The sequence below is a fragment of the Homo sapiens genome, chromosome 8 (genome assembly GCF_000001405.40).
Source record: "Homo sapiens chromosome 8, GRCh38.p14 Primary Assembly".
Classification (NCBI taxonomy): domain Eukaryota; kingdom Metazoa; phylum Chordata; class Mammalia; order Primates; family Hominidae; genus Homo; species Homo sapiens.
The window spans coordinates 119307416-119433267 of NC_000008.11; the positions used below are offsets into that span (position 1 = coordinate 119307416).

General features: G+C 38.1%; 1 protein-coding gene, 1 long non-coding RNA gene and 2 other non-coding genes across 5 annotated transcripts, besides 1 other annotated feature; 3 read left to right on the forward strand and 1 right to left on the reverse strand.

Annotated features, from left to right (window-relative positions):
• The first annotated feature begins 17755 nt into the window (after positions 1 to 17755).
• Positions 17756 to 17850, forward strand: MIR548AZ (microRNA 548az). The gene has a single exon (NR_106755.1). It is a non-coding gene; the product is annotated as a microRNA 548az (primary transcript).
• A 24624-nt stretch (positions 17851 to 42474) lies between these two features.
• Positions 42475 to 108894, reverse strand: LOC124902009 (uncharacterized). Of its 2 annotated transcripts, none has more exons than XR_007061077.1 (2): positions 107556 to 108894; positions 42475 to 47662 (listed from the first exon to the last, which is right to left on the reverse strand). It is a non-coding gene; the product is annotated as an uncharacterized LOC124902009 (long non-coding RNA). The 2 variants fall into 2 exon arrangements; XR_007061076.1 differs by lacking the exon at positions 107556 to 108894 and adding an exon at positions 49390 to 49880.
• On the forward strand, positions 80933 to 81054 carry LOC124900266 (small nucleolar RNA SNORA32). The gene has a single exon (XR_007061204.1). It is a non-coding gene; the product is annotated as a small nucleolar RNA SNORA32 (small nucleolar RNA).
• CCN3 (cellular communication network factor 3) lies at positions 109031 to 117019 on the forward strand. The gene is made up of 5 exons (NM_002514.4): positions 109031 to 109201; positions 109329 to 109554; positions 110643 to 110894; positions 111716 to 111930; positions 115421 to 117019. Exons 1-5 carry the CDS (start codon positions 109118 to 109120, stop codon positions 115715 to 115717), a joined length of 1074 nt encoding a protein of 357 aa, NP_002505.1. The 5' UTR covers positions 109031 to 109117; the 3' UTR covers positions 115718 to 117019.
• Positions 118235 to 118977: an enhancer, noted in NCBI's record as "NANOG hESC enhancer chr8:120437890-120438632 (GRCh37/hg19 assembly coordinates)". NCBI's record gives its function as "activates a minimal SCP1, AML or CMV promoter by ChIP-STARR-seq in naive H9 embryonic stem cells {active_cell/tissue: H9 hESC(naive)}" and the evidence as "EXISTENCE:reporter gene assay evidence [ECO:0000049][PMID:30033119]".

Below are 125852 nucleotides of genomic sequence, written 5' to 3' on the forward strand. Positions count from 1 at the left end.
GCATGGTGTTTGAGCTCTGAGAACAGACAGACTGCTTCCTCAAGTGGGTTCCTGACATCTGTGTAGCCTAACTGGGAGATACCTCCCAGTAAGGGCTGACAGACACCTCATAGAGGCAGGTGCTCCTTTGGGAGAAAGCTTCCAGAGGAAGGATCAGGCAGCAATATTTGCTGTTCTGCAGCCTCTGCTGGTGATATCCAGGCAAACAGGGTCTGGAGTGGAACTCCAGCAAACTCCAACAGACCTGCAGCTGAAGGACCTGACTTTTAAAAGGAAAACTAACAAACAAAAAGGAACAACATCAACATCAACAAAAAGGACATCCACACCAAGACCCCATCTGTAGCTTACCAACATCAAAGACCAAAGGTAGATAAAACCACAAAGATGGGGAGAAACGAGAGTAGAAAAACTGAATATTCTGAAAACCAGAGCACCTCTTCCCCTCCAAAGGATCGCAGCTTCTCACCAGCAACGGAACAAAGCTGGACGGAGAGTGACTTTGATGAGTCGACAGAAGAAGGCTTCAGAAGATCAGTAATAACAAACATCTTTGAGCTAAAGGAGGATGTTTGAACCCACTGCAAGAAGCTAAAACCTTGATAAAAGGTTAGACGAATGGCTAACTAGAATAAACAGCGTAGAGAAGAACTTAAATGACCTGAGGGGGCTGAAAGCCAAGATACAACAACTTCATGACGTATGCACAAGCTTCAATAGCTGACTTGATCAAGTGGAAGAAAGGATATCAGTGATTGAAGATCAACTTAATAAAATAAGGCAAGAAGACAAGTTTAGAGAAAAAAGATTAAACGGAAATGAACAAAGCCTCCAAGAAATATGGCACTATGTGAAAAGACTAAATCTACGCTTGATTGGTGTATCTGAAAGTGATGGGGACAATGGAACGAAGTTGGAAAACACTCTTTAGAATATTATCCAGGAGAACTTCCCCAACCTAGAAAGGCAGGCCAACATTCAAATTCAGGAAATACAGAGAGGACCACAAAGATACTCCTCAAGAAGGGCAACCCCAAGACACATAACTTTCAGATTCACCAAGGTTGAAATGAAGGAAAAAATGCTAAGGGCAGCCAGAGAGAAAGGTCTGGTAATAAAGGGAAGCCCATCAGACTAACAGCAGGTCTCTCGGCAGAAACCTTACAAGCCAGAAGAGAGTGGGGGCCAATAATCAACATTCTTAAAGAAAAGAATTTCCAACCCAGAATTTCATATCCAGCCAAACTAAGCTATATAAGTGAAGGAGAAATAAAATCCTTTACAGACAAGCAAATGTTGAGAGATTTGCTTGTCCACCAGGCCTGCCTTACAAGAGCTCCTGAAGGAAGCACTAAACATGGAAAGGAACAAACGGTACCAGGCACTGCAAAAACATGACAAATTGTAACGACCATCAATGCTAGGAAGAAACTGCATCAACTAACGGGCAAAATAACCAGCGAACATCACAATGACAGGATCAAATCCACATATAACAACATTAACCTTAAATGTAAATGGACTAAATGTCCCAATTAAAAGACACAGATTGGCAAATTGGGTAAGAAGTCAAGACCCATCAGTGTGCTGTATTCAGGAGACCCAGCTCACGTGCAGAGACACACATCATTTCAAAATAAAGGGATGGAGGAAGATCTATCAAGCAAAAGAAAAGCAAAAAAAAAAAAACGTGTTGCAATCCTAGTCTCAGATAAGACAGACTTTAAACCAACAAAGATCTTTTGATGAGACAAAGAAGGCCAATACATAATGGTAAAGAGATCTATTCAACAAGAAGAGCTAACCTAAATATATATGCACCCAATACAGGAACACCCAGATTCATAAAGCAAGTCCTTAGAGACCTACAAAGAGACTTAGACTCCCACACAATAATAATGGGAGACTTTAACACCCCACTGTCAATATTAGACAGATCAATGAGAGAGAAGGTTAACAAGGATATCCAGGACCTGGACTCAGCTCTACACCAAGCAGACGTAATAGACCTCTACAGAACTCTCCACCCCAAATCAACAGAATATACATTCTTCTCAGCACCACATTATACATATTCTCAAATTGATCACATAGTTGGAAGTAAAGCACTCCTCAGCAAATGTAAAAGAACAGAAATTATAACAAACTGTCTCTCAGACCACAGTGCAATCAAACTAGAAGTCAGGATTAAGAAATTCATTCAAAACCGCACAAATACATGGAAACTGAACAACCTACTCTGGAATGACTACTGGGTAAATAATGAAATAAAGGCAGAAATAAAGATGTTCCTTGAAACCAATGAGAAAAAAAGACACAACATACCAGAATCTCTGGGACACAATTAAAGCAGTGTGTAGAGGGAAATATATAGCACTAAATGCCCACAAGAGAAAGCAGGAAAGATCTGAAATCGACATCCTAACATCACAATTAAAAGAACTAGAGAAGCAAGAGCAAACAAATTCAAAAGCTAGCAGAAGGCAAGAAAAAAATAAGATCAGAGCAGAACTGAAAGAGATAGAGACATAAAAAACCCTTCAAAAAATGAATGAATCCAGGAGCTGGTTTTTTTTGAAAAGATCAACAAAATTGATAGACCGCTAGCAAGACTAATGAAGAAGAAAAGAGAGAAGAATCAAATAGACACAATAAAAAATGATAAAGGGGATATCACCACCTATCCCACAGAAATATAAAGTACCATCAGAGAATACTATAAACATCTCTACACAAATAAACTAGAAAATCTAGAAGAAATGAATAAATTCCTGGAAACATACACCATCCCAAGGCTAAACCAGGAAGAAGTTGAATCTCTGAACAGACCAATAACAGGCTCTGAAATTGAGGCAATAATTAATAGTCTACCAACCAAAAAAAGTTCAAAACCAGAGGAATTCACAGCCAAATTCTACCAGAGGTACAAAGAGGAGCTGGCACTATTCCTTCTGAAACTATTCCAATCAATAGAAAAAGAGGGAATCCTCCCTAACTCATTTTATGAAGTCAGCATCATCCTGATACCAAAGCCTGGCAGAGACACAACAAAAAAAGAGAATTTTTGACCAATATCCCTGATGAACATCGATGCAAAAATCCTCAATAAAATACTGGCAAGCCAAATCCAGCAGCATATCAAAAAGCTTGTCCCCCATGATCAGCTTGGCTTCATACCTGGGATGCAAGGCTGGTTCAACATATGCAAATCAATAAATGTAATCTATCACATAAACAGAACCAATGACAAAAACCAGATGATTATCTCAAAGATGCAGAAAGGCCTTTGACAAAATTCAAGAGCGCTTCATGCTAAAAACTCTCACTAAACTAGGTATTGATGGAATGTATCTTAAAATAATAAGAGCTGTTTATGACAAACCCACAGCCAATATCATACTGAATGGGCAAAAGCTGGAACCATTCCCTTTGAAAACTGGCACAAGACAAAGTTGCCGTCTCTCACCACTCCTATTCAACATAGTGTTGGAAGTTCTGACCAGGGCCATCAGGCAAAAGAATGAAATAAAGGGTATTCAATCAGGAAAACAGGGAGTCAAATTTTCCCTGCTTGCAGATGACATGATTATATATTTAGAAAACCCCATCGTGTCAGCCCCAAATCTCCTTAAGCTGATAAGCAACTTAAGCAAAGTCTCAGGATACAAAATCAATGTGCAATAATCACAAGCATTCCTATACACCAATAACAGACAAACAGAGAGCCAAGTCATGAGTGGTCCCATTCACAATTGCTTCAAAGAGAATAAAATACCTAGGAATACAGCTTACAAGGGATGTGAAGGACCTCTTCTAGGAGAACTACCAACCACTGCTCAATGAAATAAAAGAGGACACAAACAAATGGGAGAACATTCCATGCTCATGGATAGGAAGAGTCAATATTGTGAAAATGGCCATACTGCCCATGGTAATTTATAGATTCAACGCCATCCCCATCAAGCTACTGATGACTTTCTTCACAGACTTGGAAAAAACTACTTTAAAATTCATATGGAACCAAACAAGAGCCCACATCACCAAGTCAATCCTAAGCCAAAAGAACAAAGCTGGAGGCATCACGCTACCTGACTTCAAACTATACTACAAGGCTACAGTAACCAAAACAGCTTGGTACTGGTACCAAAACAGAGATATAGACCAATGGAACAGAACAGAGGCCTCAGAAATAACACCACACATCTACAACCATCTGATCTTTGACCAATCTGACAAAAACAAGAAATGGGGAAAAGATTCCCTATTGAATAAATGGTGCTGGGAAAACTGGCTAGCATATGTAGAAAGCTGAAACTGGATCCCTTCCTTACACCTTATACAAAAATTAATTCAAGGTGTATTAAAGACTTAAATGTTAGACCTAGAACCATAAAAACCCTAGAAGAAAATCTAGGCAATACCATTCAGGACATAGGCATGGGCAAGGACTTCATGACTAAAACACCAAAAGCAATGGCAACAAAAGCCAAAATAGACAAATGGGTTCTAATTAAACTAAAGAGCTTCTGCACAGCAAAGAAACACCATCAGAGTGAACAGGCAACCTACAGAATAGGATAAAGTTTTTGCTATTTACTCATCTGACAAAGGGCAAATATCCAGAATCTACAAGAACTTAAACAAATTTACAAGAAAAAAATGAATAATCCCATCAAAAAGTGGTCAAAGGATATGAACAGACACTTTTCAAAAGAAGACATTTATGCAGCCAACAGACATATGAAAAAATGCTCATCATCACTGGTCATCAGAGAAATGCAAATCAAAACCACAACGAGATACTATCTCATGCCAGTTAGAATGGCAATCATTAAAGTCAGGAAAAACAGGTGCTGGAGAGGATGTGGAGAAATAGGAACACTTTTACACTGTTGGTGGGCGTGTAAATTAGTTCAACCACCGTGGAAGATAGTGTGGCAATTCCTCAAGGATCTAGAACTAGAAATACCATTTGAGCCAGCAATTCTATTATGGGTATATGCCCAAAGGATTATAAATCATGCTACTGTAAAAACACATGCACATTTATGTTTATTGTGACACTATTCAAAATAGCAAAGACTTGGAACCAACACAAATGTCCATCAATGATAAACTGGATTAAGAAAACGTGGCACATATACACCATGGAATACTATGCAGCCGTAAAAAAGGATGAGTTCATGTCCTTTGCAGGGATATGGATGAAGCTTGAAACCATCATTCTCAGCAAACTATCACAAGGACAGGAAACCAAACAGAGCATGTTCTCACTCATAGGTGGGAATTTAACAATGAGAACACTTGGACATATGGCAGGGAACATCACACGCTGGGGATTGTCAGGGGGGTGGTGCGGGGCTGAGGGAGGGATAGCATTAGGAGATATACCTAATGTAAATGACGAGTTGATGGGTGCAGCAAACAACATGGCAGACCTTTACCTATGTAACAAAACTGCACATTGTGCACATGTCCTGGAACTTAAAGTATAATTTAAAAAAAAGAGCAAAGCTAAAGGCATTATGCTACTTGTCTTTGAAATATACGTCAAAGCTTATTAATAAAAACAGTATGGTACTAGTATAAAAACAAACACATAGACCAATGGAACAGAATAGAGAGCCCAAAGATAAATCCACACAGTTGTAGTCAATTGATGTTCAACAAAGATGCAACTATATACATATTAATAAATAGTGGCTGGGACAACTGGATATCCACATGCAGAATAATGAAACTAGATCCTTATCTCACACCACATACAAAAGTCATCTCAAAATGGAGTAAAGACTCAAAATGTTAAAGCCTAAAATTGTAAAACTACTAGATAACATAGGAAAAAAATCTAAGTAACTGGCTTGGGTAATTTTTTTGGATAGGACCCCAAAAGCACAGGCAACAAAAGTATAGACAAATAAGATTACATTAAATCAAAAAGCTCTGAACACCCAAGGAAATAATCAACAGAGAAAAATTTATGGATTGGGACAAAATATGTGCAAACCATACATCTGATAAGGGGATAATATCCAAAATATATAAGGAACTCAACTCAATAGTAAGAAAATAAATAACTCCATGAAAAGAGCAATGGACAGAAATAGACATTTTTCAAAAGAAGACATACAAATGACCATGGGGTACACAAAAAAATTGGTACTTTTCAACTAATCATCAGAGAAACTCAAAACTACAATGATATGTCACCTCATAACTGTTAGAATGATTATTATCAAAAGACAAAGGATAAGTATCGGCAGAGATTTGGAGAAGAAGAAACCCTTGCACACTGTTGGTAGGAATGTAAATTAATACATTCATTATCAAAAACAGTATAGTGATTTCTCAAAAAAATAGAAATATAACTATCATATGGTTGAACAATCTCACTACTGGGTATATATCCAAAGGAGGTGAAATCAGCGTGCCAAAGAGGTATCTGCACTCCCGTGTTCATTGCAGCATTGTTCACAATAGCCAAGATATGAAATCAACATAAGAGTTCATCAACGAATGGATAAAGAAAATGTGGTACATACACATAATGGAATACCATTTCACCATAAAAAATAAAAGAGAATCCTGTCATTTGTGAAAATGGATGAACCGGAGGACATTATGTTAACTAAAATAAACCAGGCGCAGAAAGATAAATGCTTTATGACCTCACTTATATGTATTATCTAAGAAATAACTGAACTAATAGAAGCAGAGAGGAGAACGGTAGTTACTAGGGGTTTGAGGGGGGTGCCTAGAGAGGGGAAGGGCTTTGTGAAATGTTGGTCAAAAGATACAAAATTTCAGTTTGACAAGAGGAACAAGTTCAAGGAATCTATTTTAGAACATGGTGACTATACTTAATAACAATGAATCGTGTACTTCAATATTGCTAAAAGAGTCTATTTTAAGTGTTCTCACATCAAAAATGATAAATGAGGTAATACGTTAATTAGCTTATTCTAGCCATTCCATGATGTATATATATTTCTAGACATTGTGTTTTATACCACAAATATAATTTTGTCAAAATAAATTTTAGAAAGATGTCAACACTAATTGTTCAAGAAATAGAAGTCATTCTTCATTGTTGTCTTTCCTTCACCTTGTCCTTCTCTGTTTCCAATTGATAAACAAATTGGTTCTATTTTACTCTCAAAACTCATCACGATGCCACCCCTCTTTTCTTCATTTCTGTTGCCATCACCCTAGCCTAAGTGATAATCACCTCTCTTGCCTGGCCTCCCACGACCTCCCTGATCATGACTGTCTCTAATATTTTCTTCATGTAGCAGCCAGAATAAATATTCAAAAACCTAATTCAGATCATGGCACAGCCCTTTTAAAACCCTTCAGTGATCACTTCTTGGCCTTTTGGCTAAGATCCACTGTAAAACCCTTCATTGATATTCTATTTATCTTAAAATAATTCAAAGTTCCTTATCCCAGCCTTCAAGACCACAAATTATTGGATGCCTGTCTGTTCCTCTCAACTTGCATAATTCTTCTCAGTCACTCTGCTCTGGCCATGCTAGCCTGCTTTTACATTTCTAGAACACCTGAAGTCTTTCCTTTCCTTGGAGTTTCCAGCATGTGCTCCTGCCCATAATGCTTTTTCTCTGCCTTTGCACTTGGTTCAAGTCTTCTTCATCCATCACTCTTTCAATTCACTTTAAATTATGTGGCCTTGACAAATTATGCTCTCACTTTACTCTCTGTGTTTCCTTCTTAGCATGATCATAGTTTTCAGTTCACTCATTAAAAAAGTTCCTTACTTACATAATAAAGAACTATTTTTTAATTCCAAATACACTTTATAAGTTCTTACTATGTTTCTGATAATTTTCTAGGCAATAGAATACAGCAATTATCAATGTCCTGACCTCATGGAGATATTTCAGTTCTGCTTTCAGTCAACCATTACCAAACTGTAACAAGAAAAATCTAATTTTATTTAGGTCCAAATAAAAGCAAATATCAGGCCCTAAATCTGGCAGGAAATAGTCCATCTTGCTTATATTGCTAAGATTCTCTAATAAATGTCTGCAATGCAAACTCTTAGCAATAATCAAAGGGGCTCTGATGGGGAAAGAATCATCAAAGTGTAGAGACTGAACTTTTGTTGGCATGTTTACATGTTCTATTCTTTTAACATATAAGGTAGTGGTGACATTTACTTGCTTTCTTTAGTTATTCAGCCTCTAGATTCATGTAGGTGTCTCCATCTGGAGCTTTATTTGAAATCTTCTCTGAATGCCAGCCAGAATTTGTAGAACACAGTGAATCTTTTTTTATAGCAAGCTCATAGAGAATGGTGCTAGGGTGGGGAGGAATAGCTACCCAAGATCCATGTATATAGAACTTAGACTCACAGAGAGAAAACCAGAAATGCAATAACAGTGGACATGCCATGATCAGAGCATAACCTAGGACAACATGTAATTTACAGATTCAGTGTCATCCCCATCAAGCTACCAATGACTTTCTTCACAGAACTGGAAAAAACTACTTTAAAGTTCATATGGAACCAAAAAAGAGCCCACATCACCAAGTCAATCCTGAGCCAAAAGAACAAAGCTGGAGGCATCACACTACCTGACTTCAAACTATACTACAAGGCTACAGTAACCAAAACAGCATGGTACTGGTACCAAAACAGAGATATAGATCAATGGAACAGAACAGAGCCCTCAGAAATAACGCCGCGTATCTACAACTATCTGATCTTTGACAAACCTGAGAAAAACAAGCAATGGGGAAAGGATTCCCTATTTAATAAATGGTGCTGGGAAAACTGGCTAGCCATATGTAGAAAGCTGAAACTGGAGCCCTTCCTTACACCTTATACAAAAATCAATTCAAGATGGATTAAAGACTTAAATGTTAGACCTAAAACCATAAAAACCCTAGAAGAAAACGTAGGCATTACCATTCAGGACATAGGCATGGGCAAGGACTTCATGTCTAAAACACCAAAAGCAATGGTAACAAAAGCCAAAATTGACAAATGGGATCTAATTAAACTAAAGAGTTTCTGCACAGCAAAAGAAACTACCATCAGAGTGAACAGGCAACCTACAAAATGGGAGAAAATTTTCACAACCTACTCATCTGACAAAGGGCTAATATCCAGAATCTACAATGAACTCAAACAAATTTACAAGAAAAAAAACAAACAACCCCATCAAAAAGTGGGCAAAGGACATGAACAGACACTTCTCAAAAGAAGACATTTATGCAGCCAAAAAACACATGAAAAAATGCTCACCATCACTGACCATCAGAGAAATGCAAATCAAAACCACAATGAGATACCATCTCACACCAGTTAGAATGGCAATCATTAAAAAGTCAGGAAACAACAGGTGCTGGAGAGGACGTGGAGAAATAGGAACACTTTTACACTGTTGGTGGGAATGTAAACTAGTTCAACCATTGTGGAAGTCAGTGTGGCGATTCCTCAGGGATCTAGAACTAGAAATACCATTTGACCCAGCCATCCCATTACTGGGTATATACCCAAAGGACTATAAATCATGCTGCTATAAAGACACATGAACATGTATGTTTATTGTGGCATTATTCACAATAGCAAAGACTTGGAACCAACCCAAATGTCCAACAATGATAGACTGGATTAAGAAAATGTGGCATATATACACCATGGAATACTATGCAGCCATAAAAAAGGATGAGTTCATGTCCTTTGTAGGGACATGGATGAAACTGGAAATCATCATTCTCAGTAAACTATCACAAGAACAAAAAACCAAACACCACATATTGTCACTCATAGGTGGGAATTGAACAATGAGAACACATGCACACAGGAAGGGGAACATCACACTCTGGGGACTGTTGTGAGGTGGGGGGAGGGGGGAGGGATAGCACTGGGAGATGTACCTAATGCTAGATGACGAGTTAGTGGGTGCAGCGCACCAGCATGGCACATGTATACATATGTAACTAACCTGCACATTGTGCACATGTACCCTAAAACATAAAGTATAATAATAAATAAAAATAAAAAAATAAAAAAAAACTTGCTCAAACAGGTGGGAAAACACGCTTTCTTATTTTTTTGAAACCATTCACCACCAATGATTTATTTATGGAGTTGATCTATATAAACAATTCTACTCCCTTCACCCCAAAATTACATTGTGGCACATTAAACCTTAGAATCATTGCACCATAGACTATCATAGATATTATAGGGGATACTCAAAAGTCAAAAGCAGGAACCTACTATGCAATGTCCCCACCACACTGTCTTCTGGATCATGTTTATATACCTATAGTGCCAAAATACTCATTGCATTTTCACCTAAGGGTGCTTCAGGCTGTTAAAATAGCTGTTACTTAAGCTATTCATGTGTCTTTAATATATAACTTTCTAGATATTAATTTTCACTAATCCAAAAGCAAAATGGCTCAAGCCTTCATCTTTTGTGCTTAGAAAATTACAGTTTTCCTCTAATATTCTAGGGAGTACTTTGTGGATCTAGTAATCTCCTGGACAAGTCTCATTCTGGATTCCTACTCACATTAAGTGCACCATCTAATCTTTTCAATCTTATTACAGAGGCTCCTATCTACCTTGACACACTGTTGTGACCCAAGTGTGGATAGCCTTGCTCACATTTCATTTTCTAAAACACCAACTACTAAAAGCTGCTTATGAAACTTTTTACTGCAAGTTGGCAGGGTCACAGAAGGAAAGCAACTAGATATGACATTTACCAAGACACTTAGTTGTATGCTGTACAAGGATTTAATTTCTCATGGCCTTTCTTCTCCTTAGTCTGTGGTCTACCACTATCTCACCCACCGTCTCAGACACTTGTCTCCCATTCTCTTCCTTCCAACCTAAAATGTCCAGAGCTGAATTCAGACGATTCTTTCTTACTTTATTATGGAGAACAATTCTCTCTATATCCAGCTTCTTCCACCCAAACTAATTTGGAAACCTATATTTGCATAATATGTATTATAGAATTATTTGTACACAAAAGAATAATTTTCTCACTAGTTTAACTCTGTCTTTGGCTCCTAAAGTAACCAGCTAAACTAACAAGCTTTAAAGTAACAAAATGTTACTTCCTATACCCTTATATTAACCCAGAATGTGTCCCACTAGTGGTAATATTTATTGGTTTTAGTTCATTCATTTAATGATATTTATTGATTTTCTACTATGGTCAAGGCACCATGCTAGACATTGAGGGATGTAAAGACCCAATCCCTGCCTTCAATGAACAAAGATATAGAGATAAATACAAAGGCAGTTAAAATATGTTATAATAATTGGTCCTCTGGAGATATAAGCAGTTCATGGGAGACATGTAAAAACACTTAATCTAGACATGGAGGGTTCAGTGGAATGAGCTGTGTTCTTCAAAAAGATATATCCAAGTCCTAACCCCTGGTACCTGTGAATGTGTCTTTATTAAGGATCTCGAGATAAGATCATCCTGGATTTAGAGTGGGCCCTAAATCCAATGACTAGCATCCTTATAAAAGAAGACATGGCATAAAGACAAGGAAGAAGTCCAGGTGAAAATGAAGGCAGAATTTTGGAGTTAGGCTGCCACAAGCCAAGAAATGCCAGGAGCTACCTGAAGGAAAAAAAAAAAAAAGAAAAAAAAAAAAGACGAGGAAGCATTCTCTCCTAGAGCCTTTAAAGGGAACGTGGTGCTTTTAACACCTTCATTTCAAACTTCTGCCCTCTAGACTGTGAGGTAACAACATTTCCATTGTTTTAAGCTACCACATTTATTGCAATTTGTTGCAGCAGCCCTAGGAAACTAATATAGAGGATGATCTAATATTTTCTCAAGAACATGATGTCTAAACTAAGAAAATTAATGTCAGCAAGTTAGTAAAGGGGTTACAGGGATTGAATAGTGTCCTGACCCAGAGAACAGCACTATGAGGATGTAATATGTAATATGAGGATATCAAATGATGATGACTGCTGTTTTTCTATTTCTTATGAGAACACAAATGGCCACGGAGATAACTCACAGCTGTGACAAAAGGAACCGTATACCCCCCACCCTTTTAGTTCAGAAGAATGCCAGTGGTTCCAACCCTCCCACCACAGAGTTTACTAATAGGGGATGTATTAGTCCATTTTCACCCTGTTAATAAAGACATACCTGAGACTGGGCAATTTACAAAAGAAAGAGGTTTAATGGACTTCCAGTTCCCTGTGGCTGCGGAGGCCTCACAAACTTTTATGCTGTTTCCCTTTTAAAACTGAATGCTTTTAACAGCACCCAAGTCACCTCTTGAATACTACTTAGAAATTTCTTCTGCCGGATACCCTAAATCATCTCTCTCATGTTCAAAGTTCCACAAATCTCTAGGGCAAGAGCAAAATGCTGTCAGTCGCTTTGTTAAAACATAACAAGAGTCACCTTTGCTCTATTTCCCAACAAGTTCCTCATCTCCATCTGAGACTACCTCAGTCTGGATTCCGTTGTCCATGTCATTATCAGCATTTTGGTCAAAGCCATTCAACAAGTGTCTAGGAAGTTCCAAACTTTCCCACATTTCCTGTCTTCTTCTGAGCCCTCCAAACTGTTCCAACCTCTGCCTGTTACACAGTTCCAAAGTCACTTCCACATTTTGGGTTATCTTTTCAGCAGTGCACCACTTTACTGGTACCAATTTACCGTATTAGTCCATTTTCACACTGCTGATAAAGACATACCTGAGACTGGGCAATTTACAAAAGAAAGAGGTTTAGTAAATTTACAGTTCCATGTGGCTGGGGAGGCCTCACGATTATGGTGGAAGGTGAAAGGCACATCTCACATGACAGCAGACAAGAGAAGAGAGTTTCTGCAGGGAAACTCCCCTTTATAAATCCATCAGATCTCACGAGACTTATTCACTATCACAAGAACAGCATGGGAAAGACCTGCCGCCATGATTCAATTACCTCCCACCAGGTCCCTCCCACAACAGGTGGGAATTCAAGATGAGATTTGGGTGGGGACACAGCCAAACCATATCAGGGAACATTCCAACAGAACTCTCACCACAACCCTCCCAATACCTTGTATCCCTATAAAGACTTGCATTCAACTACAAATAACAGAAAACTCACTGCAACAGCTTAAACAATGGAATTTGAGGGTTTTTTTTCCACCTAACAGGGAGTCCAGAGGTTAATAATGGCTGATAGAGGCCAGCATCCATGTATAAACCAAAACTAAAATCCTAAGTCCCCCACTAACTGGACGGACCCCCTTTGGGCCAAGGGTACCCCAGAGAAACCTTAAAAGCTGACTTCCTACCCATGACAAGAGGGAGATTGGATACACCTCATTATAATCACTTTCCTTTGGAGTTTAGGCACAACCACTGACAAGTATTAATGTTAAAATAGAGATCATAAAACAAACAAAATATACTCTTTGTGGCAAAAAATATATACCAAATTTCAAACAAGACCTAAGGCCATATAAGAATCAAGTCATACACCTGCTGACCATCAGTCTTGTCAACAGGTCATACTGTAGCTAACTCTGACATATCATCCTTATTGGAACATTCCTTTTTGCTAACTCCAAGTTTTTAGACAAAGTTTTGTTCCTTTCACCAATTACAGGTTAAAAAATCTATAGATCCACCTATGACTTATAAGCTCTTGCTTAAAGATACCTGTATTTTTTGGCCAAACCAATATACGCCTTCCATGTATTGATTTATGTTTTTGCCTATAACTCCAGGCTCCCTAAAATGTATAAAACCAAACTGTTATCTGACCACCTTGGGCACACTTTCTCAGAACTCCTTGAGACTGTTTTCCCAAGCCAAGGTCATTCATATTGACTCAAAAAACCTCTTTGAAATATTTTCCTGAGTTTGGATTTTTGGTTAACAATGCGAGTCCTGTGGACTTTTCCTCAGGTGTGTTGTAACTCTACCTTCACCTCTGAGCATGAGGTTTTCATTTTAGGCAAAAAGAAAAGGGACTGGTGAGTGGGAATGGGGCTTTCTTCTACAAAGTATTTGCTTTTTGTTTTGAAATTAAGGATAAAAATATTTCTCATGGGCTTTGTCCTCCATGTCATTGATCAGCACTCTATCACATGGTCACCCTAAGTTCAAGGAATGTTAGGAAATTGGATATTTATTTCTTTTGCTTTTTAAATAAAAAAGCAACAGAAAAGTGTATCCAGAGTGAACATTAAGTGAGAAAAGATACAGTGTATATTAAGATGGATAAAAATAGAGACAAAGTTAGGTTATTTTTAAGAGTTTATTGAGCTCCTATAGCATCCACTTAACATGTTTCCTCTAAATAAATATTCATCAACATTGGGAAGTAGAGCATCAGAGAAAGGAACTACCACCATCACATTTTCTTGTTGGAGGTTTTTGAAGTCACTAGGTATTTTTTCTTCATTTTATGGGCTGAGTTATGTGGAGGAGTGCCAGGGAAAGAAGTGGAAACCTCAAGCTACATATTAAGACCAATCAAGGAAAAGAAAAGTATACTTCCCCCAAAGCTAGGTCACGCATAGCATATATCGCTGGATTCCCTGGGTGCTGAAGTCAGATCACAGAAAAGGGAACAAACTACGCCACTACCTTATCAGAAAATGCTTGGATACTAGCATTCAACAGTGATGTGGGAGAAGTGGTTCTACTCCTTAAGTGATCCCAAGGTTTAGAATAATGTAGAAGGGTAGTATCAGCTGATACTTGAAGATTGCCTATATTTCTCTTTTAAATTATTATTTTAATTTCAGCTTTTAGATACAAGGGTACATGTATCTAAAATACATGTATTTTACACAGGTATTGTGAATTGTGGATTTTAAAACTACCTATTGGCTACTATGCAAACTACCTGGTGGCTACTATGCCATCCAGTCCACCACTGATGAGCACCTAAGCTGATTCCATGTCTTTGCTATTGTAAGCAGTATGGTGATGAACATTCCTTAGGCTATATAACTACCCAGTAGATAGCATAGTAGCCAATAGTTTTTTAGCCCACAACCCCCCATCCTTCTCTAGTAATCCACAGTGTCTATTATTCCCATGTTTACATCCATCTGTGCTCAATGTTTAGCTTCCACTTATAAGTGAGAATATGTGGTATTGGTTTTCTGTTCCTGATTAATTCGCTTAAGATTATGGCCTCCAGCTCCAACCATGTTGCTGCAAAGGCATGATTTCATTTTTTTATTGCTGTGTAGTATTCCATGAGATATATATATCATATATATATGTGATATATATATATATATCAAATGTGATATATATGTGATATATATATATATCACATGTGATATACATATATTTTCTTTATCCAGCCCACCACTCATGGGCACCTAGGTTGATTCCATGTCTTTGCTATTGTGAATAGTATGGTGAACACATGAGTGCATGTCTCTTTTTGGTAGAATGACCTGTATTCCTTAAGAGTATATACCCAGTAATAGGATTACTGGGTCAAATAGTAGTTCTAAGTTCTTCGAGAAATCACCAAACTGCTTTCCACAGTGGCTAAACTAACTTACATTCCCACTAACTGTGTCTAAGTGTAACCTTTTCTCCACAGCCTCATCAGCACATGCTGTTTTTTGACTTTTTAATGATAGCTGTTCTGACTGGTGTGAGATGGTATCTCATGGTTTTGCTTTGTATTTCTCTCATGATTAGTGATGGTGAGCATTTTTTCATGTTTGTTGGCCACTTGTCTTCTATTGAGAAGTGTCTGTTCACGTTCTTTGTCTATTTTTAAATAGGGTTATTTGGTTTTTGCTTGTTGATTTGTTTAAATTCCTTATAGACTGGATATTAGACCTTTGTCAGATGCATGGCTTGGGAATATTATCTCCCATTCTATATGTTGTCTGTTTACTCAGTTGATGGTTTCTTTTTCTGTGGAGAGCTCTTCAGTTTAATTAGGTCCCACTTAACAATTTTTGTTTTTGCTGCAATTGCTTTTGGGGACTTGGCCATAAATTCTTTGCCAAGGCTGATGTCAAGAGGGTATTCCCTAGGTTTTCTTCTGGGATTTTTATAGTTTGAGGTCTTACATTAAAATCTTTAACCCATTTGTAGCTGATTTGTGTATATGATGAAAGGGTCCAGTTTCATTCTTCTGCATATGATTAGACAGTTATCCTAGCACCATTTATTGAATACGGAGTCCTTCCCCAATTTATTGTTTTTGTCAGCCTTAGAAGACTGCCTATATTTCTAATTGATTACTCCTAATGGGTTTCAACTTAGCCAGAAGGATATTTCCAAAAATCAGATCAATCTTATTATAACTCTAAACCTGGCATCTGACTTCTCTCAGTGTAGACCAAGTAACAACACCAGACATAAGGAAACAGTGTGTATTAGGTGATTCAACCATAACACCTCACTATCACTAATACAGCATAAGCAAAGACATCCCACTCCTCTACCATCTCCCCCTTCATACTACATAGACATCCACACATGCACACACGTACACACATTCACACCCCCCCACCCACAACATGCACACACCCCTTTACATCATCATCAATACAACAGGCACTGGGAAAAAGATAAAGAGAGGGAGAAAGCCAACAACACATCCAACCCTATCCATATCGACACATAAACCCTGTTCAATACGTATACTATACAGAAGCCCTGCACAAGCTTTTAAAAAAGGAAAGTTTTACTACCCCAAATTAAGACTATTTTTAATCAGAAGTAAATAAAAAGTTATTTGTCAAACTGAGATATCACTGTTTCTTGTTGCCCAGCAGGGAAGGAATTCAACAAAGCAAACCTGGCAACAGTTATTGAAAAAAAAAATAGAATTGTCTTACATTCACAAACCATTAACTTGAAACTTCTTCATCAAAACTTTTATTTGTGCAAAGGCCTAGAGGTAAGAATAATCATGATTTATTCAGAGAAAGAAAGAAAATTTCAGAATGTTTGGAGCAGAGAAAACAAGAGAGAAGGAAAAAAGATGGGATTGAGTGGCTAAATGAAGGCAGTTTATAAATAACCCCCAAAGTATTATTCTAAATGTAATGGGGGATGATATTTAATCAGGATAATGCTATGATCTGACTGGATTTTTGGAACCATCCCTCTGGCTCCAATAGAAACATTTTTGGAAGTAATGAATTCAAAATACGGAAGACCAGAAAGGAAGGTGTTTTGAGACTAAAGACAAAAGATGATTGCCTGAACTATGATAATAACAAAAGATGAAGGTAAGCAAAAAATAAAAGGAGAGCCATTTTATCAAATAGAAACACAAGGCTTGATAACTGATTACATATAAAAAGTAAATGAGAAAAGGGCAAGTCATGGAAAATTATTGGGTATTTGGCTTTTATAATTAGGTAGATGGTGGTAATTTCACTGATAAAAAGGACACTAAAGGGGGATATTTATAGGATTTTATGTGGTGATATCTACTAGGTGACTAACAAATTAGATCTGAAGCTCTGGAGAAATATCTTGGCTGAAGATATAGATTTGAGAATCATGATTGAAATTATATAATTGAATTTGTGAGTATGAAAAATATAATCCTCAAAGAGAGGCTACGTGAAGCAAAAAAATAAAAATTCTATCTAGGCTAGAATCTGGAAGAAAATTCATATACAAGAGATTAGCAGAAAGCAGGGAAATTCAAAACAAACTGGGAAAAAGCAGAGTAATTAGAGAAAGTTTAAAAAATGTAATAATAATAGGGAAAAATATTTCACAAAGTAGGGAATATTCAAGATTGTATTAGGTTGGTGCAAAAGTGATTGTGGTTTTTGCTGTTACTTTTAATGGCAAAAACTGCAATCACTTTTGCACCAACCTAATAAATTTGCTGCACAGAGATCAAGTCAGTTGAGGATCAGTTAAAGAAATTATTGGTGACTCTGGCAAGAGCACTTTCAGTGGTGTAGCATGGGACTGGTCTATCAAAACTGCCATCTTATAATCATTCATATAAAACAACTAACCAATAATAAGAATATGGAAGACAGACTCGGCCTGTGTGCTTTGGCAACTTTAAGTTCCTTTGGTACTGCATATGCTGATCAACAAAGTAAATGATATTGAAGGTGTTGAGAGTATGGATACTATGCAATAAGAAATTACCCACAACACAAATGTACCAGAATTTGATTTGACGTGGAAATTTTACAAAATTTGTTTTGGGATTCAAGCTTGCTCTTTGGAAGAATAGTGAAAGACTTACTTATCATCTCCGGAACTCTAAACTTGCTGATGATCAAGGATGAGACAACCAAAATTATTATCACCATAAAAATATTAGTTAGAAGGATTGCATATCATTCAAAGTGTAGTATTACTACCTAAACATTCACTTTCAAATATATTCAAAATTGACTTGGAGTAAAAATTAATATCCATATATGCTTTATATGTTGCAATTCTTCCCAGAAAATCTTATCTTAGGGTCCATTTCACCATCAATATTTACAATGGCAGAGCTCAAAACAGAATAGCTTGCTCCTCCTTTGATCTAAATTGAAAGTGAGAGTCTACTGTATTGGGATTACACAGGTTTAGTGTATTGACCTCCACTGAGAAGGCTGGGAAATCATTGTGTTGTACAGTAATGTCAAATTATACACTTTGACTTTGAGCATTTTTAATGACAAAATTAAAATAAAATGTGGAAATTTTAATATTTATTCTTTTTTCCCAGAAGTTCATGCCATGAAGTGATATTCATCTTCAACTTCAACTTAGGCTGAATATTGACTTTAACCCTTGGCTAGACATTCAGCTAAAATGTGTAATTTCGTGGACCCTACCCAACAGTGTTTCATGGGCTTTTTTAGAAGGGTCTGCAATGTAGCATGCTTGCACAACAGTAAGTAATCAAAAAGCAAGATTCTTGACAAGAAAGTTAATGTGTTTAATTAACATATTAAGCAATCTACAGTAGCCTGAAATGTGTTAATGAAAATCATCTGGGGGAAAAATAAAAGGAAGCCCAGAAAAAGTCCATATGCCTAGCTGATGTGCTAGTTAATTCTACTCAAGGAAGGTTTTCTGTGAAGATTAGTGTAGCAAGAAACAAATCCCTCTGAATTCATGACACGATGCATGCCAAAAGAATAAGGAATTTGGGATTATAAAAATGCCTTATGGTGTGGTTATAGGTACAGGAGAGAGAGCAAAGATAACTAACAACACAAGATTGAGAGAGGATAAATAAGGCAGAGCCCTAGGAGGGATTGGCCTTGGGTAAGAGAGGTCACTTCCTTTCTGGTAACTGATATGAAAGAGATAGGATATCCTTGGCTTTGATCTTTGTTCTGTTTTGCTTCCCTTTGAGGATTGAATTAATTTGAAGCTGAGCTTCTGTCTTTTTTGAGTTTGTCTGTTTCCAGTTTACCCACACAACTCTGGTGTAGCTTTGAAAGATTCAAATTCTAATTCCTATTCTTCTAGTCCCATGATTAAGCCAAAATCTCTGTTCAGCTCTTCAGCCTCTCTGCTGCTTTCAAATTTACAAATGCCCTGAAAGAAAAGCGATGCCTAATGTCATGCTCTCTGCCCTTTCTTTCTCCCTGGAATCTTGAATTCACAAATCTTGGCAGCCTCAGTAAGATCTCAGATATCTTCAAACGATTTGTTGTTTTCTTTTCTTTCCCCTTTATTCAGCTATTTTGGTTGTTCTCAGAGAGAGGTTTGATCCAATACAGCTAGTTGGTTATCTGTCTAACTGTATTTTTTTCTACATTACATATTATCTCCATACACCTCCTTATCTTTCATATCAAAAGATTTTAATCTGTGATCATGTACACTTTAAAAAATAACCCACAAAACTCGTATGAGAGATTCTAAATATAGTGAGATTCTCTCCCTACATTTTTTTCCCTTTGTCCTCATGCATTGATAGTCACTGGTTCAGACACTCTTTTCAGGAAGCAAACTGGGACCGGAACTTTGGCAAGGGCTGAGTAAATAACCTCCCCAATCACTATAGCCTTCTCTTTAGACTCTACAGGTTCATCTGTGAATCACAGATGCCATCTGAGAGTCATTATTAAAGTCAGGATTTAAAAGAGTCTGTAAAATGTAGAATTATTTCACTACATAATTTATTTGTTCTGTTTCCCAAAAATTTCAAAGAGAAGTTTATCATTTCCCTGTATAACTTATACATTGACTTATTAAACTCAGTTTTTTTCTAGGAAGTAAAATAGAAATTCTTTTATTTGTATAAAACACATGCCTGGTATTACCAAGTCTGAAAGCACCTGGCATCTTACTGGTGGTGACTTCCAATGCAATCCGTCTATTGTTCTGAAAGGAAGAACAGTTTCAGGTTATCCTACAGGAGGCAGGGCGAGGTGGCTCACGCCTGTAATACCAGCACTTTGGGAGGCCAAGGCAGGTAAATCACCTGAGGTCAGGAGTTCGAGATCAGCCTGGCCAACATGGTGAAGCTCCATCTCTGCTAAAAACTACAAAAATTAGCTGGACGTGGTGGCCCATGCCTGTAATCCCAGCTACTCAGGAGGCTGAGGCTGGAAAATCACTTGAACCCGGGAGGAGGAGATTGCAGTGAGCTGAGATTGCAACACTGCACTCCAGCCTAGGCAACAGAGCGAGACTGCATCAAAAAAAAATAATAATAAAAGTTTACTGTATAGGAAAACAATGTTTTCCACTAAAAGATAATTGTAATTTCTAGCTTTCCAAATTTTTCTCTGAACAAACATTTTTTAAAAAGAATTATTGGAGAATTATATGAGAAATCAAATACTCCTACTTTTGAGAAAATCACATACTTTGAGAAAATCCCTTTAAACTTTATCAAAAATACTTTTACTCTCCTGAATTCTATACCTGGAAATGTCCTGTCTTAAAAGAAGCAGCTAAGGACAAAGTAAAGTGAAGTAATCATTCCTTTAAAGAACTGTGCTTTTCAGGGCAGGGTGGGGGTGGGGTCAGTTCAGCACATATATTATGATTAGTGTGTAAAATACCACCTGCTAAAATGAATCCTCAGAAAAGGCAGTCTGCATAAACACTTTTGTGGAGGTTTAAATTAGCCCTTTACAGCATTCAGGGAAGTGAGCCTACTTTTTTAAGAAAAAATAAATAAATAAATTTTATATATATACACACACACGTTACATTGACTTGAATTTTACAGTATGATATAGAGAAGACGTTTTTCAAGACACAGCCTGAAATACACTGCATCCATGAAAAATATCTGTGAAACTCACTTTCAAAATAATTCTCCTTTATTCATGAAACTGTATATTTCAAAGAAAATCTAGAAAAGGGTATGACTATAACTAGGACCATCTATCACTGGAAAATGTTTTTACTTTTAATATATGTAGAAAATCTCTATTTCCAAAATGCAAATAAAAACTACAATGAGATATCATCTCACCCTAGTTAAATGGCTTTAATCCAAAAGACAGGCAATAACAAATGTCAAGGACGTGGAGAAAAGGAAACCCTTGAACACTTTGGATGGGGTTGTAAATGAGTACAACCACTATGGAGAACAGTTTGGCGTTTCCTCAAAAAACTAAAAATAGAGTTACCATATGATCCAGCAATCCCACTCCTAGTTATATATCCAAAAGAAAGAAAATCAGTATATCTAAGAGATATCTGCACTTCCCTGTTTATTACCGTGCTATTCAAAATAGTCAAGAATTGGGAGCAACCTAAGTGTCTATCAACAGATAAATGGATAAAGAAATGTGGTACATATACACAAGGGAGTACTATTCAGCCATAAAAAAGAATGAGATCTTGTCACCTGCAACAACACAGATGGAACTGAGGTCATTATGTTAAGTAAAATAAACCAGACACAGAAAGACAAACTTCACATGTCCTCACTTATTTGTGGGAGTTAAAAATTAAAACAATTGAACTCATGTACATAGACAGTAGAAGGATGGTTACCAGAGGCTGGGAAGGGTGGGGCAGGGTGTGTGGAAAATGGGATTGGTTAATGGATACAAGAAAATAGAATAAGACTTAGTATTTGCTGGCACACCAGTCAGACCATAGTCAGAAGTAATTTAATTATACATTTTTAAATAACTAAAAGAGTATAATTAGATTGTCTGTAACACAAAGGATAAATGCTTGAGTGATGGATACATTTACCCTGATGTGATTATCACATATTGAATGTCTGTATCAAAACATCTCACATAACCCACAAATATATATACCTACTACATACCCACAAAAATTAAAAGTTAAAAATTTTAAAAAGAACCGAAAAGAAAATCTCTGACTAAATTTTATATAATAAATATTATTTTATAGTTATAATGAGAAAAGCTACATAAAAGCCTTTAAATGCTTTACTCTCTTCCCCTTGGCTACTTGAGAACAATTCCTTTTAGGTCTGAGTGAGCTTGGCAAGCGTGGCGGAGAGACGCATTTATCACTGAGTTATCATTTGAAGCTTCTTCCACCATGTCCTGCTTAGCAGTGACAGGACATCCACTGTGAGTTAATTGCTTGTCAAAAACTTAAACATATGTGATAACCTCACACATCACCAGGGTTACTCTTTCCCATCTTCCAAAGTCTAAATGGACTTGGACTATAGCCTAGTGGACTCTACGAATAAGAGAAAGTAGTCCAAGAAGTTAGTTCTGTGCTTTGTCACCATTGTAGACATTTGATTCTAAAATGGTCCACATGCATATTATCCATAGTGTGATTAACATGGAGCCACTCTGTACATAAGAGCCAACAGGATGGTTCAACATCAAGGGTGTCTGGCAAAACATGTCTTCTCAATAGCTTGTCATTCATATTAAGTCATCCTTGTGTAGTATACCAAAGTCTCTCCTGGAAGACATTTAATGACACAGGGTTCTGTATTAAGTGCTATATATTACCTCATTTCTCTTCACAAAGCCCAGTGAAATCAGAATTCAATGACACGGGGTTCTGTATTAAGTGCTATCTTATCTCATTTCTCTTCACAAAACCCAGGGAAATCAGGTGCTGTATTGGTCCGTTCTCACACTGCTGCAAGTAAACTACCTGAGACTGGGTAATTTATAAACAAAAAGGCTTAATTGACTCACAGTTCTGCATGGCTGGGGAGGCCTCAGGAAACTTACAATCATGGCAGAAGGTGAAGGGAAAGCAGGCACCTTCTTCACAAGGCAACAGGAGAAAGAGAGACAGTTCAGGAGAAATGGCCACTTTTAAAACCATCAGATCTTGTGAGAATTCCGTCACTATCACGAGAACAGCATGGGGGGAAACCACCCCCATGATCCAATCACCTCCCACCAGGTCCCTCAACACATGGGAATTCCAATTCAAGATGAGATTTGAGTGGGAACACAGACAACTATATCAGGTGTTTACTGTTATTGCCGTTTGTAGTGAGGAAATTATCAGGTGTTTACTGTAGTGAGGAAATTAGCAGGTGTAGTGAGGAAAATATCAGGTGTTTACTGTTATTGCAATTTGTACTCAGAATTAGAGAGGTTAAGTAACTTTACCAAGAACACAGGGTTAGCGAATGGCAAGCTATAATTCCAGCCACGTTGCTGTACTGCCTCCTCCTGTGGCCCCTAGGAAATTTCAGGACAAGTACTAAGTGTGTGAGCTACTGAGTAACTTTGGCAAGTCACTTAACCTCTCTGAGTTTCCTTAGTTGTTTTGAAAAAGAAAGGTGGGAAAAAACCCTTTACTTTCTACTTTCACATGCACAACTCACCACTCAACACAGAATACTTCATCTTTGGTCACCAAGATGTATGGGCCTTCTCTCATACCAGTTGGTTCTCTAAAGGACACCAGCTGGGTATCCTGTAATTCAATTCAATTCTGACCCTATCTACTTGTAGATACTGTCAGATCTCAAAGGTTAAGGGCTCGAGTCCCATAAGCCTGGTCCCTATATCACATGCCAATAACAAGCCTCAGATAGTGACCTGTGCTTCTGATCCACCACTCCACCTAGGGTTTGATTAATTTGCTACAGTGGCCCACAGAACTCAGAAAAACACTTACTTTTGTTTACCCACTTATTATAAAAGATATTATGAAGTGTATTAGTCCATTTTTATACTGCTATAAAGAACTGCCTGAGACTGGGTAATTTATAAAGGAAAGTAATTTAATTGACTTACAGTTCAGCAAGGCTTGGGAGGCCTCAGGAAACTTACAATCATGGCAGACGGTGAATGGGAAGTAAGTCACCGCCTTCAGAAGGCAGCAGGAAGGAGAAGTGCCAAGCAAAGAGGGGAAGAGCCCCTTATAAAACCATTAGATCTCGTGAGAACTCACTCACTATCACGAGAACAGCATGGGGGAAACCACTCCCATGATTCAATTACCTCCACCTGATCTCTCCCTAGACACAAGGGGGTCATGGGGATTACAATTCAAGATGAGATTTGGGTGGAGACACAAAGACTAAGCATATCACAACAATTAACAGATGCACAGCCAGATGGAAGAGATGCATAGGGCAATGTATGTAGGAAGGGTTGCGGAGCTTCCATGCCCTCTCTAAGGTGCACCACCCTCCAGGTGCCTCCAAGTGTTCATCAGTCCAGAGACTCTATCCTTTTGCAGTTTTACAGAGGCTTCACTAAGTAGGCATGACGGATAACATCACTGGCCAGTGGTGATCAGCTCAACCTCAGTCTCTCTCCTCTGGAGGTTGTGTGTTGGGGGCTGAAAGTCCCAAAACTATAATCATGCCTTTGTCTTTCTGGTGACGAGCCCCCCATCCTGAAGCTATCTAGGGGTCCCAGCCACTAGTCAGCTTAATAGCATATAAAAGATACCCTTAACACTCCAGAGATCCCAAGAGTTTTACGAGCTGTGTGCCAGGAACCAGGGACAGAGACTAAATATGTATTTCTTATAATACAAGTATCACAATATCACAGTTGTGAAACTGGCATCGTAACAATACTTATTTCAAAGAGTCATTGTGTTTATTAAAATAAGATAGTGCAATAGAATTTATAACATAGTCTAGCACCGAGAGAACTAAATGTTAGCTATTATTATCTGCTGTGAACACTAATACACAAACTCTTTCTTACCACCTACTATATAAAAACTCTAACAAAATTCATTTTAAATATTACAGACATCTTTGCTGTTTGGTAGTGTTAAATTTGGCATAAGGATGTCTCTGTACTTTGAGTCCTCATGTAATGAACTGCAACCTAACTTAGTGCATAAATTAACCAAAAGCCTAATTTAGGAGTATACTTTTTAAACAAATAGCTGAGTCTCAGCCTATCACAGCAGCCAAGCTTCAGTCAGTTACAGGCAGCCAATTAATTAGGCCATATTCAAATGAGGCAAACACCAAGATGTCACCAATCAAACTGTCTCTGTATCTCATTGGTAATTTCTGGTTCTGAAGGTTGCTTGGCTCACAAATAGTTATTTGCTTAATTAAACCGTTAAACTTAATTTTGCTAAAGTTTTAATTTTAACAATAATAATACACAGGGCCAAACTATCACAAATCCTATGCAAAACCTTGAGCACAGCTAACTGGCCTTCTGTTTAGTCTACATTTCTCTATCCAGTCATCTGAGAACATGTAAATCTTCATTACATTCTTCATCAAAAGTTAGACATACTCTGTCAAAGTCATTCATTTTCATGATATGCCTATCAGTCTAGAAAACTCATTTTTAAAAAAGGGGGAAAGAAAAAGACACAATAGGTTGTTGCACCTGATAATAGGTGGGACACACAATGGGCTTCTCTAACCCATTAAGTTTGAAAGTTAATTCCTATCTTTGCTTAGAAATCTGTTCCCCAGCCGGGCGCAGTGGCTCACGCCTGTAATCCCAACACATCGGGAGGCCGCGGCGGGCGGATCGCGAGGTCGGGAGATCGAGACCATCCTGGCTAATACGGTGAATCCCCGTCTCTACTAAAAATCCAAAAAAAAAAAAGCCAGGTATGGTGGCGGGCGCCTGTAGTCCCAGCTACTCGGGAGGCTGAGGCAGGAGAATCACTTGAACCCAGAAGGTGGAGCTTGCAGTGAGCCGAGATCGCGCCATTGCACTCTAGCCTGGGCGACAGAGCGAGACTCTGTCTCCAAAAAAAAAAAAAAAAAAAAAAAAAAAGAAAGGAAAAAAAGAAAGAAAAGAAAAAAAAGAAAGAAATCTGTTCTCTTTCTTTCCTGTCACGTGAAATAAAATCACCATCACCCGGGCACTCAGACTACAAACAGGGAAGTAATAAAATTTGCTTTTAGTTGTTTTAAATACATATATAATGAAAAATTTCAAGCATATTTTGAGAGATAATAAAAACAGTGTATCACCTTCCAAATTTGTCAAATATAAATATTTTGCTATATTTGTTTCAGATATTTTTGGTAATGTTTTTCAAAGAAATGCGACACTATAGATAAGGTTCTATGTATATAACTCCCTGATCTCATTTTCTTCTCTTCCTTCCTAGAGATAATTACCATTCTGAAATGTTATTTTTCTGTATACTTTGTGAAGTTTGCTCCATATGTCTTTAACTATATATAATATACATTATCCCTCTGCATGTTTATAACAGTTATATGAAATAAATTATATCATACCTATCATTTAATAACCACTTTTATATTTTATATTTCCCAAATTTTTAAAGATAGCTTTACCTAAGTAAAGTAAAATTGAAATGCTGGAATGTTCTGGTATACTGCAGTATAAGATATCCAAATATTTAGAATGCTTTTGGGATGTTGGAGTAGATTTATCAAGTTAAATCTGCTCACTCCACTTCTCATTACATCCCCTGGTGGGTTCAGAGTACTCTCCTTTCACCAAGACTGTGAGAAATACACTCATGAGGGATGTCTGGCATTCTTGAAGAGCTCCATTGTTTGTAGCATAGGAATGACAATGGGAAATGCTACCATCAAACTCTGTTCCCTGAAGTCTATCAATTTAACCCTGATGCCCTAGTAATTTATTTTTGCTGTATTTTCTGCAATATTGGTCTGTATGGGACTGGCCTTTTTTAAAAAAATAAGCTTTTCTCTCCAGCTAGACTTAGAAGCACTGTTGTAACTACCTATAAAGTAATCCTCAAGGATTCCTACATGATACAAAGCATACAAAGCACCGATTATCTAATTATCTAAATTTTTTAACTTTTATTTTAGGTTCAGAGCTACATGTTCAGGTTTGTTATATAGGTAAATTTGTGTCATGGGGGTTTGTTATACAGATTATTTAATCACCCAGGTACTAAGCCTAGTACCCAATAGTTTTTTATATTTCTGATCCACTCTGTCCTTTCACCCTCCACAATCAAGTAGGCCCCAGTGTCTGTTTTTCCCCTCTTTGTGTCCATGCATTCTCATTATTTAGCTCCCACTTATAAGTGAGAATGTGTGGTATTTGGTTTTCTGTTCCTGCATTATTTTTCTAAGGATAATGGCCTCTAGCTCCATCCACTGTTCCTGCAAAGGACATGATCTTGTTCTTTTTTATGGCTGCATAGTATTCCATGGAGCATATGTACCAAATTTCCTTTATCTGGTCTGCCATTGATGGACATTCAGATTGATTTCATGTCTTTGCTACTGTGAATAGTGCTGCAATGAACATATGTGTGCACGTGTCTCTATGGTACAATGACCCAATAATGAGATTGCTAGGTGGGATAGCAGCTCTGTTTTTAGCTCTTTGAGAAATCACCACACTGTTTTCCACAATGGTTGAACTAATTTACCTTCCCATCAGCACTGTATAAGCATCCCCTTTTCTCTGCATCCTCCCCAGCATGTAATTTTTTGACTTTTTAGTAATAGCAAATCTGATTGGTGTGAGATACTATCTCATTGTGGTTTTGATTTGCATTTCTCTAATCATCAGTGATTCTGAGCCTTTCTTCATATACTTATTGGCCATGTGTATGTCTTCTTTTGAAAATTATCTGTTCATGTCCTTTGCCCACATTTTAATGGGGTTGGCTTTTTTTCTTATAAATTTATTTAAGTTTATTTTAGATCCTGGATACTAGATCTTTGTCAGATGCATAGTTTACAAATATTTTCTTCCATTCTGTAGATTGTTTACTCTGTTGATAGATTCTTTTGCTGTGCAGAAGCTCTTAAGTTTAACTAGGTTCCATTTGTCAATTTTCATTTTTGTTGCAATTGTTTTTAGTGTCTTTGTAATGAAGTCTTCACCAGGTTCTATGTCCAGAATGGTATTTTCTAGGTTATCATCCAGGATTGATATAATTTTTGGCTTTAGACTTGAATCTTTAATGCATCTTGAGTTAAATTTTGTATATGGTGCAAGGAAGAGGTTCAGTTTCAATCTTATGCATATGGCATCTTGAGTTAATTTTTGTATATGGTGTAAGGAAGAGGTTCAGTTTCAATCTTATGCATATGCCTAGCCAGTTTTCCCAGAACCATTTATTGAAGGAGTCCTTTCCCTATTGCTTGTTTTTATCAGCTTTGGCAAAGATCAGATTATTTTAGATGTGTGGCATTATTTCTGGCTCTCCATTCTGTTCCATTGATCTAGGTGCCTGTTTTTGTACAAATGCCATGCTGTTTTGGTTACTGTGGCCCTGTAGTATAGTTTGAAGTCAGGCAGCATGGTGTCTTCAGCTTTGTTCTTTTTGCTTAGGATTGCCTTGGCTATTCAGGCTATTTTTTGATTCCATATGAATTTTAGAATAGTTTTTTCTAGTTCTGTGAAGAATGTTTGTTAGTTTGATAGGAATAGTACTGTATCTATAAATTGCTTTGGCAGTATGACTATTTTAACAATATTGATTCTTCCTATCCATGAGCATGGAATACTTTTCCATTTGTTTGTGTCATGTCTGATTCCTTTGAGCTGTGTTGTGTTAATTATCTAAAATTTAATGAGTACAGTGGATGTGTTTATCTGCACTACAGAATGAAACTATAAAAATTTTATACAAATTATATTTTCCTTTTATACTTCAATAAATATGAACTATAAAGTAAATAAATAGTGAAATGCAGTAATACATTTAGGATATAATAAAAGCAATAAAATTTAACTATTACAAAAACAAAAAGACAATCTAAACTGTTTAGTGCTTATTAAAGAGTTGTTTGAGTGAGGTTTGGTACTAAGAAGAGGAACATGTAGTTTGGCGGTAAGTGAAGATTAGTTATAGTGAGCTGGAGAAAAAAAACGAGTAAAAAAAGTAGATATCTGAGGTATGTAGTACAGGTTGCACTTCTTGACACTCAGATGGCCATCTAAAACCATAGAGAAGGCGTTGGGATGGAAGTCTCAGTAATCGCTTTGAAATATTTTGGTTACAATTACGTGGTTCCTGAGAGTATGACACCATGCATGTCATCATCTTTTTAAATGTGATGTTTCTCTTCATGTCGTGATCATATTCACAAGCAACAGCAATAATTTTGTCTGCATCATCTAAAATTTCTTTTAAAGGTTTTGCATCCTCTATTCATGACACTTTTTTTCCACCAATAGTTCCCTGTATTTCACCAAGAAAAATGGATTCAGCCTTGCTATTAATAGAAACTGCTTCAACCCTAATTAGTATTTACCTTAGATCTCAGCAAACCTGCCTGGGCTTGGCTGTGGATTTTCTCCTGCCAGACTCCTCCTCATAGGGAATATAGTTCTAGAGATCAAGAGGATGTGCCCACCTAGTGTTTCTGCCTCTCATTTAGATCAAAATCAGGTAACTAAGACCCTAGAATTTCCTGCCCAAATGGACACAAGCCTGCATACACCTCTCTCTAGACTGATCCTGTAAACAGTGGATGCCCAATGAGGGGTGGCCACACTGTGGCTCTTTGCTGAGCCTGGGGATGGGGAAAGAGTCAGTGAATGGAACTTTTAAATGTGGGCTGGAATATTCACACTCACATATGCAAAGTCCCTCACAGTATGGGGTAGCTGATGGAGGCAAAGTTGGGTGAGCTGTGGGCTGGAACCCTTCATTTTTCTCTACCTCAGGCTGTACAAAGCTTAAGGGTGGGCCTGTCAATGATCTTTAAATTATATAATCTTACAGCTTCTCAACTTTCTCAAACCATTCCTGAGTTGCTTTGGAACTCAGCTTCCTCCACTAATCACTCCCTTTCTCTGCTGCCTTCTTCAGATCTTTAGAGATGTCCAGTGTCTTCTGCTATCTCAATACAAGGCTAAATTACATCCCATGCTGAGTGTGTCTCTCAATCCATTACATACTCTATTTCTCTAGTTATTAAAAAATATTATGCTGTGCTCAAGTAACACAGCGATGCTTTCCAGCATCAACAATGCTTTTATAATATTTGTTTTCTCCTTATGTACACAATAGATATAGAAATGTGTATGGTCAAGCTTTAGATGTTTTATGCATTTACTTTGTTCAATAGACTTTACCACCTCCAACATCTTTTTAAGCATATGAGCTTTTCTAGAAAATTTGTTTCTGCAGAGTGTTTCAAAAAATATATTAAAAATATTTTCACTTCATAATGTCAAGCAAATAAGTAAAAGAATGCACAAAATGTTTTAAAAACAGAAGTATGAAAAGTCTTCCTATCAGAACAGAGAAGATATGAAAGCAGTGCTCTCTGAATCCTCTTGTCCAGATTCCAACCTAAACTATTTTTGCTAGCACATGTATGATGATATATTGGCTTGTATTTCAACTAAAGTAGTGAGTTTTACATATAAATTTTACAAATATTTACAGCAAATATTTGGAGAGTGAGCATTCATACAGTGAGGGATACCTGAACTTCTCTCTTCAATTTATTCTGTGAGCTGTCAAAAGACCGTATTTCTAACATAAATACTATTCTAATTAATCAGTTCCCTTCTTTTGAAACACTGATACTTCCCAACATTTTATGAAAAAAAATTCTGAACCATTAACATGTCATTCAAGTCCATTCATCATCTGATTCCAACCTACCTTTCCAGCCCTATCCTAACCTCTTCCAATTATAAGCTTACACTCAAACCATACAAATCTACTTGTGGTTATTCAGACAAATAGTCATAAAACGAGTTCCTCTGTTTGGAATGTCTTTCTCTATTTGTATGGTACACATATCTTCTCTTTTCTCAACTTTCTAATGCCTCCTTTTCCACCCCCACATTCCATTGATAACTTTGCTTTCTACTTTTCTAAGACAATTAAAACCATCAGAAGAGAACCGACACCAACTCTCACCACAACTATTACCCCTTAGTATCTCTACCTATAAACCCTGCCTTACTTTGTGTAACTATAAATAAACTGTTTCTGCTTCTATCAAAAAATAGCCCCTGTATGCCTGTGCAAGATCCTTACTGGCCCAAGGACATCACTCCAGCAATGCTTCCCTCTCTCCCTCAGCATCAAATTTCTCCTCTGCTGAATCACTCCCAACAGGGTATAAACAAGGTATTATTTCTCCCATCTGGGAAAACAAATTCCTCTCTTAGCTTTACTTCATCCTCTGGCTTCCACATCATTTTTCTGCTCCTCTTTGTAGCAAAACTCCAGAAAAAGTGCTTTATTCTCCATATCTCTAATTCGTCTCCCCTCATTCTCTCCTACTTCCATTCCAATCAGGTTTTTCACCAATGTCATGCTATGAAAGCTGCTTTGGTAAAGGTCAATAGTGACCTCCACATTGCAAAGTCCAGAGGTCAAACTCAGTTCTCATGATGCATGGCCCATCAGAAGCATTTGACATTACTGATCACATTCACTTCCTGGAAATACTTTCTTCATTTGGACTCTAGAGGATCACACTGTTGGCTTTCCTTTTACCTGATGACCCCATCTTCTTAGATCCTGCTGCTATTTCTACCTCTATACAATCTCAAAATTCTTAATGTTGGTTCCTCAGAACTTAATTTATGGACATCTTCCCTATCAATACTTACTTATTTGATAATAGCATTCAGTCTCATGGCTTTAAATACCATTTGATGACTCCAAAAGTTTTATCTCCAGCTGGACCTCTCTCCTAAAATCCAAACCTGAATGCCCAACTACCTATTTGATATAGTCACCTAGAGGTCTAGGAGACATTTCAAACCTAATATGTTTAAAGCTGAAGTCTTAATTTATCCCCTGAAACCTGATATATTCAGCCTTTCTCTTTTCAGTTGATGGAACACCATCCTCCTAGTGGCTTAGATCAAAATATTGGAACCATCCCAAATCCTTTCTTTCCCTCAAAATTGCATCTAATTCGTTAGGAATTTATTTACAATGTATTAAGAATCCAGCCACTTCACAGCATCTACACTGATTTCAGTCTGGTCCAAGCTGCCATCATTTACTGCCTCCTAACTGGTGACCCTGCTCTCACCCTTACGCCCCAAACCTGCTCTTCAACACAACAGCTGCAGTCATCCTGTTAATAGCTGAATAAATCAAGCAGCCCTAACATTTGGGGCATACACTCCTCATGTGAAAAGCTTTTAATGTTTCCACTTCTCTCAGAGTAAAATAAAAAAATCTGTTTAACAACCTGTAGAGTTTTATATCAGTGATTCTCCAACTTTACTATGCATAAGAATCACCTGATGTGGCAGTTGTACAGGTGAATCACTCAGATCTTCCTTCCAGAAAAACAAAACAATAATAAGCTGAAAGGAGGATAGTTAGATGATAGCCTTCACCTGCAGACGCTTTGAGTCAGCCTGAGCTTTCAAGGCAAGTCTCTGGCTTCCTAGGTTGCCTTCAACCAAAGACCAACCATGGAGAGGCTACTAGCATCTGGTCTTTTCTCCCCAGCATGGACGCCTCTAACAGGCAATCTCCACCCAGAACTTTGACAGAGACCTTGTCTGAGGCTCTCTCTACACAATCCTGCTTTAATCTCCTTTTCTTTCAGATTTCAGATCTGGATCATGGTCTGAAGTCTTCTTCTACCTAATTTTGCTTCTTCCCCCTGTGTCTCTCACAGACATACCTTCCAAGGAATGGCTTGCACTTCCAACTTCCTCAATCCTGAAAGATCAGAATTTGTCAGAGTTGGTACCGAGAATGGTTTGAGAATATGATTTGGACACTTACCACCCAGACGCCTATAATTAAAGAATGCCAGTAGTCAGGGATTTACCCAGACATCCTCTGCAAAATGCAAATTGTCATAATGTGCATCTCCAATAACAAAGAAGAAAACTTTTAGAATCTAGGAAAAACACATTCCACCCTTAGGAATATTTATCTGGCCTATACACTGATTGATATGAAAAGTAGCCAGTTTTGAGGGGTCCAGAATACAAAAGGACTCTGCAGCAGGTCCAGGCTGCAGTTCAAGCAGCCCTAACACTTGGGCCACACAATTCAACAGACCTTTTATGTTTGGAGGTGTCAATGGTGGAAACGTTGCAGTATAGAGGTTATGGCAAGGATAAGTGGGAGTACCACAATGCAGGCCCCTGAGGTTATAGAGCAAGGTCATGCTAAGGTAAGGGGGAGTTATTTGCCTTTTGTCGGACAGCCTCTAGTGTATTTTAGTTGGCCCAGGGAGAGATGGTATACTTGACCAAGGGATAACAAGTGACCATGCATCCAAACTTCCCATTAAGAGCTGAGTTCTATTGGAGCCATCAAGTCATAAAATCAAATAGGCCCAGCAGGAATCCATGTTAAGGTTAAAAGGATAGTTATATACAGGAGTAAACACTAGTAAGACCAGAGGGCATAAGTAAACTGTGTGATCAGGCATCCCAGACCCCCACATCACCATGATGCTGCTGTGGAAGCTCACACTAATGGAACTATGGGGCAGGGAGAGGAGTTCTACAAAACCCTCAAAAGGGAAGGAAACAGACTGAGCTCGGTTTACACATAATTTTATATATGAATGCAACCCAAAATTAAATGGCTACACTACAGCCACACTTAGTGATGGCTATGAAAGATACTAGAGAAGAAAATATTCCTGCTGGGCAGAAGCATAAGCAATAAGCCTGATTTACCCACTCTTAATGAAAGAGAAATGGCCTAAGGTAGCCTAGGTGAGAATATATATTAATATAAAGTCAATGACTGGCAGTGGTAAACAGCTTGACAGGCTGGTCAGCGGTCTGGAAGAAAACAGAGTGGAAATTTGGAGACAAAAATTCAGGATATTATCTAAAATATAAAATCTCAACAATAAGAAAATAGCTCAACTAAAACAATGAAGAAGGTCTTAACAGACACCTCACCCAGGAAGGTATACAGATTGCAAATAAGCTTATGAAAAGATGCTCCACATCATATGTCATCAGGGAAATAAAAAAAAAATTTAAATGAGATAACCACTATATACTTTTTAGAATGGCTGAAATTCAAAAACTGACAACACAAATATGGCAAGGATATGGAGCAACAGAAACTCTCATTTATTGCTGGTGGGAATGCAAAATGGTATAGCTACTTTGTAAGGTAGTTTGGTGATTTCTTACAAAATTAAACATATTCTTATATGATCCAGCAACTGTGGTCCTTGGTATTTACTCAAAAGAGTTGAAAACTTAGGTCCACACAAAAATCTGTACATGGATTTTCATAGCAATTTTATTCATCATTGCCAAAACTTAGAAGCAAGCAAGATGTCCTTCAGTAGATGAATAAATAAACTATGGTACATCCAGAAAATTGAATATTATTCAGTGCTAAAAAGAAATATGCTATCAAGCCACAAAAAACCATGGAAGAAACTTAAATGTATATTACTAAGTGAAAAAAGCCAATCTGAAAAGAATCAGTGGTTTCCAGGAGCCGGAAAGTAGGGAGGTATAAGGTAAAATTATTCTATATGATACTATTAATGGTGGATCTATGTCATTATTCATTTGCCAAAGCCCATAGAGTGTACAACACCAAGAGTGAAACCTAATGTAAATTATGGACTTTGGGTGATAATGATGTGTCAATGTAGGCTAATCAATTGTAACAAATGTACCATTCTGATGTGGAATGTTGGTAACGGGGAAGGCTGTGCATGTGTGATGACAGGGGGCATATGAGAAATCTCTGGACCTTCTGCTCAATTTTGGTGTCAACCTAAAACAGCTCTAGAAAAAAATAGTCTGCTTAAAAGAAAAGAATTCAGGGCCAGAAACATGAGCATGTATGTATGGGAATGAGCACCATGTCTAAAGATCCTTGTATCACATGTTAACACCTGCCAGAAAGCATCCACCATTGAGGAAACACCAAGTAACTAAGCAGAAAAAAGCATCTCAGCCTCTTGACTTTGGCCCATGTCATCAGCCATCCCTGAACCATGTGGTTACATAAAGAGCATGTCTACAGCAGTAGAGATGAAGACTATACATGGACTTCTCTTTATCAATGCCTTTGAATGTCTAACCCATAGCAACAGAACCTGAAAATGTACCCCTAATAAGACACTATTCCTTGAGGAAACTAAATTGGACCACTGTGAATCTCATGTCTGCTATGAATCTGGCTGCATCTGACTCATGAGATTAATGTCTGTATTCCCTTGCTTCTTTCCAAGTCTTATATGAATGCCTTTTATCACAAAACTCTAGCCAGAAACCAATTGAAGAAAGGGATAAGGGAGATGTCCCTATCTTCTCTTCTGTGTTACATATGAGACCTTAGAAGAAGGTGGTGGCGAGGCCAAGTTAACAACAGACATCAGAATACAGATCAACCCTAGTCACCCTGGCGTATATACACACCCCTACTGCCATAATTTAACTTCCAAGTTAAGACAGTAATGATATGTAAAGATAAGAATGTCAATGGGTGACCTTATATTAATCTTTAAGTAAGGCATCAGCATCAAAGAGGAAAAAGGGAGAAACTTGATCTAGGCAAAATAAATAATTTATCTATCAGAGAGGGAGTTATAGATTTCCTTGTGTATGTGATGGCAGAGTGGTATTTATCTTTAGGAAAAGTAAGAGACCGTAATAGTTAAAAACATGTACTCAGAAGCCACATGTTTACATTTGAATCTTCTCTGTATTTGATCTTATATTTCCTTCTTACTAGCATGTGCCACTGGGCAAGTTACTTAGGCTTTTGATGCCTCATTACCCTTCTTTTTAAAAAAATGGAGATTTTAACAGTACTTACTTCAAAGAGTGATGATTAAACATATACATACATGTTAAAGCACCTAAATCAGTGTTTACTATATGGTGAGCACTCTGTAGTTGAGCTGTTACTATTCCTGTCTTAAGGACAGTTGCAGGAAAAAGAATTATCAAATGGCCTCTCATTATTTCTTCCCATACAAAATGTCAAAGATTTTGTGATTTAAAGGTTGTCGGACTTACCCAGTTCTAAAAATGTCCCCACCTGTCCCAGTTCATTTTCATCTTCACTGCTCACTGCAAGGAACACAGTGCTCTTAGAAGTGTATAGACATCTGCAGCACACTAACATGGCACACGCATACATATGTAACAAACCTGCATGTTGTGCATATGTACCCTAGAGCTTAAAGTGTAATAATAATAATAATAAATAAGTGTATGGACATCATTGGCCCATGATCTTCTCCCCCTACCATCTCTCTGTCCTTCATTCTATACGGTCCAGTCATCTTCAAATCAACCTACCTTATTCTTTGAAATGGAAGAGAAAGGAGAGACTTTTTGAGGTTATTTCTTAACCTTTCCTAGACGGCGGCTCTGATTTGGTTCAGAATAATCATACTCCACGGATGGAAATTCAAAAGGCTTGCATGCAATGCCAGCATTCCAATTTGGACCCCAGGGGATCAGAAGTTCCATAGTTACACAAACCCAGCCCTTTGCTCCCTCGCATTACTATCACACATCAGATTGTAAACTCTTTTAAGGACACAGCTTGTCTTTCATCCAACTATTTTTCCTAACATCTGGCACAATGCTTTGCTCAGTGAAAGATTGTTAAATTGTAATAAATAGAATAAAATGAAACTTAATGATTTCCAAAACTCATGAATAGCTTGATCATCTAGCAATGAGATTATTTTCTAGGATTTTTTAAAATTAGAATGACATTTATTATTTTAATATAGAAAAAACTGTAATAAAAAATATAATGCCACAACCCAGAAATCGCCATGTTGTTATTTATGTTACATTTAATTTTAATATTTTGATGCTTTTTTTTCTCTTTAGAGACAATATCCTTTTTCTTTTGGCGTTCTGTAGAGTTTTTTAACTGAATTTATTTTCTATTATTTACCTTAAGAAAAAATACTGGTATTTTTTTCTTACAACTTAATGGTATTTATTTCAGAGTTATTATGTAACAAAGGTTTTTTTATAAACACTGCTGGGTTAAACCTTATGATCAGTCTGAGGGCTCAGAGTGACTGGGCTATAGTTTTCAGTGGAAAAAAAAAAAGAAGAAGAAAAGTAAAGAAAAAAGAAAAGGATAGTTCTCTTTATAAAAATCCAGCACTTTAAGACACATATGGATGGATGGATGGCTTTCCCTGCCTTCCCTTCTAACCAATTTCTGAACCGCATATCTTGGGTGTTCCTGGTGCCCTAGTTCACACGTCTCATTCTGGACAGATTTGAAAGTTCTGCTTTGTGTTGATCTAGATTCTCTTTCTCTCCGTATTCCTGCTTTTGATCCCCAGGCTAAAATTCGGAATCCTGTTCAGATACCCTAGGCATTGAGTGTGGGTCAGCCTGATTCTCTGCTTTGTCATGACCTTTTCACCACTGGCAATTATAAATGTTCTCATTTTACCACATGGATTATATAAAATATCAGATTAAATCAGAGGGCTTGACTATTTTAGTGAAAGCTGCAATACTGGTACCACACACTGATAACTTTACAGCAAGTATCCTAGATAAACACAACTGTAATGATTATCTCATTTCCAGCAGCTTGTTCAAAAAGTATTAATAAGGCTAACATCACTTGGAGAATATTCGTAACTGTAATAATGAGGAAGTAACATAGAAAATATCAAAAATACTGAAATGGTAGTAAAAAGACTTGAGTTCTAATCTCAAGTATGCCAATAATTAGTTTTTGGTGACTTAAATTGTGTTCACGTGTTCAATTATTCATTTATTCAATAATGACTGACACTTTGTCAAAACATTAGTTCTCTATGTTATTCCTAGGCATCATGCTAGGTGTTAAAGATACAAAGATTAACAAGATGAAATTATTGATCACAAGCTATTCACAGTTGTTTATTCAATCCCAACCAGATAAATAAAACAAACATTAACAAACATTGTGATATTTATTATAGACGTGTATATAGGACACAAAGGAAGGTTGAGAGTCAAAGACATTTTAAAGGAACTGGTATTTTTGTAACACTAGATCTTTCACTATCTGTTTCCTTATCTCAGGAGATTTCATTATCTCTAAGTTTCTTCTCAGTTCTGATAGTCTAGAGAGCAATATGTGACATTTACCAGCCAGGAACTAGTTTAAATATCCCAAGTATGTGGGGATTAATCATGCCTCCAAATTTTTCCAAAGATCTCACTATATTGGACAAACTGACTTATTTATCATTATTTTCTTAGGTTATTGATTTGAAAAGATACATATAGAAAGAGTAGTCTTTGGTAGAAGAATTTAGGAAAAGATGAAAGAGTGTCATGTCATGGGACTCATTTTCCCCATGGCCAAGTCTTTCCTCCTGGTATATATCTCTGTCTCTGGTTACCCGATTCTGTATCTATATCTGTCTGATCTTGAACATCTAGTAAACATCTTAGCGACTGTGTTTTATCATCTGCAGAATGTCCACCACAATGTCTATGGAGCTTACGTCAGATATGAGATATGTGAAAACCTTAAAATGTATTATACTTTTAACGCACTCTAATGGTATTTTTTGCATTCTAAAATTCTCAAGTGTTATGCAGATATGACTGACTCTTCATAACAAGACTGGCATTGTTTTCTATGAACACTTGCTGCTCTCTTCTCACATTGGACAATCAGGACTAAGTATTTTGAATCTGTAGACACTGTCTTAATAATCATTGAATTCCAGCACTTGGCGCAGTGACTAGGACAGGAAAGATGCTTGATAAATGTGTATTGAATTAATGAGACATGAGAGATACATTCATAGACATCTGGCAAGAAGCAGAACTGGTCAAAAGGAAGGAAAGTCATTCATATATTATCATGTGCCACAGAAGGCATTTCCAGAAAGGATTGCTTTTTCTTATTGATGGAATTGCAGTCCCAACCACACAATTCCAGCCATGTTGTAAATTAAAAAGGTTCACGTGATTTAGCTTTGGGTCTTAAGTATCATGGATATTTCTATGGGAACATGCTCTTGGTTCAAACCATTACATAATCTATGAAGCACAGTTCATCTGTTAGTTGAGGGCTGACTATATGCTTTTTCCTCTTAATAAATGTTATTTTTAGATAGGTTTTAGGTTCAGAGGCATATTGAGTGAAAAGTACAAAGAGTTTCTATTTACCTCTTACCCCTACCCAAATGTATAGCCTCCTCCATTATAAAGATCCCTACACCAGAGTAGTATAATACATTTGTTTTCATTAATGAACCTCCATTGGCACGTGATTATCACTTAGAGTCCATAATTTACATTGGTTTTGTACATTATAGGCTTTGACAAATATATAGTGGAAGGCTTCCATCATTATAGTATCATACAGAATAGTTTCACTGCCCTAAAAATTTTCTGTGCTTCACTGATTCATCCTTTCTCACCTTCTAATCCCTGGCAACCACTCTCTCCATAGTTTTGCCATTTCCAGAATGTCATGGAGTTGGAATCATACAGTATGTAGCTTTTTCAGCTTGGCTTTTTTTTTTTTTTCACTTTCTTATAAGCAGTTAAGATCCCTCTGTGTCTTTTATGGGTTGAGAATTCAGTTCTTTTTAGTGGTGAATAATATTCCAGTGTCTGGATGTACCACTGTTTATTTATTCATTCATCTACCAAGGGACATCTTGCTTGCTCCCAAGTTAGGACAATCATAAATAAAACTGTTATAAGCATCCATGTGCAGGTTTTGCTGTGGATGTAAGTTTTCAGCCCCTTTCGGTAAATACTAAGGGATATGACTGCTGGATTGCAGGGCAAAAGTATGTTTAGTTTTGTAAGAAACTGCCAAACTGTCTTCCAGAGTGACTATACTATTGTATATTCTCATTGACAATGAATAAGTGTTCCTGTTGCTTCACATTGTCTCCAGCATGTGTTGTTGTTGTCAGTGTTTTGTCTTTCACCATTCTAACAGGTGTGCGATGGTGGCTTATTGTCGTTTTAATTTGCAATTCCCTAGTGGTATATGATGTGGATCTTTTCATGTGATTATATGGCATTTGTCTGTCATCTCCAGTGAGGTGTCTGTTCAGGTCTTTGGCCCATTTTTTTTAAATCAAATTGTTTGTTTCTTTATGCTGAGTTGTAAGAGTTCATTATCCATTTTGGGTAACAGTCTTTTGTCAGATAACTCTTTTGTAAATATTTTCTCTCATTATGTGGCTTATCTTTTCATTCTCTTGGCATTGTCTTTCTCAGAGCAGAAGTTTTTAATTTTAATAAAGGCCAGCTTATCAATTATTTCTTTTGTAGATCATTGCTTAAGTGTTCTATCTAAAAAGTCACTCCCAAGCTCAAGGTCATCTAGATTTTCCCCTATGTTATTTTCCAGGAGATTAGTATTTTTGCATTTTACATTTAGGGCTGTCATTCATTTTGAATTAATTTTGTGAAGGGTGTAAGCTCTGTGTCTAGATTTTTTTTTTTTTTTTTGCATATGGATGACCAGTTGTGCCAGTACCATTTGTTGAAAAGAGTCTTTTCTTCATTGCTCCATTTTCTCCTTGCTTCTTTGTCAAAGATTAGTTGACTATATTTGTGTGAGTCTGCCTATGAGCTCTGTATAGTGATGTATCACTTAATGACTGGGATTTGTTCTGAAGAATGCATTGTCAGGTGATTTCATTATTGTACAAACATCATGAAGTATACTTACAGAAATCTAGATGATACATATTCTTATACTTTTTTTTCTTAAGGAAAACCAAATGTCCCAGCACCATTCCTCTGAATACTAATCATTTCCCCTAGTTAACCTGTAATGCCAATATCAAGTGCTGTAAGTCAGGTTTCTATATATGATTCATTGTAAACCTAGGGGACCACTGTTGTATATACAGCCTGTCATTGAACAAAATAGTGTTATATGGTACATGACTCTATACTGTTGTCTTGATACATCTATTTTTTCACCAAAATTACATTGTCTTGATTACTGTAGCTTTATAGTAAGTCTTGAGGTTAGATAGTGTTAATCCTCCAACTTCACTCTTCTTCAATATTGTGTTGGCTCTTCTGGGTCTTTTACTTCTCCATATAAAGTTTAGATTTATTGACAAAATAAATCTACAAAATATCTACAAAATAACTTTCTGGAATTATTATTAGAATTGCACAGGATCTACAGATCCTGTTAGGAAGAACTGACATCTTGGAAATATTAAGTCTTCCTATCCATGAAAATGGAATATCACTTTATTTATTTACTGTTTCTTTGATTTCTTTCATAAGAGTTTTGTAGTTTCCCTCATACAGATCTTGTACATATATTATTAGATTTTTATCTAAGTATGTTATTTTGGGGGTTGATCATGTAAATGGTATTGTGTTTTTAATTTCAGAATTCAGTTGTTCATTGCTTATATACAGAAAAGTGATTGACTTTTGTATATTAACCTTGTATCATACAACCTTGCTATTATCACTGCTCAGTTCCAGGAAGTCTAGGGTATGTTCGTGTCTGTGTGTGTATATATTCTCCTTGCTGATTCTTTCAGATTTTCTAGATACATGATGACATCATCTGTGAACAAAGATAGTTTTATTTCTTCCTTCCCAATCAGTATACCTTTAATTTCCTTTTCTTGTCTTACGGCATTAGCTTTCAGCACAGTATTTAAAAGTAGTAGTAAGAGGCATCATGCTAGCCTTGTTTCTGATCTTAACAGGAAAGCTTTCAGTTTCTCACCATTTAGTATAATATTAACTGTAGAGCTTTATAAATATTCTATAGTCAAGTTGAGGAAGTTCCCCTCTATTCTTAATTTGCTGAATTTTTAATCATTAATGGCTGTTAAAACTTGTCAAACGTTTTTCTGCATCTATCGATATGATCATGTAATTTTTCTTCTCTAGTCTTTTGATGTGGTGGATTACATTAATTGATATTTGATGAATATATTTGCATCATTCTTAATTTTTATGGCACACAGGAGAAGCCTTGGAGGACAAGGGTAGGTAAATTCTCATATGTCCTTGATATGCCTCATTGCAGAAATATCTTTTCTCATAAATTGAGAGAGAAGCTCTTTCAAGCAGAAAGAAATTATGAGAGGAGTGACTCGTAAGTATGAAGGCCATGGATAATTGATTCATCACATCATTTTTAGGTCACACACAAAAAATCAATCCAATTTAAAATTAAGAAGTTAAAAACCATTGTTTTGTATCACATAGACAAAAAACATTATCTGCTTATTAAAATTTTTACTTTCAACCAGTTGTGATAAGACAAAGCTTCCATCTTAAAAATAATACACAAGTTTCCATTAAAATGCACAATAAGCAAGATTATAATTTGTTAGAATTCAATCTTAGAGAAGAACTAAGCAAAGGGACCAGATAAAGAATAAGGAACTCTGGGGTCTAAAGCTGATAAGTTGTCTTCAAGCAAATCACTTCACTACAATGGAATCCATATTTTTATCTAGAAGTCATTGTGAGATAAATAAATAAACAAAACGTTAACTAGCTAAATTTTTTAAAATCTTATCAAAAAATTTATTTTAAAATAATATATTATGATAAAATAATGGTGGATCCCTAAAACATGCCTTTTATTTATTATCAGAATATTTGTGATGTAATCCTTCACATTAATGGGCTAACTAGCAAAGATTGCATGAGTTTATATATATATATATATATACATAAAAACAAATTTTTTATTAAGTTCAATACCAATACATAATTTAAAATAAACTTTTTCAGAAAACTAAGAATAGAAAAAGACATTCTTAATTTGATAGAGGCTAAATATAAAAAACCTACCATAGAAAAGGAGGCATCCAACACTTGCCTCTTCCAGAAAGAAAAACCAAAATTATGAACAATCACTGCTAGAATAGAACTTGTAAGAGAGAACACTGAAATTAAGCAGAGAAATCCAAAACCCGAACAGACTAATAACAAGTAATGAGATAGATGCAGTAATAAAGAGTCTTCCAGCACAGAAAAGCCCACGACCTGATAGCTTCGCTACTGAATTTTACCAAACATTTAAAGAAGAACTAATGTACCCCATAAATATACACATCTTCTATGTACCCATAAAATTTTTTTAAGTGCTTGGGGACAATCTTTAAAGGAAAGGAAAGAGATATGAGAATAACTGCAATGTATGATCTTTAATTGGATAGTGGGTTTAACAAAAACAATATTAAGGACACTATTTTTATTATTTTGTTATTGTTCTTATTGTTATAAGAAACGTGAATATGAAATGCATGTAACAACATAACCCCAATGTCAAATTTCCTGAGTGTGATAAATATATTATGTTTAAAAAAAACCATAGTGTTAATGTCAAAAATATTCAAGGAATTCTTGCAAATGTACTTTAAAACCTCGTAAGCTAAGTTGAAAAAATGGGTAAAGGAAACAAATAAGCAATTCACAGACAATGAAACCTAAAACACCACCAAGCATATAAGATGCCTAAAATACAAGTAATAAAAAATCTCAGACTAACATTAAACTATAACACTTTATACACTTTATACCCATTATGTTGGCAAAAATTAGGAAGAGAGTAATGCTACATTTGGCATGAATATGGGAAAAAGGTAATGCACCTGCAGTTAGAAGTATAGACTTGCAGTCATTCCAGAAAGCACTTTGAAGTATTTAATGAAATCAAACATTAGTAAATCCTAGAAACCCCCTCTTTAATATGTATCCCAGAAACAACTGTTCATAGATCTATAAGGATGCATAGCTAACAATGTTCATCGGGGCATTATGTATGGAAGTGGGGAGTTTATGACAATCTAGGTATGCATCTATGAATGGATGGGTAGGCAGAAAACGGGGAGTGTGTTCAGTGTTTTACTAAGCAGCTGTCAGAAGCAACACAGGATACAAACACACAAAACATAATGTTGATGGGAAAAGAACTACAAATAATGAGATATAAAGTACCTGTACTTATGCAAATTAAAAACACATGTAAGCATAAAATAATGACATAATTTTTTCAAAGAATCATACATCTTTAAAGACATAGAGTGAGTACCCAATCATGGGAAAGGGAGAATGGAGAGAGATGGGTGATAAAGGGGAAAATACTCAAGAGGACATCAAGACGAAGTATCATTGAACCACTAGGAAATATAATTAACAGGACACTCGATATTTGAAGTCTAAAAGAAAGAAAAAAAATAAAATAAAAAATAAAATCGGGGTAAGACTAGATCATCTTTAAAGTTACTTCTCACTCTAATATTCTGGTTTTCTATGATACATGAGATCTTTCTGCACTGAGTAAGCCTTAGAGACCATTTGTATCATTATACATTAGTGGGATGAAGCCAAACACCTGCAAATCCAGTAAATTCAGACAAACTACACTCAGGGGAGCTAGTTTCACATCATCTGTCAACAAGGGCATCAAAGAGAGGTGGGAAATCAAAATCATCTGTCTCTGGGCTACAAGCCCTGGCTATGACTCCCCACACACCAATCATAGCAATTCTCAGTGTTCCTATAACCCTCCACATCTGTTAATTGCTTAGGGCTTCATATTCTACCCTGGAGGCCTATTGGTGTTTCCAGTTTAGTTAAGGAGAGAACTAAAAGGATAGACAGGTAAGTTAAAAGCATGCAGACCCTGAACAAATGTTTTGTCACCAGAATCCACAATGCAGTGTGGAGATAACTACAAAAACTGAGATTGTTATAGCTGATTTTAATCCAAGAAGGTTTAATTAGGACCCCAGAGAGGTGTCTGTGGGGAGATGAAATCCTGCTCCATACGATGAAAACAGAAAGTTCTTAACAATTGGGATAAGCATAAATGAAATTGGCAACCACAAGATATAGTTAGATTTTTCTTCCTGTGTATTTTTCTAGTAGAATCCAATATTATGAAGAGTTAGAGATGATGTGAAGAATACTTATTACTGGGCAAGTCTTCCTGAACTACAAGTCTCTTTAGAGTCCCTTGCAACATGGAGATTATATGGTTCCATCATGTGTGTTATGTATTTGTGCATGTGCTCATGCACTTGGAGACAACACACTATTGGAAATGAGGTTATTAAGCAGTAGGATGCTGCTTCTGGGGATGCTGAATGTCGTTACACAGTTAATCTTTATGGAGCTCCTTCCAATCCCTAGAGAAACCTCGATGTGAAAGTCTAAGAATGCAGAACATATTCACTTGGTAGAATTATAAACATCAAAACTAGACATCAATGTACAGTCATTGATAACCTCAGGAGGTGATCATCTACTTGCCTCTGTTTTTTTTTTCTTAAGAATTGCTTTTTTTTCCTCGACCTATCAGAAATACATTTTTCCAGCTTTAATGAGATATAATTGACAAAAAATGTGTATGTTCGAGGTATAAAACATGATGATTTGATATAAGTATACATTGTATAGTGATGACCACAATCCAATTAGTTAACACATTCAGCATCACTCACAGTTATTTGTGTGTGTGCATGCATGTGGGCATGTGTGTGTGGTGAGAACAATTAAAATCTGCTCTCATCAAATTTCAAGGTAAAAAAACAGTTATTAATTATAGTCATCAGCAGGCTGTGAGAGGAATGTGACACTGAGTTTATTACTTACTATGTGTCCTTTATAGTTTGTTATGCACGTGCGTGTAAACAGCATAGCACTATCTTTATTGAGTATTGAGTCAGGAATACTCAAAAAATAATTAAGTCATCTCTTCATAAAATCCCTACCCAGAAACCTTGTGAAGTATTGCATGTATATGATCTTAAACTTTACTGATATTTAGAATCATATTCTGGTATTGAATTCAAGCAGTGCCCATTAGGTCCAGGATCCTATTTTGAAAAGACAAATACCTCTCTCTAAATGCATTACGCACTCTGCTAGGAACTCCAAATTACATAGACCCAGAGAGCAGATACCAAGTAGCACCTTGTTCTTAGATTCTTGCTTTTCTTCTCTGGCTTATCATAGAGCTTCTCCTCTTAATCAGAAAACCTGCAGAACCGTGAGTATGAAAATAGTCAACCTGCAGACCCATGAGTATGAAAATAATTGATTAATTGTTATGCAGCAAAAATCAATTCATACATCAAGTAGTTTGTAACCTCTGCATATACAAACATCCCAAAATGCAACATCTCTTTGAGAGCTGGGTGCTAATGGTTTGGTTCTGCATAGTTGCTGCGGCTAAGCCACAATACCAGAGTAGCTATCTTTGATGACAGAGAAATCCTTCTCTTACCCTCAAAACCTCCTTCTAAAGTCACACAAGGGGCCCTCTGCCCATATCCCTGTAAGGGTGAGGAGAAAAAGAGAAAGGAATCCAGCTGTTTAAGAGTTAAATGAGCATGACAGTCCCTAAGAATGTGTCCTACTCTACAATACTCATTTCTTGATATTAGTCATAGGAATTAGAACTCTGTAGGAATTAATTTTCTACACATCTTCACTAGTGGAAAGAAAGCATCATCTCCCTTTCATAAGTAAAGCCTCTTGCAAAAATCTTGTCTGAACAAGATGAAATAAAATTCCCCATGATTTCATCATCAACCTTCAATACGAAAATATGAAGGCCCTAAAGGCTAATGTAAGAAGGAAGTCAAAATGGTGCCCCCTAGTGTTATGATCGCCAACAGCCTGGAGACCATAGTAATGCATGGTGTCTCTGGAACAGAATGTGGATCACCATAGATTAAAATCTGCAGTACCAAAACCACATATGTTATTTACTACCACCTACACCAAGCCAGCCAGGAAATAAGATCTAGAAAACCCTGAAATCAGCTATGTTGCTTTCAAATATATGCATTGGATGAGTCTCTTCACTTTTCTGAATTACAATGTTTTCAACTATAGTTTAGGGATACTACTTTATCAGTACTGGATTGATAACAGGAAGAAATGAGATTGTAGAGAGTTATTTAAAAACTGCAAGGGATTCTACAAATTAAATGAAACAGGTTGGTAATAATTAGGAAATCATATTGTGTCTAGCCCAACACAGTTCTATATTTAAACTTACAGTTCTATATTTAAATGTTAATTGACATTAGTATTTTGGGGGAGAAATCTTATTGGAAAAGTTAATAAAAATAAAGAAATAAACATGAAAATACATATATTAAATACATAGGAACCAACAGATGTTATCAGGTGAAAGGTATATGCCAGGATGGGTCCTGATTCTGGTCTTCTTCACTTTATTTGGGTCAATCTGTAAACAGTGCAAGACAGAGCCTGTAAGCCAGTGCCATAAAATTCAACTTTGTTTCACTTCCATTTCAAATGTAATTCCAGTGCCTTTCAACAAGGATTTATTTTGAAGCCAACTCTTTCACATCCCATTAAGTTGGTGTGTTTTATTTGCATGAAATTCCAAATTGATCTGATGCTGATGTCCAGGCACTCTATAAGGAGGAGACAGAAAAGATCCATTAAAAATAAAAATTGCCAAAGGGGAGACACACATAATTTTTTAGCTTAAGCTGTAAACAGCACTCTTTTTCCATTATCAGATTGTCATTATAATTTCCAAAAGCTGCAGAAGATGAGGCCTGAGTCCTGCTTAGTTTCCAACCTTTCACCCTGCTTGGCATCATTCTCTGAGCATATGCTCTGCTCAAAAGAAATGAAAAAAACAAACAAACAAAAATACCACTGCATCAGTTGCCACAAATGAGGAAAACATACCAATAACAGTGTATGAAATATTTCCACACAGTCCCAGCATTTAAGAGCTTCCAGGGTCCTCCCAAGTCCATTTTCTGCCCATGATTATTCTGCTTTCAGTACGTTTAGAAGCTAATTTCTCAATTCCATTGTGTGGGTGCATAGTAATGCAGGAGTTTGGTTATGAAATATATAAAGAAAGGGCTAAAATTTGACTGTAAAAATATTTTTTATCCATATCTACCTGTTTGATAGCATTTCCCATTATTCCAAGCTATAAATCAGAATATGGTTACAAGATATTGGCAGGGGTGGGGGAAGCTAGGAAGAAGAGGAATGAATTCCAAGATAACAAAACTGAACATTTATTGAGGGTTAGTACATGCCAGCTACTTAGTTGAGCGATTTGTCTACACATTCTCAGATAATCCTATAATTATTTTCTAAAGTGGAAGTCATCCCAAATTTATGATGGCAAAAAGAGGCTCAGAGGGTCTGTGTCAGTTCTCCAAAGCCATATAGCATTTAAATGGAAAAGCAGGTATATAAAACCTAAACCTTTCACTCCAAATCTCACATTTCTTCCACCTAACTCTGCTATCCTCAATAATCAATAGTCCAGATTCAATGATATAGCTATTAGAGGGTCCCCATTCAGACAATCAAAAATAAGAATTTGTAGAAAAATATATTTTAGTAGTTGGCACCTTAATTTCACGTAGGTTAAGAACTTTATTTAGAAAGATCCTTTGGTTACTTTAGCTAGGAAATGTGAAAACATAGTGGTTTGAGTGAGAGGAGATACTTAACTGCTTTGCTTAAGAAGAACAACAGATATTTGGATTTGGAATAAAGAGAATAGGAGGACAAAAACAAAAAAAAAGAAAAAGGAGGAAGCTGGAAAACATTGTAGTGGTCTGCAACCTGTAAAGAAATGCTGTCTAGGAGAAATCTCTGTGGCAAATTGGCGAGAAGAATTATCATAACAAGAAATTGCTTATTTTAATATTTAAGTTTATTGCTATATATCTCTATGAAAGCATCCTTTATCTCCCAAACTTTCAGTACAACCTACTTCATCCCAAATTCTTGTATGAGAGACATCTAAAAAAAGGAAGTTTATTGTGTATCTGCATCAGTAAAGGGTGGTGAAAGGAGACTTAGGGCTCAGAAGGCACAGGAAATTAGAAGCAGAGATGCCCATGTGACTGTGGGTGGAGGGGGGCAGTGTGCACTCCATAGATATGGAAGAGGGAATGCATTAATTCATGTAAATGTCAAGGAAATCATACACTTGACTTATACTTGATCAACAAGATCCTATTGTCTTGGTAACATCCTTCTGTTCCCACCAGATACGGGTTAGTATACAAAATGTCTAAAAAAAATTGACATTATTCCCTTTCAATAATATCTCACCATGGTTATAATTGAAAAATAGTAGCAAAATTGCTTTCCCACATACCCACTATTCTTGTTGATGTCACCATCTGCTTGTATACTTTCACTCCCAAAAATCTGTAAGAAAATTAAGATGATTTCTTCAGGTAAAAACCTGCAGATCAACAGTCTGGGAAATTTGGCATTCAGTCAAATGCTGTGATCTCTACCAACAATGGTACTGCCATTGTGTAAGTTATAGCCCCTTTGCAAAGGGTTATCTATATCATGTCCTGCTCCTCCGAATAGACACAGACCTTTAAACGCTTAGGATTTCTGGCCGCAAAGCTCACATACGGAACTCTTATTATAGCAACAATAATAGCATTGAAGGAAACTCAGAAATCATCTAGTTTGATCTTCCAAAGATTGCAATAATCCTTTCTACAATAGACCCAGTGAGATTGTAATTTGCCTTCTTGAACGCATCCAATGACAAAGTCATCTCAAAAGGAAATTCTATCTTTGGATAATATGAAACTTTACATAAAAAGCTTCCTTATATTGAGCCTAAATTATATTACTGGTCCTACCTAAATTCAGGCATTTGGAACAGCATACGTATTATCCTTCTTCCATCTGTCTTTTCTTCAATTATTTGATGACAACTCCAACGTCACTACTTAATTCATGCTAAATGTACTCAGTTCTTTCAGTCATTTCCAGATGCTTTACCATACCAGGAAACACCTGGGTACATTCCATTTGTCAATATCTTATAAATGTGTGGTGTGCCGAAGGAAATCCTGTGATCCAGATGTGATCTTAACTCTGCAAATTTCAATTGTATTTTTGTATCCCTCTTCTGCAAATGGGTCCTTCAATAAAGCAAACCAAGATGGTTTTAGCTTTTTATGACATTGTATTACACTTAAATAATACTGAGGTTGCCATTGCCTGTTACTTAAACTTTTGAGAAATTCTGTCACTTAGTTTTTAAATTCTTGTTTGATCTTTTAAAACCAAAGTTTAGTACACCACATTTATCCTCTTTTAATTTAGATTTTCTAGTCTATTGTTTTGGATCCTTGACTGTGATAACTAATGTATTCACATCTACCCCTTGCCACATTGGAATGGCAGAACATTTGATAATCATACATTCTGTGCTTTTTATTAATATGTTTTCATAATTGATGTAATGACAAGAGCATAGACTCTAAAGTGATCACGATTAAGATTTTCCTTTCTCTTCTGCTAGCTATACATACCACGCAGCTAATAATCCTGCTTTCATTGAGCACTTACTATGTTCTAGCCACTCTGCTAGTGACTTTCCAGATATACTGTATTTTAATTCTTTCAATTTATCAATGAGTAGGGAAATATATTTTTCCATTTTTATTATAGGAATATAAAGCAGAAGTTTTTTATTTCTGTTTAAGCATACACAGTTAAGTGACTTGCACATAATTCACTGTCCTAGTTTTCAGTTCCGCAAACATTTACTCTTTTAACATTCCATCTTTGATTTCAAGGTTTGTGAAATTTATATTTTTATTAACTTGCCACAGAGAATTTTCTTCCTTTCATTTATTTATGCTTTCTTCCAAACTGTTTTCTTTGTCTACCTTTTGTATCCTTCCTGCCTGCATTCTCTTTTCTCTTCTTTTTTTTCTTTTTATTCTTTTCTTCTTTCTCACTTTTTTCCTCTCTCCCTCTTTTCCTTTCTCCAGCCTCCATTATCTTCCTTCCTTCCTTCCTTTTTTCCTTCCTTCCTTCCTTCCCTCCTTCCTTCCTTCTGTCCTCTATTTCTTTCTGGTAGTATATTTGCATTATTGCCAAGTATTTCTTTAAAAATATTTCTCCTTTTTAATATGTGCAGATGGCACTCTGTCCAGAACTTCTATTGAATGTAAATGATTTTTAAGTCAGCTCTCTTTTCTTACTTAAGACCTGTTTGTTTTCATTTCTTAGCTGCACCCAAGGAGTAGGATGCCTACCCTTCTGTCTAGTTTTCTGTAGCTTCAGGGTCTGGATAGAGGTGGATTTCGTCTGCTGGGCCCATGTTCAGCCTTTGTGGAAGAGCCCAAGTGCTTCTTTTTCTTCATAGATTTCTGCCAAACGTCCAGGAACCCAAGATCACCTAATCTGTGCACTCCTTCTGGGTTCACTTCCTTTCTTGAGCCTAGGGTTTTAGAATACAGTGAGCCAAGGCTGGTTTTTCGGCCTCTTCTAAGATTCCAAGTTCATGTGATAGTTCATATAAAATTCTCTTCTTATTTTTTTTCTCTGTTTACTTTCCTCCTTAGTTTATTTCTTTCCAAATTACTGTGAGTATGTGGAAGGAGAAGGGGAGGGGCAGTTGTTAATACAAAATCTCAAGATGTTGTCCACTAATCTTTCACCATACTGTTTCTGGCAATTGGACATTGCCAGAAGTTAATAATTGAGCCTCATTAAAATCTTCTATTTCTTTCTTTACCACTACATTTGGCAAATTAGAGCATGTGTGTATCTAAATGAATACTTCCTGTTGTTTTTTAAATTTTTTTAAATGTAGGGAGAAAAAAGTCCTGTGATTCTGGTTTCTTTCCAATATTTTAACACTATTATTTTCTTATATGCTTTTTTTATACATTGGAAAAGTTAAACATAATTTATTTGATAATATGTCTCATATGATAATATCATTGATACCAGAATCTGTGTTGTAATACTTCATAATCCTGGGATAATTTAGAAGAGAGTCAAATATTACATAGCTAGTATAATTTTACTGTCATACAGGTCACAGGCCTCAAGCTCGACTCAGAGGAATTTCTACAAAGATTCCATGTATCTTACTGATACACTATATATCACTGACTCTGTTCTCCATTTTCCCTCTTCTTTTCCATGATTCTTAACAATAGGGCAGAGGAATAGAACATAACACCATCTTATCTAGGAACATTGTCTCTTCCTTGGAGATGCTTATCCTAACACCATAAAGATGATAGTATATTTGGGACATCCATAGTGCACTGAATTTTCTACATGAGAAGGGTTCTTCCTTATCATAGAGTTGTTAGGGGAAAAAAAGCCATAATATTGTTAAGAAGATAACTAGAAAAAAAGAGAACAATTATTCAAAAATCATTGAAACACGAACTAGGAGAAAGTATTAGACAGTTGTAGAAGAGAGGAATATGAGCTTCAAATACTGCTTCAATATTAAACCCCTTTATATACACTAACACCAGACCTCTGAGTCACTAGGCCTCTTTTCACATTATCCTTCTTTTAGTGTCTTCTCAAAACAATCCCTACAGCCTTGCTATAAATATTTGAATAACTTCCAAGTAATCACCTGGATTCTTCTTAAAAGACCCCAGGATAGAAAACTCACTGGTTTGTAGGTCAGCCCAGTGCATCACCAAAAAGTTCATACCTCATACTCATAGGAAGCGATTGGCCTATTTTTAAATTTTAAAAGTAGAATAAAATTATATCTGATCCTTATAACTATGATAGAGATTTTCTGCTATATAAGCAAAGGCTAAGAGGAAACACTGGCCAATGAAAGGAGCAGTAGAACCATATGTGAAATGATGTTTTTTAGAATACTACCTAGAATCAATAATGTTGATTAAGAAAAGGGAAGAATAGGCTGCGCACAGTGGCTCACGCCTGTAATCCCAGCACTTTGGGAGGCCAAGGCAGGCGGATCACTTGAGGTCAGAAGTTCGAGCCCAGCATGGCTAATAAGGTGAAACCCATTCTCTACCAAAAAATACAAAAATTTGTCTGGTGTAGTGGCATGCATCTGTAGTCCCAGCTACTGGGGAGGCTGAAGTGGGAGAACGGCTGGAATCTGGGAGGCAGAGGTTGCAGTGAGCCGAGATTATACCACTGCACTCCAGCCTGGGTGATAGAGTGAGGCCCTGTCTCAAATTTAAAAATAAAAAAAGAAACGGGAAGAATGCTGTGCTTTATATTAAATCAAAACCCTCTCTCTCTCTCTCTCTCTCTCTCTGTATTTTCAGTGCCTAAAACTCTGCCTGGCATATAACGCTTAATACACATTTTGTGGAATATATGAATGTGAGATCTTTCTATTAATACTACATCAAACCATTGAGACCTCACACAACAGGTATATTTCCTTTTCTACACAACAGGTACCATGGTCTCTAGGGACTTCCCTTGTCTAGGATGAACATTTCTGATTCCTTCAACAGTTCCTAAAAGTTCTTATATTGACTGCCCTTCACTTCACGCCAGCAGTAGGACTTCGAAGTTGCCCAGCATAGAGCCTAATATTGCCTCTCAACAATATTTTGGGTGAGATATGTCAAGGTAAGTGCTGGAGTGAGAGGAGTAAGGGGAGTGAGCTCACTTGCCTGAAAAAAAGAAAAGCCAAGTTTTTTTTTATTTACCTGATTTGCTTTCTGAGCACCTCCTTATAGCCTTTTAGAGATCATTCTTCCCAATGCATCTCAACATTCTTTTTCCACCCCTGAGGCAGTCACGTAAGGATCTTTTACCTCCTCTCCTTCGCTGCCACAGAACTGGATGTTCTTTCCAGATTCTCACATGATCGTGGATTCTCTCAATCCTCACTTCTTTTTATTTTTATTTATTTATTTATTTATTTATTTATTTATTTATTTATTTATTTATTTTTGAGACGGCGTCTCACTCTGTCTCCCGGGCTGGAGTGCAGTGGCACGATCTCCACTCACCGCAACTTCTGCCTCCCGGGTTCAAGTGATTCTCCTGACTCAGACTCCCAAGTAGTTGGGATCACAGGCACCCGCCACCATGCCTGTCTAATTTTTGTATTTTTAGTAGAGATGGGGCTTTGCCATGTTGGCCTGGCTGGTATTGAACTCCTGACCTCAGGTGATCCACCCGCCTCAGCCTCCCAAAGTGCCGGGATTACAGAAGTGAGCTACTGCACCTGGCCCTCACTTCTTTATGCTGATCTCTACCTTGAGTATTCTGTGATGCAAAAATACATGAGAAAATGGGGCCATCACTTCAAATGCAGTTTTTGTTCGATCATCATTTTTCACATCTTGTTGACATTTGGAGAAGAGTACAATATGAAGCTTCTTTTGTATTTCCACCATGAAATTTAGCAAGTTTGAATCAATCCTTTGTGAGGCCCATCCTTTTCCTCCCCCATTAGAATGAAATATAGCTTTAAGCTTGAGTTATGTATCTTAGAATATGGTTTAACAAAAGCTAAAACCTAAAAAAAAAAAAGGGCATGGCATCCTTGGTATTTGTGGGTGAACTCTGTGGTGACTGCTTTAATTAATTTATGTAATTGGAATTTCACCAAGACATAAATTTACTCATATCTATTTTTAAAGACAGGAATATTGATCTTGGACCAGCAATAAATTCCTGTAATATTTGTCCTCAGTAAAAAGCCAAGACAATTCTAGGCCATTTCTTTTTGTCTTGAAAACGTTATGCCAAAATCATCATTTTGTTGGCTGCATACATCCTGATTTATATTCGATGAGAGTTATAAAAGGCTTTTATAGTGGAGATGGCCGAGTGACATTTTCCTATAAATCACGATCATTTTTACTGCTACAAAGTTCTAGGACTGAACTTCAAATACAACCGTGCTGTAAACTCTGTGGATGGAACCACATACTTGCTGAATGAGAAACATGTTTCCCTTTCACCATGAGTGACTGCATATTCCAGTCAGTCTCTGGCAGATGAGAGCATCACTAAAACCCAGGGAACCATGCTCAGCTTTGATGAAGCAGCTTGTGAAACGCAGGTCACCCAGAACACCTTTGAATACAGCTATGCTTTCAGCCTCATGAATAATTCAGGTCCATATAGATACTATATGTTGAGCTGAAATAACCTAGCCATTAAAGGTAACAAGAATGAGGGGAAGCTAATTTTGGCAAACATCAGTATTGTGCATCAGAAATATAACACTATAGATCAGAATCCTATTTCATTCAATATGAATCCTTATGAGAATGTCTTCTGATCACAGGGGTGTCATCTTTGCACATAACTCTCCTCATCCTCAAGTGACCATACCTGTTAGATTCAAAGGTAACTTGCTTTTGTAAGAAAGTAGCGTAGAGCAAAGATGAGGGTACCAGGGATTAGAAGCTCTGAATTTTCTTTCAACCCATCTTAGTGAAAAAAAACAACAACCTGGATTTAGAAGGCAGAAGAATGGCTTATGTGATTTTAGAAAAGGGATATTAAACCTCTTCATCCCTAGGTTATTTATCCATAGTCACAGATGTTCTATTAATAATATAGGTGAAAGAAATGTCACCGTATCCCCTACTCCCACTAAAGTAAATTAAACCTGGTTTAAGTATCCACTTACTAAGAGAAGCAAAAGCTTTAGGGCCAATTCTGGATGTTTTCTACCCTACTCTTTGTGGGTAACAGAACCCAGACTTACATAGTCAAGGAAGACTGTGACAGTGGCATCTCATCTTCAATAACAAAGTGGTAGACATTGTGATTGTTTGTTTCCTAAGACTGTTATCCACTCAAATATGCACAGCTTTTTCTAGCAGCCTCATGTTCTTCATGTCACCTTCAGATATAGAGATCTTTACCTAGGCTCCCAAAGGAGGAGCTTGGTGCCAAGTCTCTCCTGGTACCAGCGTAAGTCCCCTACACCAAAGAGCTTTCTACCTTCATAGTTTTATTATGAGCAGGAATTATCCAATTCATTACACTTTGTTCACATTTGCAGTCTGGTAAAATTATCTATCTGGTTTAGACTGGGCTCTGTTTCAATCCACTGAAACCACAGCCTGCCTCCTCATTTTGTCTCTGACAATGGAGCCTCATCATACCGAGAGCCTTGTACATGCACAAGCCTAGGCTTGCATGCATGAGTGTACACACACACACACACACACACATGCATGCACACACACAGAGTTCACTGACCCTTGGAGATAAGGAGAATTCAGACCTGCTGGATTTTCTTGGAAGAAGTGGGGATAGTGGAGATGTTTTCATTCTATGTCCTGGTGAGTCCACAGCAAGAGTGGGGGTTGTGAGGAGCAATTACAACACCTCATTTATTACATGAAATACAAAAAAAAAAAAAAAAAAACTCATCTACTTTCTTGGTATTACCAAGTAAACACTCATTGATTCTAAAGCTAGACTTCCAGTTTGTTTCTCTCTCCTGAGCTCCAAATCTGTTTAGTCAACCCTCCAAGTCCCTCTTGGCAACATGTTAAAAAACAAATTCACCGGCCAGTCGTGGTGACTCACACCTGTAATCCCAGCACTTTGGGAGGCCAAGGCAGGCAGATCACGAGGTCAAGAGATCGAGACCATCCTAGCCAACATGGTGAAACCCTGTCTCTACTAAAAAAATACAAAAATTAGCCAGGCGTGGTGGCACGTGCCTGTAGTCCCAGCTACTCAGGAGGCTGAGGCCAGAGAATCGCTTGAACCCAGGAGGTGGAGCTTGCAGTGAGCTGAGATTGCGTCACTGCACTCCAGCCTGGTGACAGAGTGAGACTCTGCCTCAAAAATAAATTAATTAAAATTTAAAAAATAAAAATAAAAACCAAACTCATCATTGCCATTCCACTCACCTACCTACCATTTCTCCTATAGTATGTATATCTGTAAATGACATCACCATCATCCAGCCGGAAGCATAGGTCTTATCCTTGAGTCCTCCCCCTTTCCCCTTTCTCAGTCACATATAACCAACCACTTAAAGTTCTATTGATTTTCCAAACTTAAAATCACTAAAATCTGTTCACTCATCTTCTACCATTCTGGGTCAGTCCCCATCATTTTTATCCTGGGTTGCTACTATAGCTTCTTAATTGCTCTTCCTACTCCCAATTTTGTTCTGGGCTTGCTCACAGCCAAAACACGTTACAGCCAGAGTGTTCTCTGTAAAATGCATGTCATTGCCATGTGCTAATAGTAATCTCTCAATAATGCTTTTTGTCTGATTTTAATACATCTCCCCTACTTTCTATTGGTTACCTTTTTCCTGCCATGTCCTTTTCCATTGTATTCTTTAGAATAAACTAAGATGCTGCAGCAAATATCAAATATACCAAAATAGAATCATGGTTCAGTACAGTAGAAGCTTTTCCCCGACAGTCCTGAGCAGGTATCAGTTCTCTGGAGATGCTGCTCCTCCAAGCTGTTATTCAGGGACTCCAGATGCTTCCATCCTGTTGTTCTACTATCCTCTAAGGTCTATCTGCACCTGTATGCAGCCAGATCCAGGAGAAAGGGCATGGTGAAAGGCATTGGGGAATCAATGCACCAGGCCTGGAAATGGCACCTATCACTTCCATTCCTACTACACACCACCATACCCAAGAAGAAGGGGGCATGAATTTTGTGACTGACCAATACATATGTTGTTGAAGTGAACAGAAAGATAAAAGGGCATAATCATCACTCCTTCAGTTTGTTAGGAAAGGTTTCCTAGGAGTGGTAGATTCAGGTGTCTGAGTGGCAGAAGAGTGTTAGTATAATTAAGAATATGAGCTTTTGAGACAGACAGACTTAGGTTTAAATCTTGCTTCTAGTGCTTACTAGTTGGCTCAGTTAGGTAATTTATTTCAAATCATCCAAGTAGTGATTTGAAATAAATCATACCAAAAACCATGAACTTTTTTTAAGGATTAAGGGAAATTAAATATTTGGAACAATTGGCTCGATCTCTGTCAAAAGGAAGTCTTGCTAAATGGAAGTAATTACCATTAGTTATTGGCTGGGTGAGATGAAAGCTGGAAAGAGAGGTTAGAAAGAAACAGTTTGGAATATGGTGAATTTTGCCTTGTGACATTTGGTAAATTATTTAACATATTCTAGACCTTTGTTTTTTTCATCTACAAAATGAGCAAAATTCCTTATACCTGATAGATTAATATGAGACACAAATGAAATATGCATATAAATGTTGGCATCATGTTCAATCCTTATTCATGATAATTATGATTATGGAAGTAAACTTGGTATATCAGGAAGGAGAAATTATTTACATGGTAAAAACATTTTTCCCCTTTCAGAGAGAATAACTGACTGTTTCAAACTCTCCACTTTCTCTCTCTTTAAACTCTTATTAAGATTTTGAATTTTCAAACCACAAATCTCAAGTATGCAAAAAATGCAAGTATTTTTCCTACTTTCTGTCCAAAACTCCTATGGTACCTAGAGCAGAAATTGAATTTTGCAATTTCAAGGGAAATTCATTCACTCAAAGTTTTTCTCAATCAATTCCAAGTAAACTCAGCCAATTTATGGTTCAGCACCTCCCTGACTTTGTGGGGCTCCTAAGAATTAGGAGACCCTTGAAGTAACTTAGCATCCAGGGTAAGACACTTTATTTTAAGTCATCAGCTATCCTGCTCACTTCCACTAAGATTTACACAACTCTGTTTCATTAGGGGTTGTCCTTAGACCTCCTTGGCTGTCCTTTGTCCTCCTTGCTGTCACTGCTGCCTAGTCCCTGTCCACACGGCATGTGCATTCACCCCAGCTGCTGTCCTGACTACGACATCCCTTGGCACAACTGGATTTTCCACCATGGTATTCTGTATCTACAGAGATTCCACAGTATTCTGTATCTACAGAGAACTCAACAGGACTGTCCCAGTCTCTCTGCCCTGCCCACTGTGCATCCACATCTCCTCTACTCCTTCTGTGTCATAATCACTTGGAAAAATATCTACAAGTCTGTTGATTCCTCAGGTTCAAAGAGAAAAATCATGGTAATTTCTCTTTTATTTGAAGATGTCCCAAATCACTCGGGAGGTCCGGCATCTCCCTCTTTCTGAATAATCCCAGGAGAAGGGCAGAGGCAGAGCCCTTCAGAGAAACAACAACATCAAACTCATTTGCTTCCTCTCAGTGTTTCTCTTTTCTTCTCCAGATCAGATAATTGTTTCAAGTTTAGAGATATTTGATTTCACTTCACTATGAAAACTTGAAAGTCATGAATTTTATACCTTAAGCTCTGTGTTGTTGTGACGATTCTTTCCTAAGGACGAGAAGGTTTAGTTCAGACTTCCAGGGTGACCCCACACCTATTTCAGATCACCTCCTTTTCACTGAGAAAACAGAGGCATCAAAGAAGAAAGATGTCTCACAGTTGCCAAATCCAAGACACCTTGTACATCTTGTATACTCATGTTTGATGTCTTTCTAGCCTACCCCTGTCCTTTGGGACCCTGCCTCATTCCCTTCTCAAGGTGGTCTCACAATATAATTTTTTTCTTCCACATCAGAGGTCAACAAATATTTCCTGTAAAGGACCAGATAGTAAATATTTCAGACTTTGCTGGCCATGCAGTCTCCGCTGCTACCTCAGAACTCTGCCATCATAGCAGGAAAGCATTTATAGATAATACATAAACAAAGAGGTCTGACTGTGTCCAAATAAAGCTCATTTATGGACACCAAAATTTGAACTTCGTATAATTTTCACATCAATAAATTTTTTTAAAAAAAGTTGTTAACCACTTACAAATGTGAAAACTATTCTTAGCTCACAGGCCATTAACAGTCTACAAAAACAGTCAGCAGACCAAATTTGGCCCACAAGCTATAGTTTGTTAATCCCTGTTCTACATTATTTATCTCTCATTACTTAGCAGAAGATTGACAACCAGTTATATTATATGCTCCAGTATCTTATAAGTTTTTTAAAAATTATCTTCCTTTGATTCTACAAGACTTTGTAGATACTATATTACTTCTCCGTCGATCTTTACGACAAAACTTCTTAAAACTATTGTACCAGTTAATCCCACATCCTCATTTTTCAATTATTTTTAAAATCATGTTAATGTAGTTTTCATGACACCACTATTATGAAAGAAAAAAAAACTCTCATAAAGGTCATCAATTATCTCTGTTTCCAAATTGAGTGACATTTTTGGGTCTACATTTTATTCAACTTGCCAACAGTTTTTAACCCAGCTGATGATAGAGACAGGAGACAGCCAAGAGTCCCCAGCGAAACACCACCTTCAAGCCTAAAACAGCCTGAAGATTGAAAAACCAGACTGCGGGTCCAGATGAAGCCCGCCCTTTCCCGACTGATTCTGATAATGCCCACCCACGCACTGGGAGAAGCAGGTGGAGCCACGGGAAGTCCGTGCCTTTTGTAGTGGGGAGGAGCTTGGCCTCTAGTTTCTGTGTGGTGGTCTGGTGTCCAATCTGTGAGGCAGGAGCCTGTTGGTAAGATTCCTTCTCGCTTTGCTGAGAGCTGTGTTTGTGTTTCCTTTCTCCTTTTTGACCAATAAATTCTACTCCTCACCCTTCTATGTGTCCGTGAGCCTAATCTTTCCTGGTCCTGTGGCAAGAAACCGGTTTTAGCTGAACTGAGGAGAAAGTTCTGCAACACTGACCCCTCCTTTCTTGCCACACCTCTTATTGCTTATGTGACTTCTAGTCCTCCTTCTACCACATGTACCACCCCTCAGCCTTTGCAGTGGACTTCCCTGCTTATGCCACAATTCCTTGGCATTCTTCCTTACTTTCACTCTTTCTCTAAGTACTCTCATGTCTTTGATTCTAATCTATATTCTGACAATTCTGAAAATGTGTATTGCTTCAGCCCAGGCCATTATTAAGATCTTCAGACTCAAGTAACCAATTGCCTACTTAGTATGTTCATGCATGTGTCTAAGAGGCTACTCAAAGTTGGCAAGTACAAACAGAACTGCTGATTTCTGTCTCTACCTGAATCTTCTTTTTCCTCCAGCCTTCTGCCTCCAAGTTAATGGCACCACCATCTACCCTGATACTCAAATCATCCTTGACCTTGATTTCTCTTTTCCCCCACCCACTACATGTTAATAAATCTATTTCATCCTCTTCATTTTTGCTGTGCAATTCTAATCCAAGTCACCCTCTCTCTTAACTAAATTGCTACAGCTATCCCTTTTCAGTCTCCCTTCTACATCTTAGCTCCTCCAATCCATTCTCTCTACACAGAATTGAAAGTAATTTTTTATGCATGAATTAAATCATTTTACAGCCTCCTGTGGCTTCCCATTGCACTACCATGACCTGCAAGAAGCTTCATGACTTGCCTTTTGTTTTCATTCCATGCCTCCTTTTCCTTTGATCGCTAGCTCCCAGCCACAACCACCTTCTTTCAGGTCCTCAACCACAGAAAGCTCTTTCTGGCCTCAGGGCCTTTGCATATGCCTTTTTCTCTACTAGAAATATTCTTCCTATGGCTTCTTAGATGTTTGTATTGAGGCCTGAGGCCTTCTGTAAACCTGATTCATAGATTTCCACCCCTGACATTTATTCTCTAACCCAGCTTAGCTTCTATTACTAGTTATATTAATTACTTATGATACATAAGGTTTAAATAGATATATAAATACAGTTACATCTAGAAGTTATCTACTTATTGTTTCTCGTTTACTGCTTGTCTTTCTGACTAGAATGTAAGCTCCATGGAGTCACAGAGGTCTTTCTTCTTCACTGTAGTACACACAACTCCGTGCACTGTAACAGACACACATTGGGAGTGAAGAAATGAACACGTATGCTCTATTTCAACAAAAAACAAACACGCAAAAGTTGCTATGGACTAAATGTCTATGTCTCCCCTCCCACAAATTCCTGTATTGAAGCCCCAATCATCAATGTGATTATATTTGGAGGTGGGAACTTTAGGAGGTAATTAAGTCATGAAGGGAGAGATTTCATGATGGGATCAGAGCGCTTAGGAAGATACAACAGAGAGATGATCTCTCTCTCCACTGTGTAAGGATAAAGACATGATAAAGAAAATGTACATATACACCATGGAATACTATACATCCAGAATCATGTCCTTTGCAGCAACATGGATGGAGCTGAAGGCTATTATCCTAAGCAAACTAACACAGGAACAGAAAACCAAATACTCTATGTTCTCACTTATAAATGGGAACTAAACATTGTGTCCACAAAGAAGGGAACAACAGACATGAGGGCCTACTTGAGAGTGGAGGGTGGGAAGAGGGTGAGCATGGAAAAACTGCCTATCAGGTACTATGCTGATTACCTGAGTGATGAAATAATCTGTACTCCCAAACCCCGGAGACATGCAATTTACCTATTTAACAAACCTGCACATGTAAACCTGAATCTAAAATTAAAGTTAGAAAAAAAAAAAAGGAACTCATTTACAGACCAGGAAGAGGACCTTTGCCAGAAACCAAAACTGGCACCTTGATCTTGGACTTCCAAGCCTCCAGAACAGTGGGAAATAAATTTCTGTTGTTTAGGCCACACAGTCTATAACACAGATGTTTCTCAGCTTACAACAGGACAGGTTACATCACAATAAAACCATCATAAGTTGAAAATATCGCAAGTTGAAATGTATTTAATACACCTAGCCTACCAAACATCATAGCTTAGCCTAGCCTACCTGAAATGTTCTCAGAACACTTACATTAGCCCGCAATTGGGCAAAATCATCTTACGCAAAGCCTATTTTATAATGAAGTGTTGACTATCTCATGTAATTCATTGAATACTGTACTGAAAGTAAGAAACAGAACTCAAAGTACAGTTTCTACTGAATATATATCACCTCGGCACTATTGTTAAGTCAAAAAATCCCAGGTCGGGCCATAGTAAGTCAAGAACCATCTATATTTTGTTACAGCAGCTCAAGCAGACTAAGAAAGCATATCTTAAAATGCTAAATTTGAACAAGACTGTTAGTGACATCTAGCCTAATCCCCTCACTTTACAGATAAATAAGCTGAACTCCATAGTGATGATGGTGAACTGAACAAAGTCATGGGTTAAACAGGACTAGAATCCAGTTCTTTCATTTCTAGCCCAAGGCTGTTTGTTCTATGTCACAGGGGGAAAGAACAGAGATAATAAGAGTAATCTTTGTTCTATGCTTTATACCCTTTTTTTTAAATTAAGGTTAATGTTTTCAACGTTTAAATAAGTTGCTAGAGGATAGGGACAGTCCTTTTAATTTGCTTAATGCAGCAAAAAGGGAGATCGCTGTATAAATTTTTCCAGACATTTTGTTTATAGCCTTAGAGTCAGTGTCCAGTAGAATTTAAATTGAATTTAACCTATTTTTAATATTTCAAACCATAGATGGTTCATGTTTTCCATATAAAATCTGCAGTTCCATCTTAGTATTTTGCATTTCCATCCTCTTTTTCCACCATCAAGTGGTCTGGCTCTCCCAGGAGTGTGGCAGCCAGATGACAAATGCTCTTCCAAATAACCCCAGGAGTGGTTTCTCCTTCTGCACCAGGGCTAGGCAGCCAGCTCAGAGAGTGGAAAGAGCAGGGGCTAGAAACCAGGCACCCCAGTTTACAATCCTGGCTCCACCACTAATTCCCTGTGTCACTCTGGACAAGCTGCTTAAACACCCTGGCCATGGTCCCCTGGTTTGTAGAATGAACAATTCGGAATAAAATCTTCTCAAAGCTTTCAGACAGCTCTAGCCTTCTATGGTTCTATTTTCTACACATTAAATAAATCTTTGCACCAAAACGTTAATTCATCTTATTTCTTTCTCTCCCATTTATGTTTTTTTGGATTCCTTCTTCATAAGGTGACCTCCTTAAAGAATCTTCTCCTCTTCTCAAAATCCACATCACTCCTGAGAATGTCAATTTCCTTTCCATGTTTTGCTCTGGCCTTCTCAAGCTGTTGCCTCAGGCAAGGAAAGTCTGGATGTCATGGGGATCAATTACCCAATAGGTAGCCTCAGTACATGCTCCAGGTACCCATAAGGCTAAGATTTCTGGATGTTCCTGAAAAATATTAGAGAAAGCTTTCATGACCTCTGAAATCTATCCTTTCACTGCCAATGGTAGTCAGACATATACCCAAATATCCAAGAAGAACAAAAGCCTTTTGTTTAAAAATATTCTACTCTCTGTTTAAATTGGGGGCACTAAAATTACTTAACATCATCCTTATCTATGCCAGGAGCCACTCTAGAGACTGGCTGCCTTAAAAGGAAGTATCGTATTCTTTCATTAATTTATGTATTTAATGAATATGTTTTCAGTAATTACTACACGCTGAGTATTGTGTTCTATCCTGGAGACCCAGAAATAGAGAAAATGCTAATCACTGTCCTCAGAAAACTTGATCCCCCTGCAATGCTGACAAGTAAATATGCAACTACAGTTCAAAATGATAATTGTTATAATTTCCTTATATAGGTTTCACAGTTATTTTGAGTGATATATTGAAGGTCAGTGGGTTAATCTAGTCTTGGGCTTCATGTGAAGTATAAGAAGGGTCCGAAGTGGAAAGGTGGGCGAGTGGTCATTTCATCCTTACGGTATGGGGCAGTCTTTGAAAAAGCTAGCCACATTTGGGAGGAATCCAAGACTCTGCAGTGTGATTTTGAAGTTTCAGGCTAATGGCACACACTCTACGCAGGCTTGTTAAGAGCCTCTGAGCTTTGCTTAAAAGCTGAAGCTTGCTTTTCACCCCAGCTCTTGATGTTTTGCTATAGGAGAGTCATGATTTTCCATAGAGAAATTCCTTAGTCCATCTCCCAGTAGGAACAAGAGAGACCAGAAGCCACATTTTCCCCACCAGCTGACACAATGTCCTGTGGCACCATTGAGAATGCGTGTGGAATTATTATCTCTCTAGGTGATTTGGAAAAGGTGGGGGTTTTGCCTTGTTATTGTGGGGTTGATATTTCAGTTATAATACATTCTAGTTGCCTTTATTCCTTAACTATAGTACAAAGCCAGAGTGTATGGTAAACCTTAGGATAATAATAATAACAAATAATTAACAGCTATTGAGCATTGGCTATATGCAAAACATGGATTTTTAGTTCTCTAAGTGCCTCTTCTCCTTTAATCCTCCCAATACTCCTATGAGGTAGGTACTATCATAATCATCCTCACTTTACCAATGAGGAAACTGAGGCTTAGAGAGACTAAATAATTTGCTCTATGTCACAAAACTAATAAGTGGGAATGCTGAGGTTTTAACTGGAAGTCCAACTGATCATAGCCTGCATGTTTACTCACTAAGCTATTTGCCTCAAAGCTTTAAAAATATATACTCCTGAGATGCCAATTATTTTGGATGCTAAGTAATTTGAAACATGATGGTAGAATCAAATTGAAAAGTTCTTAAAAATGAGCAGGACAAAAACTTCAGATGAGTTGTAATTATGAAATAAGAGAGTTCAAAGAGTTTCTTCTGTCCCACCCAACCATCTGCAGCCCACTCTTCTGGGTATGAATTGCCCTCACTGGCTATTAGAACAAAATGTGTAGGTGCAACAGAATAAATGGATCACATCAAAGTGATTCATCTAGATATTCCATCACCAACTTCTTTTCTTGCTCTATTCCAATAAGATAGTTGCTCCTTCAGGCAGGTCTATAGAACTCATCCATCTCAGTTCTAGGTATTTGATTTTACCTTTCCAGCTGCCTAGAATACCCTCCATACAGTGTATGGCTATATGAATTATGACTCATAAAATCAATTTCTGTCCACACATCCTCTCTGCACCAACACATGAGCATTGATTAATTTGCATATCAGTCAAATTAGCTGGCCAGATAGGTGGGAAATATCAAAGTCAATAGGTTCACTAATCTTATCTGGATCAACACGTGAGATTAGCTACCTCGCATAGAGCCTCTTCTAGGAAAGGCATGAACAGCAACAACCCTGGGACAACCAATCACAGAAATGGAATTCCCTATGATAAAATATAGAAATCCTAAGCATGCACTCCTACATTCTCTTAACACATGAATGTTTAACCTCTGGCCAGAAGCTCTAGATGTCAAAGCAACTATATCTCTCACATCCTTGGTCATACCCAGAGTGTCAGTCTAGCCAGCCACTAGAGAGAGAATGAGAGCCCTTCCACATCTACAGGACTATTCATTAACCATAACACTCATCCATCCAGAGCTTTAAGCACAGAGGCCTTTTACGCCTACCCCAAAATAATATATATGTACGCATATGTGTATTCATAGGAAAGTTTGACTTAGGTAGGCTGAATTAATTTTATATTGAATATTTTTATTAATTTGAATATAAATATAAATTATTTGAAATGGCTACCTGCACTGGTTTTCCCTTATTGTAGCAAATACAGCGGAAACAATACAAAACGATTCAATGAAGGTCTCAGACTCCCTATAGCTTTCCCATCCTCCTGTCTCCTTTGTGCCAATCATTTACACTACTTTTTCCAAATTTGTCTTTCAGCATTTATGCTGACAGTTTGCTCCATGTCCAGTTTTATGCACTTTGCTAAATTTTATAATTAAGTTGCATATAAATTTCTAGTTTAACATTTTGGAGTGCCAAGCAGGCCATTTTGATGAGTATTTATTGAAGGAATAGATACTTGTCAGATATTCACTGAATGAGAGATTGACCAGATGCTGAGAGTGAAGAGAACACGACCACAAAACTCCAATTTTATGGGTGCATAAAATTGAACTCCTAACCCTCAGCACATGCAAAAGAAAAACATGAATATTATCTAAATTTTTAAAGGCACATTAGCCTACACATTTCAGATTTTTAAATTACATGATAAGATAAGGGTAAATGGGGCTCTCCCCAACTTGCAGGTGGGAGCCACAGGCAGAATACAACAGTGATTTGATTGAGCTTTTTCCACCGAATTTCATTGCCTCTTAAAAATGGCCAAAACATCCACGGAACAACTTTATGCTGATTCACTCAAAAACTTGAAGGCACACTCTTGTGATTTCTTATTCCTGTTTTGTGATCAAGTATTTTTGTGTCTGCAAGTAAAGTACAAGTGTAAAATCGATTAAGAAGGATGGAGACTACTGCAAGTCTGATTCCGAGAGAATTTTTTTACCGTGACTGCAAGGTAAACCCATTACTTCTTGATGAGGTGTTTTCCCTTGTTTCAACCCTCAAATTTAATACTTACCAAAAAGAAAAAGGAAAATAGTTTGAGTGTAAAATAATATTCTAAACTATTTAACACACCATAAAGCTGAGGGATGGGAAGGAAGAAGGCAAAAAAATGAATATTTATGGTTACTTAATAGATTTTTTAAAAATTCAGAACCAACGGTTTGAAAGTCTGACTTCTGTTTAAGTTACAGAAAATAAATGGGATATGCTGTGGTGGTGGGGCTACTCAAACCCTAGGCAAACTGCCAGGGCAAGTTGCTGTCTAGTGTGCTTTTCTTCCTTGATTGGGTATTAGTGTTATCCACAGCAGAGGAATATGAGAAATGTAAATTTTAGTCAATGATATTTAGCATAGTGTGGTGGGCTGAATTATTTCCCCCACACACACACCCATCTACATCCTAATCCCTGGAACCTGTGAATATGCTACCTTTTAGGGTAAAAAGCACTTTGCAGGCATTATTAAGTTAAGAATCATGAGTTAGCAAGATTATCATGCATTATTTAGATGGGCCCAATATAATCATCATGGTCCTAATAAGAAGGAGGCAGGAGGATAAAGTCAATAAAAGATGATATGATAACAGAAGCGGTGATTGGAATAAACTGCCTATGAGCTGAGGAATGCTGGCAGCCTCTGGAAGCTGGAAGAAGCAAGGAATGGATTCTCTATAGCCCCCTTAGGAGCATCCAGCCCAACCAGAACCTTGATATTAGCCTCTTAAGACTCATTTTGGACTTCTGACCTCCAGAAATGTAAGAGATAAAGTTGTATTTTTTAAAGCTCTATGAGCAGCAATAGGAAACTAGTATAACAAGGGAAATAAATCTATTCTGAGTGCCAATATACTTACCTTCTATTCCAGCTTTGTCACTAATTTGCTATGTGACTTTAAGTATATCCTCTAACCTCTCTGTATTTGGGTTTTCTAAGAAATATAATAGCTTGGAGTAGAGAAGAGATAAAGCAGAGCTTGAAAACTGGTGGTATAGAATTTGGAATTGGCCTGTTAAATATGTTGTAAACACTTTGAAAGGCCAAGGCAGGTGGATCACCTGAGGTCAGGAGTTTGAGACCAGCCTGACCAACATGTTGAAACCCTGTCTCTACTAAAAATACAAAAATTAGCCAGCTATGGTGGTGCATGCCTCTAGTCCCAGCTACTCGGGAGGCTGAGGCAGGAGAAGCACTGGAACTCAGGAGGTGGAGGTTGCAGCGAGCAGAGATTAGGCCACTGCACTCCAGCCGGAGTGACAGAGTGAAATTCTGTCCCCCAAAAAAATAATAATTAAAAATATATATAGCCGGGCACAGTGGCTCATGCCTGTAATCCCAGCACTTGGGGAGGCCGAGGCAGGCAGATCACCTGAGGTCGGGAGTTTGAGACCAGCCTAGCCAACATGGAGAAAACAGTCTCTACTAAAAATACAAAAAAATATCTGGGCATGGTGGCACACGCCTGTAATCTCAGCTACTCGGGAGGCTGAGGCAGAAGAATCGCTTGAAACCAGGAGGCAGAGGTTGTGGTGAGCCAAGATCATGCCATTGCACTCCAGCATGAGCAACAAGAGTGAAACTCTGGCTCAAAATACATATATATACACATCTATATATATATAGATGTATAGATACATATGTATGTATATATGTACATATGTATCTATATATATACGTATATACATATGTATATATATGAGCGAGAGTGAAACTCTGGCTCAAAATATATACATATATACACACACACATCTATATATAGATGTATAGATATATATACATATGTATATACATATGTGTGTATATATATGTATATGTGTGTATATATGTACATCTATATATATATACACACACACATATATATATATACACACACACACACATCTATATATATATAGCTGAAGCCAGGGAGCCAAGTAGCTGGCTCGGCGGGTCCCACCCGCCTGGAGCCCAGCAAACTAAGATCCACTGGCTTGAAATTCTCACTGCCAGGACAGCAACAGTCTGAGATCCACTAGAGGGACGCTCGAGCTTGGTGTGGGGAGGGGCATCTGCCATTGCTGAGGCTTGAGTAGGTGGTTTTACACTCACAGTGTAAACAAAGCTGCTGGGAAGTTGGAACTGGGCAGAGCCCACTGCCGCTCAGCAAGGCTACTGTGGCCAGACTGCCAGATTTCTCTTCTCTGGGCAGGGCATCTCTGAAAAAAAGGCAGCAGCCCTAGTCAGTGACTTATAGATAAAACCCCTGTATCCCTGGGACAGAGCACCTGGGGAAAGGGGCAGCTGTGGGCGCAGCTTCAGCAGACTTAAACATCCCTGCCTGACAGCTGTGAAGAGAGCAGCAGATCTCCCAGCACAGCCTTCAAGCTCTGCTAAGGGTCAGACTGCCTCCTCAAGTGGGTCCCTAAACCCCGTGTATCCTGACTGGGAAATACCTCACAGTAGGGGCCGACAGACACCTCATACAGGAGAGCTCTGGCTGGCGTCTGGCAGGTGTCCCTCTTGGAAGAAGCTTCCAGAAGAAAGATCAGGCAACAATCTTTGCTGTTCTGAAGCCTCCACTGGTAATATCCAGGCGAAGGGGGTCAGGAGTAGAACTCCAGCAAACTCCAGCAGACTGGCAGCAGAGGGGCCTGACTGTCAAAAGGAAAACTAACAGAACAGAAAGGAATAGCATGTCCACTCAAAGACCTCATTCGAAGGTCACCAATATCAAAGACCAAAGGTAGATAAATCCACAAAGAAGGAAAGAAACTAGCTCAAAAAGGCTGAAAATTCCAAAACCAGAATGCCTCTTCTCCTTCAAAGGACCACAGTTCCTCCCCAACAAGGGAACAAAACTGGACAGAGAATGAGTTTGACGAAGTGACAGAAGTAGGCTTCAAAAGGTGGGTAATAACAAGCTCCTCTGAGCTAAAGGAGCATGTTCTAACCCAATGCCAGGAAGCTAAGAACCTTGAAAAATGGTTAGAGGAATCACTAATTAGAATACCATCATTCTCAGCAAACTATCACAAGGACAAAAAACCAAACACCACATGTTCTCACTCATAGGTGGGAATTGAACAATGAGAACACACGGACACAGGAAGGGGAACATCACACAACGGGGACTGTTGTGGGGTGGGAGGAGGGGGGAGGGATATCATTAGGAGATATACCTAATGCTAAATGACGAGTTAATGGGTGCAGCACACCAACATGGCACATGTATACACATGTAACAAACCTGCACATTGTGCATATGTACCCTAAAACTTAAAGTATAATAATAACAAAATTAAAAAATAAATAAAATAAAAAAGAATATCGAGTGTAAAGAAGAACACAAATGACCTGATGGAGCTGAAAAACACAGCACGAGAACTTCGTGAAGCATAAGAAGTTTCAATAGCTGAATCAATCAAGTGGAAGAAAGGATATCAGTGATTGAAGATCAAATTAATGAAATACAGAAAGAAGACATGATTAGAGAAAAAAGAGTGAAAAACGAACAAAGCCTCCAAGAAATATGGGACTATGTGAAAAGACCAAATCTACATTTGATTGGTGTACCTGAAAGTGACAGGGAGAATGGAACCAAGTTAGAAAACACTCTTCAGGATATTATCCAGGAGAACATCCCCAACCTAGAAAGGCTGGCCAACATTCAAATTCAGGAAATACAGAGAACACCACAAAGATACTCCTCGAGAAGAGCAACCCCAAGACAAATAATCGTCAGATTCACCAAGGTTGAAATGAAGGAAAAAATGTTAAGGGCAGCCAGAGAGAAAGGTCAGGTTACCCACAAAGGAAGTCCATCAGACTAACAGCAGCTCTCTCTGCAGAAACCATACAAGCCAGAGGAGAGTGGGGGCCAATATTCAACACTATTAAAGCAAAGAATTTTCAACACTGAATTTCATATCCAGCCAAACTAAGCTTCATAAGCGAAGGAGAAATAAAATCCTTTACAGACAAAGCAAATGCTGAGAGATTTTGTCACCACCAGGCCTGCCTTACAAGAACTCCTGAGGAAAGCACTAAACATGGAAAGGAACAACCAGTACCAGCCACTGAAAATACATACCAAATTGTAAAGAACATTTACACTATGAAGAAACTGCACCAACTAATGGGCAAAATAAACAGCTAGCATCATAATGACAGGATCAACTTCACACATAACAATTTTAACCTTAAATGTAAACGGGATAAATGCCCCAATTAAAAGACACAGACTGGCTAATTGGATAAAGAGTCAAGACCCATCAATGTGCTGTATTCAGGAGACCCATCTCACGTGCAGAGACACACATAGGCTCAAAATAAAGAGATGGAGGATGATCTACCAAGCAAATGGAAAGCAAAAAAAGCAGGGGTTGCAATTCTAGTCTCTGATAAAACAGACTTTAAACCAACAAAGATCAAAAGAGACAAAGAAGGGCATTACATAATGGTAAAGGGATCAATGCAGCAAGAAGAGTTAACTACCCTAATTATATATGCACCCAATACAGGAGCACCCCGATTCATAAAGCAAGTTCTTAGAGACCTACAAAGAGACTTAGACTCCCACACATTAATAGTGGGAGACTTTAACACTGTCAGTATTAGACAGATCAATGAGACAGAAGGTTAATAAGGATATTCAGGACTTGAGCTAAACTCTGGACCAAGCAGACCTAATAGATATCTGCAGAACTCTCCCCCAAAAATCAACAGAATATACATTCCTCTCAGCACCGCATCACACTTATTCCAAAATGGACCACATAATTGGAAGTAAAACATTCCTCAGCAAATGCAAAAGAATGGAAATCATAACCAACAGTCTCTGAGACCACAGTGCAATCAAATTAGAGCTCAGGATTAAGAAACTCACTCAAAACCACACAACTAAATGGAAACTGAGCAACCTGCTCCTGAATGACTACTGGGTAAATAACGAAATGAAGGCAGAAATAAAGATGTTCTTTGAAACCAATGAGAACAAAGACACAACATACCAGAATCTCTGGAACACATTTAAAGCAGTGTGTAGAGGGAAATTTATAGCACTAAATGCCCACAAGAGAAAGCAGGAAAGATCTAAAATTGACACCCTAACATCAAAATTAAAAGAACTAGAGAAGCAACAGCAAACAAATTCAAAATCTAGCAGAAGACAAGAAATAACTAAGATCAGAGCAGAACTGAAGGAGATACACGAAAAACCCTTCAAAAAAAATCAATGAGACCAAGAGCTGGTTTTTTTGAAAAGATCAACAAAATAGACCACTAGCCAGACTAATAAGGAAGAAAAGAGAGAAGAATCAAATAGATGCAATAAAAAATGATATAGGGGATATCACCACTGATTCCACAGAAATACAAACTACCATCAGAGAATGCTATAAACACCTCCATGCAAATAAACTAGAAAATCTAGAAGAAGGGGATAAATTCATGGATACATACACCCCCACCAAGTCTAAACCAGGAAGAAGTCAGATCCCTGAATAAACCAATAACAAGTTCTAAAATGAGGCAGTAATTCATAGCCTACCAACTAAAAAAAAGTCCAAGACCAGATGGATTCACAGCTGAATTCTACCAGAGGTACAAAGAGGAGCTGGTACCATTCCTTCTGAAACTATTCCAAACACTAGAAAAAGAGGGAATCCTCCCTATCTCATTTTATGAGGCCAGCATCATCTTGATACCAAAACCTGGCAGAGACACAACAAAAAAAGAAAATTTCAGCCCAATATCCCTGATGAACATCAATGTGAAAATCCTCGATAAAATACTGGCAAACCGAATCCAGCAGCACATCAAAAAGCTTATCCACCACTATCAAGTCGGCGTCATCCCTAGGATGCAAGGCTGGTTCCACATATGCAAATCAATAAATGTGATCCATCACATGAACAGAACCACATGACAAAAACCACATGATTATCTCAATAGATGCAGAAAAGGCCTTTGATAAAATTCAACACCCCTTCATGCCAAAAATTCTCAATAAACTAGATATCGATGGAACAGATCTCAAAATAATAAGAGCTATTTATGACAAACCCACAGCCAATATTATACTGAATGGGCAAAAACTGGAACCATTCCCTTTGAAAACCGGCACAAGACAAGGATACACTCTCTCACCGCTCTGATTCAACATAGTATTGGAAGTTCCAGCCAGGGCAATCAGGCAAGGGAAATAAATAAAAGGTATTCAAATAGGAAGAGAGGAAGTCAAGTTGTCTCTGTTTGCAGATCACATGATTGTATATTTAGAAAACCCCATCATCTCAGCCCAAAATCTCCTTAAGCTGATAAGCAACTTCAGCAAAGTCTCAGGATACAAAATCAATATGAAAAAAATCAGAAGCATTCCTATACACCAATAACAGACAAACAGAGAGCCAAGTCATGAGTGAACTCCCATTCACAATTGCTACAAAGAGAATAAAATACCTAGGAATACAACTTACAAGGTATATGAAGAATCTCTTTAAGAAGAACTACAAACCACTGCTCAAGGAAATAAGAGAGGACACAAACAAATGAAAAAACATTCCATGCTCATGGAAAGGAAGAATCAATATTATGAAGATGGCCATACTGCCCAAAGTAATTTACAGATTCAATGCTATCCCCATCAAGCTACCACTGACTTTCTTCTCAGAATTGGAAAAAAACTACTTTAAACTTCATATGCAACCACAAAAGAGCCTGCATAGCCAAGGCAACCCTGGGCAAGAAGAACAAAGCTGGAGGCATCACGCTGACTTCAAACTATATTACAAGGCTACAGTAACCAAAACAGCATTGTACTGGTACCAAAACGGAGATACAGACCAATGGAACAGAACAAAGGCCTCAGAAATAACACCACTCATCTACAACTATCTGATCTTTGACAAACTGGACACAAACAAGCAACGGGGAAAAGATTACCTATTTAATAAATGGTGTTGGGAGAACTGGCTAGCCATATGCAGAAAACTGAAACTGGACCCCTTTCTTATACCTTATACAAAAATCAACTCAAGATGGATCAAAGACTTAATCATAAGACCTAGGACCAAAAAAATCCTAGAAGAAAACATGGGCAATACCATTCAGGACATAGGCATGGGCAAAGACTTCATGTCTAAAACACAAAAAGCAAAGGCAACAAAAGCCAAAATTGACAAATGGGATCTAATTAAACTAAAAAGCTTCTGCACAGCAAAAGAAACTATCATCAGAGTGAACAGGCAACCTACAGAATGGGAGAAAATTTTTGCAATCTAGCCACCTGACAGAGGGCTAATATCCAGAACCTACAAAGAACTTAAACAAATTTACAAGAAAAAAATAAACAATCAGCCAGGTGTGGTGGCTCATGCCTGTAATCCCAGCACTTTGGGAGGCCAAGGCAGGTGGATCGCGAGGTCAGCAGAGCGAGACCATCCTGGCTAATGTGGTGAAACCCCATCTCTACTAAAAATAAAAATAAAAATAAAAATCCATTAAAAAGGGGGCAAAGGATACGAACAGACACTTCTCAAAAGAAGACATTTATGCAGCCAACGGACATATGAAAAAATGCTCATCATCACTGTTCATTAGAGAAATGCAAATCAAAACCACAATGAGATACCATCTCATGCCAGTCAGACTGGTGATCATTAAAAAGTCAGGAAACAACAGATGCTGGAGAGGATGTGGAGAAATAAGAACGCTTTTACACTGTTGGTGGGAGTGTAAATTAGTTCAACCATTGTGGAAGACAGTGTGGTGATTTCTCAATCAGAACTGGAAATACCATTTGACCCAGCAATCTCATTACTGGGCATATACCCAAAGGATTATAAATCATGCTACTCTAAAGACACATGCACACATATGTTTATTGCAGCACTATTCACACTAGCAAAGACTTGGAACCAACCCAAATGTCCATCAATAATAGACTGGATAAATAAACTGTGGCTCAAATACACCATGGAATACTGTGCAGCCATGAAAAAGGATGAGTCCATGTCCTTTGCAGGGACATGGATGAAACTGGAAACCATCATTCTCAGTAAACTATCACAAGAACAGGAAACAAAACACCGCATATTCTCATTCATAAGTGGGAGTTGAACAATGAGAACCATGGACACAGGGAAGGGAACATCACACACTGGTGCCTGTCAGGGGGTGGGGGTCTAGGGGAGGCATAACATTAGGAGAAATACCTAACATAGATGATGGGTTGATGGGTGCAGCAAACCACCATGGCCCATGTATACCTATGTAACAAAATTTCATATTCTGCACATGTACCCCAGAACTTAAAGTATAATTAAATATACATATGTTGTAAATTTTTTTGCAATGTGTTTAAAAGTATAGACTAGTTACAAACTCTTACAAATGAAGATTTTATATATATCTTATATGTACACAAAAGATATATGTGTATGTATATATATATATATATATCTTATATATACATAAAAGATATATGTGTGTGTGCATATATATATATAATGTCTTGGAAACACGAAAGATTTGGCAAAACTGAACCATTTTCCTCCATGGCAATAATCTTCCAGTGTTAACTCTCCCCAGTTCCCACCTAGCCAGCCTCACACTTTTGATACCTGTCTACCCCCATGATTCCAAATGGTAGCAATGAGTACTCATAACCTCTGCACAGCATGATTAATTTCTACATTCTATAATTTTATCGTTATTTTGTATCAACAGTCAGAGTCAAGAGTAATACAACTTATGTTGCAGTAAGTAGAATTCCAAAATGCAACCCCCTGCCCAAGATTTTCTACCCTACTTCCCAGGACTGTGAAAATGATTATGTAAAGAGATTTTGCAAATGTAGTTAGAGGTTACCAATCAGCTGACTCTGAGTTAGTTGAAGGAAAAATTATTCTAGCAGGCCCAATCTAATCACACAAGTCTTTTTAAATTGGAGTATTTATCTGACTGGTAGTAGAAAGTAAAAAGATTCCACATAGGGAAAGGATTTGTTGTGCTGTTGCTGGCTTTGAAGATGAATAGGGGCACTGCAAGGACCAGCCTTGAGGAGCTGAGAGTGACCTTGGCTGAGAGTCAAAAAAGAAAGGGACCTCAATCACTCAGCTGTAAAGAACTGCATTCTGCCAACAGCCTGAATGTCTTTGGAAATGGATTCTTCCTCACAGCCTCCATATAAGAGCCCAGCATTGATGACACTTTGATTTCTGCCTTATGGGACATTAAGGAGGAAGCCCAGCTGAGCTCCCCTAGACTCTTGACCTGCAGAGATGAGCTAATACGTGGGTGTTGGTCTAAGCTGCTAAGTTTATGGTAACGTGTTCTAATAGCAATAGAAAATTGATATATACTGTAGAAGATACAATCGAGAAAAATTTTATCCTTGCTGCCAAGATGGAGAAGTAGAGGAATCTGTCATCTGGGGGAATCTGGCTGTCTCCTAAGAGGTCTCTCTAAGTGGAATCTATTACACAAGAAAATTTGCCGTAATTCAGCATCTGCAGTCTGAGACTTGTAGGCTCAGAAACATGTTTACTTTCAATAAACTTAGATATATCTCAGGGGAAGACTCAAATTATCCAAGCTCTTGGTGCTGAGGTATAAAACCAAAATATCTTGTAATGATTCACAGCGACCTTAGTAAGACCCAAGATAACTAAAATACGAATGGCATCATGACCACCACAGTCATTTGGGAAATAGAATTGTAATTCCACTTACAAACCACACTTTGATTAAGGTTCTTACAGTTAAAACTTTGGGTACAAATTATAAATTCCTTGAATTGAAATTCCTGGGATAAAGCATAAGTACACATTTTTGGTTTTTGATGAATATTGTCAAATTGCTTTCCAGAAAGTGGTACCCATGTATAACCTGTGGTACATAGAGGTGTTGCTTCCAAAATTTTATCAACACTGGTGATCTTTTCCTCAGATTTATGGAAATATAATTGACAAATAAAAGCTGTATATATATATATAAGTGTACAGCATGATGGTTTGATATATGTATACATTGTGAAATGATTACCACAATCAAGCTAATTAACATATCTGTCACCTCATATAGTTACATTCTTTTTATTGTGGTAAGAATACTTAAGATATACTCCTTTAGCAAATTTCAAGCATACAATACATTACTATTAACCATAGCCACCATGCTGTACATGAGGTTTCCAGAGCCTACTCAGCTTATAACAAAGTGTGCACCCTGGAAATGGAAAATTGCTGGTGATTTTTTTAATGTTTGTCAACTTAAAAAGCAAAAATTATATTTTAATCGACAATTTTTAAATTATTGATTGTAACTTTTTTCATATTTGTATTGGTGATTCATCCTTCTTTTTTGAAATGGATATCTATGCCCTTGATCCATGTTTTGATTGGTTTCTCTATATTTTTCATCCTAACTTACTGGAGTATCTCACATGTTAAGAATATTAACACCTAGTAAAGAGAAAAGAAAAAAAGAATATATTTTGCAAGTAGCATTACAAGTTGTTTTTCTCTTTCGTTCATTAATATTTTTAAATAGGGCAGGTTTTTTCTTATTTTTGTAAGAGTAAGTCTTTTATCAATTCCCTTTTTTGGGTGGCGTGCTTAGAAAATGCTGCTCCAGGCTGGGCGCGGTGGCTCACGCCTGTAATCCCAGCACTTTGGAAGGCCAAGCCGGGGGGATCACGAGGTCAGGAGATTGAGACCATCCTGGCTAACACGGTGAAACCCCATCTTTGCTAAAAATACAAAAAATTAGCTGGGCGTGGTGGCGGGCGCCTGTAGTCCCAGCTACTCGGGAGGCTGAGGCAGGAGAATGGGGTGAACCCAGGAGGCGGAGCTTGCAGTGAGCCACGCTCGCACCACTGCACTCGAGTCTGGGCAACAGAGCTAGACTCTGTCTCAAAAAAAAAAAAAAGAAAGAAAGAAAGAAAGAAAGAAAGAAAGAGAGAGAGAGAGAGAGAGAGAGAGAAAGAAAGAAAGAAAGAAAGAAAGAAAGAAAGAAAGAAAGAAAGAAAGAAAGAAAGAAAGAAAGAAAGAAAGAAAAAGAGAAAATGTTGCTCCAAGGTCACACATTCATCCCTCCCTATTTTCCTTTAAAATTTGATGGTTGTATTTTTTCCATTTACCCATTTAATCTATCTGGAATCCATTTTACTATATGATGTTTAATAGGGATATACTCTATTTTTCCAAATTGTTAGCAAACTGTACCAATACTGAGTACAGAATAAATCAAAAGCATCTTAAGATCTAATATCTGAGTTCATGCACACAATATGGTAGACATTTGGCTATTTTTCTCCCAATGGTGGTGCCCCCTTCATTCTCATGTACCCAGTCTCCTCATCCATTCCCTCCCCTTCTACTAAAACTGCTCCCAGGAAAGTGTCTTATAAACTCATTTTCAATAAGGCACTGATACTTATAATTCATTTAAATCCCCAACTATTGAATACCTTTTATTGGTCAGGCTCTAAGCTAGGCTTTCGGGGATATAGGACTAAATCAGCCACAGAGTTTATCTGAGAAAGGCGTATTAGTTTAGTGGTAAGATACACAATCAAAAGCAGTAAGAGTTTGTAGGTGCAACAATAATAATATTTGCAACAATTCATTAAGTACTTGACTATGTGCCTCTCAGTGAGCAAAGCGCTTCGTAATCATCTCATTTCACCTTCAGAACAATGTAAGCACTACATTCTCATGTTTCACCACTCATGCTCCATTTATGAGTGGTTAAAGGAGCAAATGTTTCAGATGTTGAAACTAGCATGGTGCCATTTTTAGTCTAAGCCACAGTCCAATATAGTATATAAAATTGAGCCACACAAATAAATTGCTTGGAGTCAATAGGGTGAGGGAAGACATCTGTAGGTCATCTCTGCTAGTGAGCCCCAACCTTGGATGACCTGCAGATGTTAAATGCTGCATGCAAAACAACTACACAGAATTCAGAGAATAGGGAGTGCTGGATGGGACCCTGACTGTTGATGTACTGGAACCTTTTCTTCAGCTGACTCATATGGTACCATTTAGAAATAAATCCTTTTGTTGGTGGTAGAAAGAATCTCTTGCTTAAGTGGCAAATGATTGGAGCTGTTCATTTTGGGGCTTTAGACCAAAACGCAAAAGACAATGATCAACCTAAATAATCTAAGAAGAAGGGAATGCACAATTCTAAAACTGGGATCTAACTCCTTGATAGCCAGTCAATGATATGATAGGATAAATGTTCTATGAGTTTCGATTGAGTCTGTGGTTCCAGTATGAACCCATTGTTGGATGACTGGATGATCAATGGAACAGCCATAAAAATGGGAAAATAGAAAAAGGAGCAGGGGAAAAATAATGAATGTAGTTTTGTAAATGCTGTTTGTAGGGTATCTGTGGTCACTGAGGTAGAAGTATCTAGGGGGCACAAATAGGAATGGCTTTCAAAAGACAGAGCTGGACTAGAGATGTAAATCATAGTAGTAATATTTATCTAGAATGAACATATAAGGAGAGAAAGAAGGAGTAAGAGTAAACCACAGAAATTGCAAAAATTTAAAGAGCAAAGGAAAGACTCTTTTGAACAGATGGAAACAGACACAACAGAGAAATATTTTTAAAATAATAATGAGAAAAAGGGCTGTCAAGGAAATAAATGGAAATGAAAATTTCAAAAAGGATGAAAATAACCAGAAATTTGTTCTCAAGATATTTTATTATTCATATCTTAAAAATCCAATTTCTACTTTATTACATACAAAAAAATAAATTTCAGGTTGATGAAAAACTAAAATATGAAAGGCACTGATATGGTTTGGCTCTGTGTCTCCACCCAAACCTAATATCAAATTGTAATCCCCACATGTTGGAGGAAGGTCCTGGTGGGAGATGATTGGATTATGGGGGTGGATTTCTTCCTTGCTGTTCTTGTGATAGTGAGTGAGTTCTCACAAGAGCTGATGGTTTTAATGTGTGCCACTACCTGCCCCACTCCTGCCACCATGTAAGATGTACTTTGCTTCCCTTTCACCTTCCGCCATGATTATAAGTTTCCTGAGGCCCCCCAAGCCATGCAGAACTGTGATTCAATTAAACCTCTTTTCTTTATAAATGACCAAATCTCAGGTAGTTTTTCATAGCAGTGTGAAAATGAAGTAATAACAGTCACTACTTAAGAAACTTTAGAAAGAAAACAGCTTTATAAATTGTAGATACGAGATACAAGAAATCACAAGCTACACGGATTAATTGATTTGTCACAATAAACTTTAAAATACATTTTCAAAAAAATAGAAAACAAAAGCATAAATAAAAAGACAAGCCCAAGACTTGGAAAAGATACATTTAATGCATGTATCCAAAAAACTGAGTATTTAAAATATATAAAGAACTCACACACACACACACGCACGCACACAGACACAATCAATAACAAAATAATCAATAGAAAAGTAGTCAAAAGATATGAGCAGAAAATCCATAAGAAAATCTGAATCGCTAATATAAACATTTGAAAAACACTTTAAACTTCAATGAAATGAACAATTTAAGCAATTAGATATTATTTCACACTCATCAGATTGGCCAAACTATAAAACAATGACAGTGCCCACTGCAAAGAGGTAAAGCAGTGTTTCCCAAGCTGGACACTTGTCACTGGGGGCCAGATAATTCTGTAGTGTGGTGGATGTCCCGCACATTGTAGGATGTTTAGCAAATGGTAATTACCAAGATTTTTAGAATGCAGTTTCTCATTTGCCAGGGAAATGACCATAAAATAATTTCCCACTAGATTTTTTTATCTGTTACCTTGCTAGCAAGCAGTCTATTGGGAACATTTTATTAACCCTTTATTAAACTGCTACTTGTTTTGCTTCCATTACCTAGATGAGCAGTATCCAATAGAAATACAACACAAGCCACAGGTGATTTTCTAATAGCTATTTCATTGATAATCAATGAGATTTTACAACAGCTGCATTTCAAATTCTCCCTGACAAGACTACGTGCATAGATCTCTTGAGCCTTGCAAATGTGCTTTGCCTGGTGAATACACATTGTAACCCTTCTGGGTTGCTAATAACCAAGTGGTTTGTATATAGTGGAGCTAACTTAGGGAGGCTGGTTCCAAGACTCATTCATATTCATTATATGAACATCTCTGGAAATGTAAACTTATGTTTATATGATTGTTATCTAGAAATTTAAAAAGAAAGAAAAGGATGTTTAGCAGTATATTCCTTGCCTTTTCCCACTAGATGTCAATAGAATGACCCCACCCCCACTGGTTGTGACAACTTAAAATATCTCTACACATTACCAAATGTCACCTAGAGGGCAAAATCACCCCCCACCTCCATTGAGAAGCACCAGTGTCAAACACTGCTGGTGAAAGTGTAAATTGTTACAATTTTCAGAAGTAAACTGGCAATAACTAGTAAAACTGAAGAGGTACAGAATCTATGATCAAATAAGGTATTTTTAATTCTATAGCTTGGAGAAATCTCACCTAAGTGCTCCAAAAGACATGTCCAAAAATGTTGCAGCATTGATTGACTATTGAAAATTTGAGAACAATCTAAATATTGATCAAGGAGAATAGAGAAACTGTGCGAAATTCTTCAATGCAATACTATGCAAAATAAAACAAAACACAAATAACAACAATAATTATCAACATAGTTAAACTTCACAAACATAACATGAAACGGGAAAATGTTACAGTAGGACAGATAGATGATGCCATTAATGGAAAGCTTGAAAACATGAAATACAATTTCACGTATTGTTTATGGATGCATATACATGTAGTAAGTCACGGTTGATGGCAGGTGATATTCCAAATGCTTTGAAAGGCAAAAGAGAAGAAACAGACATTTTGCTCCAAAGGTCAGTGTAAAAGTGTACACTCCAAAGGTCAGTGTAAAAAGAAGCCACTACATCTCATTCACATTGTTGTGACTGTTGCTGGCCTTGTTGGCATAGAGCAGCAGCCTGGCCTGCAGCTTCTCCAGGCATGCAGCTTCTCTAGGTGCACAGCTTTTCCAGGTCCACAGATCCTCCCTCAGCTTCTCTGAGTACAATGCCAAGTGTGTGTGCTGCTCCATGGCAAAGGGTACCCAGCTTCTTTTACATTACCTTCATCATTGAGGTTGGAGGCAGTGAAATACTGACTTATGTTCCATTTTATTCTCACTCTGCCCCACTTCATGTCTATCTTGTCTTCTTCACTACTGACCTTACTAAACTATAGTAATTTCAGGCCCATGACCAGAGGCAGAGGCAATAGTCTTTCACTTCTTCGACAGCTTCTACAATCATGTAAAACCTAATCTCCATCACACATCCCTTATTTCATATCACTCAAAGTGGTTCTGCTTTCCTGCTGGAACACTAACTGATACAATATGTTTGAATGTTAAATAACATACATAGATTAGCAGTAGCCTCTGGGGATGGAGGGAGGAGAATGGATTAGCTGTGGCTCACCAAGGTCTTCAACATTATTTATATACTAAATTATAAATGTGTCCATAGTTTATTCTTTATGGTAAATTATAAAATTGTATATGTTATAATGAACTTTCATGTGTGAATTTCTTAAGCCAGTTGCTAAGTACCCAATAACTGAATGAACAAATGAGTGAAACTGGGCAATTTACTGAACCTCTCATTTTTTATTTCCTTATCTGCAAAATAATAGGATTAAATTATGTTTATGTGCCATCCAGGTCTAAAAGTTCTTGAGCTCCATTAGTAAAATCTATTGATATATAACTTGTCAAGAAATAAAATACCTGTTTTCAAATATTTGAATGCCATCATGGAAGATGGTGATTTTTTTCTACCCTATATTGTTTTTAAGAGTACTACAAGAAACAATTGCCTACCAATTAAACTTGCCCGCCAAAGGCAGAAGAGAACTTTAAAAGTAATGTGTTCACTCATCCTGGGACAATACAGGCAAAAGACAGATGAGGACTTATCATGGGGATACAGAAGAACTTACCATCTTGGGAAAGTGATAAAGCTGGATGGTCTCTAACATTTACCTAAACTTGAATTGGCTATTTTTTGTACATACATTTTCCATTTCAACTATTAGCTTAGAAGTTTACAAAAGAACAGTCCAGTTTTTTTTTTTCTATTATAACAGATACAGCATTACCATTTGTAATCGTTGATCAAGGCATAAGCAATTTCTTGCTTGTCAATTTGAACATCTAGCCAGGAATAAATAGCACACAGTATGTGTAATGCAATCTTCAAAGCGTTTTATTGGAACAGTTCTTAGACCTCATACAAGGAAATAAAAAAATAAGAAATGTAAATGAATGTGATGTCAGACTGAGGAAGCAAGTCTCTAGAGATCCCTGGAAGTTAGAATGGATTTTAAAATTCATTATGATTGAATTATAAAATAAATGAAAACCAGCAGGGTTAAATATGAGGTTGATGGGAGCAAGAAAAGAAAGTTATTTGGATACCCATGGCAGGGAGCATGCAAGTTCAGGTTCACCTCTAGGGCAAGGAAGAATTTTCTTCAAGGTTCTTCTCTTTCAGTGTTTACTCTGTAGCAGGCACTGTGACTGTGCGAGTCACTTGAAATACAAAGTCTGAGAAAATGGGGTATTGACTGTTCAGAAGCTCATGCTTTTGGAGTGGGGGTTGGGGGGAGCAGACATATGCAACTGAGAGCAAATAATAATAGTAAAGTAATAGCTAAAATCTACTAGACACTAACCATGTGCCATATACTATCCTATGTATTTTACATACATTAGCGCATTTCATTCTCACATCAACCCTATAAGATAGGTACTGTTATTATTCCTGTTTTATAGTTACTAAACATGAGGAACAGATGAGTTAAGGATCTTACTTAGGTCACACAGCTCTTAAGTGGCAGAGCCAGGATTCAGACCGAAGTAGATCTAGATCCAGAGTCTGTGCTCCTGACAAAATAACGTATTGTCTCTTTCAATATTATAATGTTTGAGGGCTAAGAAGTCTGAAGATTGGTACTTCAAAAATCTTTACAAGTATTCTTATTGTTTTAATAATATATTCTTTAATAGCCCTGAAATACAGATTTTTAGTCCTAAGTGGAAATAAGACAGAGACATTGCATAAAATTTAGCACAGATTAAGGCAGAGACATATATTTATCTGATAGTTCAGGCCCCAAGACGCTTATTAATGCCAAACAGGGCCTGTATTAGGCCATTCTTGCATTGCTATAAAGAAATACCTGAGACTGAGTAATTTGTAAAGAAAAGAGGTTTAATTGGCTTACAGTTCTGCAGGCTGTACAAGCACGTCATGGACATTTCCCAACTTCTAAGAAGCAATGCAGACAGAAAGCGAGCACATCACATGGCGGAAGCAGGAGCGAGAGAGAGAGACAGTGGGGAGTGATATGTCACACACTTTTAAACCACCAAATCGCTCAAGAATTCAATCACTATCACAAGAACAGCACCAAAGGGATGGTGCTAAACCATTTATGAGAAATCCAGCCCCATGGTTCACTTACCTCCCACCAGGCCCCACTTCCAACATTGGGGATTACAATTCAACATGAGATTTGGGTGGTGAAAATATCCAAACTGTATCAAGGCCCATGACCTGTTTCCATTTTATGTTGGAAATACTTATTGAATGTCAAAACTATAGCACGCACTTCTATAAAAGAGGGGAGGAGAGACATGAGAGGCTTTTCCTGAACTTAAGAAGCTTAAACCCTAATAGGTGAGATAAGCTAAGTATACAAATAACCACAGTAGAGGGCAGGTTGTGACGAGGGCCTTAAAAGGGGTGCAAGTGTTAGATGAGTTGAGAAAAGGAAATTTTCATTCAGTGAGAGAATCAGGAAAGTCTTTCTGGAGGTGGTGACATCTTGAGTGCTTATGTAGGATTTTGATAGAGGAGGATGAATAAAGGGTTAAAGTATCCTAACAAAGGAAAGAGGAGAATGACAAACAGAAAAGAAACCAAAGAAGCATCCTTAGTAATGATTAATTATGCTGATTGATTGAGCAAAGTTGAAGTTGTGGATGAAAAAGTGGGTTGGGTCACTGTGGAATGGCCCCTAACGAGACAAAACTCAGAACTTTCATGATAAAAGGTCTCGTTTATTGGAGCCAGTTCATATTTATGCCCATGCTAGTTTATCATTTTTCTACCCTTTTTGTTTAATCTTACTTTTATCTCTCTTTTTCTCTCTCTCGCTTTTCTTTCCTTCCTCCTCTTTCTTCTTTCTCTCTTTTTTCTTCCTTTCAGAGCCTAGAGTGCCTAGATAACAGGGTCACTAAATATCTCAATTGAAATCTTGCACGATTACAATGTTTCTTTATTTTTTCTGTAGAACTCACATAAACATCTCTGTGACTAGAGAAAAAAACAAAACTGTAAAAATGTACTTATGCATAATTGTGTAAGATATTAAAATCTGTGCATAACTTAAAATAGTCATCTTATGATTTGATTATTCATTTAATAAATCTTTCCTAGGAACAACTACACACCCACTATACAAAAAGTTCAGAAAATTCTGAAGTGAATAAATAAAAATTCATGCTTTCCAGATGTTCACAAAGTATGGGGTAAATAGGCAACGTGAGTTATACACCATAGAGGTACGACACAGGGCTGTGAAGGAAAGGCCAGCTGCCTGGGTGACCTGTGAGTTCAGAGAAATTTGCCAGGTGGACTAAGGGAAAACAGCCTCTTTGCAAACGGAACAGCTTGTACAGAAACACATGAAGGAAGGCCTAGCTTATTTGAGGAATGGCAAGAAGTAACTGGGGCATAAGATGCAGAAAGGGCCAGGCGCGGTGGCTCACGCCTGTAATCCCAGCACTTTGGGAGGCCGAGGCGGGTGGATCACCTGAGGTCAGAAGTTTGAGACCAACCTGGCCAACATGGTGAAACCCTGTCTCTACTAAAAATACAAAAATTAGCCGGGCATAGTGGTGCATGCCTGTAGTCCCAACTACTCAGGAGGCTGAGGCAGGAGAATGGCATGAACCCAGGAGGCAGAGCTTGCCATGAGCCAAGATAGTGCCACTGCACTCCAGCCTGGGCGACAGAGCAAGACAATGTCAAAAAAAAAAAAAAAAAAAAAAAAAGGAAGGAAGGAAGATAGATGCAGAAAGGAAAGTGACAAGAATGTGACTGTGAATGTAAATTGGAACCAGTTATAAAAGGCCTGGAATAGCCAGTGAAGGATATTGAACTTTGAGCTTGAAGCCATTGAAAGCCAGTGGAGGCAAGGACAGATTTATTTCAGTTTTCAGGTAGATAACTGTGTTGGCAACATAAAGGGTGAGTTGAACTGGGAAAAATGCTATCAGTATAAAGTTAGAAGGTTATTGGAATAGTCCAGACCATAGATAGCAATGTCTAGGATTTTAAAATGCAAATGAACAAATATTTATGTAAAAATAGTAAATGTCATGCAGAGTGCTAAAGAACCAATATCAACAAAAATGTGACCACTGCTCTCAAGAAAATGAATAGCAAGCCTTGAACTAAGCTGTGGGTGATAGGGAATCAAAGTGAAGATTCTAGGATGGGAAAGCAGGGAAAATTTTGAGGTTTCTAGGGTGGTAGAATGGCCTTCTGCAGGTACCACTTACCAAGACAGGGAAAACAGAGGTTAGTCTGGGAGAAAGATGATGGCTTCAGCTCTGCATACATGCCTGCCAAATTTTTAGTGTATAATTGATAAACACTTTTTAAATTAATTAAATTGAGACAGAATTAAGTGGCACAGGTATTCAGTAGAACAGAAAATCCCTTGGGAATATTCAAACATCACTGTTTCCTCAAAATTATCATCTGACCTTTGGAATATCACATTTCAATAATCAGCAGCCTTAGATTTCATCTTATGGTAAAATTTATCAAACAACCAGATGCCAACTTACCACACTCTTTTCACATTATGTTAGAGATTCTCCTTATATAGGTTTCTTTTTCTCCAATAATTCAATGTTCTTCAGTTACCTTTGTATTACTTCCTAACTCCACAATATAAATTGTGTTAATAATGCAAGCAAAATATGGGAACAATGAAAACTAAGGACAAGGGCTCTTGGTATGAAGAAAAGGATAGAGTTAAGTCATTTAAAAGCTAGATCAATTGGTCTTGGGAACCAATGAGAAATACTAGGAGTTGTGGAGAAGAAAGACTAGTATGTTTTCAAAGTTTCTGACTTAGGTGAGCATATTGATGATAGAATTATACATGTAAATAAGGATTATTGAGAAGTATCTTTGGAGGGGGAAGAAAAATAATAAGTTTTAGATTGGGTCATATTGACCTTGAGATTTTTATGGGGCACCATGGTATCTAAGAGACAGAAATATAAGCAACTAAGACATAAATTGAGACAATTTAGGTATTACTTGAAATTTTTGGCTTGGATAAAATTAATGAAGAGCAAGTGTAACAGTGTGTTCAAGAAACAAATTCTGAATAATATAATTGAAAACATAACTGCAAAAAAGGACATCTGAAAAGATTAAGAAGTACATAGAGATGCTGGAAAAGGTAGGAATAAGGAAACCAAGGGAGAGGAAGAGCTTCAGGAAGAAAAGAAAAGCAAACATGGCCTGATGGTCTGAAGCATCAATCAGTCAAAACTAAGAAGGAATTGTTGGGGTTTTTAGCAGTTCAGGCTTTCAAATGGTTTCCACAAAACAGCTGCTGAGAAGCAGTGAAATGAGGTGATGGCGAATCCAGGAGAAAACTGTAGGTGATAAGTTGTAACCTCAAGTAGACACGATTCTTTCAAGAACCTTGGTTAAGAAAGAGGTAAGGAGAGAATGGGAATAGCTCAAGCGGCCTTCAGATTTAATTTTTGGGGAAATAACAAAAGCACTGCTTTGGAAATCAAATGCATTTGTCGCTTTTTCCTTTAGGCCATATATGTAAAGTATACTTTTTTCTGTGCTTATGAAGAAATTTCTGAAGTGAAGATTCCTGAAAAATTTGTGTGTGATCCAACCATCATAATTCCAATTAATATATATCATTATAAAATATCTTCTCACTGATTTCCACTTGATCAAATTTACTAGAACCCTAAAATTATGTTTACCTGGTATTTCATCAACATAATTTGAATTTATTTATTTGAAATATCTGTTAAATGATATCTGTTAATATCATTAAATTAAATTCCCAGAGACACAATACAAACCAAAGCTTACATGCTTACATTTTTGAGCATTTACACTATGACAGGCACTGTTATAAGTGCTATTATCTTATTTATGTTTACCTCTCTTTAGAAGAGCCCATGAAGTAGGTCCTGTTTGTTTTCTCCACTTCACAGAGGCACAGAGGCTTTCCAATATCACACAGCTAATAGGTGGCAGATCTAGATTCAAACCCAGAAGACACAAGAGCCCATGATTTTAACCACCATGCCCCCTTGACTCTTGGTAACAAATTGTGACTATCTTTCCATATAAAGGGATATCTCAGATGATTTTGGGTAATATCTTGTTTCCCTACTTCTGTCTTCACTAACTTCCAGGGCATTATTTCTCCCTCCTGAATTCAACTCAGTAAAAAGGATAGCTAAGTCATTCATGTAATTATACTAGTATTCAGACAAATTCAAATGTGGATATGTTTATCCTTCTGTTTGAGAAGGTTTCTTAGCTACTCCGGCTCACCCTCCAGCTGGGAACTGAGGAAGGATCCAACTGGCATGAAAAGGTCATGGCCATCAGGCCACTGGGCAAGGTATGTAATTGGAAGGTTTCAAAATGGTTTCTGATTGTCAAAGTTAGGACTGAGATCCAGGGGAAGAGCAAAATTTATTTTACATGAAAACCATTCAAGACATTGATACCAAAAAAATTGTGAAGAACAAAACTCTTCCTTCAGACATGGGATCCAAATGTTAAGAAGCCTTCAAAAATGAGAATAAAACTAATGAGGAGCTGCTTCTGTCTCAGCTCACATTAAATGGATGGGTCACAGTTTGCAGTATGATTGCACACATATTTTTTCAATTTTCTTATTATGAGCTAACAGCAACACAAAATAAAATGAAGTTAAAAAATAAATGAAGCTCTCCAGCTAAAACTAGAAAAATATACAAGTAAATGGATGTATGGATATTATGGTAAGGAGAAGGATTCGATAGCTTTCTATACTCCTCATAATTGTAAATGCATAGTGTGGTAAGAAATGTGGGTATTCCTACAACCATTCATAGATACACTATTTGAAGTAATTCATAAACCTGACATCAAATTAGCATTGAACAAGATCTAATCTAAATACAATTAGCCCCTTCCCACAGAGTGTTTAGAATCTAGTAAATAAAGAAAAACATTATATATATATGTAGAGAGAGAGTGAGAGAGAGAAAGAGAGAGAGAGACATGGAGTTTCACTCTTGTCGCCCAGGCTGGAGTGCAATGGCACAATCTCAGCTCACTGCAACCTCTGCCTCCCAGGTTCAAGTGATTCTCCTGCCTCAGCCTCCTGAGTAGCTGGGATTACAGGTGCAAACCACCATGCTTGGCTAATTTTTGTATTTTTAGTAGAGACAGGGTTTTGCAATGTTGGCCAGGCTGGTCTCGAACTCTTGACCTCAGGTGATCCACCCACCTCAGCCTCCCAAAGTGCTGGGATTACAAGTGTCAACCACCCAGCCCAACCAAACATTTAATATTTTTAATGCATAGAACAATATATCTGCTTGGCATGTCTTCACAGTAAACATTTTGGGGGACAAATCTAAATGTACTAATTAGAAAAGAAAAGAAAATACAGGTTATGGGCTTTTAGATGCCTTAGTATAAAAGCTTTAAGTATGCTGTCTCAGTATTCCTCACTGCATGTCTCTCTGGAAGATTATAGTATCACTCCCTATTTGAAAATAGTAAGTAAATAAACTGAGGCTCAGAGTTAAATAACTAGTCTGAGTTCACTGAGCTAGTTAGTAAGTAGCAGAACTGAGATTGGAACCCAGTCGTAACTGATTCAAAATTCGTTCCACCTCAAATGTTCCCTCTGTGAGTAATAAAAATTATGATCTCTCAAAATTTGAATATAATGGGAATATAAAAATTAAATATTAGATATTAAATAGCAAAGTGTTGAACTCAGCTTTCTGAAGTGATTAAAATAGATTTCTGTAATGTTCTTATTTTACATTAAAAGGGAAATAAACTGTAGAATAAAAACTAATTTGTATGTAGAAATAATTTACCCAGAAATAGCCAATGAGAATCACAGCCTAATTATTAAAAGAGAGACATTGATTTTTCAAAAGACTATATTGTCGTAGAGTTTGACTTACACTGAAATAAATGAATATATTTAGTACTTACTGGCATAATATCCATTGATTAGCCTAGCAAAGGAATTTCTAGATAAGAATATTGAAAGAGTAATTCTATTTCTGCCAATGTATACTTCACATAAGATAAATCACATTCTTGATGAAAATTGTATATCAACAAGGATTTGTATTACAAATAACAAAATCCCAACTTGAACTCATTTAAACAATGAATGAAATGTGCTAGCTCACATAATGGAAAATATCTAGAACATAACAACTTTCAGACAGGTTTTATCCAGGAGCTCAAAAAATATCACCGAGAAGTCAATTCTTCAGCATCTCTTCCCTTGGTACTCTGCTTGATGGCTCAGTCTTCCCATAAAGGCTCTCTCAGCTCCCCCTGTAGCAACAGTGTCTTTCACAAATACAAATCTCACAGCCTCACCTCACACTATCGCAGGGGAAAGTGATTGTGTCCTGATGTAGTTTCCATAGAGGAAAGACAAAGCTATTTTTCTTTTCCAAAAACTCTCAAATTATTGTGCATTTTATTAGCCCTGGTTGGACTTCCTGGCCCAATATAATCAGGGAGGATGAAACATGAGTATTCACACGAGCCTCTAAGGTGGCTACCCTGCCACTGGACTAGGCATCTCACTCAAAACACTTAGATTCAGGATTGGGAAGGGCTAGCTTCTCAAAGGACTTGGATACAATTAAGATGGGTGCTTGGTGTCCTTCAAGCTGTCAATGCCCCATACAAATGGAAATATTTCTGGCCAAGACAATAACATGAAGACATGTAATCTCAAGGCTGAAATAATGACTGTAACAATAAAATTAGTGATTACATTTAATAATGGGTACTAATTAATGATTAAGACAGCCACCGAAGTGCTTTACGTGTGTGTGTGTGTGTGTGTGTGTGTGTGTGTGTGTGTGTGTGTGTGTTCGTTTTTTGAGACAGGGCCTAGCTCTGTCACCCAGGCTGGAGTACAGAGGCACAGTCATGGCTCACTGCGGCCTCAACCTCCCAGGCCCAAGCCATCCTCCCACCTCAGCCTCCTGAGTAGCTGGGACTGTAGGCATGCACCACCATGCTCAGCTAATTTTTTGTAGAGATGTGGTTTTGCCATGTTTCCCAGGCTGGTCTCAAACTCCTGGGATCAAGCAATCCAACTGCCTTGGCCTCCCCAGCGCTAGGATTACAGGCGTGAGCCACTGTACTTGGCCTACATGTTTTATTTGATTGACATCTCACACTATCTGATAGAGTTTGGATATTTGTCCCCACACAAATCTCATGTTGAATTGTAATCCCCAATGCTGGACATGAGGCCTGGTCAGAGGTGTTTTGATCATGGGGGCAGATCTCTCATGGCTTGATGCTGTCTTTGTGATAGTTTTAGCAAGATCTGGTCATTTAAAAGTGTGTGGCACCTTCTCACCAGCTCTCTCTCTCTCTTGCTCCTGCTTTTACCAAATGAAGTACCTGCTCCCCCTTCACCTACCACCATGAATAAAAAATCTTTTTGAGAACTCCTCACCCCAGAAGGAGATGCTGGCACTATGTTTCCTATACAGCCTGCAGAACCATGAGCCAATTAAACCTCTTTTCTCATAAATTATTTGGTCTCAGATAGTTATTTATAGCAAGGCAAGAATGGCCTAATACAGAAAATTGGAACCAAGAGGTGGGGCATTGCTATAAAGGTACCTGAAAATGTGAAAGCAGCTTTAGAACTGGGTAACAAGCAGAGGTTGGAAGAGTTTGGAGGGCTCAGAAGAAGACAGGAAGATGAGGGAATGTTTGGAATTTCTTAGAGACTGGTTAAATTGTTGTGGCCAAAATGCTGACAGTGAAATGAGCAGTTGCAGTCCAGGCTGCTGGGGTCTCAGATGGAAATGTGGAACTTACTGGTAACTGAAGCAAAGTTCATAAATGTAATGCCATAGTAAAGAGCCTGACTGCATTGTGCCCCTGCCCTAGGGCTCTGTGGAAGCTGGAACTTCATAGTGATGATTAAGGGTATCTGGCAGAAAAACTTTCTAAGCAGCAAAGTGTTTAAGATGTTGCCTGGCTGCTTCAAACAGCCTATTCTCAGATACAGGAGCAAAGGAATGACTTAAAGTTGGAACTTCTGTTGAAAAGGAAAGCAGAGCATAAAAGTTTAGAGATTTTGCAGCCTGGCCATGTGACAGAGAAAGAAAAAGCTTTCTGGGGGGAGAAATTCAAGCTTCCTGTGTAGCAATCACTTGCTAGAAATATTTGCATAATTAAAAGGGAGCCACATGCTGATAGCCAAGATACCAGGGAAAAAGCCTCAAAGGAATTTCAGAGATCTTCTAGGCAGCCCCTCCCATCACAGTTCCAGAGGCATAGGAGGGGAGAATGGTTTCATGTGCCAGGCCCAGGACCCTGCTGCCCTGCGCAGCCTCAGGACACTGCTCCCTGCATCCCACCCACTCCAGCTCCAGCTGTGGCTCAAAGGGCCCTAGGTTTTGGTTATGTCACCACTCTGGAGACTGCAAGCTGCTGTATGCTTTGGCTGCTTACATGTGGTGTTAGGCCTGCAGGTGTGTAGAGTACAAGAGTGAAAAATGCTTGGCAGCCCCTGCCTAGATTTTGGAGGTTGTATGAAAAATCCCAGGTGCCCAGGCAGGGGCCTGCTTCAGGGTCAGAGTCCCTACAGAAAATCTCTACTAGGGCAGTGAGGGGTGGGGGTGGGAAATGTGGGATTGGAGGCCCCACACAGAGTGGAGGAATGTGAGAAGGAGGCGACCATCCTTCAGACTCCAGAATGGTAAATCCACCAGCAGCTTGCACCCTGCATCTGGAAAAGCCACAGGCACTTAACAACCTGTGAGAGCAGTTGAGGGGGTTTACCCTGCAAAGCCACAGGGGCAGAGCTGCCCAAGGCCTTCAGAGCCCACCTCTTGCACCAGTGTGCCCTGGGTGTGGGACATGGAATCAAAGGATACTATTTCGGAGTTTTAAGATTTAATGACTACCCTGCTGAATTTCAGACTTGTGTGGGGCCTATAGCCCCCTTTCTTTTGGCAAATTTCTCTCTTTTGGAACAGGAATGGTTTACCCAGTGCCTATACCCCCATTGTATCTTGGAAGTAACTAACTTGCTTTTTATTTTACAGGCTCATAGGTGGAAGGGATTTGCTTTGTCTCAGATGAGACTTTGAACATTCGAGTTAACACTGGAATGAGTTAAGACTTTGAGGGATTGATGAGAAAGCATGATTGTATTTTGCAATGTGATAAGGACATGAGATTTGGGAGGGGCCAAGGGTAGAATGATATAGTTTGGGTATTTATCCTCACCCAAATCTCATGTTGAATTGTAATCCCCAATGCTGGGGGTGGGACCTGGTGGGAGGTGTTTTGATGATGGGGGCAGATCCCTCATGGCTGGTGCTTTCTTCGTGATAGGGAGTTCTCACAAGATCTGGTCATTTACAAGTGGTGGCACCTTCCCCCTCTCTCTTTCTTGCTCCTGCTCTCATCATGTGAGATGCTTGCTCCCTCTTCACCTTCCACCATGAGTAAAGGCTTCCTGAGGCCTCCCCAGAAGCAGATACTGGCATGATGTTTCCTGCACAGCCTGAAAAACCATGAGCAAATTAAACCTCTTTTCTTGTAAATTACCTACTCTCAGGTATATCTTTATAGCAATGCAAGAACATCCTAATATACTACCTATGAGATAGATCTTACTAATATAATAAACCCATATTTTACAGATGAGGAAATTGAGACCCAGAACATTCATGTAAAATTTCAGTATGAGATAAAAACCCATGTCACCTCTGTAAATTAAGGAAGGATGCCATCTACAGGACAGAAACTTTGAAGGAAAATTGCTAGATATAACACAGATAAGGCTAGATTCATTCAACAAATATTTACTGAGCACTTACTATATGCAAAAATTAAGTTGGGTGCTAGAGGCACTGTACAAGGTGATAAATTTTTAAAAAGCCAACTGGTGACTCCGACCTGCAAACACAGTGTGCCCACTCCTAGACTTCTCATAGAGCCTCAAACCTACCAAAGCCCTCCTACCTCAGGGCATTTACACGTGCTGTTCTTTCTACTTTCACTCTACCCATGAGTGTCTTCTCTTCACACATCTTCTCATTCTTAATATCCATGTTCCATCATTGTCATCACCTGATACTTAAACTTTCTGTATCTGTCAATTTGCAGATTAGTACCACCACAAATTGAAAGTTGTTAATCCCAGCAGAGCTCTCAATGTTACCTGTGGTCACACTAAGACCCTCTACTCAGTTTCTCTCTTTCTGCAATTGTAATTTCAGTTATTTACCAGTATCCTCAAATCTTTGACTCTACCACCTTCTCTTACTATCAGCAGTCTACTTCTTCATGAGAAAATAGAAATTTTTTAGAGAGTAACTTTCTCATGTGTATTCCTAACTCCAACCATATCTCTATCCAATGTGATAGGTCCCCAGAATCTTATTGTAACCATAAAACTTCCTCCTGAATCCACTTATAAAGATTGACCTTGGACCAACCTCATTCACCCTCTTGAGAAATTAGAATTAAAACTAATAAATTATATATTCAATTTTACATGTTTTCTTTTAAACAGAAAAGATGTCAAAAATTGGAGATGTGTTATGGCTATCTTTCACCCTATGTACATATCATAGATTAAATCAGTATGCTTAGTTAGAGAAGGCCATGGAAATTTAGAAAAAGAGATGAGAGATAAAGGAAAGTTTCTGCATGAGTTTCCTAAGACTTTCCATTTTCTTGGTTCCAGGTCTTTTCTAAGTCTCAGCTATATCCCTACATTTCTTTGGAGGCAGTCCTGTAATCTTATGATTAGGCTTGCTTTGCTAGTATTGGTTTGTTTCTGTCACTTCAACTAAAAATCATAAATACAAAATATTTACTTTGCAATTATTTCTAAAATGTTTTCTCCCCATCTCCACTGCCAGATTCTGGCCCACACCATCATTATCTCTTAGCTGAGTAATTGGAATGGCCTTCTAACTGGTCTCCTTACATGCCCTCGTGCTCCATGCAGTTACTCATCAAGTTGGGTTATTTGGAAATCATTTTATTCTACTATATAAAAGTTTTCAATGGCTTCCCTTTGTTAAAAAGCAAAAGCCTAAACATGGACTACACAACCTTAACATATTATCGACTGGACACAGTGGCTCATGACTGTAATCTCAGCACTGTGGGAGGCTGAGACAGGTGGATCACATGAGGTCAAGAGTTCGAGATCAGTCTGGCCAACATGGTGAAACCCTGTCTCTACTAAAAATACAAAAATTAGCTGGGTGTGGTGGCAGGTGCCTGTAATCCCAGCTACTCGGGAGGCTGAGGCATGAGAATCACTTGAACCCGGGAGGCTGAGGTTGCAGCAAGCCAAGATTGTGCCACTGCACTCCAGCCTGGGTAACAGAGCAAGACTCCACCTCAAAAAAAAAAAAAAAAAAAAAAGGAAAAGAAAAAGGAAAAAAAAAACCATTTTATAAAGGGCTGGTATGTGTACATGTGAACATGCATTTATGCATATTGGTTCATAGCCAAAAATGCTTGAAAGCCACTGTTCTAGTTGGTTTGCAGAAGACCTGGACACACAGGGTAGCTCCAGCAAGAAAGAATTCTTCTGAAACTTCAGCTCTACTCTGGAAAGTTCTGGAAGACGATGGAAAAGAGTAGAAGTTTGATTAGTACACTCTATAATCATGCCTGATGTTGATAAAAATAAAGACATTGTACAACCACAAAAATGACCAAACTCCCATTCCAGCTAACACAAGAAACTATTGCCTCTTCTCCAAACACAAAATCTGTGGTTACTTTATCCTGCCTCTGCAATAAAGATAATTAAGATAACCAATCATCAACTTACTTTTGTTTCTTGTCAGTACTCAATTCAGGACAGAACCCAACTTCCATGAAATATCCTCAAAATCACCTAACCCAAGCCCAAATCTTATAACAAGCCCCTCCTAACTTTTTCTTTCTGAGACGTTCCACAGTTCCCTATGGTGTGTGTTACATGCAAGTACCACTAAAGTTGCAGGAAAGAGAAATGAATTTATTGCAGTGGATTTGTCAAAGCATTAGGACTTCATTCTCTCACAGGACCCAATTCAGAAGGGCTGCAGGACTTTCTGTGTATATTTTATTTTATTTAGCCTAACAATCCTAGGAAGAAAGAATTATTAGCACTTCCATCCTACAGATAGAAAAACAAACTGACGCACAAATTGGTAAGGTAAAGAATCTAAGATCTAAGGATTTGGGCCCAGGCAGTCTGATGGCAGAGATGTTTCATCACAGAAGCTGTCTGGCTTCCAGCAAAATGCTACCACAATCTATTTAGTTATCCAGAGTCAAAATCTGTTGTTATGTTTATATCTGCATTACCCTGCCCTTTCATATCTAGCCAGAGCACCAACGAGGGTAATATATTCTCTACCTCCAACCTCCTACCTCCTCTTTCCATTCTCATTGCCACTCTGCTAGTTCAAATCCTCATTATCTCTCCTTAAACTGCTGCAAAATGTGTCAACTGCAATGTTTACCTCCAGTCACCTCCTCCTGTAATCAAATATAAATTCCTAAAGAATAATGTTCCTAAACACAGCCTTGATCACGCAATTCCTTGCCAGAAGATATGTGATAGACAGATCGATAGACAGATGATAGATAGATAGATAGATAGATAGATAGATAGATAGATAGAGAGATAGATAGATAGATAGATAGATAGATAGATAGATAGATAGATGAAAAGCCACTAAACTGTACAGTTTGTCATTTAGACTCCTCTAACAGTTGACAGCTGCAGTCTATTTTCATATCATTTCTCCCATTATCTTCCTCCCTCCAGATGAATTAAACTCCTTATCATTTCCTGAACAAGTCCTCAATTGTCTCATTCTTATGCCTTGGTTCACACTGTCTCTGTTCAGCCTACATTTCTAGGTTTCAAAATTCTATACATGAATGGGGGACTTCAACACCCCACTGACAGCATTAGACAGATCATGAAGGCAGAAAACTAACAAAGAAATTCTGGGCTTAAATTCTACACTTGACCAGTTGGACCTAACAGACATCTTCAGAATACCCTACCCATCAACTACAGAATATATATTCACATTCTTTTCATCTGCACACAGAACATACTCCAAGACTGAACACATGTTTGGCCATAACACAAGTCTCGATAAATGCAAAAAAGTCAAAATTATACCAAGCATACTCTCAGATCACAGCTGAATAAAAATAGAAATCAATACCAGGAAGATCTCTCAAAACCACACAATTACATGGAAATTAAACAACTTGTTCCTGAATGACTTTTGGGTAAACAACTAAATTTAGGCCGAAATAAAAAAAAAAAATTCTTGAAATAAATGAAAACAGAGACAAAACACCAAAATCTCTGGGATGCAGCAAAGGCAGTGTTAAGAGGAAAGTTCATAACACTAAATGCTTACCTCAAAAAATTAGAAGATCTCTAATTAATGATCTAACATCACACCTAGAGGATCTAGAATAATAAGAACAAACTAACCCTAAAGACAACAAAAGAAAAGAAACAATTAAAATCAGAGCAGAAATGAATGAAATTGAGACCCAAAAATCCAATCAAAGAATCAGTGAAACTAGAAGTCAGTTCTTTGAAAGAATAAATGAGATTAGTAGACTGCCAGATAGACTAACAAGGAAAAAAAGAAAGAAGATCCAAATAAACATGATCAGAAATAACAAAGATGACATTACAAGTGATCCCACAGAAATACAAAGGATTCTCAGAGACTTATATGAACACCTCTAGGCACACCCTCTAGAAAATCTACAGGAAATGGATAAACTCCTGGAAACACACGATCTATCAAGATTAAATCAGGAGGAAATTAAAACCCTGAACAGACTAGTATTAAGTACTCAAATTGATTTAGTAATAAAAAATCTACCAACCAAAACAAGCTCCAGACCAGATGGATTCACAGAATAACTCTACTGGACATAGAAAGAAGAGCTGATACCAATTCTACTAAAACCATTACAAAAAAATTGAAGAGGAGGGACTCCTCCCAAACACATTCTACAAAGCCAGCATCACCCTGATACCAAAACCTGGCAAAGACACAATGGAAAAAGAAAACTATAGGCCAATATCCCTTATAGTCATAGACAAAAAAAATCCTCAACAAAATCCTAGCAAACCAAATCTAGCAGCACATCAAAAGTTAATTCTGATCAAGGAGGCTTCATTTCTGAGACGCAAGGTTGGTTCAAGATATGCAAATCATTAAATGTGATTCACCAGATAAGCAGAATTGAAAACAGAAACTATATGATCATCTCAACAAATGCAGAAAAGGCTTTTGATAAAATTCAACATCTTTTATGATAAAATCCCTCAACAGACTAGGCATCAAAGGGACATACTTCAAAATAATAAGAGTCATCTATGACAAACCCACAGCCAACATCATACAGAAGAGCCAAAAGCTGGAAGCATTCTCTTTGATAAATGGAACAAGACAAGGATGCCATCTCTCACCACTCCTATTAAACATAGTACTGAAAGTCCTAGTCAGAGCAATCACGCAAGAGAAAGAAATAAAGGGAACCCAGATAGAAAAAGAAGTCAAACTATCTCTCTTCACTGATGATATGATTCTATACCTAGAAGAAACCTAAAGACTGCGAAAAGTCTCCTGGAACTGATAAACAACTTCAGTAAAGTTTCAGAATACTAAATCAATGTACAAAAATCACTAGAATTTCTATACACCAATAACATTCAAACTGAGAGTCAAATCAAGAATGTAATCCCATTTACAATAGCCACACACACACAAAAAAAACCCACTAGAACTGCATCTAACCATAGAAGTAAAAGGACTCTACAAAAAGAACTACAAAATGCTGCTGAAAGAAACAATAGATGACACAAACAAATAGAAAAATATTCCATGCTTATGAGTTGGAAGAATCAATATTGTTATAATGGTCATACTGCCTAAAGCAATATATAGATTCAATGCTATTCCTATCAAACTACCAAAATCATTTTTCACAGAATTAGAAAAAATCTATTCTAAAATTCATATGGAACAAAAAAAGCCTAGATTGACAAAGCAATATTAAGCAAAAAGAACAAAGCCAGAGGAATCACCTTACCTAACTTCAACAATATTATAAGGCTACAGTTACCAAAACAGCATAGTACTGGTACGAAAACAGACAAATAAATTAATGGAACATAAATAGAGAACCCAGAAGTAAAGCTGTGCACCTATAGCCATCTGATCTTCAACAAATTTGAGAAAAATAAGCAATGGGGAAAGGACTCTCTATTCAATAAATGGTGCTGGGATAGCTGGCTAGCCATATGCAGAAGAATAAAACTATACCCTTACCTTTGACCATATACAAAAATTAACTCAAGATTGATTAAAGATTTAAATGTAAGACCTCAAACTACAAGAATCCTAAAAGAAAACCTAGGAAACACCATTCTGGACATGGCCTTAGGGAATAATTTATGACTAAATTCTCAAAAGCAATTGCAACAAAAAACAAAATTGACAAGTGGGACCTAATTAAACCAAAGAGCTTCTTCACAGCTAAAGAAACTATCAACAGAGTAAACAAACAACCTACAGAATGGAAGAAAATATTTGCAAACCATGCATCTGACAAAGGTTTAATATCCAGAATCTATAAGGAACTTAATTCAACAAGCAAAGAAGCAAGTAACCCCATTAAAAAGTGGGCAAAGGACACGAATAGACACTTCTCAAAAGACAACATACAAGCAACCAAGAAACATGAAAAAAATATTCCACATCACTAATCATCAGAGAAATGGAGATCAAAAGTGCAATGAGATACCATCTCACACCAGTCAGCATTCTGACTTTTAAAAAGTCAGGAAACGACAGATGCTGGCACAGCTGCAGAGAAAAGGGAATGCTTATATACTGCTGATGGGAATATAAATTAGTTCAGTCACTGTGAAAAGCCGTTTGGAGATTTCTCAAGAAAACTTTAAAAAAGAACTACCATTTGACCCAGCAACCCCATTACTGGGTATATATCCAAAATAAAATAAATCATTCTACCAAAAAGACACATGCACTCATATGTTCATCACCATACTATTCACTATAGCAAAGACATGGAATCAGCCTAGGTGTTCATCAACAGTGGACTGGATTTAAAAAAAAAAGTGGTACATATACACAATGGAATACTGTGTGGCCATAAAAAAGAATGACATCATGTCCTTTGCAGCAATGTGGATGCAGCTGGAGGCCATTATCCTAAAAAAAATAAGGCAAGAACAGAAAACCAAATATTTCATGTACTCACTTATAAGTAGGAGCTAACCATTGAGTATTCACGGACATAAAGGTGGCAACAATAGATACTGAAAGACTACCAGAGGGAGAAGGGAGGCGGGGAGCAAGGGTTAAAAAGCTAACTGTTGGGTACCATGCTCATGACCTGTGTGATAAGATCAATTATACCTCAAACCTCAGTATGACACAATATAACCATGAAACAAACATGTACATGTATCCCCTGATTCTAAAATAAAACTTGAAATTATTTTTTTAAAATCTTAAATCATTTTTAGTAATCACACAAAAAAATTCTATCTATACTTGATCCAACTCAATGTCATTTAGTCTCCAAGGCAATGTGGTTTAGTAAAAAGACAAACAATGAAACATGGAATTAGAGTCTTTCTCAACATTCCCTCTGCAGACTCCACCACACTCAACTTCTCACAGCAAAGAAATTAATTTCATCCTCCTCTAAGCTTCTCTTCTACTTCGCTCATGTTTGTTTGTAGGAATTATCACATTCTGCCTCATGTGGTAGTTATTATTTACTTCATTTTCTTATGAGGTTAAAAAAAATCCTTGAGAATACAAAGCATCTTATTCATCTTACATTTATGCCATGAAGTATTAAGTAGTTATCAATAAGTTAATAGGACATTGTGAACATTCACATCGTTAAATGCAACAAAGTTCTGTGGTCATGCCTCTCCAAAAGTCTAAGTTAAAAGGTGCTACAAATCCAGAAACTGGGTGGGAGAGGTTGTATTTCTTGGCTCTAAGATATCATTTGGGAATAGGGAACTCTCTCAAAAAAGAGCCTAAATTTTTTTCTTCTTTCTCGAGGGACAATAATTTGAAAATTTTCAGGACCTCTCCTGTATTTAAGTGATGCTGCCTTCCTTGCTCTTTGTATACTCAGCCACCAGCATTTGTGAGTTGGGTCTACCATCATCCAATATGGAGCACTCTTGACAAGCTATTGGTTAATCTGATGTTCAGTCCATATGTATGTGCCTTTGTCTCTGGCACCAATTCCTAGTCTAAAGAGTTCTGGTCAAGGGAGCAGGACTGAGTTTACCCTACCATGCTGTTACAATGGAATTCAATGAAGAATTCATATTTTTTCTTTAAAAAAAAAAAACTGCTCAGGACCACTTTGTTTAGCTGAGCATGGAAGTGGGCAATGTTGGTGCCCAGAAGCTGGGAATGCTGCATGCATAGAAGCTTGATGCACTCCTCTCCAGTTCAGAAAACATTTAAATACTTATTTGATTTCCACAGAGCCTACTTCCCTATAAGAAAGACCTTATCTAATGGAAGGAATTAACTTGTTTCTCTCATTCCTAGCAAATTGCTAGCTTGAATGACTTTTTACTTAACCTCCTGGGTTTTTTCTTTAAGAAATTCACTTAAGAATAAAAAATGTTTTAAATACAGGCAGTAGGAAAATGTTTCCAAAGAAACATTTAACTTTTATGTTTAACTTTTCACCTCCCATCACAGCTTCTTCTCTGCTCCTCATTGTTGTTGGAAAAGCAAGAAGTCAAGGGATCTGTCAGAAAAGCAAGAGGGTGTGATTGAAATTAGCCATATAACTGGACGTCACTTAGGCCTGGCCTGCCTAACATATAGTGGAAATTACCTTGTGTTCTATCAACTCCCTGGGGCCCCAGAAAAGGGACATATGAATGAAATTCAGAAAAGAGCAACAAAATTATTAAAAAGCTGTGGGGTTGATTTATGAGGCACATTATGAAAGCTAAGTACATGTGGCTTGGCTAAACAATGACTAAATGAAGACAGGATGAATGCCTTTGAGTTTACGGAGAATACAATCACTGAGAAAAAAAGAGGCAGGGAGTTGTCTTGAAGGTGATAACATCACTATCACCACTTTTGTTCCTTTTTTTTAGTTGTATGTTGTTTTTAAACTGATACATCATAATTCTACGTACTTAAGGGGTACAGTGTGATTTTTCAAGACACGTATAGATTACATCATGATCAAATCAGGGTAATAGCATAGCCATCACCTCAAATGCTCTTGATTTCTCTGTGGTAGGAACATTAAAAATCCTGTCTTCTCGCTATTCTGAAGTATTTGAAACTTGTTTTTATTATACTTTAAGTTCTAGGGTACATGTGCACAACGTGCACGTTTGTTACATATGTATACATGTGCCAGGTTGGTGTGCTGCACCCATTAACTGGTCACTTACATTAGGTATATCTCCTAATGCTAACCTTCCCTCCTCCCCCAACCCCATGACAGGCCCCAGTGTGTGATGTTCCCCATCCTGTGTCCAAATGTTCTCATTGTTCAATTCTCACCTATGAGTGAGAACATGCGGTGTTTGGTTTTCTGTCCTTGCAATAGTTTGCCCAGAATGATGGTTTCTAGCTTCATCCATGTCCCTACAAAGGACATGAACTCATCCTTTTTTATGGCTGCATAGTATTCCATGGTGTATATGTGCCACATTTTCTTAATCCAGTCTATCATTGATGGACATTTGGGTGGGTTCCAAGTCTTTGCTATTGTGAATAGTGCCACAGTAAACATACGTGTGCATGTGTCTTTATAGCAACATGATTTATAATCCTTTGAGTATATACCCAGTAATGGGATGGCTGGGTCAAATGGTATTTCTAGTTCTAGATCCTTTAGGAATTTTCACACTATCTTCCACAATGGTTGAACTAGTTTACGGTCACCAACAGTGTAAAAGCGTTCCTATTTCTCCACATCCTTTCTAGCACCTGTTTTTTCCTGACTTTTTAATGATTGCCATTCTAACTGGCATGAGATGGTATCTCATTGTGGTTTTGATTTTCATTTCTCTGATGGCCAGTGATGATGAGCATTTTTAGTATTTGAAATATTATTGTTGACTATAGTCACCCTATGGTGCAATTTAACAGGATAATTTATTCCTCCTAACTGTAGCTTTGTACCCACTGACTGACTCCTCATGTCCTCCCCTCCTGACTTCCCCCAGCTTCTGGTAACCACTATTCTACTCTCTACTTCTATGAGGTTGTTTCATTTTTTTAATATGGGGGCAGGGGCTGTGCTATTTTAACTACCTGCTACAGAACTTAGCACCAATTTTTTAAATTTTTCATAATAATAAGAAAGATAACACAATAGCACTGAAAACAACATAGTACCTTTAGAAAATGTAGGCAATTCTCTAAGTGTGTTCTGGATAAGAGTACTGACTGAGAAGTAATAAGAATATAAATCAATTAACAGGCTATGTGAAAAAGAAAAGGCAAAAATGAGCCCCTGATGTCACATCTGTGATGAGGGGATGAAAGGAGAGGACAAAATTAAAGGGGGAAAAGTAAATTGGCCAAAGTCCTTGCAGTTCATAACCCCATGGTTAGCTGCCAAGCCCAGCAATTCAAAAAAGAATCTCTAATAAGGTATCCCCTGACTTCTCCCAGAGACCTCAACTGCCACATGGATTATTTCAAACAGGAGAAGATCACCAGCCTGTATTCCATCCTTTTAGTGCCAAGCAAGACCCAGAGAAGTTTCATGTCACAGGCTGATGGGTGGTGGCTGATAGGACCAATTTAGCTGCTGCTGAAGAGCAAACAGCCTCCAGTTTGTTTCTTATCTCATCTTATGCAGAGCAATGAAAAGTGGCAAAACTTAAAGTGGAGTTTGCAGTATCTCAAAAGGTCCAAGAACTGACCACTTGCCTGACCCTGAGGTGGATGTTGGGGATGTTACTGTAAATACGACATGCTCTGTGTCCTCAAGGACTCCCAGGCAGGACAGGGAGGCAGTCACCAAAACAGACAAGTACAGTCACATCTTACATAACAATATTTTGGTCACCTACGGACGGCATGTACAATGGTGGTCCCATAAGACTGTAATGGAGCTGAAAAATTCCTATAGCCTAGTGACATAGTAGCTGTCATGACATTGTAGCACACTCATGTGTCTATGGTAATGCTAGTGTAAGCAAACTTACTGCACTTTCAGGCATATAAAAGTATAGCACATATAATTATGTATAGTCCATGTTTGATGATGATAATAAGTGACTATGTCACTGGTTTATGTATTTACTATACTTTTCATCATTATTTTAGAGCATACTTCTACTCATAAAAAAAAGTTAACTATAAAACAGTCTCAGGCAGATCCTTCAGAAAGTATTTCAGAAGAAGACATTGTTATCTGAGGAGATGACAGCTCCATGTGTGTTATTACCCCTGACAACCTTCCAGTGGGACAGGATGTGGAGTGGAAGACAGTGACACTGATGATCCTGACCTTGTGTAGACCTAGGCTAATATGTATGTTTGTGTGTTATTTTTCACAAAAAAAAAAAAAATAAAAATATTAAAACTAGAAAAAAGCTTATAGAGGCCAGGCACAGTGGCTCATGCCTGTAATCCCAGCACTTTGGGAGGCCGAGGCAGGTGGATCACGAGGTGAAGAGATTGAGACCACCCTGGCCAATATGGTGAAACACTGTCTCTACTAAAAATACAAAAAATTAGCTGGGCGTGGTTGTGTGTGCCTATAGTCCCAGCTACTTGGGAGGCTGAGGCAGGAGAATTGCTTGAACCAGGGAGGCAGAGGTTGCAGTGAGCCAAGATTGCACCACTGTACTCCAGCCTGGTGACAGAGAGGGACTCCATCTCAAAAAAAAAAAAAAAAAAAAAAAGCCTGTAGAATAAGGATATAAAGAAAATATTTTTGTACATCTGTACAATGTATCTGTGTTTTAAGGTAGGTGTTATTACAAAAGGGTCGAAAAGTTAAAAAAATTAAAAGTTTATACAGTAAAAAAGTTACAGTAAGCTAAAGTTAATTTATCATTGAAAAAGGAAATTTTTGAATAAATTTAGCTTAGCCTAAGTGTAGTGTTTATAAAGGCTATAGTAGTGTGCAGTTATGTCCAAGGCCTTAACATTCACCCACCACTGACTCACTGACACCCACTGCAAGCTCCATTCACGGTAAGTGCCCTACACAGGTGGACAATTTTTTATCTTTTATACCATATTTTTACTGCACCTTTTCTAAGTTTAGATATGTTTAAATCACAAATACTTACCATTGTATTACAGTTGCCTACAGTATTCAGTGCAGTATATTCTGTACTGTTTGTACGTTTGTAGCCTAGGAGTAATAGACTATATCATACAGCCTAGGTGTGTAGTAGGCTACACCATCCGCATCTGTGTAACTACACTCTATGATGTTCACACAACAATGAAATCACCCAAGGACACATTTCTCCAACAATATCCCCATCATTAAATGGTGTGACTATAATGATTATCCAGTGAGTTATGAGATAAAAGAGATAAGCTCGGCATCCCAGGCCTGCACTGCGGATAACATCTATCCCGGCATGAAGGATTTCAGAGACTATGTCCTGGAGGCAGTGAAGCATGACATGACATGATTATCATCAGATGGTATCACTTTCAATTTACAATTGTTTTAAGATGAAGATCCTCATCCTAGAGCATTTATAGCAGATGATGGAGTGGATGTGTATTGTTTTGCTCACCAAGCTTGCTTTCTTTTTAAGGAACAGTCCTTTCTTCCCAAGAGAACTGCTCTTTCTCTCCATTCCAACCATGAGGTTCTAACTAATCCCCATACTTCACCTTCCTTGTCCCCATTGATTAGTCCAGGGTGAACCCATCCAATTTAATTCCTGGAACTTTTAAAGTTGGGCCTAAGAGACAGGGACATTCCTTCTGTGGTGATAAGGTCATAAAGTAAGAAGATTGGAAGGATCATTTTTCCCTTATGTGGAAGTAATCCTGTTGGCCCTCCTCTCTCTAGATCCCAATTGCCTCTGAGGACTCCCTGTACCATTCCTGTGCTGTCACTATGTGAAACATCACAGCATCCTTCCAGTAAAGTCCTCTTTTCGCAAAAACTAGTTCAAGTTTGGTTTCCATCTCTTGCAATCAAAACTGAATAGCAATTTTACACTTGCAGTGACTTCTTGACATGTTAATCCTTGTCTTAAAGTTACATTTTCCCTGTCACCACTCCCACCCCACTCTTTCCAAGAAGAGCTAGCCCAATCTCCATGTTGCCAATTTCTCCTTGTTCTATCTGAGTCTATTCATGCTTGGAACACTTGGCCGATGCTCTTTGCCTCCCCATTAGCAGTGCTTCTAGTTGCTCCATTTCAAAGTACATTAAAATGCTGTCTACCAAGAGCCACCACCAGAGAATCCTACTGAGTGGGTCAAGAGTGGGGCTCAGGAATCTGTATTTTTAACAAAATACATGCTGGTTGATTCGATCTGCAGCCAGATGGAGGCATCATTAGGCCAAATGGCTTACAAAACCTATCAGTTTTTTTGTTTTTTGTTTTATCTTTTTCTTAAACTTTTATTTCAAGTTCAGGGGTAAATGTGCAGGTTTGTTTACACAGGTAAATGTGTGTCATGGACATTTGTTGTGCAGATTATTTCATCGCCCAGGTATTAAGCCTGGTACCCATTAGTTATTTTTCCCGATCTTCTCCCTGCTCCCACCCTCCACCCTCCAAAGCCTATCAATTTGAAGAGTAGGTAAATGTCCTACTCAAGAGTGCAAATGAACTGTTTCATCTCTAGTTAAGTTTGAGTACTACTCAGTCTCATTTACCTCAAAGAAAGCAGAACTATTAGAGGCTTGGAAGTGTGTCATAGTGGTTTCAGGCTGCCGAGAGAATTATCTAGAAGGGGCTTGAGGTGACCTCATCATCTGCGGGTGTTGCAGAGGCAGACCTGGCCCCTTCCGCAAGCTGCCTTTGATTTCCTTCATGCTGGGGACAGATGAGGTAGAGGCCATTTGTTTCTTTTTAAACTCTAGAATTACATCACAGGCCTGTATAATTTTCCTTAAAAAGTGTTTTTTGTTTTTTTCCAAAGCAACTATCCTCAAAAGAGCTGGGCATAGTTCTCCTAGGGGCAGCACCAGTGTTGAAGTGTGGGGGGAAACTGTTCTAAATCCTTCAAACAATGTCACCTTTGGAGCAGTAAAACTGCTCCCTTTTTCCCATGAGAGATGACAAGCATGCCCCAGCAATCATTTCTTGAAAGCGGATGCCCGGTGAGAGAAGGATTTGATTTGCTGAAGGGTCAGCCAAGTTAAGCCAGTTTCTTCCTCATTTCTTCCCTGGCTGGAGGTTTTGATGGTGGTGATGGTGGTTGAACTGAACCCACTTAGAAAACTGTCAAAGGTTTCTGGACTCTCAGGTGTGCCGTCTCACATTTGGTCTGCTACAGCAGGTGCTTCAAGGCTTTCTTCTGCCAAGATTTCTTTGTTTTATTTTATGATGTTTTCTTTATGTGTGTGTGTGTGTGTGTGTGTGTGTGTGTGTGTGTGTGTTTTACTTTTATTTCTAACAAACCTGTGGACCTTGGGGTTTAAGACTGAGTGAAGCTAGAAGGATTAGAGTCAAAAGAATTTTGCCATTTGGCCAATAGCATTCCCCACCTCCTGACATATCGATTTTTTTTCTAGATTCCCTTCCCCCTGCCACTCCCCTCCCCCCAACACACACACACTTTTCTCTTTCTCCTCTTTCTCTCCTTTCCTCCCTTGCTTCTCTCCCCTCCCTCTCAACACATTCAATGAGTGCCCTAAACGGTGACAAACTTGCATGTGCTTCCCTCATGACTAAACCCCTGGGCCTTCTGCCAATCCCCTGCAGATGGCCCCAAACTGCAGGCATCCCGTAAGGGGACCCCACGCTTGCAGCCCTGGTTGGAACGGTCAGGGTGGAGGAGGATGGTGGGGAGTGGTGGTGTCTTCGTCCTGGGAGAAGGCGAAGCAACTTCCAGGAGGAAACGGGCGTTTCCTTCCCACGCGCTCGAGCGAGCCCTGGGTCCTGGCCTCGGAACTCCACCCAGCCCCTCCCCACCCTCTGGGAAAAGCCAGTCGCCACACACAGGCACACGCAGGCCCCGGCGCCGCGCCCTAAGGAGAGCAGCACCCACAGCCAATTGCCATGGCAACCCCGGGGTTCGTTCCACTTCCCCACCCAGCCGATCTCCCCCCTCCTCCCTGCACTGCAGCCAACCGGCTTGTGCGCGTCCCAGGAGCGCGCTATAAAACCTGTGCTGGGCGTGATCGGCAAGCACCGGACCAGGGGGAAGGCGAGCAGTGCCAATCTACAGCGAAGAAAGTCTCGTTTGGTAAAAGCGAGAGGGGAAAGCCTGAGCATGCAGAGTGTGCAGAGCACGAGCTTTTGTCTCCGAAAGCAGTGCCTTTGCCTGACCTTCCTGCTTCTCCATCTCCTGGGACAGGTAAGTGGCACACCCTTAAGATGCCCCCAAGTTACTTTGCCCGCCTTGGTGGCCCCCATTTGGTCACCGGGCTCACTGCGTCTTCTGTCCCAGCTGAGTGGTTTCTCCTTGTCTCGCCTGCCTTCAGGTCGCTGCGACTCAGCGCTGCCCTCCCCAGTGCCCGGGCCGGTGCCCTGCGACGCCGCCGACCTGCGCCCCCGGGGTGCGCGCGGTGCTGGACGGCTGCTCATGCTGTCTGGTGTGTGCCCGCCAGCGTGGCGAGAGCTGCTCAGATCTGGAGCCATGCGACGAGAGCAGTGGCCTCTACTGTGATCGCAGCGCGGACCCCAGCAACCAGACTGGCATCTGCACGGGTAATCCTGCTCCCTCTGCTGTTTGACCTCTTCTCCTGCAGCTAAGTGAAGCTGCTTCCTCCCTTCTCTTTTGTATTCCCCTTCCCAGAGGGCGATAAGCAAATAATAATAATGCAATAAATGACATGTATAGAGCACTTACTGTGTGTCAGGCATGGTTTGGGGAGCACTTGGGGCTTTGGGGAGCGCCAGAGCCAGAAAGGAAACCTGCCCTGGGGGTGAAAGGCATTCCTCACTTGGCTTCCTAGACAAGAATCTAAGCAAAGGGGGAGCCACGCAGAGTTAAGGGCCAGTGAAGTCATTTCCTTCGGACACTTCTAGGGGGCCACTTGGGGCTGATGGAAGCTCGGGTTTACTCACACGCTCACAGTTTCCCAAACTGCAGTTGGGGAAAACCCAGCAGGTTTGTTTTCACACCTGTAATTGTCCCATTTGAACCAAAGCAGCTGCTAGTCTCCTGGGATAACTATGTAACCCTTTTCTGGCTGCAAGTAAAATAAAATGCAGGCAACTAGCCAATCCAGGCTTCTAAAACGTAATCAGTCGGGGATCAATTTTTCACATGATACAACATTGTAGTTGAAGATTGTCCCTTCCTTTCTGGACAGGAGGGCTTTTACTTTTTTCTCTAAGCTACTGATGATTTTATTATGCTTGAGTGTCAAGGAATCTTAATGCCCTTCCCAATTTGATCAGCTAACCTGTTGGAAAACATAAAGTACACTTTTTCTCTTTTTAAGTCTAAGCTGCTGGAGTAGGAAACTCTAAGGAGGTTCTCGCAAAATGACTGAACATTGGGAAAAATGGCCAGGGGACCTTGGGGACATCACTTCACAGTTGCACACCTCTTTCCTCATCCATAAAATGAGTGGCAAGACTAGATGATCTTGAAGGTTTCTTCTTGCTCTGAGAGGCCTCCATGAGGACATCACTCTACAGTAGATACATGAGAAACCAGATCGCCTGAACTAGAAAAGGACTTGGGTTTTGGAACATGCCCTCCAAATCTTACATAGCTTCTTCACTGTATTGTGTTCTTGTTTTTCCTCTTCCTCTTTGCTTTTCACTTTGCTTCCCCAATATTCTAGCGGTAGAGGGAGATAACTGTGTGTTCGATGGGGTCATCTACCGCAGTGGAGAGAAATTTCAGCCAAGCTGCAAATTCCAGTGCACCTGCAGAGATGGGCAGATTGGCTGTGTGCCCCGCTGTCAGCTGGATGTGCTACTGCCTGAGCCTAACTGCCCAGCTCCAAGAAAAGTTGAGGTGCCTGGAGAGTGCTGTGAAAAGTGGATCTGTGGCCCAGATGAGGAGGATTCACTGGGAGGCCTTACCCTTGCAGGTGAGAAACTCAATATACCTAGGGCTGGTCATAGTAGAGGGTAAATACAAACATGAAGAATTTGCAATCTCTTGGATTTGAAAAGAGAAACTGGCCTCAGTTTCTGGTCATTCAGTTGTGGGTTTCAGGTTGCCCACTGAGATCAAACACATTTGTAGACATTAGATCAAACATATTTATAAACTCAAACTAAGTTATAGAAGGTTGCTGCAATTTCTCCTGAAGAGGACCTCCCAAATTCACTCTTTTGTCTTATTTTTGTCTTATTGGATGACTACTACTTGTATTTTAATCCATCCCACTTGACCCTCATTAGCACTACAAAGACAAAATTTTAAATTCTCTTTCTTTTCTGGATTCTGTACACTACCTAGGCCGTCTCATGATTAACCTCCTTAAAGAAGGCTACTCATCCCTGCACAGGTGTCACTGAAAAGTGTCATCTTTCTAGATGCTGTAGTAAGGCTCAGATGGCACTTCAGGACCTTTTTTTATTCTTATTTTTGTTTTCTCTTATCAATGAAATAGTTTAAATAAAAAATCTCAAGAGACAATAGAGGATTATTTTAGAAGCCATTAATTAGCCAGATTACTTATATTAGCAGTATCCGGAATTGTATACTATTTCTGAGGGCAGACATTATCAGCCATGCCAGAAATAAATAAATAGATAAATAAATTCAGTTCTGTGTCCTGGGAGCATGGGTGTTTAGTAGGTACAGAGTCGAATGAGACCCAGTTTCTAATAATGGCTGAAAAGGACCACTTTCCAATCCTCACATTGTACCTAATATGGCTGTCTTTATTTATACATCCCATAGCTTACAGGCCAGAAGCCACCCTAGGAGTAGAAGTCTCTGACTCAAGTGTCAACTGCATTGAACAGACCACAGAGTGGACAGCATGCTCCAAGAGCTGTGGTATGGGGTTCTCCACCCGGGTCACCAATAGGAACCGTCAATGTGAGATGCTGAAACAGACTCGGCTCTGCATGGTGCGGCCCTGTGAACAAGAGCCAGAGCAGCCAACAGATAAGGTAGGAGCCTGGAGGAAACCTCCCATCCTGAAGGTAATGGCCTTGTGTCCTTGGAGCCTGGGCTTCAGAAAGTCACTGTGTCACTCTGTGACGGAGAGAGCAGCTATAGCGGGGAGTTAACCCCAGAGAAAAGGCAGTGGGGTTCTTGAAGCCAGCCTATCTTCTTTTTTCTCTTTAACATATTGAAATACTCTAAGCAACTCACAGTACACCCTCAGGTAAAGAGGGAGAGGGACCGGAAAACTATAATGCTTTTCCCAATAGAGAATGGTCTAGCAAATCCCATTCCATTCCTGGAGAAAACTGGCTACAGTTGTCAAGCACAGCTGATTCTAAAGAGGTCACTTCTGACCTCAGTTCTCTTTATTCGTCAGGTTCTGTATGTATGGGTAGAGGCCATGTGGGTCTTACCTCTCAGTCCTCAGCTTTCTACCTGGCAGATATTGTGTGCGTGATAAACAACTGTTGATAAATAAGCGAGTGACTGTCTGGGAATTATTGTTGGTATTTTTAAAAACCTAGTGGAAATAATACATTTGCCAGCATAAAGCAATATGGGCCAAATAAAACAGCACATATCTTTTTATTTTTTTTTTGTTGGAATTACATCAACTCAGTATGTTAACACTGAATGTGAGACGTGCAGTTCAGAAGCTCTGATTGGTTGCTGATGACATCACAGGCCTTGTTACCAGAGCCCTATATCAGAAAAATGCAATACCCAATTTGAACCATTATATGGATCCTTATACAAACCTAAGACTAAAATAAAACAGCCCTTAGCAATTCAAGATTTACATATCTTGACACTGAAGCAATATCATCTAATGCGTAAGAGGACAACTGTGGAGCCAGACAGCTTGGCTTCAAATTCTGTCTTTCCACATGAACCAGCTATGTAATCTTGGGCAATTTTCTTAACCTCTCAGCCTCAATTCCTTCTCCCACATAATGGGGCGGCTGAAAGTACCTACCTTAACTTGTCACGATGATTACATAGAATGAATTTGCAAAATGCTGGGTATAGATTAAGTACTCTGTTAACAGTAGCCACCATTACTTATGATTTCTATTTACTGGTAAAATAAGAGTCCCTAGTGGTTGCATTAGTTATATGGCTGCTTAGCTATATAATTTTTGGAAGTCCATCCTAACTTTACTTTTCTTCCACCAGTTTAGAAAGAACACCTAGAAACACCTTATCCCTAAAATTATATCCTAGGAGATGCACTTCCCCACGCTCAGAGGAATTCAAACATATATCTAACATAGTCATATAGGTTCACCCACATAAGCAGTCTCACATACAAACACATACACACACATAGGAATGTTGTTATCCTGTACCATTTTGTGGGTGTTGACAAGAATACACGCTAAATATTAAATTGAAAAAGTAAGAAGAAGTCCTTAAATATTTTCAATAGCACAGCAACTTCTTTATTAAACAAGATGTTTCCATTTAATGCCTCTAAGATGTGGCTTTTTCTATTGTGTCATTTTGCAAAATTTGTATTTTTTCTTGTAACTTGAATCTTCTTTAATATTTGGATATGTTATTTTAAAGATGGTTATTTATAGTATACATATTTTATAAAAATTGTACTAGTATAACAATCATTACTTCCTTGTCTCCAAGAGATTCTTAAATCTAAGACAGTGGTTCTTTTTTTTTTTTTTTTTTTTTTTTTGAGACGGAGTCTTGCTCTGTCACCCAAGCTGGAGTGCAGTGGCACAATCTTGGCTCACCGCAAGCTCCGCCTCCCGGGTTCACGCTATTCTCCTGCCTCAGCCTCCTCAGTAGCTGGGATTACAGACGCCCTCCACCATTTTTTTGTATTTTTTAGTAGAGACGGGGTTTCACCATGTTAGCCAGGATGATCTTGATCTCCTGACCTTGTGATCTGCCCGCCTCGGCCTCCCAAAGTGCTGGGATTACCGGCCTGAGCCACCGCGCCCGGCCGACAGTGGTTCTTAAAGGGTGGTCCCCAAACCAGCAGCATCATCTAAGAAGTTGTTAAAATGTAAATTTGTGGTGTGGGTCCCACATCGGATGTACTGAATCCAAAACTCAGGGTGTGAGGTCTGACAGCTTGTTTTAAGAAATCCTCTAGATGATTTTGATGTGCACTGAAGTTTGAGAGCCACTGATTTAAGATAATTCCAAGTCTAATCACCCCACAAGCTGTGGGTCATGCCTATGAAGGTGAACAGTGGATAACTGTAGGAAATTAGTAGATTAAGAAATATAAGTAAGAAATAAAATATAGCCAATTCTTTGCTGAATTATCAACATTGGGCCTCTTCATTTATCATTACTAATACAATCTTGAAAACATTCTCCACTTTATTTGCCTCCATGCAAATTCCATGTCTTGGAATTTCCTGGGTTCATCACGTAATAGAAAGAATGGGCTTTGTACAGACAAATTCAAATATTAGATGTTTTCTGATCCCTTTAGGTCTTTGAGACTCAGTTTCTTCATCTGTAAAACTTGGGCAATTGTTCTTTCTATGAATGATTATTTCTTGTATGAATGAACACTGTTAATAAGGTTGAGTTAATGTTTGAAGAGTATTTGAAACATAAAATAATGCCAGATTTATAAACATTCTTTTTATAACATGTTGTATTAGTCCATTTTCAAACTGCTATGAAGAACTACCCAAGACTGAGTAATTTATAAAGAAAAGATGTGTAATTGCCTTACAGTTACACATGGCTGGGGAAACTTCAGGAAACTTACAATCATGGCAGTAGGTGAAGGGGAAACAAAACACATCTTACATGGCAGCAGGACAGAGAGAGACAGAGAGAGAGAGAGAAAGAGAGAGAGAAAGGCAGAAAGAGAGAGAGAGAGACAGTGAGAGGGGAAGTGCCACACTTTTAAACCATCAGATCTTGTGAGAACTCACTATCACGAGAACAGCAAGGGAAAAATCTGCCCCCATGATCTAATTACCTCCCACCAGGCCCCTCCTCTGACACGTGGTGATTACAATATGAGAAGAGATTTGGGTATGAACACAGAGAACCAAACTGTATCACGTGTAAAAATCCATTTGGCTAAAAATGACACCAAAGCATGTTACAGTGTCTTAAAAGATAGGTTTTGTTATGCTTTCACCTGCATGCTCATCTCCTCAATGTCAAAAGACCATTATGTACAATTAGGCAAGGTGTTTACATTCCAGGAAGAAAGGAAAATGAATACAGGAACAATAAAGAATTGTACCTACTCAAAGGGCAAAGAATTTCCCAGATTCTCTTGGCCAGAACTTTGCCACAAGGTTATCCCAAGTCCCACATAGTCTGTGGAAGCAAATACTTTTAGCTGACTACATTGCTCAAGCAAAATTAATGTTCTGATAGCAAAGAAGAAAGACCAATAGATATTGGGTGGGCAACTAGCAGGTAATTCCATACTCTAAAATTGTCCCTCAGGGGAATGGTAGCCATTCAATACATCACTTCTTTTTTCTTTCTTAGAAAGGAAAAAAGTGTCTCCGCACCAAGAAGTCACTCAAAGCCATCCACCTGCAGTTCAAGAACTGCACCAGCCTGCACACCTACAAGCCCAGGTTCTGTGGGGTCTGCAGTGATGGCCGCTGCTGCACTCCCCACAATACCAAAACCATCCAGGCAGAGTTTCAGTGCTCCCCAGGGCAAATAGTCAAGAAGCCAGTGATGGTCATTGGGACCTGCACCTGTCACACCAACTGTCCTAAGAACAATGAGGCCTTCCTCCAGGAGCTGGAGCTGAAGACTACCAGAGGGAAAATGTAACCTGTCACTCAAGAAGCACACCTACAGAGCACCTGTAGCTGCTGCGCCACCCACCATCAAAGGAATATAAGAAAAGTAATGAAGAATCACGATTTCATCCTTGAATCCTATGTATTTTCCTAATGTGATCATATGAGGACCTTTATATCTGTCTTTTATTTAACAAAAAATGTAATTAACTGTAAACTTGGAATCAAGGTAAGCTCAGGATATGGCTTAGGAATGACTTACTTTCCTGTGGTTTTATTACAAATGCAAATTTCTATAAATTTAAGAAAACAAGTATATAATTTACTTTGTAGACTGTTTCACATTGCACTCATCATATTTTGTTGTGCACTAGTGCAATTCCAAGAAAATATCACTGTAATGAGTCAGTGAAGTCTAGAATCATACTTAACATTTCATTGTACAAGTATTACAACCATATATTGAGGTTCATTGGGAAGATTCTCTATTGGCTCCCTTTTTGGGTAAACCAGCTCTGAACTTCCAAGCTCCAAATCCAAGGAAACATGCAGCTCTTCAACATGACATCCAGAGATGACTATTACTTTTCTGTTTAGTTTTACACTAGGAAACGTGTTGTATCTACAGTAATGAAATGTTTACTAAGTGGACTGGTGTCATAAACTTTCTCCATTTAAGACACATTGACTCCTTTCCAATAGAAAGAAACTAAACAGAAAACTCCCAATACAAAGATGACTGGTCCCTCATAGCCCTCAGACATTTATATATTGGAAGCTGCTGAGGCCCCCAAGTTTTTTAATTAAGCAGAAACAGCATATTAGCAGGGATTCTCTCATCTAACTGATGAGTAAACTGAGGCCCAAAGCACTTGCTTACATCCTCTGATAGCTGTTTCAAATGTGCATTTTGTGGAATTTTGAGAAAAATAGAGCAAAATCAACATGACTGGTGGTGAGAGACCACACATTTTATGAGAGTTTGGAATTATTGTAGACATGCCCAAAACTTATCCTTGGGCCATAATTATGAAAACTCATGATCAAGATATATGTGTATACATACATGTATCTGGTTTGTCAGGCTACAAGGTAGGCTGCAAAATTAAATCTAGACATTCTTTTAATGCCACCACACGTGTTCCGCTTCTCTCTTTTAAAGTATTTATAAAAATATAAATTGTACATTTTGTAAAATATTATGTTTGATTTCTCTACTTGTCATATCACTAAATAAACACGATTTTATTGCTGCGTGACTCTGTATTACTTTGGTGCATAAAAGTTGAACATTGTTGTTTACTGAAAATAAAATTAAAATTTATGAATTAAATGAGACATCAATCAATAGCATCTATTGAAAGCAAAATGAGTATTTCTGGATGAGCTTACAACTTCTTATCAGAAGGGAAACAAAAGACAACTCAGTATTCCTGAGTTAGATGTTCCTCACCATCACAGCCTCAACTAGCCTCCACACTACTTACCCAGACCCTCATCTCAAGCCCTGATCTTTTTTTTTCTGGACAGCCCGCTAGACACCTCTGTATATTGAAATTTAAACTTGTTATCTGACCAAACAAAATTCAGCTCTGTGGCTTCCTCATCTAATCAAAGGGCATCCCATCCTCCCAATTGCACGGCTTAAATGGCCAGCACTTTCTTGATCAGTATTATCTTGCCAAGTACCCAGAAAAGCATATTTCCATTGATCATGGGGAATTGCGTGACAAACTGGGCTGCACACTGGGCAGAGTCACAGTTAATAGAAGTTTTGTGTTTGGAAGCTTCTTGCTGATGCAGTGTGGCTCTCAAGTTCTATAATTTGTAAGGAAAAATCTTTTCAAAAGAGTTTTACTATTACCAACTTCACTTCCTGGGTCTGCCCCCTCCTTTCTGCACCTCTCTTTAGCTAGTTTCTGTTTGTCCTTTAAGATGGATTAGAAAGCAACTTTGCCTTCTAGGAGTTTATTCACACGAAATTATCAAGGACAGCAAACATTTATTGCACAACAGCATTGTGCTGAGAGCTGTACTTGCATTATATTGTTTAATTGGCACAATAGTCCTATGAAGTAGGCATTCTTCATGTACCCATGTTATGGATGAGGAAACCAAAAAAAAAAAAATGTTAAAAGAAACTGGTGGATCTAGAATTCAAACCAAAGTCCTTTTACTTTCTACTTGCTAACATATGGATCCTGGCAAAGATGATCTATCTTCAGACTGTTCTACCATGTGTTGTTCATAAAGGCAAAAAAAAAAATAGAAACAAAGATTCCACAGTGTAGATCTGGCTACATTAATTATAGTATACCCGTTAGGATGAAAAACAAAGCAATCTTCAAACTGAGAATATAAGAAAAGATATCCGAAAATATACCACAGAATGGCATGAAACTAGGAAAAGAGTGATTTGGTTTTGTTCAAAAGTATCTATGAACATGAATCAAAAGAGACCTAGGACAGAACGTGTAACAAAATCTGATTAGTGATTTAGACTAACGTCAGACTAGTCTCATTTTTGTTCTTTTCTGTCATTTCTTTACCAACTTTTTTTTAAAACTGTGAATATACTACCTTTATCACCAGAAAAACAAAAATTAAGGCTGACTTATGTCCCTTCTGGCATAGTTCTTGCACTGCTACTTACTCATATAGAGATGGCTGCTCCTTCCAGCAGCTAAAGCATTTGTTAAGTCATTCACTTTGTTCATTCAAAAACTACTTACTGATTGCTTCTATGTGCCTAGCATTGTTTTAGATCCTGGGAACACAGCCATGAGTAAAATAAACAATAAAAATAAACACGTTCTCTCTTCTTCCTGAAATTTACATAACGCTGTTGGGAAAGGCAGGCAAAAAAGCAGCAAACAAAGAAGGTGAATTTCAAACAATGTGTAAATAAATCTGTGAGGATCATCAAAACAGAGTGATAACATAGAAAACTTCTGGGTGGCTAATTTAGCTTGAGGCAAGGAAATTCTTTCTAAAGAGGTGACATTTCATCAGAATGACAAAGAGAAAGAATCTTCCAGTGAGAGGTAACATCTATTGTAAAACAAAACGAAACAAAACAAAAACAGTGTCAGGGAGTATTAAGGAAGATCCATGAGGCTAGAGTACAGAATAGGAGGAGAGGTGGGAGATGATGTATCTGCAGGGGCAAGAGTATCAGGACTTGCCTCTGTCATCATAGTTCTCACAGTATTTTACAACCAATTCTCTATACCCCCATTATGAGCATCTTGAGGCCAGCATTTTAGTCCTCTGTATCTGCCCAAGTCCCTGACACACAGTAAGACCTCACTGTGCATACCTGTTGAATGAATGAATAAATATATGAATGAATGGTCTCTGCACTGGCAGAAGAATGTTCTTTGAAATAAATGTTAGACTATCATTTTCGTTATCACCATCACCTGGAGAGCTCTCCAACATACATAAACACACATGCATGCATTCCCGAAGTTATAATTAAAGGCAGTCAGAAAATGTGATCTGATGTACAAATATTTGCAAATTTCGGAACATTCTAGTAACACAGCAAGGCAGGAAACATTGACTGAGCAGAGTTTAGGGCTGCAGAAAGAGCACAGGCTTGAGAATTATCCAAGCCTGGGTCTGAATGCCAGGCCTACTCTTTCCCAGCTATGGGATACTGGGCTCTCTGCACAGTCTCTGGAGCTCAATTTTCACATCTGTAAGATGAGACCATGTATGGATAGGGTGACCGACTGCTCCAGTTTATCTCGTTTTAGGAGTCAGGACTTTTCAGTTATAAAATCAGGACAGTCCCAGGCAAACTGGGAGAAGTTGGTCACCCTAAATATCAACCTCATAGTATTACAATATATATTCATAAGCGCTTGACTGTGCCTGGCACATAGTAGGTCTGCAAATGGCAGCTGCTGATATAAGTGTTTAGTAGAGCCAAGCATTGCCCCTTATTCTACACATTTAATGTTCAAAGGTAGACATTATTGACCTTATTTTTACATGGAAAGATGAAGAAACTCAAAGAAGTTAATGACCTATTAAGGACACAGTAAATGAAGGAGCTAGGATTCAAACTCAGGGTCTGTCTGAGCTCAGAGCCAAAGCTCTTTCCTTTACACAGTGCCACAGACACTGAGGCCAAGTATATTTTCAGCAACCAAAACAATTCCAACAGTTTCATTTTTGTGCTATTTTCCCAAACTATAAATGTTCTCTTTTAGTAACAGCATTGCAAAGTATTGAGACTGTTGAGATCATTCTATGAATGTCACATTTTGAAAGCACTTAATTGCTGGTGTAGTGATAACTCACATTTCATTGAAAATTATTTGGGGATTTTTCTTTTCTTTTTCCACACAAAGATTCAATTCAACAATGAGGTAAGAACATCTTTAACTATACAAAGAGCTAATTTGTTACATACATATCTGTACTTGATGAGATTATCAGTGAAGCTTTGGTGGAGATTTCTGGGCAGTACTAGATTTCTCTCACAATGTCTTCCTTGTAGGTACATGTTGTCATCCTTCCAAATGGGTTTCACTCCAAAATGTTCAACATCACAAGTCAAATCATCAAAACAGTATGTCCTTTTGGCTATGGGCTATAGGGCTTAGTTTGACAATCCAATATTGTTGGAAATGTATTCATCTTAACCACACTGCACAGTTCTTGCAGGCATTCTTATGCTGTCTGGACCACAGAGGGTTCACAAAATTCAATTACTACTTCAATAACACCGCTGGCACTTGCTGAACTCTGAATAATGAAGGATTATCTGCAGCCTTCCAGCTGAGGACCGTGAATTACTGTTACATTAAGCCAGCTGTTCTGGGGATAATCAGGAGGTGCAAAGGGTAAAGATGGCAATGTTGTACCAGTCTTCCTAAAGAATGTGTGTCTTTCTCCTTAGGACAAAAAAAATGGTCTGAATTTCAGCCCAGTATACAATTCCATTCAAATGACAAGGTTTCACAGAATGAACAGCCCACAGGTCCTACTGGAAGGAAATTGGCAACAAATATTTTATAATCCAAGCAGAAAATGTGGCTTGGACTTACATTTTATTAGCAAAATCTGAGAACCAGACTCTGCTTGTAGCATAGAATCAGAAGTTTGGAAGAAGTTATAAAGTTCTTAGCTTGGGTTAAATATGGGTCAGTATGCTCCAAGCTGACCCAAGTTTGTCCTGCTGAAGCAAGGCCACTTAGAAGATCCTGGGAGGACTTTGATACAGGAGATGCTAGTAAGTGGGCATTCTAGCTCCTCTGAAAGTTGAGCAGTGAGAATCTTCCCCAATAATTTGTAGAAAATCATAGCCCCCAGAAAAGAGAATAAAGACCATAAGGATCCTGTTAAGTGTACCATGTTATCTCCCTAAATTCCATTTCATGGTTCAAGAATCCACTCTAAGTTCACCTTCTCTAAGAAGCCTTCTTCACCAGCACTCTTTTGACTACAATGAGCCTGACCCAACCTCTTTTGTGCCCAACTGCTCTTTGTAACAATTACTATCATAGCAGCTGAAACACCATCTCTGTTACTTGTTTGTATGTGTGTTTCCCACGAAACCCTAAGCTCCATGAGAGCAAGGACCTTGTCTGGTTTTCTCACGGCTGTTTTACACAGTGATTCTCAAGGTTGTTCAGCACAGTATTCCAAACAGCTGAACAGACTGAACACTTATTATCTAACCATCTAGCAGCAAAAACCCAACATTTCAGGCCAAAATTTCTATAGCTTCTCACATTTTCTCCTAAAAATGCAAGTACTTTTTGACTTCTCCTTAATCTTCAAGTAAAATTGATGCTCCAGAAAAATGAACCATGTTTACACTGAGACCTCTTGCATCTTCTTGCATATTTCATGTAGTCAAATTAGCAGTAATAATAAAAAAGATTCCAAATTCTATCTCAATTTAGGTGCCATCAATTGTAAGGTATACTATTAATGTACATATCAAAAAGAAATTTTAAAATTCTGTCAATTGGCTCAGGACACATCATCAATTGGAACACTCATATCACTTTCAGAAATGAAAAAAAAAATCTAATGTTTATTTTAGAATATATGAAATTTAGGGAAAAAATGAAAAAGGAGGAAGTGGAGGAAGAGGAAAAAACTGACATTTATCAAGCTTATTAGGTTCTAGACACTATGCAAAGTGCTTTACGTAGATTACTTTATTTCCTTTAATTCTTATAACAGTCCTTTGAGGTCAGTACTATTTTATCTCAAAATTACAGATGAGGAAAATGAAGCTTTAGAAAGAAAAATAGCTTGCATGGCATCATAAACCTATTATGTGGTAAAGCCAGAATATGAATCCTCACATTCTGAATCCAAAATGTGTATATTTACTCTGCCTTATTGCCTATATTCTGGGTTTCATGTACTCCATTTGGAGAAACAAGTAATTGTTGCACAAGAAACTTGAAAGAATGAATGAATGAATGACCAGCTAATAAGCTGTAAAGGATTTGTGCCTGGATATTGGTCACCACCTGAGGAACTTCCCCGACAGGATGCATGGGGGCCATATGCAGATCTTTGCCAAGGAAAACAGTTGATTTTGGCCAACAATTTTGTGACCAAGAACTGTTAGGAATATGGTCCTGAGCTTTTCACTGGCCCCTGAAATTAAGGTAGTGGTCTTTCTTTTCTGGATTAATTAAGTAATTGATCAAGTCAACAAAAACGTAGTGATCATCTACCATACTCCAAGTCATTTGCTGGAACTGGGAATAAAGCAGTGAACAAGGCAACTACAGTCCTTGCCCTCCTAAAGCTTATAGTCTGGTGGGTTGTATGAGTTTTTCTTTAAACCCTGATTCCCCGGACTAAATTATCTAGATTTGTTTGTTTGTTTGTTTGTTTGCCTTTCCTTTTCTGCTTACCACTTTATGCTCATAGGATTGGACTCCTTAGAACTGAGCCCCATGGTTGGTGCCTCCCAAATTCCAGAGAAGATCCCTAGAGCTGAGTCTGAAGCATTTCTGGCCCCTCCCTGTAAGCCAGCTCCTCAGCTGAAGCCTCCTCAGATGCCAATTTCTCATGTGAAGGTCAGATAATTATGTAGGTCTCTCTGCAACAACCATGGGGAAGGAGAATCTCTTGTACCTACTAAATACACACCTGGACAATTCCAGAAGCACACAGAAAGTTAGGGGTTTCAGAGATCTCCCCTGTAAGACCTCATTCATTAGGAGAACCATCTAATCCCCAAGCCTATGTTCAATAGTGTATTCAGAAACATCATGTAGTGCTCTTTTTCCCTTTGACAGAAAGGCTCAAGTTATATTGTGCCCATACCCTTCTTGGTGCTATATTATCTACCTAGAGTGCCCTCCTTCCTTTAACTTCATCTTTTGAAATCATTTTTATTGTTCAAGACCCAGCCGCCATAAAAAGCTATTTATATTTACTAAGTTTTTCCCAATCCCCACCCTACTTCTTCAACCAAGGCAAAACATGGTAGCAGAACATACTGGCAAACACTGAACTTGGAGTCAAAAAACCAAGCCATGTCCTAGTTGCCTAGCCTCTGGGCTTCTATGTCCACAAAATGAGGATGGTGAATTCAGCAACTTCTGTGGTCCCATCTATATTAACACTTATAGGGTACATACTATGTGTCATATCATTTTTATAAACTTATTTTTCCTACAAGTACAAGATGAGTACTATTACCTCATTTATTGATGAGACTGGAACAGATTCCAACCCAGGGGTGCCTGATTTTACAGCCCAGACTCTTAGCAGCAATGACACACCACAGCCCCCAAGAGCTTATGGTGCCCTTCCTCCTCTTTTTCTCTTTTATTATAATGATCATTCTAAAGGCTCACCTCATTGAATAGTACTGCTTCTGGTTTTTGGATTAGAAAATAACCACCATAGCCTTCAGATTCATCCTGGTCTCTCTAGGCAAGGAGTGACAAAATCAGCAATGAAAATATTAATTAAAATTGCATCTACACAACATCCCAGAAAATGGTAGAGATATAGAAAAGCCAACTATGAAACCAGCTGTTAAAACCATGTCCAGCCAGGTGCGGTGGCTCACTCCTCTAATCCCAACGCTTTTGGAGGCTGAGGCGGGCAGATCATTTGAGGCCAGGAGTTCAAGACCAGCCTGGCCAAAATGGTGAAAGCCCGTCTCTACCAAAAATACAAAAATTAGCTGGGCGTGGTGGCATGCACCTGTAACCTGAGCTACTCGGGAGGCTGAGACATAAGAATTGCTTGAACCCAGGAGGTGGAGGTTGCAGTGAGCCGAGATCACGCCACTGCACCACTACACTCCAGCCTGGGCAATAGAGCGAGACTTTGTCTCAAAAAAAAAAAAAAAAGAAAAGAAAAAAGAAATCCAATGAACAATTTTATTTCTCTTTTTATGGGACCACTTGCTTTGGCAGTCTGCTCAGATGAGATATCGAGGTGCATCTAGAAATATAAAGCATAGACTGATTCATTGAATTGGTCAGATTATTTTTTGAAATGGGTCATTTCAGTCAAACAATTTGTTTGTAACCCAAGTTACTAACTAGTTATTGCCCATTTGATCTATTAAAAACAATTCATCCATTTGGTAAAGCCTCACTAACATTTTTGAAATCAATCTATACAATGTACCTGAGAAAAATATATTAATTAGTTAATACCTTCACTCAATTAAAACTTGGGCATGTCCAAAGTCTGACCACACACCTCTTGTCATATTGGATTGGCCATCACAGGTAAATTCTTACAATGTTGGACACAGATTCTTTAACAAAACAGTTGAACTTCAGTACACACCAAGATGGTTAATGCAACACAGACTGCTCAAGGTTAGACTAAACACAAGGTCCAAGAATTATTTTCTATGGCCCTCCTTAATGACACAAAGCCATACCTTTTAACGGGCATTTTTTTTTCTCACAAAACTTTGTATTGATTTATACATTTCTTCAATTCTGTATAAGTGGGCTGTGAATTTACAAGATCCTCAAATCTCATAAGAGTCACACACCTTTTTCTTCAGTTTCCATCTACTTGTTAGTTCTGTGTTTTCTCTTATTTGAAGACTAACTTTGCAAATGTGCAGAGAAGGTATTCTATTGTATTCTGAGGGGAAAAAATGGCGTTTTTTGACTTGGATGTCCCTGGACTTTACAGTTTCACTCCAAATAATATAGTAACAGCCAAGGCCCCCTGATTTCTGCTACGAGCCCTCAACCCCACATTGGCTAACTAGGTGTATATAGCATTTTGTACATGGGTTTCTAGTAAACCTAGAAAAGAAAGTGCTTTTATTAGTCATCTAGAGATTTTTATAGGCACTTGGCCAAATTCTAAATTGCTCAGGATTTGCATCTTCTAAAGAATAAAAGCCTATTTACACACTCTCACTATTTCAGATTTCCCAGCTAGCTACATGAGAATGTTTTAAAGGGCTGGTAACAATACAACTCACCATGGACCACCTAGATTAATATTAAAAAGGTGATTCTTTGTTTCCAAGATTTTCATGTTTGCCTTCCCCTCTCTTCTCTCTCTCCAATGTATCAATGCCTTGCTTTCTTTTCCTCAAAGGCTTTTGGAAAGCGTAGGCACTCCTCAGGCCATTGGTCCACTGAGTGATATTGAACTTGCTCTGTGTGCTCACTGATGGCCTCTTTTCTAGGATAAACCATCACAACTGCCTTCATCAAGCTTAGAAAATCATCTTTGGGATCGTCCTTAAACTTGAGAGGTAGAAGGCAAACATAGGAGGAATCTCTAGATAAGGACAACTAAGAAAGAACCTTGATCCATCAATAATAGAGTACATCAAGCAGCTTCATGCTCAATCTGAAATTATCATAGTCATCATTATAGGTCACAGATAATACCTTATGGGGTGTGTTTAACCCTTCACATCTCTACAAAATGTCAAACAATATTCTGCACAAAATGAGCACTCAACAAATGTTAGATTAAAAAGAGGAATAAATTGATGAAAAACTAGAAGGATATTAAATGGAGACATTAGAAGGGTGGATAAAGGTATTAATTAGATGAACAAATGAGAACTAGAACTTTATGACTATTATTTCCTCCTTTTTCTAAAAAAAAAAAAGCCTTTGTAAAGTTGATGCTAGAAGTGTAAAAAGTTCCATTAACAATCATCTCAGAAATCTGTA

Excerpts from the sequence above, each read along its gene's own strand:
- CCN3 (NM_002514.4), top strand. The coding sequence starts at position 109,118 with ATGCAGAGTGTGCAGAGCACGAGCTTTTGTCTCCGAAAGCAGTGCCTT. Across the intron at positions 109,555-110,642 it reads CCAGACTGGCATCTGCACGG|CGGTAGAGGGAGATAACTGT; the intron begins GTAATCCTGCTC and ends CCAATATTCTAG. Across the intron at positions 111,931-115,420 it reads CAGAGCAGCCAACAGATAAG|AAAGGAAAAAAGTGTCTCCG; the intron begins GTAGGAGCCTGG and ends TTTCTTTCTTAG.